Genomic DNA, 144,179 nt, shown 5'->3' on the forward strand with positions numbered 1-144,179 from the left:
ATGGTTGTGAAAAGTTGACAAGTTCAAAATTTGACAGGGAGGAGATGAGAAGAGTTAAAATGCTATTCCAAAGGCAATCTGTTGGAAAATTTCCATTTGCTTGGGAGAGGTCAACATTTTCTTCTGTTTGGACTTTCAATGGATTGAAGAGGCCTACCTAAATTGTGGGGGAAAATTTGCTCAAAATCTATGATGGAAATAAAATTCTCATCCAAAAACATCATCACAGAAACAAAATATTTCCTCAAATATGTGGGCACTATGGCCCAGGCTAGTTGACAAATCATCACAATACCCAATAAGGAAAATATCCACAAAATAAATTTCCACATTTGGTCTACTGTCTATGTGGGGTATTTCCTCAAAGATTCCATGAAAGAACTAAAAACCATCAGTTATGGACTCTTAATCTGGCCTTGGACCTATGTAGAAGTAGCCTTATTACTGACTTCTTAGAAAACATATCTGCTTGATCCCCTTCATCTCTTTCCCATGACTATTTACTTTGTAGGGGGTGAGAAGAGTGCTTCATTATTGTATCTGGGATTTTGTTCCAAACCACTGACCCCCTTTCTAGCCATGCTTACATTTTTTTTCCTTTTCTTTTCTTTTTGGTACAGGGGATTTAACCCAGAGGCACTCTACCACTAGGCTACATCCCAGCCTTTTTTATTTCTTATTTTGAAGCAGGATCTCACTAAGTTGCTTAGGGCCTCTGAGTTGCTGAGTTTGGCCTCTGACTTGAAATCCTCCTGCCTCAGCCTTCAAGTCACTGGGATGACAGGTGTGCACCACTATGCCTAGCCATGCTTATATACTTCTGATATGCATTAAGACACAGGCAATGAGCATTGACAGCTGCTGCCAAGGTTTATTAAAAATAACATTCTATCAATTTTAAGAAACATCCTGATTTCAGAAAAGGCAAAATGTGAAGAGTATATGTATCAGCAATGAAATTTTGTATAACCTCTATCTTTTCATCTGAGACTTCAATTAAACGCATGCTAAACTTCCTATGTACTTAAGTACCTCCATCCTTCCACTTTTTTTCTTTCTTTTTTTCCTTTTTTCCCCTAATGTAAATCCATCATTTGGGTCTTTAATTTTCCTTATTGCGGGCCTGGGCTGTGGCTTAGTGGCAGAGCATTCATCTCCGATGTATGAGGCCCTGGGTTCGATCCTCAGCACACATAAATAAATGAAAGTTATTATGTCCACCTGCAACTAAAAAAATATTTAATTTTTTTCCTTATTGCATTTTTCAGTTCTTGAATTTCCAGTTGTTTCTTTTGAATATTAGCAATATTTTTAATTTTTATGGTTTCCAGTTTCTTGCTGAGATTTTTACGTCTGTCTTTTATCCCCAGAATTATTGTAGGTATTATTCTACAGGTATATTTCTACAGAGGACAAAGGTCTTTTAAAAAATAAATGAATTCGCTCTGTGGAATAAAAGCCACTTTATACAACATGCAACCACAAACAATATACACACAAAATAGTAAAGGACTGATATGATGAATTCTAATATCAGTTTTTAGTTCCTCCCTGCTAAGAAAGTGGTAGAACATAGTGGTTACAAGCAAAGTTAATTAGAGAAACATGTTCTTAAGTTCTGCCCATGTAATCTTGGTCAGTTACTCTATTTCACTGAGTAACAGTAGTGATCCCAAAGAATTGTCTTGGACCAAACTAGAGTAAGTGTGGATAGCATATGTAAAGCATAATGCTCAGCACACAGTCAACACTGAATACATGTAGTATCATCATCAGGGGATTGGTAATAGTCAATCCTCATCTGGGACAGTCACGCATGCAGCACTGGTACTGGGTTATCTCATGTTTCTTTCAGGAACTTTCCACTGAGTCTTAAGCTTAGCTAATGCATTTGCCCCAAAGCTTTTACTTATGGTATATATTTATTTTCCAAGATTTTATGCACAGATGTGAAACCGAGAAAGCCTGGCTTTCTTTTATTCTGTCCAGCAAAATGCTAGCCATGCATCATGCTGCAGTTCTCTCTCTTCTCTCTCTCTCTCTCTCTCTCTCTCTCTCTCTCTCTCTCTGAAGGATGATTGTCTGCAGGAGCCTTGGCAATTGGAAAGTAGAGAAGAGGAAGGGAAAGGTTGTTGGATAAGTTCAAAAAGAACATCTGAAGTCCTCTGGCAATACAAGTCACTTCCTGAACAGGATCCAAATGGGAAACAGATTTTCCAGTGCTGAAAATGGCAGTGCTGAGAGAACTCCTGGACCACTCCACACACCTGCCCCCTTAGATTTGCTCAGGGAAGTTCATGGGTGTTTATGTTATGCTTTTTATTCATACACACTTTTCCAATTTCTAAGAAGGGGAACCTATTCACACCAATGCAGCCTGGGAGAGTTATATGGGAGCATTGTACACACAGAAATGAAAAGTGTTAGTTTGCTGTGTGGAAGATTGAGTTGCATGCAGATTAGCCCCAGGAGATGTTCCACCACTGCAAAAAATATGGACTCCTCAACTTGAATTTATATTCTTCTATTTGCCTTCTTTGTCCTTCAACTCGATTATAGACAAGTTTTAATTAGTTGGATGTGAGGTCATAAAATTTCTATGAGGGTAACACCATGCCTCATTTATCTCTGTGTCCCCAGGGCTAGCCCTGTGCCTGAAATATTATTGCTGCTGCTCTACTCATATACAATGGTATTGTTGAATTTGGTCTAATTCAAATGACTTAATTCATGACTAACCCATGTTCAAAAGGAAGCACAATACATAGTTTGTCCCTAAACTATGAAGAAAAAATATATATATATTTCTACAACTACTCCCAGATAGTTTCAAGTAATTACTACTATTATTATTTTTGTAACTTGGGACCTTAAGCAACTCATTTCTCTTTTTTGTTGAAACTGTTCCATTTTCAGAGTCCCGCATTGCATAGCACAATTAATATTATGGGAAAATATTATAGCTGTCTTTTTTAAAAGCCCTATTCAGTTTAATCTATAACATAAACATAAATACACTGGTCCCAATCCTCTTGGGGGGAAAGAATATATATATATATATATATAATTTTATATATATAATTATATATATAATTATATATATATAATTTTATATATATAATTTTTATATATATATAAAATTATATATATATATATTTTTTTTGGTTACAAAAGTTTTCCCCAGACTCGGCTATAGTTATAATCATTGGGAAATATTTAGTGCCTGTCTGTGTGTATAGCCTAAATGAAACATGATAATGGTCATTTGGGGACAGAAATTGGAACCCACTTATTAATAACCGTTCTCCTATTTGAGGCTAATTCCTCCACCTGTGCTCTGGTTCCCTCCCCTCTTGATCACTCCTGAAACCTAATTCATTAGTTGTATCTTTTCTAACACTTGCCCCTTTATTTCTCTCCTTTTCTCTCCTTTTGGGATGTCAGTTCCAGGAGAGCAGGGACTTTGTTGTGCTCACTGTTGTATCCTTGGCATTGAGAACAGTATCCAGACTACTCAACGTGCACACTAAGTGTTTGTTCAATGAATGAATAAGTGTCAAATACAATAAAAAGGAGTTAATAATAATAATAATAATAGTAATAACTAACCTCTATGAGTGGTTCTATATGCCAGCCTTGTGATAAGTATTGACATACATTATCACCTCAAATTCTACAACAGAGAATTCTCCCCATGCATTGGTACAGGAGGAAACCAGAGTTACTTCCCATCATCCCATTCTCCATGAGGCAGTGTTTGGCTTAGGGGTAGAATTCATAGTATCAAAGAGAAGCTCAGAATCTGATGGTTGGAAGAGAAACTTCTTTCTTCTGGATAAGAAGCAGGAAGTATGTGGTATCCTGAAGCAGGATACCACAGCAATTGTTCCACTACCAGAGACTCAACTTAAGGATGAAACTAATAAGAATACAAAGGAAAGAGAGGGAATAAGTTGGGTTCATGCCCGACATCATACACCTGCTGGATCAAACCTTACCTGAACTTTGTTCTATTTATTTTATTAATATAAACTAATAAATTCCCTTGATTATTTAATCCAGTGTGTGTGTATGTGTGTTACTTGCAATTGCAAATATCTCAACTAACCCAGGTAGGTACTATTTAGTAGTGTGGGCTCTAATACAAATTATTGAGGCTCTCTTTTCTTCTGTTCCTTCATCTGAGTGAGGGTGAGAAGTTAACTCTGGCTTTTTGTGAGGATTAAGAGACACTGTAGATAAAAACACTGCATACAGTGTCTGACATATAGTAAGCAGTTTATGTATAATATTATTTCAAGAAGCATTGAAAGATAAGAAAAATAGAGGACTGTAATTACTTTATGTCTTATGTGAAATATCTAACCATACTTACTCCCATGGCCACCTCTACTTGATGCTTTTATTACCACAGAAATGTATTTCAATACATTGTTAACATGTCAAACTCCTGAGCTATACTGTGAGCTTCTAGAATCTGGCAGGCAACACAATGTCTTAGTATTTTTTGTATCTGTCCAGATGCCCAGAATTGTGCCAGGCTTATGGCAAGAGATTCCATGAAGTTTATTGAGCTATAGATTTATCTTTCAAGGAAGGCACCTAAAAAGGAACAGCTGTATAATGTCAGCATAGGCCCAACTTATTTCCCTCTCTTTCCTTTGCATTCTTATTGGTTTCATCCTTAAGCTGAGTCTGTGGTAGTGGAACAATTGCTGTGGTTTCCTGTATCTCATGCTTCCTGCTTCTTATCCAGAAGAAAGAAGTTTCTCCTCCAACCATCAGTTTCTGTGCTTCTCTTTGATACTATGAATTCTACCCCTAAGCCAAACACTGCCTCATGGGGAATGGGATGATGGGAAGAAACTCTGGTTTCCTCCTGTACCACTGTGTGGGAAGAATTCTCTGTTGAAGTATTTGAGGTGATAATGTATGTCAATACTTAGCACAGGATTGGCATATAGAACCACTCATAAAGGTTTATTATTATTATTATTATTAAGTACTTTTTATTGTATTTGACACTTATTCATTCATTGAACAAACACTTAGTGTGCACGTTGAGTAGTCTGGGTACTGTTCTTGATGCCAAGGTTACAGCAGGGAGCACAACAAAGTCCCTGCTCTCCTGGAACTGACATCCCATATCAATGAATGAATAAGCATATAGTAAAGAATATAAATGGAATATGTACAATGAAGAATAAGGAAAGGAGACCTGAGAGAAGTACGCTCTTATCCAGTTGTTAGAAAGTGACATTCGGGCAGAAGATTGAATGAAATGAGCCTGAGAGCCAAGTGGGTATCTGGGCAGCAAACATACCCAGAAGAGTGAGCAACAAATGCTTCTAGCTTTGGAGGATCCAGGATAATGCAAGAATCATAGGGGATTTTCTGACAGTGTGAGCAATTCACAGTAGAATGCCTGCAAGTCACTATAACATTTCATGTGTTTTTAAGTCCACAGCCTCTTTCTCTGCTACTGCTTGAGAAACAAGGAGGCTTCTACTTTTCTTCTTCCAACTTCACACACCAACATTTTTTATTAAATCTGTGTTAGTGCTCAGCTAGCAGTGTTTCTGAACAACATACTGCCCCCCCATATTTGCAATCCCTTCACTATATGAGAGAGCTTAGGAGGGGAAAGTGGTGCTGAATTGTCAAAAAGACAAAGGCATTGATGGGCACAATAATTATTTATATATATATGTATTTATATAATATATATTACATACATGCACACATTAGAGGATTAGAAGGATAATATGCTGCTTTATACTTCTTTCATGAATACCATTTTACTCAACTCAGGTTTGGGTAGGAAACTAGGTTGCTGTCAATTTAAAAGTTAATTTCTGGCATGTGCCCAGGACTTGAATTTTGAATGATAGAAACTTCATTAATTTTCAGTCCTATCCGTGAGCATGATAAAAACAAGAAACTATTAAAAACTCAAAATGCATGCTCAGTTATTTTAGGTGTTGGGCGACTCCACTGACATACTATTGGTGTGCCCCAGGACTGAAGTAACACCCATTTCTTGTAAATACTGGCAAAATATCAGGAGTTGGTCTTTCTGGGTTTTGCCTGCAAACAGGCAATACATTCTTCAGGTGTGGGAAAGCAGTAAAAAACTTGAGGATAAGACTATGCCTGATAACAGACAGATCAGAGTCTATGTGTACACTTGACTCAGGGTGAGTACAGCTTAAAAAAAATAAAAGGAGCTACATCCCAATAAATCCATCAGAAGTGGAAAATGCATTTAATACACTTAACTTAGCAAACATCACAGCTTAACCTAACCTTCCTTAAATGTATTCAGAAGACTTCATTAGCCCAGAGTTAGGGCAAAATCATCTAACGCAGAGCTTATTTTAAATAAAATATTGAATGTATCATGTAATTAGTTGAATACTGTGCTAGCAGTATGAAAAAAAATGGGCATGCTTTGGTATCATGGTAATGTCAAAAAAAATTATAAGCCAAACCATTTTAAATTGAACATTATCTGCATTGAGATTATGTCCTGTGTCATCATGATTATATGATGCCCATAGAAGTTCATTTTGCTTATTTTCACTGATTAGAGCTTCTTATCGTTTCCTGACTTAAAAAAAATCTAATCCTTCATTTAACACCAGTTTAATATGATTGATTGTTCTTCAAGAGGATTTATTGTTCTGTGCTAGATATTGACTTGACTTTATCCCAATGAAATGAAGGTTAAAATATGCATAGTGCTTTTCTTTTCATTGTACAAATATTGCAATTATAAGAGGAAATTTTATTAGTTGTTTTAATAATTACTGCCATATTTCACAACATTTGTTTGCAAAATTGGGCAGCCAAACCTTAATAAACCATGTAAACAAATACTCTGGGGAAAGCAATGCTAGTCACCAACTTTATATCTGCCACCAAAGAGGGCAAGTTGTACAGTATGGCATCTACCACCTGACAACTGAAGGCCTGTTGAAATATACCTTCTTATTGAAAGGTATTCTTGCATCTGTTCAGACCCCACTAACTCCCTATTTATAAAAAAAAAATCACAAAAAAATGGTGGAAATGGTTGACATAACTTCAAATGTAGACCTGGGATGCAGATGTTCAACCTTCATCACTGCACAACTCTGTGAAGACTGGGTTAATGCCCTCTTTATTGTGAAGTATTACAAAACTACTGTACCCTCTAAGATCTTACCTTTTCTCTTTCAATTAGAAGACAATAAAAATATACCCAGAGTTAGGATTTTGTCCTTTTTAACATTTCTAAATATCACCAATCAAAACTTTATTTAATAACACTTAGAAACTATAACTAAATTCTTCATGCCTCATTATCCTAATAGGTCTGTGGACTTACAAATCTGGGAAAATAGTGAAAATTTTAAAAATACATCTCTTCAGTCACAGGAAGTTTTTATGAATAAACTTCAATTCAGTACTCTAAGTTCAAATAAAACATTCTTAGCTTATAAACAGAAATAAGAGTATTTGAAATTTGGTTTTCACAGAAAATTTTAGGAGTCTGTGCTTATAAAATACAATCAATCAAACAAAATAATAAATCACTATATAATGTATAAAAAGTGAAGCAATACTTCTATAATATACCACATTCCACACTTAAGTCAACTGTCAAAGGGCAGATCATTGGAAAACTCATTTAATATAAACTCAATTATGCTTTATGAAAATCTCATGGGGCAAATGTCCCACATGATGAACTTAAAAAGCAGGTGAGCCAAAAAGAGATATAGCTCAGTGGTAGAGCAGTTTGCTTAGCACACACAAGACCATGGAGTCAATCCCAAGCACTGAAGGGGTAAAAAGGAAGCAAATGAAATTAACTGATTTAGTTGATCCAAAGTGTGAGAAAAAACCAAAAACAAAAATGATAGAGCACAAATTATTTTCTACCAGTTTAAAACATACACTAATGTATTAATGTTAAGGAACAAGAATAAATTGAATTTTATGAAATATCTAATTTTCCTCACACAAAAATGATGCACATTTTAATAAGGAAAAAAGTGACATTGAAGAGATGCCACCCATGAATATAATTGTGATATAATTACACAGAACCACTTAAATCAGCTATGTGATCATTAAGTGTTCCATTTCAAGACCATGTCTATTGCTATGACCTTTACTGGGCAAAAAAAGAGTTTTTTTACAACTCATTAAGATGACCCCAAATTGGGAGCCCCTGGGATGCATACTCAGTAAAGAGAGAGGGCAGCTTGTCCGTCCTTCCCATTTGGACTCCAGTGAACTGGCCATTTACTGCATAGCTCTCTATTTCCTCAATTCTACAACACTACAGCTCAATACTACAGCGCCCAGAGGAACACAGAGCAATAAATAGTATTGTAACACTCAATTATGCTCCCAGAGGGCAGACGACTTCTAGAGAATTCTAAAACAGAACCCCTCTCTTTTGCATGAAAAAATTAGATAGCTCTCTAAGTAAACACACGAGTCCTTGAAACATGCTAGCTTGTTTTCTAACATAAAGCCTCTGTTGTTAAATTTAACAGTTTTCCAGAGATCCCATTGAGACCCTCAAAGAATAGACATGTAGGGTCTGGTTACACAGTATCTAATATTTGAAGACCTATAAATGTATTTTGGACCTACATCTTATTTTCATGACATTGAGTAAAATAGAGTGCTCGGAGCTATCCTATTATTAAATGAAGAGACTCAGGCAGAGAGCTCAGACCGAGGCTGCAGATCACTGACTCAAACAGGGCCAAGGCCAGCACCTGCCTTGGACTGCTCAAGGCTGTGCATTGACCAGAGGGATCTCGATGCACTTCCCAGCGATCAGGTCTCTGCTTTGTGTCTAGCTTTGAGACTGCTGCTCAACAGAGAGAGCAGACGGGAAGGGACCTCAAAAGCAATGGATTCTGTCTGAATTTAAAAAACTAGAACCTAAGAGTAAAACAAGAGAAGTGAGGAAGACCAGGCAGAACACAATTGCTCAGACAACATTAGACTTTTTAAAATCTACCTAGAATGATGTCCACTCATCCATCTGATATAGACTAGCATTAAAGCACAGTGAACATTTCCATTTGCAGAGCTGCATGGAGCCCTCTGGAGGTGTGGCAGGGATCCTGGAGAAGATCCATAGAAAGAAGTAGCTTGGGAATGTCTAATGGGTCTGCAGGGCCGTCCCCTTTCAATCTCTGGCTCCTCTCCCCGGGGACCCTTCTGCCCACCATGCCTTTCCCTGTGTGAATCCTGGGCAGGGAAGACAGCCCTATGCTTATGTTTTGCTCTGAGTTACCACAAAAAGAACACAGGACTTCAAGTCAGGAGCCGGTCCCTTGCTGGTCTGCCTTCACCAGCTCTGTGACCCATGGCCAGGTGGCTACAGCCCCTGGGCACCTGATTCTCACTTGGGAAAGAAAAGGACTGAACTGGCTGATTCTAAGGTTATGTTTTGCCTTGAACAGTAAACCAGGCCAGACTAGAGACATGGCTAAAGCCCTGGCATTTCTCCAAGATGCCAGGATCTCCAGCTTTGCCTTTCCCACCTTTTTTTCCAGAAGCATCTTTAGTGTTTTCATGTTAAAACAGGGTGAGATATAATGCCATTATCTGTGCTTTGGCAGAAAGCCTTTATGCTGCCCTGTTGTCTCTATTATAGTTACATGGAAGGCTCTGAGTCTATGTTCATCTGGTTGAATGAGCAGAGTTTGAGCCAAAGGTAAGAGTATGAACTTGATGTGTGGCAAGGAGGCAGAAGAACCATCTTTCAGCTCCTGCCAAGCCTTGTGCTGTGGGTGATCTGGCTGGGATCATCTCAGAAGATCTGGGGGGCCTGAGGAATCATGGAGAAGTAATGCCTTTTCTCCCCTTCCCCACTCTGTCCTTCTTTGAACCACCTTTTCTTCCAAAGAGAGAGGTGGGATGTGGCAGTCCAGGCCATATCCCAGTAATCCCCTGGAACATGCTCAGTGGAGATTCAGGAGAAAGAAGCTCCTATGGCACAGAGTTAAAGCCCGTGAGCATGTTTAGGGGAGCAGAAGTGTGTGTGAGCAAGACATGGAAATTAAGTATCTCAAGGATCATGGAAAATGGTCCACTGGAGACACAGAGCACCAGTGAAATCAAGTCAATAGCGAACACAAGGGAACTGACAGCATACTTTGTTTATTCTTAGTTATGGTGAAGCCCAAAGAACTCTTAGGTACTGTTCATCAGAACTACCTGTAAAATGTTCTCTTTGCCTACAGAAGTGCATATTAGCCTAGCTGCTGCACTGCAGACAGGCCAGTGGGCTTCCAGACACCTGAACACCACACCAGGGGTGATGGACTCTGTAGGCTCAGGCTCTGGCAGCAAGAAGACTCTTCCTGTTGAGGTTCTGTAAAAAAAAAAAAAAAGGAGCTGAGAAATAAACGTCAGCATGCAGTTGCATTTGCTGCCTTTGCTCTGCATCCCCTGTGTCCTGGTTTTTTGTGACCCTTACCCAGGGACCCGAACGCACTAGACGTTCACATCTTCCCACATCCTGATTTCCAGAACTCTGCCCACATCCTCCTCCCCTTCCCGTTGGTCCTCACACCTGAAGACTCTCTGATACCACCCAGGTTGAGGGCTCCATCCTCAGCTCAGTGACTGGATGAATGCAGAAGAATCATGGTGCTCAAAGGAGGAGAAAAAGGGAGACCCCAAACCTCGTGGGGTGCAGAGTGTTCATTTTCTCTGATTCTTCCAAGGACACTTCACTTACCTTTATTTGACTTATGTCTTTCATGTTTCTTCACAATGGCAGAAAGATAGCTGAAGAGATTCGTAAATCAGAAACACAAGAGTACGTACCAAGAGCATGAAATGAGATCCCAGCTCTAGAATCTGATGCATCCTGTAGACTGTTCCCTTCAGATCCAGTGGCTCAACACCTCTGAATGCACATGAAGGGCTCATCTACAGGAGGGGGAAGGGCTTCCATGCAGAAGAGGGCCCAAATTCACAGCCCCAGTCAAGGTGCAGTGATTTGCAGGAAAAGTAGAATATCAGAAAACAGAGAATGAGACTGAACTCCAAGAAGTGGCCCTCTTCACTGGGAAGGCGAGCCTTTGAGTCTGGAAGTCCCTTGTTCAGTATCATTTTGAGACCTGCAAAAATGAGAATTCCAAAGATGCTGCAGGTTGTGACTAACAAAAATAGATAAATAGCAAAAAAAATGACTTGCTCTAAATATGACTTTCTTCCCTTTGCTAGAAATCAAATTTTAGCATAACTACTCTTGTATCAGGAAGAAAGGGAAAAAAGGCAGAAAATGTGAAAAGCCAAGAAAAACAGCCCCACACTGTAATGCTTTAAAATAAAGCAAAAATATTGACTCCAACTGGAGGGGTAGCCACATGCAATTTCCCAAATAAGAAGTATTTATGGTTACTGCACTTTGGAAAGCAGGTGTGGAGGGGAAGCCTCACTTTGGACAACTGCAATTTAAGTAAAACAACACCTTAATAAAGTGTCAGCAGCTCCCTTGCTGTTTAAAAATAGATGGGCCTAGCTACCCAGGAAGAAGGGGAATTTTTAGATGTTCTGCAATTTAGAGAGTCTACCTCCACCCTTTACTGAATTGTTAAAATTCTGAAAAGCATAAATGATGATAATATCTCCAATTCACTTCAGACACTCCTGTGCTATGTGTCGGATTTGGTCAACAGCAACACCATCATCAGTTTCAAATTACAATGCAGAGAATAGGCATTTATACACATGAGAATTTTGAAGAGACTGTTAGCCAAAGTATTTTTTCAATTCTTTTCTCTTTTTACAATGGAATAATCCTCAGGCTAAAACTAACAAGACAACAAACATTTCACAGTCAGCCGTATGAAGCATATCTGTCTGTCTGTATACATATGCATAGGTACACATATGTCTAAACATACACACATATACATATACATATACTGATAAATAGGAAAGTAGGTAGGTAGATGGATGACAGCTATGCAAAGTATAGATGTCCTTCTGATGAGCTTAGAAGCTCCTTCCAGTATATCCAGAACATCTCCATTTGGGGTCTTAAGCAGCATTTTGGGTGGTTGTTCACCCTCAGCCTCAATGTTCCTATGAGCTGCCAAAATCAGCAGTGCCTTTCTCATAAGGGGCGGTCCTGCCTGTTGACATAAGGAAGATGGGTACCCATTTGTCCCTGACCTGACATGTGAAGCTGTCTCCTGCCTTCCTGTCTTGTGGAACTGGAGGCCACTCCATTGGAGATGGAACACACAGTTCATGAAACCTATTCCACAGGCAGTCTTAGGAGTTACCAAACTCTCAGTTGTTCTGTTGTCAGAGGCCCTACAGGATGCTGAAAATGAGGAACGGTCCCTTTTCCTCACAAAGGCCCTGACCTGTGCTGTAGACTTCACTCTGGTTGACCAGTCAACTGGAAGGCCAGGCTCAGGGCTGTTATCCCAGGAGTCTGACTCTGGGTGTTCCCTGCTTGCTGCATGTTTGAATCTGCTCAAAGAATATTTAAATGTGATTAGGATTACCTTATTACCTTTGTCCTTTACGATTAACTAGAAGAGTCCTGCAGGCTGATAAGTATTCTTTGCTTAAATGAAAACTAAATTAACATCAAGGCCAGGGCAACAACTGAATCCAGATAATTTAAAATGATAGATTACAGTATTACTAGTAAAATAGATGCTTCATTATACTAAGTATCTGATCATTGATTGTATCTATCTCTCTGTATTATCCGTCTGGTCCCCTGGTGATCAGCATTAACATCTTGCAAAAAAAAAAAAAAAGAACACTTCTAGAACCAATTATAATTTCTACCACATGAAAACAAGTTTCTAAATGACACTACACCTTATGTTTACTAATGAAAAGATGACAATATGGTGCCATCTGATCAAACTACTAGATACGGTGGCTTTTCAAGATAGAAGAAATGGTGCTAGACCATTAGCCTGTCTCCTTTAAGTAGAGACATCACACAAAGTTTTATCTTAATGTTGTGTACTTTTCTCATTAAAACTTGATTCTCTTTGCTTTAGTCTTTAATCCCATCTTGGCATTTTATCAAAAACATAAGTTCTTATCATGCCAAAGTAGAAATAATGATATAATGAGATAACATTGTACCATTGTACCATTGTGGCATTACCAAGTTGCAGATCTTAATACACCAAAGCTCTATCCCAAATTGAAAGAGAATGAATCCATCTCCCTCTTTACTTTTTGCCTTTAGTAGGAAGGTCTGCAAGACCAATTCTTTATCTATTCACACTTTTTGTGTTGAAGGAGGAGTAGGTCAGTACAAAATTAATTAAAGGAGTTAGTTAAGCAGAAAAGAGAATTTACCAAGCAATTTCCCACTTTTTGGTAAAAACTGTATCCCGGGCCACAGAGTCTCCTGAACAAGTGGCTTTATTCTGTGATTTAACAGTAGGATATTTCTTAGCTCATCCCATCTGCATCCATTTTCACCTTGTCTGAACAAATGCAATTAGCTTGCAATGAGCCAAGTAATGGTTTTCTTAAAGGATTGGGAACTTTCTTAGACTCTAATGTGTACAGACGTCGACTGCAGCTCTTCCAGCCAGGCTCCTGATAGGAACAACCACATGTCTTTTTCCAGTGCATCACAACAAAAGTTTTGCAGCAAGAAAACAACATCAAGGGACAGAAGAGCTGGCTGAGGAGTAAATGTGTAGATGCTGGGTCTCCCTGTCATTTCAAGGTTGTGATCTTGACCAGGAAAGAAAGGAAATGAACATCTTGGCACTCATACTGAAGGTTGATGCTGCATCAAGGAGTGGACACCCATGCCAGCATTCTAGAACCTCAGTGCACCAGAACAGAGATTTTCTCCTGCCTTGCTTACCACAGTATCCTTAGTGCACATGGTAGGCACTCAAAAGACAACCCTGAGGAGTCATTCTCCATCCTTGGATTTAGTGGAATCTAAGGTATTTCCTCACTGTTGGGTAGTCCTAGAAATCAGTTGGCCTCGTGGGAGTCATCACACTTAGGAATGCTCTGAGAGCCCAAATATAGTTTCTCCAAGACCTTTAGATTTAAAAGCACTGGAAAACATTTTATCAGATAAATTCAGTTCACTAAGACAGAGGACATAAGTACATACTACATGCATGACTATATATGGATAGAAGACTCCTGCAATGCAGACCACTAACCATATTTTATCAAATTCAGAACATACCCTGTCACCTCTAAGATGCCTGCTGATTTCCAAGATGGTAGGAGGTGAAGCTCTCTACATTAGTTCTGCTCTGTGTGATCTCACACATGTGTGCGTGTGTGCATACACACACACACACACACACACACACATGATATAAGAAATCTGAAATATAATGATCATGGATAGAAGTGGGTCTGTTCTCATGGGAATAAATGCTACAGTGTAGACTCCCTGTTAAGACCTTCATTCCAAATCTTGCTAACCTTCTACTCCCATGATCCACCCCATCACCTTCATTTGGTATTTACTTTGCTCACACGAAAAAATATTTAATTACATTTGAATTGACAGAAATACATTTGAATAACAAATAAAATAAATTGATATTGAAAATTAAAAATAACTAGATTCTTATACTTGTGTACTATTTGGTAGTCCATATATAAATTCAATTCAATATTTAAAAAATGAATTGTAAGTTTTTCAAAATCAATACAAAACTATTCACAGGATAACTTTTGCAAATTTAAAGTGTATTTTGTTTTCAGTAGAAACTTTTGCCTAGTTAATACAGCAGTTATATCTAAAGTTTTTTTTTCAGAAACTGATACCAGTATTGCTTCTGTTTTTGTAGCCCAGAGGAACTTGTTCAAACAACTTAATCAAAAAGTAAAAAGAAGAAGGAAAGAGGAAGAGGAGGAAGAAAGAAATTAAAAGTAGTCTCATTTCTATCATTTTTGGTACCTGGGAGAGGGGATTTCACCATTACTAAGTAGATTTTTACAGATAAATAAGTCAGGACTTCCTAGTTATAATGATTTCTAATACTGAATCTTGGAGACTTTTACGATACAGAAAATTGATCAGTAAAGAGCCCATTGTACCATGAAAGGTTTACTCTTTTGTAAAATTACTACAACAAAGATATTCAAATAGGAAAGCAACAGGCATAAAGACAAACTGCCCTGAGCATCAGCCTCCCAAGGGGCAGGATGGGTTCTAGGTGTCACAACACCGGGCAGCAATCAGTTCTTGACACTTATGTATTAACTGGAGGACTGAGTGAACGAATGGCTTGCATACATAGCCAGGTGAGAAGCAGTTGTGGTGAGCAAAGGGTGGCAGCTCCAGAACTGCATAATGTGAAGAACAGCTGGCAGAAATCTGCACAGAGTTCCACTGGCTGGAGGGGAAGAACTTGGAGAACAAACTGGCTAAGTGAAGGTCATCATATACTTCTGGAAGGACCATGGGTGGGTGCTATGGTTTGGAAATGAGGTATCTCCCAAAGAGCTCAGGTGTTAGACAGAGAAGCAATGTTCAGAATGAAGCAATTAGGTTGTGAGAGCTGAAACCCAATCAGTGGATTCATGCATTTGATGGATTAATAATCTGAATGGATTCTGGGTGGAAACTGTTGGCACGTGGGCATGCTAGTAGGTCACTGGGGGCATAACTGTGGATTATGCTCTGCTCCTGGCTCCACCTGCACACTCTGCTTCCTGGCTGCCATAGGTGACTGAGTTCCAGTAGAGTGTCCTCCTGCCTTGATGATCTGCTCATCTCAGACCTACAGCAATAGAGTTGACTAACCATGGATTGAACCTCTGAAATTGTGGGCCCAAATAAACCTTTCCTCCTTGAAATTGTTCTTGTCAGGGCTTTTGGTCACAGCAACAAAAAGCTGACTAATACAGAGGGTTTATTCTGATCTATAGAGCCAGAGGGACTGCACATGACCACAGAGGCAAACTCAGGTGAACACAGATGGGCTTTCAAACAGGAATTTTAGGAGTTGCAAAGGCCACATATGATCCTGTTGGCTTCCCCTGTGGACTCTGCAAAACCCAAATGTGTGGGGTACACAAAATGGGAGGACTCCATGAATAGTTTCTTGGAGGGCACACATCCCACAGACAGATGGTGACCAGGGTAGACCTCAAACCTGTGATCCTCATCTGGAGCTGGTTTCCCTAAAATGTGATACTTTCCTGGCCTCCTGCAGGGGCTCCAAGGGCACAGCTCTTGGGTTCAAGTCCTTAGAATAACTGAAAGAGCATTGGAAGGGAGACAACAGTGTCTTCTGACCCAGAACCCCCCATTCAGCTGTCACATATCATCATCAAGGAGAGAGGAGCAGGTTCTGGTACTGAACACTTACTTGCTGCCCAGAAGCTGCAGTTCAGCTTCACCAGAACTGCTGAGCTGGTTTCTGCTGTGCCTCAGGTGTCACTGGCAATACTGTCAATTAAGCAGGGATTGCCGAATCTTTATTCCTGGCAATGAGGTGAGAAATAGAATGTGCACAGCTGGATTTCCTGAACACAGGTTGGGCTTACAAGGCTTAGGGGTGGGGAGCCTGGGAGTCATCTTTTACTGTGCTAACAGAACAGTCAAGCTGGAAGTCAAAATGTATAAAATCAAAGAGGGAATCCCATATTTTATCTGCTTCTGGTTCTTGGATAGAGCTGTTCTTGAAAAAGAAGTAGCGATTTTCTTTCAAATAATTAAATGAAACAAGCAAAATGCCCTGCCCCCCACCAAAAGTGGAAATCATTGGATTTAAACAATTTAAAGACAAATCCTGTCTTCTCTTCATAGCTAGCCCATCAATATCTTGAGAGAAAATCCCTCGCTGTCCACCTCTTTTATCATTCGTGGTGCATTTTATGGTGTCATGCACATGGCAGAAATGAATACGTATTTGGGCATAAGAAAAAAAATACAGACTGAGCACAGCTTCATTCTCCGCCAACCAGAAGTGCACAGACCTGAAAAGGAGGTGTAAAAGAAACACAAAGAATAAAAAAATGCAACTAGTAGATTAGGCAGGAAATGCTCCTCATAGGTACAGCAGGGACCTCAGCCTCATACCGGGGTTCACGTCCTAGCTCCACTACCTTCTCTGTGTGACTACCAGGAAGTTTTTCATGTCCTAAAGGATGAATCACTGCCTGTGCAGGGCTTTTGTGTCCTGTGAAAACACAGGTCAGATGGGTCAGTGCTCTGCTCCAGGTCCTCCCCCAGTGATTCCTCATCACCTACCAAGTCAAAGCCAGTGTCTTTCTGGGAACTTAGAAGCCCTCCACCACACCCCTTTACCTCTCTGAGTTCATGTAACGAGATTCACCCTCTTACAAACTGTCCTCCCCATTGGTCACCACTGCCTCCTTTTTTCCCCTTGTTCAAAGCATCAGCCCTGCCCCATCACCTTCTTAACAAAATGGTCTGGCTTTCTGATAAGCCAGCGGAAAGCATGATCTGGGAGTGTGAGGAAGTTAACTTCTGTGGGGAGAAGTTTCCCAGTAGACAGAGAAGATGGTTTCGGGCCAGGCTGAGGAACTTCTCTTGTGAATATTCCCAGACACTCGTCCTTGGGAGCCCCTTCCCCAGGACTCCAGTGCATGAGAACCTGCCACTTGCCACACCCCTATCCAGCTCACCTTCAACCTCTGTATCCTTGTTCTACGTTCTCCCAGCCCCAGGTCTCACACCTCCCAAACTTTCTAGAAAAGGCAGAGCTGCAGAAGATTCTCTTCAGTCTGTGGATTCATTTCATAATTTTCTATCCTCCTCCTGGAAGGTAAGTTCAGTGAGGGCTGAGGTTTCCTTGTATGCACAGCAGAGTGAGCAGTACCTGGAGTGGATGAGTTTCTAGCCTGGTGTCTGGCAGTGTACCTGGCCCTGAGGAGCTGCCCATGGGATGGAGATCTTCACAATTATACTTATTACCTATGATGTTCAGGAAGAGCTGTGCTATGTGCTAGGTCCTTTGCACCAAAACAAAACACTCCCTCCCCCCAGAAATAAAATAAAAAGACATGTCTGGAAATATTTGCACATATTTTTAATACCTGTCCTGCAGTGGATGTTTTTTGTTTAGTCCTGATTGTACTCCAATGTTCTTTCCAATGGAAACATAACCAAAAAATATGGCAAAAATAAAAGAAGCAGAAACAGGAGACATAAGCAGAAGAGTAAAGAGGAGCTAAAATGAGCCCTAAACAGCGGAAAGGTAGAGAATTCATGAGGAAAGCAGACCCTGCATGCTGCAGTGACTCTCCTAAGAAAACACAGTAAAGGAGACAGGAAGAAAGGGCTGTCAGAGAGACCAAGAAAACAGTGACATGGTTTGGTAATGCTTTTCTAGCCTTATGAGTTGCAAGACGAACACTTAAAAAAGCTGTCATCATCTGTTATACCACAACAAATCCCACTCTTGTAAATATTATAATGCACTAATTAAAATAATGATGACAATAATAGAAGGGAGATCCATAGAGTAGAGCAGGAACATTGGCAGGTGGGAGGAAAGAGGCTGAGGGAAGGTGACTAATGGAATCATGTCAGGTGCATGTACAAATATGGCCATGAATGCTGCTATTATGTGACAGTAATAAACCAATAAAACAACAAATCTTAAAAAGCTCTATTTGCTTTCCATGCCAATATTTTTCCTTATATACTTCCCACAAGTTTTGGCAATTGCATTGACTGCATTCACAGGGTTCCTAAGAGGCACTTCTTTCTTTCTTTTTTTTAATATTTATTGTTTAGGTGTAGATGGATACAGCACAATGCTTTTATTTTTATGTGGTGCTGAGGATCGAATATGGGTCCTGCCCATGCTAGGTGAGCGCTCTACCACTGAGCCACAATCCCAGCCCCAAGAAGCACACTGTCTCAGAGATTCAGATTTCAAACATTTCTTCGAGTTGGTAATATAAAACACTTTTTTTTCACTTTTTGATTACATATGTGGAAAATTCAAAAGAATCAAAGGGAAAGATACTATGGCACTAAGAGAATTTAGTGACGAAGCAAGTTTAAAATTATCAGAGAAAAATAAGTGCACATCATAAAAACCTGGCTGGCATTCTCCCTTGAACATGCATTCCTTGCTTTACCCTACAGTGTCTCTCTTGTGAGCCCCCTATGACCCTTGGAATATGTACCTACTTTCATAAACAAACCCCTGTATATGCCTTTAGGGGGAAAGGAAAGGAAGAAAAACTTAGGTGTGGATCTTACAAAAAAGCGTCCAAACCTTATGTGGAAAAAACCATAAAACACTTCATTTATTAATTATTAATCCTCCATAAAACCACAAAACACTCATGGAAAGTACAAAAGCAGACTAGAACACGGGTGCCAAGCCAACCTGTGTTCTTTGAAGGGACTCTGCGTTAAAAAAAGTTATTGGAAACACAAGTTATTGGATTTGTCAAGTTAATAAATAAATTTAATGCAGTCTAATTTTTTTAAATTCCCAGGTTTTTGTTTGGGGGCAGATAGACTGATGAAAGAGTTCATTTGTAATAACAAACAAGCAAGTATAACTAACACCCTAAGAAAGAAGTGCTGTGGGGGAGAGGGAGGCGTCAGACCTCTGGGATGTCAGAACACACTGTGATGTGTCTATCCTTTAAGAAGCTTCAGATAGACAGGATGCATAAGAGAAAATCCAGAGACAGACTCAATTGACTATGAAAATTTAGTATACAAGAAAGAACACATCTTAAGTCAGTAGAGCAAAGCTGTACAACTTTGCATAGCTGTACAATCCTGTGGGAAACAAAGTGGAATCTACTAATGCTATATGCTAGGATAAGTTTCTATTGTTGAATATTTAAATGGAAAAGAAAATAATTAGGTCCTAAAAAAAAAACTGGACAAACTCATCGTTAACCTGAGAATGAAGAAAACCTTAGTAAATATGGTTTAGTGTCTAGAAGCAATAAGATTGATTACTTTTATTAATTAATTTATTAATTAAAAAATTATGGAAAAAAGCATAAGTAAAAAGACATATGATATACTAAGGGAAAAGTACAAGTATCCATCAATAGACTTAACTCATAAAAATGTTTTTATAGAAGACAAAATAAAAACCACCTTGACTGAAAAAAAAATCTAGAAATATGAACACTTACTTTGTGGAAAAAACAAATAATCAGTGCAACTGACTCTTTGACACATGGGAAGATATTCTAGCTTGGATCTGGCCATCCACACAGCCTCCAAGCACAAGGACTCCATATAACAGGGACTTGTTTTCAAGTCCCATGTGCTTTGGCCTTGTGCCCTGCCATCCTCCACGTGTGGTTTTCAAGTCTTTGGCTGCCTCAAGGTGATAATTCATTTGTTATGTTATCAAAATACCTGATGCGAAAGATTTATTTTGGTTCATGGCTTCAGAGCTCTCAGTCAGTGGTCAGTGGCCCAAAGTCTCCATGGCCTTGGGCAGGAAGTGAGGCAGAACACTATGGCAGAAGGGTGTGGGGGAGGAAAACTGCTCAGCTCATGGTCACAGTGAAGAGAGGGGATGGGTCAGGATGGAAGAAAGATCACTCCAGGAAAGGCCCCAGTGACCTTCTTCCTCCAGCAAGGTCCCACCTCCCTATGGTCCACTTGGCTTCAATGGCTTTGATGAGGTCACTTCTCAAAAGCCTCATCTCTTAAATCCTGGGAGGCATTCCAGATTCAAACCAGGACACTGTCCTCTGCTTTCCCTCCACAGAGTCCAAGTACATTTCAGTGGTCAGAAAAGCGACACCTCACCACCCCCTGCAAGGGAGGTTGAAAATCTGTGTTTTTAAACCTAAGTTCAATTCCTCCTTAAATGACAGTGTCTTATTCAGCAGGAATGCTGCCCAGTTGGCACACTGCTGGAGTAGCTTAGCCCCTGCTCCAGAGAGGAAGCTATTGGTGGGTAAGTAGGTGACCAGGAACTCTGCTCTGAACATGTGGCACTGTACATGCTGTTACACTAGAGGGCCACATCAGTCTAGTCCTCTTAGACCTCAGGCCATCCCATTGGTGTCTGTGGTCTCCAGACCCTTGGGTCACTCTGCTCTTTCCTCAGAAATCTCCTCCTTTTACCCCAGCATTCCCTAACAATCCTGTTTGTTATTGAGTCTGAGATGCCACAGCTTATGCCTGCTACTTTATGTGCCAAAAAGAGGAAAACATTGCCAATTAATCTTTAATATAATGTTTTCTTTCAAACTAAAGTTTTATTTTGTATTTCTGAGATATAATTATTTTTACAATTGTTAAGCCTTGAATTTTTAGTCATATACAGAAAAAGGAAAATATTCATAAAATTAATTGGTTAGGTATTCTTAAAGCTTCTCAGTTCAAAATCCAAAGCACTGTCTTCAGATTCTCTCTGTTCCTTCAAAGGTGTTAGTGAAAAGAGCACTTTGGGGCTGGGTTGGTAGAATGCCTGTCTAGTATGTGCGAGGCCTTGGACTTGATCCCCAGTACTACAGAGAGAAAAGTGCTTCACTGTTATTCCAGGATTTCCTTCTAAGCTGTTCTTACTGGTTTGCAACTTCTGGTGTGAATGCAAGACAATGACAATGTATCACAACCATAAGGTGGCCCACAGCCATTAGTGATAATGAACCATGGAGGGTGAGTGCAAGATCAGCATATGGCCAGCATCAGTGTGTGTAGCCTGACACAAAGAACTGGGAAGCCCTGAAGGAGGCATCTTCTTTGATGGAGTTTTAGAGCCAATGGAATGCATCAGTCAAGACTTCAAGGACACAGAAATAGGTTTGCAGGGCTGGGATCTGTAAGCATGTGGATAAAAGTCATACTTGTGGGCTTGCCTGTGATAGAAGGCATCCAAGATGTTCTATGGTTTGACACATTTCTCCAAGGTTCAAGTGTTGAACTTAATCCTGAATGCAACAATTCAGGAGATGGGGGCTTAATAGGAAGTGATTAAGTCATGAGAGTTATGCCCCCATGAATCAAGTTTGCTTTTACGGGGTCACCCTTACAGTGAATTCATTAGGAGAGTTCAGCCCTCTTCCTCACCCTTTTACTTTTCACTCTGAGGTGTTGCTGCACCAAGGCTTCACCAATATGCCATCATTGTGCCTTTGAACTTCTCAGCCTCCAGAACCAGTAGCCAAAGAAATCTCTGCTTTTTAACCCCTTCTCAGATATTGTTGTAGCAGCAGAACCCAGGCAAAGACACCATCTAAGCCTAGGGAAAGGGGCGCGGGGGGGGGGGGGCAGGAAGCAATGTTGAGGCTTGGGACACTCAAATATTTAGAAATCTAGACTGTACATCCAGGGTGGCCCCAAAACTGCAAGACGAGGCACTAACATGGCATCCCTGAAGCTGAACAGGAGGATTGATGGCTTCTTCAAAGTACTACTAAGAGGTCATGTAGAATCAATGGAAGAGTGACCACTGGATTTGGCAGCATGGAGGTCATGTGTGACCTTGTCTAAGGGATTTTCTCGCAATTGGGGGAAGCCACAGGGGAGCTGACTGAAAACCAGGTTGACTGCTGGTAAGAAGGTGCCAGGTGCCTGACCACTTTGAACACTTCTGTCATCACAGACAAACATACAGCCAAGAGAGGTGATGGTGTTTCCTTCCAACGTCTTGGGCATGTCTGATTGCTAATCCAGCCACGGACATGGCGGGCCTGGAGTCCCTGGAGCTGCAGGGCGCTGGGGAGACCCGCGAGGCTGCGCAGCAGGGAGACCAAGGCTCCAAGGCCGCACCCACCCAGCCGCTTGGGAACTAGCCTTTTCAGGCGCTGCCTTTCTCTCCTGGGGAGCAGGCTCATCCTTTGCGTCGTCTCTTAACAAAATCCGACCCCCGGTCCCATGAGGGGTCTAGCTGAGGACTTCAGGACGAGAGAGATCTCAGCTCCCCACTGCGTGGCGGTCCACATGGGGACACTGGCGGCCGGAGCGGTTTCGTGGAGGAGGGAGTGTTCTCAAGCTGGGCCCTTTTTAGTCACCAGCTACTCTCCAGGTCCTCAGCCAGCCAAGACCCCTATTTCCCCTAAAACCTAACGCCACGCCCTCCTTCCCGTTCGCTTCTCCCCACTATCCCCAACGTGGCATGGGCATGGCCCGCTGCGCATGCTCTGTAAGCCCGCGCAAGAGGCCGGCGGGGCAGGGCGTCCGCAGTGACGTCGGCGCGCCCGGTGCAGGAGGGCGGAGCGTGCCACATTGACGCTCATCGGCCACGCCCCCGCCGTGTGGGAGGGAGGCGTGCCCTGTGGGCTGGCTCGCCCTCTGGGCTGGCTCGCCCCCTGCGCATACTCTCGCTCTCACACACGCGCTCCCTTCAGTTCCTCCAGCCGCGCCTCCGCGGCCGACCAGCCCCAGGGAACTCTGGTGGCACCATGTCTTCTCCTCCCGAAGGGAAACTACAGACTAAAGCTGGACACACGCCTGCAGGTACTGACTGGTTTCCGCTTACTCTCGGGGCGCCCGGCGCAGGAGGCCCCGGAGGAACTGCGAGCCCTGATGCCCAAACGCGGAGCGCAGGGGAGTGCGGGCGCCCGGGCACGGTCCGCAGGCCTGTGCGGGATTCCACCGCTGCACCACCCGCTGTGGTTGGCGCCCGCCAAGACCCGCTGTCGTGACGAGTGCGACACGTAGTCTACCTGTGACCGTTGCTTGCTAATGACAACGGCCTAAGCCTAGTTGCACAACTTTACAAAAGACAAAGTTTGAGCTGTTATGGTTTACTAAGAATGTACAGGGTTTCTTTCTTTCTTTTTTCTTTTTTCTTTTTTAAAGAGTAACAGGAGTCTGTGTTTTTAATATCGGGATGATTAATTGTAGCCCGACAGCATTGGGTACTGATAAAAGAACCAAAGGGGTGGAAATCATTTTCATTCTTATTCACTCAGTATGACTTCTCTTACCCTACTTTCTTTCAAGTTCAGCTTTTTTTTTTCAAATGTGCTTTTAAAAAAAGAAAGAAAACGCTAATCTTCTGAGCCAAACAAGCTAAACCCAGGAAAGAGCCATCTTTCTTAGAATATAGGAATTTAAGCAGCCTTTGGGTTCACTGGGGCCTTCTCTCTCTCTGCTCACAGTTCTGTTTGCTGTGATGTTTTCCAGACTGGTCGATTTCCATTTCTGCTGCCCTTTCAAGGGACAGTGGATCCATATGGAAAGACACCTGGTGAGCAGATCAAAGTATTTAGGTGACAGAAGACAGGTCACATTGAGGTTTGGGGTTCTTTTAGGGTCTTAATTGCAAATGTCAGTACTAGAACTCAATCTTATGCTGACAAATCCTCAGAGGACTGAAGCTTTTTTTTGTGACACATCTATGCCATCTATAGTGAAGAATTCGTAATCTGTCTCCCACTGTAGGACACAAATTCTCTGCCTCATTACAGGGAATAGGGACAATTCTTTAAATATGTTACACTGCAGAGGAGGAATATACTTCACTAGTGACAGCCTCTCAACAGCAACAACTTGCGCTAGAGTGAAAAAAAATGGCTGACTGTTCCAAGAGGACTTATCAGGACCTGTTAGAAAAGTGTCCCACTGTAATGGAAATGGCTTTGGGAGCTTTTGCTCATAACAACGAAAACAAAGAGCTAAGGTGTTGCTAAGAGACAGAGTACCTGGTGCCCTGAGTGCTAGCAGTAGCACAGAGAAACAAAATACAAAACACAAGCAAAACCACCTTCGAAGGGATTTCCTTTAAGGATAGCTCTGATCTTTAATTCCTACAGCAAGGTGTCCCTGCCCAGCTGCCTGTAGCTCTGTGCTTTTGTGTTGGGAGGAACACCTTTATTTACCCTCATGGTAGGGTTGACACCCCAGAACCTTGCAGCAGCAGTCTTCCTGAGACTGCCCACTCTCCCAGGGTAGTGAATTCATTCAAATATATTTGCTGGAATGATACCAAATCAAAGTATCAGTAATTAAATTGCATATATAGACATATCCATATGGAGATTTTTAAGATCATAATTATCAAGTGTACATGTTAAATCTGGGAGAAATTTTCATGCAGAATTCTAATTTTGCTTGAATTGTAAACTACAAGGCTTTTGAATTAAAAAATTAATGATTTATTTATGCCTAACAAGAGAAGAGGCAATTTATTTGCACCTGTATATCAGTGAACTTGGGTTCCAAATTTGGAGACAGGCCACTCCATTTCTCTGGGACTCAGATTTCCTCATCTGTGAAATCCCAGGATGGCATGAAGATCTTTCTCTGGATAAGTCCCAGCACATAGCCTTTGCTGCTGTGACTCTTCCAAGCTCTCAGCTGCCCTCCTCAGGATCAAAGCCCCCAGGTCAGTTAACCACAGTAAACTCCAGGGATTTCAGGGCACACCTCTGAACTGTGGCACCCAAGTCTAGCAGGAGTGCTTTGGGTAGCTGTCACTGTCACACAAATTTTCAAGGCCAATAAGACTTGGCCAGAGTTGAAGGAAAGGCCCTGGGCTCTGAGCCCAGAGGCCTAGGTAGACTTGGAATGTACAGTAGTTGGAAATTGCAATATTGGCTCTGCAGTGCTCTTGGGAGGCATGCTTTCCCCAATTTACAGAGGACCTGTGTGCAAGCCTCTTTTCCCAGGAAGCTCTCAATGTTCTTCAGTCTGGTGTTGCCAAAGAGTAAGCTATTCTGCCAGCCACTATAATAATCATCAAAGATAGCCAAGAGCATAATTCATAATTAAAATAATTGCCTTGAAAACTTTGGGAACACTTTTATTAAGTGCTTAAATTGGATAACAAACTTGTGCTTAAATCCTTAATCAGAAATAATAAAATTTTCTTACAGTGACTGTCTTGCTGTTCTTTTTGTGTTTTCTCTTTATTGCTCTCTGGATCAGGTCCCCTCTTCCCTCTCCCCACAGTAGTCCTATTTTCTTTATTGCACTTACCTCCCCCTGTCTGCCTCTCTTCTCCTGGCTTCCAGGGCTGGGTCTTATTGATATCTTTAAATCCCAGGGATCTCAATGTGCCTGGCATGAGATACTCCACAAACAGCTTTTTCCTGGGAGTTACTTTAGGCCCTTTTTCACCTTCTATTCCCCAAAGCATGGTAAGCCTCCAACTTCCCTGTGTGAGACCTCTCCATTGTGTGCTAATGGTGCATGTGGTCCCCTTCCCTCATTTAGGTTGCGGAATGCAGGAAATGGTGACTGTAATTTCCTGGGTGTAATACTGTGCCAGCATAGTTCTAAGCACTTGGCACTGTCATTAAATTAGTAGTCACCTTATCATTGGGACTCTGAGGACAGTGCCATTTAAAAAACTGTCTAAACTGTTTGGAGTATGTGACTAGGGGACCAGGCTGAAGGGCCTTTGCTGCTTACGGCCAGACAGGGGACCCTGTCACTTGCCAGTTGCTGCCTCTGAAGGTGTGATCTTATTGGGGCAGTTTGTAAAGGCTTCTGGTTAGTGTGAAAGGAAGGTTCTGTTCAGATACAAAGTATCGTCACTTGAGAGTGATGGATGACCTACACTACATTCTGCCAACTCTTTGCAGAAGAAATCCATTTAGTGACTGGAGACCCCACCACTGTTCTCCACTACAAAATATTTGCAGAGAAATGGGGTGAAGAATGCTTATTTTATGAGAAGTTTTGCAAAACTGGATTAGCAAAGTTAAAAGTTGTGAGATTCCTTGCTATTTCTCCCAACAGCAGCAATAGCCTTCCACAGCAATAGCTTCCATGATTACAAGCCATACTGTTACTCATCTCTGCCAGTCTCTGTGGGTTTTGGCAGTGATGTGAATACATACATATTGCTGGCCAAATTCTCCTGCCCCAATTTTTCAGAGGAGCCAAAACCATGTGTCAGTGAGGTCTCATAAGTCTGATATGATAGCATTGAATGTTACTAATGTTATATAGTTTTCTTCAAAAAGTAGGAGGCACCCCCCGCTGCATAGAACTAAGTCAAGTGAATATATGAATATGAACCAGTTGGTAAGTCATGAGTTAAGGGAGAATTTATAATGTTGTAGGTAACATTTCTCCCTGAATTATCTTCCTGTAGGAGGGTTTTCAAGTTATCCAGGCCATTCTACTGAGACAAATGTGAAGCTACATTGTTTTTTATTGTATTAAGCATATAGTCACAGACTGCCCAACAGCATCCTCATGTTCTCAGCTAGATGCAGGTCAGAGGTGTGCTTTTGGTTCCAGCATGCCAAGGGGAAAATATCCTTCAGTTAAGCTTCTGGTCAGGCTGGACCATAGCCTTTCTAGATTTTGCTGTTGTTCCCTAGCCACCTTTGGTTATTTTCCCCTTCTAACATCTTCTATGTGTGTGCTTTTCATTTCAGCCAGTGCTCTGTGTGTTCTGACTTGGTTTTATGTATAGTTTCCCCTTCTTAACCTCAGAAGTCTTTGTATTTATATAAAGGATATTCACTTTTGTAAAAAGTACAGTAAGTGAGCTGAACAAATTAAGGTTTATTTGTTTCCTGGGCGACCCTCTACAAGAAACAGTACAGAGGCCCAGACCACTCCTGCTGCAGGACACTGCTGTTTCAAGGCAAAGCCACTACAGAGGGGGATAAGTGTGGGTCAGCATGCTTGGGGCCCACAAGCAGCATGCTTCACTGGGTTAGTTTTTATGACTACTATAGCAAAACACAATAACCTTGTTATTGTTTAAAACCACTGTAAACTTAAAATCATTACACATGAGTGTATTTATTTAAAGTCAAGTGGGAAACAGGCCACTGTGTTTGTTTTAGTAACTGCAAAATAATTCACTTCTTTATTAACTTATGATTCTGGAGGTGAGAAGTCCAATACGAGTCAAGGTGTCAGCTGGGCTGGTCCTTCTGGAGGCTTCGGGGGAGAACGGTTCTCCTGCCATTCGCAGAGTCCAGAGGCAGCCACTCACCTTGTGGCCTCTTCTCCATCTGCAGAGGCCACATTGGCTGCTTACATCCTTCTTCCTTCACATCCAACAACCCTGACTCTTTCTCTACCTCTTACATGTTTGAATACCCTTGTGATCACATGGGCCATGTGGATAATGCAGGCAATCTTCTCATGATCAGATCAGCTAATCAGCCTCTTACTCCCAGCCTTGATCCCTCTTTGCCACATAGCACATCTAAGGTCCTGAGATGAACAGCACTATGCTGCCCACCAGTCACTTTTCCCATTCCTTTGTCTAGGACCCAGTTAAATGGCCCCAAACCAATTGCAAGGGACACTGGGAGTTGGATAGGAAAACATCTGACAGTCCCTGCCTCAGCCAACAATCCTCATTGCTGGGCTTCTCCAGTACCTCCAGGCAATGGATCCTACATTCCCCTGGCAGTTTTAGAACTAATTTCTTTTCCTAAATTCTAGATTCCCTACACTGCTGACCCTCACACTTCTCAGCTTGAAGGGGACATGGTTATCTGCCCACCAGCGACCCCTTCTAGTTCCCCACCCAGTTCGTCATTGAGGTCAAAGCTGTGTCCTGAATGGAGTATAAAGCTATGGAAGATACACCCAGCCCTTCTAGCTGAGACAAAGCCCTCAGGGCCTGTGGGCCACAACAGTCTCTGGAAAGTGAAAGGAGTGGCCCTCTGTGGCCTGAATGCCTTAGCACCTTCACAGTGGATTCTCCTTGCTCAGAAGCACTTTCCCTTTCTTCCATCTGGGGTGCAAGTTCAGCAGCATATTGGGGGCTCAAGTTTTAACACTTACACCTGTGTGTATGTACGTACTAGAAAGCCCCTGTCCATTTCTACAGTCTGGGGTACCCCACAGCTGGTGTGCTCTCAGTCCAGATGTCAGAACCCAGTGCCCCACAGCTTCTTTCTGCCTCTGGCCTCTTATCCTTTCCACTTTGTCTTTATAGGGTTCCCGCCCTGGGGGTGATGAGCTTCCATTAAAGGGGGTTCTTTTTCTTGCCAAGTGGTTCTCTCCTAGTAGAGCCATTTCTCTTGACTAAAATAGATGGCATCCCTTGCCCCGTGCCTCTCAGGAGGCTCACCCTCCAATCTCACATACCAGAGGAGAGGTCCGATTCCATGTACTTATCTGCCACCACAATGCCCTAGCCATCAAGTTTAATCCTAACCTACACACTCTGCTTGTTTCTATTTTGTTTTCTTTTGTTCTTCCTACCAGAATGATCCTCAGAATCTTCATTTCTTGTAGTGGATTAGCGTCCCTTTGAATAATGTTTCAATAGCCCTTCTCAGGCAAGAACAAAGGCAGCAACACTTCTAAGTCATGCTCCAGTCTCTACAGTCAGTGCTTTGGAGACATTTGTGTGCATCCACAGCCCTTCCTCTTCCATGCTGGGCACCACACTGGGGCTCACAGGTCTCCTCAGGTACTGAGTGACCCTGGAAACACCCTTCTCTTTCCCTGTTCCATTTTCCTGCTATAGATTTTTCTAGCTAGCTATTGAGCATTGCCAATAGCTAACTGCCAGTGACTTCCTCACACAGTTTCCTCCTGGAGGGGATAGAGTACTCTGGACCTACCTGTAGGCCCCAGCCTACATCACTGAAGAGCCTCCATGCTCTGCATCTTGGAAGGATCCCCAGCATTGGAAGATCTGATTGGGGAGCAGATCCTGGGTCTCATCCTTCTTTGCTGCTGGCTGCCTATGCATGGTGGCTGCTGCTTCAGGCCCTGCCCCATGGGGAACTGATGAAGTGGGACCATGCACATGAGGGCCCAGGGCAGTGCCCGAACATTGACAGCAAAGAAAGCAGAAAGTGGGAGGATTGTCCAGGATTGTCTGGAAGCTTCACTGCTTAGGTGGTGAGGTAGTGGTAACTACCTGGTGATGGTCAGCTGACTACATGATCAGCAGCAGCACAGTGACCAAGCATTTTGCAGGCCTCTCCTTCATTCCTCAATGACCCGGAGGTCATAGGTTGATGCTGTCACCACAGGGAGGAGACATTCAAGCACCAAGGATTTGAGTACTGTAGAGGTCTCTAAGCATGCAATTCTAATTTTTAAAACCTGCCTGTCATGGTTTAGTTGGGAGTTTTCCCACAAAAGCTCTTGTGAGGTAATGCAAGAAAGTTTAGAGGTGAAATGACAAGGGATCAACCTCCTAATAGAGATTAACTAGGTGTTGACTGCAGGCAGGTAGGGTATGGCTGGAGGAGGTGAGTGGCTGGAGGTTGTGCCTTTGGGGGCTATATTTTGTCCATGAGGAGTGAGTGCACGTGTTCATTCTCTCTCTCTCTCCACCCCACGGCCCCCGTCCTCTCCTTGCTGGTCATGTCCTGACCTGCTCTCTTCCATAACACCCATAGTGTGCTGCCTTACCCTGGGCCCTGACGGCACTGAGGAATGGAATTAGCCATCTAGGGACTGAGATCTCTAAAACTGTGAGCCTCAAATAAACTTTTCCTCCTCTAAACTTGTTCTTGTCAGGTGCTTTGGTCACAGGAGTGAAAAGCTGACTGAGACCCCGCGTGGTGAGACTAGCTAACAGCTACACACCTCTGTGTTCCAGGCCTACTGGAGGTATTTCTAGGGTGCCAGTTCACATAGTCCTCAGCTGTCTGTGGGAGGAGGAATACTGACACTCTCTTCAGAGGGGGATCTTGAGGCAAAGAGAGCTTTGACAGCTTGCTAGGCAAATTCACACACATGCAGATGCCTGTGCACACATGTGCACATACATGCACACAAACACGCAGGCAGGGGTGGAAGTGAGCCCGAGGGTCTGGCCCCAGGATCACGCGCTTCTCCTCTGCATAGCACTTATGCTGAGAGGTATGTAGTTCTTCCTTAAATTAGAAGCTCTTGTTTAAATAAAAACCACCACTACAAAAATTCAAGTTTTTTTCCTAATGTCTCACAAAAATATCTAGATTGACAAATAATTCTACAAAGATTTCTGAGAAAATAATTCTGCCATTATAGTTTTACCAATGGAAAGTTCTTGAGACATGGATACAACAATCACAATAAATCTGTGTTGTCATATCTTGGGGCAGTATTGCACCGTAAAATTAGTCTGTCTCAGTTTTGGATTATTATTATTGTCACTTCTTATTGCTGCATTAATCACCAAACATACTGAGAGAGATTAATGAAGTTAATTGGTTTTAGAAACAGAATTAAATTCAAGTGCTAATGCTGGGTGACTGGCCCTGACACTGTGCCCTTATTTCAATGGAAGAATGGACAGGCCTTTCCACAGTGCTTCCAGAGACTTGATTGTTTCAAATGTCACCTTGGTGCTCAGTATCAATTTTCTTTGTAGTTGGTTTCACAGCCTTTTTTACTTTTAGTTTGTTTATGGAATACATCTTTGAGTTACAGTTCAAAGGTTTTATGTCTGCCAAGTAGAAATGATTCAGAGATTATTTTTAAATGGGCACCTGAATGAGTTTGCTAGGGATGCCATAACAGAATACCAAGACCTTTTTTCTCACAGTTCTAGAGGTTGCAAGTCTAGGATCAAGGTGTGGGTAGGTGTTTTTTCTCCTGAGGCCTCTCTTTGGCTGGCAGTTGGCTCTTCTCTCTGCCTTTTTTTCTGTGCAGATGCATTCCCTGCATCTCTTCCTTTTTGGGAGAGGGGTATTGGGGATTAGGAGTGCTTAATCACTGAGCCACATCCCCAGCCCTTTTTATGTTTTTATTTAGAGACAAAGTCTTGCTGAGTTGCTTACGGCCTCATTAAGTTGTTGAGGCTGGCTCTGAACTCAAAATCCTCCTGCCTCAGCCTCCTAAGTCACTGGGATTATAGGCTTGCACCATTGTACCCGCTTCTTATAAGGACATCAGTGTTATTGGTTCAGGAACTGACCTAGTTTTAACTTAATTATCTCTTTAAAGACACTCTATTTAAGGTGTTAAGACTTCAACATATTCATTTTGGTGGAATAAAAAAAAATCTCTAATCAATTTCTGAAGGGCATGGGATCAAGGGGTGAGAAAAGAAAAATGTATTGTGAAAAACATTTCATGGGGGCTGGGGCTATAGCTCAGTGGAAAAGCACTTGCCTAGCTTGTGTGAGGCACTGAGTTTAATCCTCAGCACCACATAAAAATAAGTAAATAAAATAAAAGGCTTGCTGTCTGTGTACAACTATGAAAACAATTTTAAAAAGAAAGAAAATTCATGGGATGGTTCTAGGCTCTTCTTTTGGTCAAAAACATAATTCTCAAATTCCACATTTCAAGAGAGTGGAAAGACATTTACTGTACTGCAGAATTTTATTTTCAAACTCCATTTCTAATAGAGTACTATACAGGCTGGGAAATCTTAAATTTAAAAGCTGTCCACTAATAGTAGATTTCTCTCTCTCTCTCTCTCTCTCTCTCTCTCTCTCTCTCTCTCTCTCTCTCAGATATTGAACTCAGGGGAACTTAACCCCTGAGCCACATTCCCATCCCTTTTATTGTATTTTATTTTGAGATAGGGTCTCACTGAGTTGCTTAGCATCTCACTAAGTTGCTGAGGCTGGCTTTGAACTTGTGATCCTCTTTCCTCAGCTTCCTGTACTCAACTATATTTTTTTTAAATATGAATTTAAAGTGAGGAAAATCCTTAGAAACCAAAAACAAGGAACTGAAATTCAGACGCCAGGATAGTTGGCTCACAGACCCCAGACTCCAGCATAATGCTTCATGCTCAGAAGCCAATCCCTGGGGGAGACATGGCAGAGGGGACCCTCCCCAGCAACACAGTGGAATGGCAAGGAAGGGTCCTTGTAGCCTTGGATGTCAGCATGGGCTCTGAATGGAGGCACAAATCTCCTTGAGAATTGGTAAATGAGGCCGGCTTCTATGAGTGGGGTTCAGATTACACTGTCTGGTCTGGCTGTTCCAGTCTAAGAAATCCTTGGTAATGACTTTCAGGCACCTTCCTCTTGATCTAGTAGAAACAAAGCAGCATTTCTTGAAAGAATTGCTGTCTACACCACGGGCCCCATAAGATCTTCCTGACAGATCTTCACTTCCTGGTGAAGTCAAGTATGTGATCCATAGTCGCCTGCACGAGAGAAAGAAGGAGCAGACAAAAAACCAACAGGAGGACTAACTCCTAGGGCCCCAGGCTGCATATACAACTCTAAGTGCACACACAAGTGTGCCCAAATGGTTAAGTTTATTATAATGGGAAACATGAGAAAAGAAGCAGAGCCTATCAAGTAAAGACTTGATGAGTTGGAGACCACAAGGCATAAGCTCTCACAGTCAGATACAAAATGATTAGAAATGAATTCCTAGAATAAAAAGCGGATCACTAAACAGGATCCTATTTCTTTCTTTCCAAAGTAGAATGCCCCCACTCCATGAAAGAAGTGGTGGGGCACAGGGAGATTGTGGTTCCAATCCCAGACCAGCATGGGCACTGTTTAAACTGTTTAAACACAACCCTTTATTTTACTTGATGCCTGTTTTGCCTTCATCTGAGGGACAGCAGCTAGGGTGCCATTGTCCCTGAGAAGCAAGCGTCATCGTCTTCCTGAAGTCTGAGAAATTTAAGACTAATCAACTTGGAGCATGTGAGCCTGAGGTGACTTCAAAGTCTCTTCCTGTTCATCAGCATCATCAACTTGCCCTGGACTTTTGTGAACCAGCAAGGTCCACCCAGATTTGGGACTCCGGAGGAGCTGGAGTGACAAATGGATGGTACTGTGGGATGTGGCTGCTTCGTGGCCGAAGACCCAGTAGCTGCCCTGAGTAGGGCAAGGGTGGGACTCCCTAAGGCCTGCATCAAGAACCTGGGGTAAATGCAAAAAACAACCACAACAACAACAAAAAAACAGCCCTTCTTTCCATCAAGCACTCCCCTCCTTGAGAGTTGGTAAATGAGGCCCGTGGTGTAAACTGCTGTTCCCTCCTTTGAATGTCTTCATCTTAGAGTTTTCTCCCCTTTATGCAGATGAAGCAACTACTGTCCATGTAAAATAACAACTGTGCTTCAAAGGAAACAAGAAAATAGTTTATTCTAAGCCAAAGAGGAGTGACTGTGGTCTGGGAAGTGGCATTGCATGACATACTCCACCATGCAACTTTCTACAGCCACAAAACAAAGGAAGTCCTAATCAATACATTTAGCAAACATTTGGTAGATCATCAGGTAGGCTGGCTATAAGCAGAGGGAGAAAATCTTTCCTGTAGTTTTAGCCATTACCTTAAACATGCTTAGCTTGGTGGATTCTTATAGGTCTGCAAAGCATAGTGGTTTATTCTGAGAGTTTTATCTGAAGTTATAATGGCAGATACAGGAGTTGAAATTAAGTGGCTACTAAAGAGCCTAAGAAATACCAAGATGCTTGGGATCCCGATCTGAAATCTTCCATCTCTCCTCAATCACAGTCCTCTTGCTCAGCCAGTCATCAGTCTGCAAGATCTTCTATATGGATGCAGCTTCTTCAGAGACCCTCAGCTCCATATAACCCTGTGAGGTCAGTTTTTTGGATATATGGATAGTATTTCCAAATTCTATTCCATGGGACACTATGGTGCTAAAAGATGATAACAGCATTACTGCAAAACCAAAAATAGATCAAAACAAAAACTGAGTCAAATGCATCTGGGGCCAGGCATACCAGTAATCCTAGCAACCTGGTAGGCTGAAGCAGAGGGATCACAAGTTTGAGGCCAGCCTGGACAATTTAGTGAGATCCTGTCTCAAAATTTGAAAAAGGGATGGGGATGTTGCTTAATGGTAAAGCTCCCCTGGGTTCAATCCCCAGTGTGTCTATACGCACACACACACACACACACACACACACACACACACACACACACACAAGAAAAACATCTGGGGGAGACTGCATGCTCTATGCCCCTCATAAAGCTTCATGTTGCACATTAGTATGCTAAAGGGCCCCAAAATCTCTCTAAAAGAAGCCCATTTGCTTTTGTTCAGCCTAGTATTTCCTATACCCATTAGATCCTAGGTCCCATGTCCCACTCTCTTCTCCTTGTAATATAGTATTAACATGTTAGTGTTTGGCAAATGTGAATCAAATTACTATGAAATAGCACATCACACCCACTAGGATAGCTATAATTAAATAGACAATAACAAGTGTGGACATATGTGCAGAAATCCTCACACCGGTGAGAATGGAAAATGGCGCACAATTGAAAAGCAATCCTGGTTTCTCACAAGTGTAATGCAGAGTCAATATGTGACCCAGCCATTTATTCCTAGATGCAAACCTAAGAAAATGAAAATATGTACACAGAAAAAGTCACAAAATGTGTTCAAAGCTTATTATCCATAACAGCTGAAAAGTGGAAACAACCCATATATCCACCATGTGATGAATAGAGGAATGGAAAGAGGTGAGTCTGTGCCATGAAGTGTTTTGTCCTAGAGAAGGATGGAGCCCTCACACTGCAGCACAGGAAAACCTGAACACGTGCTCTCTGAAAGGAGCCAGCCACCCAAGCCCATGTGTTTTATGATTCCATTTCTATTCCAGGTGTCTAGAAGAGACCAGCCCAAGTAACTGTTGTAACTGGTTGCTGGGAGCTAGGGGACAAGTGAAAAGGGAACAACTGTTCATGGGTGTGGGATTTTCTGCTTGAGTGACAGAAACTTATTGTAGTGATGATTGCATAACTTTCAATTCACTCAAACCACTGTATTATATAATTTACATGAATGAATTGTACATAAATTAGATCTCGATGAAGCTTTTGGTGGGGGAGATTGAACCCAATGTGAAGAATGTGAACCCAAGGGCACTTAAACCACAGAGCCACATCTCCATCCATTTTTTATGTTTTATTTAGAGACAGGGTCTCACTAAGTTGCTTAGGGCCTTTCCAAGTTCCTGAGGCTAGCTTGAACTCACAATCCTCCTGCCTCAGCTTCCTGAGCCGCTGGATTACATGTGTGTGCCACCATACCCAACTGCAATGAGGCTGTTTTCCTAAAAACAGAATGATCATCTACCAATAGGAGGGTTTCACAGCACAGCCTGGGAAGGGCTGCTCTGGAAATCTTTGCCACTCCTGACTAGGCTCTGTGACTAACATAGTAGCTGTTCTGTGTCACCTGTAGCTATGTCACCTATAAAAAGCATCACTGGTATTTGAGAAAATAATGCTTACAGGGAAGGGCAGGGTTTAGGGAGTCCCTGTATCAATAAGATGTGCAGAACTAAGCAGCCACTGCTCCGCATGCTTCACACTTTGGTTATGTGACTCTTCTTACAAAATATGTGAGAGGTGACCAAAAATGGACCCCAGAGTCTTGGAAAGTTTCTAACATCTGGAGTAAGAGATAGCATTGCACAGGTAACACATTGAATCTCCTCCAAACCACACTGCTCCCTACCCCCAGTTAATGATTATCACTGCCAGGGTCTCCAAACTGACTTGTGGCCACTGGGCAAACCTCCAAGCCAGTTCCCCATCTGGACTAATCATACTTGCCTTTTGTTTTCATTTCAGTGAAAGCTGGTGGAATGCTGATGGTGCAGAAACACCCACATGCTGGAGACACCAAGGAAGAAAGAGACAAGGATGACCAGGAATGGGAAAGCCCCAGGTGGGAGACGTCTGATGACTTTTAACAAACTTTGCAAATAATGATTGTTCTGTTAAACATTAATGTTTGTCCCTCCTCTGTTCTGATAAGTCCTGGACATCTGGACCTGTGCTGTGTATTCTTGCCTTTCCTGTCAATGAGGTAGAATTCTGTGCCACTTGGGCAGGAGACAGGGCATGTAAAGTGCACCATTTTCTCTGTCGGCAACTCATGAGCCCAGGCAGGTGCAGGGATTGCACTGATGTTGGCAGGCACAGGCAGCCTCTCTGTGCCCTGGGTAAGTCAGACCCCCTCCCTTCCTGCAAGCCTAGGGGCTGTGCCAGCAGGAGCAGGAGACCCTGGAGAAGCTTACTGTGGCTTCTGGGTCTCCAGTGGGGCACAAAGCCATCATCATTTCCCTCCTGGCCCAAGTGGAGGAAATAGGTTAATTCTTGGGACTGCGGGTCCTTTACACTCTAGCTTTCTATTTACTATTCCATAGAAGTGTGCACTAACAATCTGTGGACTGCGGTTCTCCACTGGAACTACAGTTCTGAAACCCCTGGGAACCCTGAGATACTACATTAGTTGAATCTTGGCCATCTGTGCAGCTGGGATGGAGAATTTCTGGTTATAGAAATGTTTATGGGAAAACCTTATGTGACATCTCTGCTCCCTTTGGGTCTTGGAACCTCTCTGCATACCTTTCTGTTGGGCACCTCTTTTCCTTGGAGGTTCTGAATTCAAGCTTGGCTCAAGGGCCTTGTCCTTTGCTGTGCTTGACCTTGCTGTGTACAAGCAGGCACCACAGACATATGCACCTCTCTAAGTGTCCATGAGGAAGAATGTGAACATTCAGTTTTCTGCTTATAACTTGTCTCCAGACAGCAGAGGAGGAAACAAAGGGTGGGGGGGAAGGAGGGCGTGGACAGCAGTGAGCTCTTGCTCCTGTGGTCGGGCACACGATCTGACTTCATTTCACTCCTGTAGTGCTGAGAGGCAGGAAGTATTCTCCCCGATTTACACACAAGGAAATGGGATCCACATCACGCTCCTTCCCAGTTAATAGAGCAGTCATTTAAATGCAGTCTAGTGGGGTTCAGAGAAGGCCAGGTTTCCAAAAGGGGACTCCTGGGAGTATACACCAACAGGAAGGCAGGTATACTTGGTACTATGTGTCTGGTGGCAGGTATCCCCCGCTGGGCATTTTCCATAAGCCTTGTATGGGTGCTTCAGATTCTAGCCTCTCGTTCACACAAAAGATTGCTCTCTCTCTGTGTAGACCTAAGGTTTTGAAACAAGCTGACCACAGAGTACAGACCCAGTCAAGTGCTACTTGAGGGGAAGACATCTGCATGAAGTTTCTGTGTAATCATTTCCCATTTTGAATTGAGTGAGCAACGTCAAAGAAAGTTCAGCCTAAGTCCTTGTTTTATTTTTTTAACTCGTTTTGTCCATTTGTTTGATGCTGGGGTTGAACTCTGAGCCCTGCACATGCTAAGCATATACCCGAATTCTGGTTTTAAAAGAAGAAAGTAGTTTAAAGAAAATTCCACAATTATTTTTCACTGACTGTTTTCCAGAGCTGCATATGGGTTGCAACAACAGCAGTAACTCCTCCAGGTCCACACTCTGGGGCCCAGGATGTCTCAGGCTCCATAAAGGTTAGGGTTTTAGAGAGTGATGCAGTATTGCACACACCATCAAGCTACCAGGGCACAGGCACCTGTCACAAGCTGCTCACTGCCCTCCAGCCAGGTGGGCTGAATGCTCACCTGTAGGGACCTGTAAATAGTGCAGGTGAAGTTTTGCCTCCATAGGGGACATAGGGAAACTCACAATTTCAGAACTTTCCAGAATAGAGGGCAAGAGGATCTGGCCTGCAGTGGTGTCCTCCTCCGGGACACCTGCTGCTGCCGTCCTTCCTCAAGATGCAGGAAGAGGTTAAGAGAGAGAAGGTGCCATTGGAGTGAGGTCCTGCATGAGTAGGGAAGGTGCCTTTCTTAGTGTCCCTGGGGCAAGGACACATGGCTCGTGCCCTGCCCAGTCAAGTGCCAAGAAGCCAGAGATGCATGCTTAGAAAAAAGGGCAGAATGGTTTGTCAGTTTTCTTTCTACTGATATTTCCCTGAAATCAAATACAGCATACATGGAAGATAAGCAGTTCAAATAACCATACCAGAGGATGAACAGTGGAAACGGAAAAGGTGGCTCTTCCCAGCACTTCAGATCTATCTTCTTCACCAGAAAGATCACTCCCTCTCTCTCTCTGTGTAGACCTGAGGTTTTAAAGCAAGCTGACTACAGAGTACAGGCCACAGCTGACTGCTGGTTATCCAACCCAGTGACAGGTGGCCCATCAGTGTCCTGGCCAGGACCGCCTCCTGGGTCTGTCTTGACTTAGCTGCTGTGTGGTGTCTGCAGACACAGTCGGGGGCTTTGCTTGTCAGTCTCTGCAGCTGAGCTGCAGTGTGTCACTCTTGTCCTCTTCACCCTGGCTGACTCCTGTCCAGCATGGGTTAAACCACGTGACACAGAACACAGGGAGTGCAGGGAGCTGTGCTCTTCAGCTTCTGACCTGTGTAGTCAACATAGCTCCTAAAACCCTGCATCAGGCTGTGGACCCTGCATAACTATTTACTTCTACCACCAGGCCCACCCCATTTTCCAGTTGGTAGTTGAATAATTGGTAATCATTGCTAGCTCTTATGGAGAGGAGGGAATCTGCCAGTTCTAAGGGCTCTGTCTCCCTTACTTCATTGAATTCTCATAACTGCTCTGTTATTTTCACTATTTCAAAGATGATTTGTGATTATTATCTTTATTTCAGATTCTAATCTCTTTTTGGTGGCTCAGAGAGTTAAATGAGTTTTCTAAGGTCACACAGCAAGTAAGTGGCAGAGTGCTGGCAGCTGGGTCCAGATTCTTCACTCTTAGCCATGAAGCTGTGCCTGCTGATTCCCATTTCACATCAGCTTTAATTCCACTTTCACCTCGGTGTTAATATGTCCCTCACAGAGATGAAGTAGGAAGGATTAGGGTAGTTATCCAACCCCATGATAGGTAGCCAGTCAGTGGCCTGGCCAGGATTGATCCCTGAGTCAGTCTTGACTTAGAAGCTTTGTTAGTCAACTTTCCACTGTGAAAAAATACCTGAGAGAAACAACTCAAAAGAGGAAAGACTTATTTGGCTCATAGTTTCTGAGTTTTCAATACATGGGCAGCTGGTTCTGTTGCTCTGGGCCTAAGGTGAGGCAGAACACCATGGCAAAAGAGCACTGCAGAAGGATGATGCTCATCTCATGACAGCCAGGAAGCAGGTGGGGGTGGTGGGCATTGTGAGGAAGGGGCCAGGACGAGAGGGCCCCATCCCATCAACCACCCCCCCCCAAAATGCCATTAAATTACGAACACATAGGTGATTATTCACTTCCCAAAGGCCCTGCTCTGAACACTGCTGCACTGGGGACCCAACTTTCAACACATGAGCCTTTGGGCTCCAGAACTAAACTATAACAGAAGCCCAAATCTCAAGTTGTTACAGAAGCCCCTGATCAACATAGCCTGCAGTCTGGATCCTTTCTCAACGTCATCATTCTGAGGTTGCCTATGATATTGTCTGTGCTTCTCAAACCCATAATCCTACCCATCTTTAGCCTCCCATTCCAGAGATGGCCTAATTGTCAGTTTACAACAAGGTTTCAGGGGGTTGGTTTTATTTTACATATGGGAAGATCTTTTTATTTGCAGAATTTGTAAAACATGAAATGATCCTTTTGGAAATGTCATATGGCCTATGACTCAGTCATATCCCAATTCTAAAGTTTTGTGTTTTGATGCAAAGTTCTTCAGATATGATGATAAGTGCATTGTGTTGGGTGCCAATTTCCTCTTTCAACATAGATCTACATTCAGCTGCCAGCACTCTGCCACTTACTTGCTGTGTGACCTTAGAAAACTCTTTGTTTTCTTTCCCAAATATTTACAACTGTTCTTAATTTACCAACTGATTTCTGGTGGTTTTCTTCCCCACTCATTGAGAAATCATACAATGATTATAGAGAAAATGAAAACTTGGAGCATTAAAAAGGTTATTTTGTGACAAATAGAAATCCCAAGACCTTTACTAGTAATTACTTTTGTTTTGCAAATATTTGTACAATTCTTGCTCCCTTTAATCTTGTAATTTTCCAGAAATTTAAAAATAATTTCATGTGGCTAAGTTGTTTTGAGATAGTATTTAAAAAAAAAAAGAAAAGAAAATGGCTGGAATGTGAAAATGTTGCCTAAGAATTCCCATCAGGCTGTGTTCTAGCCATCTATGAATCTTCACATCCAAGGAGAGTACAAGGTTATTTGTGCTCTCCTGAGTGGCTCCTAGTTTCCATCTAATAAGTGACCCAATTGAGAAAAGCAGAGGTTGTCCTCAGATCCATTTTTGGGGAATAATAAAATGATGCGCCCAGCTTCACTGTGAACAGGAGCCCATCTTGGGATGGGCTCCAAGAGTCAGGATTCATTGAAGGAAATGATTAATGTTGAGTATCATGAAGGACCTACCATGAACCAGGCTTAATACAAGACATTAAGAAGCAATGATTGTCAGAAAGAGTGAACCAAAAATGAATGCGCTGTTTACTTTGTTGTTGTTTTGGGTTTGGGGTCAGAGACTGAATCCAGGGCCACTTTACCACTGAGCCACATCCCCAGCCCTTTTTTATTTTTTTCTCACTAAGTTGCTTAGGGCCTCTCTAAGTTGCTTGGGTTGTCTTTAAACTTGTGATCCTCCTGCTTTAGCCTCCCCAGTCGCTGGGATTACAGGTGTGGGCCACCATGTGCAGCAAATGAATGCATTTTTTTGCCACCAGGATTGGGAGGATAAAGAGTAATAAGAATGATTGGATGGAATGAGCAGTCAGGATCGGGAGGGAGCAAGCGGCTCCTCACTGATCTTGGATTTTTGTGTTCCTCTGAGCTAGAACCATGGTATTGTTCCACACATCCAAGAAATAAGCAAACCATTGACATCAACCAAATGCAGGAGTCGGGGATCCAACCTGCATACAAACAGTAACATATGAGACTGACTGTACTACAATATTAATATGACAATATGGAAGGGAGTAGGAGGTAACCTAAGTAACTTTGTAAAACAACAGTTTGGTTGGATACTGTAAGGCTGAAGATAAAAAGCATCACACCCCAATGTTGTACTACAGTTAGTAAACAGTTTTCCCACAGGGGGTTGGAGTAGCTCTAAGTATATATTAGAATTGAACAAGTTGGTAAAAATGTTGTAGATAAAGTTTCTCACTTCCAGAACAAGGGATCACAAATAGAGGGAGGACTGAAATGGACTTTGTGCTGATTGATGGAGGGTGGAGGTAACTGTCAGAACTGATGGTTTTAGATGGTGGGTGGATGGAAGATGCATTTATATACATACATAGGCACCAAAATAAATGAAGATGAGGGGTTAGTATACATATGATTATTTCCTGCTTCTATGCCCTGCCTCTATTCACTGAGGGGACATAAAAACCAACACCCATGCAGCCATAAACACCTAGGGCTGACATCTTGGTTTCTACACAGTATTCCCAGTCATGGGAACAGGTCCCTTAGAGAAGTTGTGGATTCCAGGACCACAGAAAGGAAAGGACTAGATTAGCCCAGAGCATTTGTAATGCCAGAACATAAGGAAGTGCTTCAGAAAGGCCTAGGCATGGCAGAACACACAGAGGCCCATTCACAGGGTCTCTTAATGCCAAAGTTGAAACAGTCTGCCACAAAATATACAGGCACCACAGCAAAATTAATATCCACAAGTCCATGCTGACATGAACAAAAAAGGAAGGGATAATACATCTCTTCTTTACTGAATAATTCCAATTAATAAAAAAGGAGGGAAGTAGAATATCACTAGTAGGCAAATATTACAGTAATTTTTAAAAATATTTTTGTAGTTGTTGATGGACACAGTATTTTTATTTATTTATTTATTTATTTTTATATGGTGCCAAGGATCGAACCCAGTGCCTCACACATGCTAAGCAAGTGCTCTACCACTGACCCACAACTCCAGCCCAGTATAGTTATTTTATAAGCAAAATTCACCAGTGGAAATTAGGATTTGTGGGTGTAAATTTGGGAATGACAAGAATATTTGCATAGTCTCAAAGTATTTTCCTCAATATATTTATTAGTTACAAGACAACACAGAGAGAGTGACTTTATAGTAGAAACCATGAAGAGGACATGTGTTTACAGGATGAAGAAGGCAAGGGTTACCTGCACGACCCCAGCTGGGGAATGCATATTGAGACTGAGTTCTGCTGCTTGTGTGAACATCTGTGAGTGACCCTGTCAGCACTTCCAGGGTTTGCAAGTAGGCAAGTGCATAGCAACAGGGATCTGTGAGCAGAGAAGATGGACCACTCACTTACTATGTGGCCCTTTTAGAAAAGTTTGCCAGCCCCTATTTTAATTTATTTTATCTCCAAAAAATATTGTACTTCATAAACAATTAAGAACCTTACAACAGTATACTTTTAATTTCCTCTTCCCCACTTTGTGCTGTTGTCAGATTCTTTACTTCTACCTATACTCCAAGGAATAATGTGCAGATAACTACTTCACTACTCACTCTACAGCAGCACAAAATCCCTGATCTGTGGCAGTTACTATCTTTATGGTGTAAAACCTCCCACCATGGCCAGTTCTAAGTGAGCAACATGACGTTACTAAACATGAACTTCTGAAGAGATGCTTCCAGTCAGCTCTGTCACACTAGTGGCTACAACCAGTTATTATTTTTTTTGTTTTAAAGATCAATTGTCTTTTAAAGAGATTTAAAGAAAGTTGTGAAGTATTTGTAAAGGTCCGCTATATATTTCCACAAAAACATCTCATAGTGTAGGCACTCTGATTTTGCTGTGACTGGAGTGTGTCTCCCAAGGGTTCACATGTTGAGATATAATTTCCAGTTTGAGGTCTTAGGAGGGTGAAAAGTTCATATGACTATGGTGTTTAGAGGTGAGGCTTCTAGGAGGCAATTAGGGGTAGATAAGATCATGAGGGTGGATCCTCCATGATTGATTCTAGTGGGTTTTTAAGAAGGGGGAGGGAAACCAGAAGACACCCCCATACATCTACATTCTGTTCTTGCCATTTGATGCCCTGCACCACCTTGGAACTCTACCAGCAGGAACGTCTTTATTGGATGCAGACGCAGGACCTTGGATAGAACAATGAGCCAAAATGAAACCTCTTTCCGTTAAAGTTATTCTGCCTTAGATTGCATTATAGTAACAGAAAATGTACCAATACAGTGTAAGAAGGTACTTATCTACTAGGGATGAATTCTTTCTGCTTGTCTCTCTCTGAAAATAAATTTATTTTGCTTTAACTTTGAAAAGATAGTTTCACTGTTGAATTCCTAATTATGTTTTTTCTTCTAATACTTTAAATGTGACTTTCCATTGTCTTCTGGCCCCCATTGTATACAAGGAGAAATCAGTGATTTTTCTTATCATTGTTCCTATGTGTAATAATTCTGTTTACCTTTGGTACCTTTCAATATTTTCTCTTTGTTTTTGTTTTTCAATAGTTTGTGATACAAGAATCATGATTTTCTTTGTATTTGTCTTATTTAAAGTTCTTTGAGCTTCTTGGGTTTATGATTTAATATTATCCATTTAGAAAAATTGTTAGCCATTAACTTTTTAAAAATTGCTTCTGCTTACTTCTCCTTTTCTAAGACTCCAGTTGCTTCATTAAACCAATGGTGTGCTCTCAGGTCTCAGATGCTGTGTCCTTTTCCTGTGCCCCAACTCTATTTCATCTTTGTATTTCTGATTAATTTCCATTAGCCTGTATTCATGACTACCAATTCCCTCCGCTGTTGTACCCAGTCTCATTCTAAGTCCCTCAAGAAGATTCTTCATTTCTCATATCCTGTTTTTCATTTCTAACATTTAAATTTTTAAAAAAATTCTTTAAAAAAATTCAGAGTTAAAAATTCAGAGTTAACTTATTTTTTTCTTTTCCATTATTCTTTTTTTATTTATACATGACATCAGAATGCATTACAATTCTTATTACACATATAGAACACAATTTTTCATATCTCTGGTTGTATACTAAATTTTTAAAAAATTCTTAAAATTAAAATTTAAAAATTTAATTTTAAAAATTATATCATTTCCATTTCTCTGCTGAAATTTTCTACCTTTTCAAACTTATCATAGTTATTTTTAGATTTATACCTGATAAATCCAACATCTGGGTCATGTTTTCTGGATCTGTTTTCAGGTCTGTTTTCTACAGAAATAATCTTACTGTTTATTTATTTACAGTGGATCACATCATCTTTTCATGTGTCCAATAACTTTTAGTTGAAGTAATAACTCGTATGTGAAAGAATGGCAGTGGCAGAAGTAAGAACACTGGAGACTGATATAAATGATTTTTTACTCTAGTCCAGAAAATAGTATGCCTTTTGGATTAAGCTCATTCATGTGTCTGTGTGTGTGTGTGTGTGTGTGTGTGTGTGTGTGTGTGTGCACGCGCTCGCGCCAGGGCTGTGTCATTTCTGTGTCATTCCTCTAGTTGGATTCAAGTCGCCACAAATTTCAAGTTAAGATTTGAAGGTGGGATCATAAACTTCTCACTACTTATGGTCTAGATTTTCAGTGCTGAGATTTGTCTCTATTTTCCTGTCCTGGTCTCAGACATCAGCAGGCCCCTTGTGTGATGCTGACATGCAGTGGAAGGTTCTCTGCTCCCCTGCCTCTCCTACCTTGCCAGGCCTCTCCATGGTACTCTGGGTGAGGTTTGGAGTGCTGGCAGGAATTATATTTGAAATATATATTAATGCTTCAAACCATTTCAGGTATTCAACAAAGAATAATAATTATTATGATTATGATGATGATGATGATGATGATGATGATGATTATTTTAGAGAGAGGGGGAATTTTAAAATATTTATTTATTTATTTTTTATTCTCGGCAGACACAACATCTTTGTTTGTATGTGGTGCTGAGGATCAAACCTGGACCGCATGCATGCCAGGCGAGCGTGCTGCCACTTGAGCCACATCCCCAGCCCAGATAATCATTATTTTTTTAAACTGTATTTTGAAATAATTTTAGACCTACAGAAAAGTTGCAAAAAAAAGTACCAAAAAAACCCTCATATACTCCTCACCACACTTTCTGCATGATAAGATTTTTACCTTGTTTGCTTCTGTTTCTTACTATTGTATACATCCAAATCTTTATCTGTCTACATGAACTCTCTCCTGAATCATTTCAAAGTGAATTCCAGATATAAAGTCTTTTACTTTTGAATGCTTCAACTGCCTTACTTAAAACTTAAGTATCCCATGAGCATTAAAATCAGGAAATTAGCATGAAAACATAATTATCTAATCTGCAGACTTTTTAAGATTTGATTAATATCTCCAGGTCAGATTTCTATCCAGGATAAAAACTTCATGTAGTTATATCTTTTAAGTCTTTTCCAATCTAGAGTGGTCCTCCAGCCTTTTTTTAACCTTCCATTACCTCAGTGTGTTTGAAGAGTGTAAGTCATTTATTTTGTAGAATGTCCCTCAACTTAACTTCTCTGATGTTTCTCCATGATGGCGTCCAGGTCGTGATGGGCAGGGATACCACACCTATAGGATGAATCAAATCAGAAGGCACATGATATCTTCATGTCCCTCTCCTGGCAGTGTCCACTTCATCATCCTGAGTAAGGTGGTCTCTGCCAAAATTCTCCTCTGTACACTTTCTGTTTTTCCCTTGGTTATCAGTAACTGTCTTGTGGGGAAATAACTCTGAGGCTATCTAAATATTCTAATTCTCATCAAACTTTGACCTGCTACATTAGCATTTACTGATGATTTTGCCTGAAACAATTATTACCGTCAGGGTATGCTTTTTAGATTTCTGGGGCTGCCTTAACAAAGTACCTTAAACTGGATAGTATTTCAATATTCTTGGGTCTGGAAGTCTGAAATGGAGGTATCAACAGGGTGAGTTCATCTGAAGGCTTGGGGGGACCCATTCCCGGCCTCTCCCTGGTGCTGTAGTCGGGCTAGGCTGCCCAAGTACAGCTAGGCAAAATAACCAAGAGGTGACAAGCAACTTGAATGTTGAAGCAGGAACTACTTTATTGCCAGTGAACTCAGCAGGAACTGAGAACTCAAAGTAACGCGCACCCAGGGTAGGAAGAGCCGCCTCTCTGCCAGACTGCAGAGGTACATATACCTAACTAATTACACACAGCTTAACTTAATTGACATCATCTTGACACAGCAGTCAGTCATTAAGGAATCCTAATCATCTTAATGGCTTGCTGGCATTACTTCACAAACCACTCCTTTTGGCATACTGCCAGGCGCCATCTTAACTTGGTTGTGGCCCTCATCACCCTGTTTCTGGGGACTTACTGGCTGTCCAGCATTGCTTGGCCTGCAGATGCATCCCTAGGATCCTCTGCCTGTACCCGGTGCTCTTCCTCTGTCTTTCTCAACATTTTCCCTCTGTGTGTCTGTCTCTGTGTCCAAATTTCCCCTTCTTATTGGATCAGGGCCCACTCTGATGACTTCACTTTAACTGATTATATCTGAGAAGTCCCTATTTCCAAGTAAGGTCATATTTTGATGGCCTGGAGGTTTAGGACTTCAACACATTTTTTTTTGAAAGATACAAGTGAACCCAAAACCTATGCCATGTTGTGATCCATGGCAGTTTTTAAAGGTTCTCTCGAGAAAAATTAATAGTTAAGAAATAAAATATTAAGATCTCTGAAGCTTAAAAGTGGCACAGCTATAAGCCAGCTGGGATCTCATGGCCTACCTGCCTGGGAATGCTGTGGTCTACAGGTGTAACTTTAATGGCTCCTTGTGGAGAACCAATGTCCATAACCCCCACAAGTCCCAATGTCATATTTTGTATACAGGCTGGTTGTCGGCTGCCTGTTTAAAGAGTACATCCTTCTCCTGTGGTATCTGCAGATATGCCAGTTGAGCAAGGATACTGAGAGCCAGCCAGCACCAAGTCCAGGGTTGCTTTGGATCCCCTACAACAAGACAGCAACAGCCAGCCCAGGTGTGGTATATAGGTGCCACAGAGCCCTATTCTGCCAAAGGCAGCCTTTCCATGTATTCAGTGTTTTGTGTGACATACCATGTCCTTATGAGGTAGCTAATTGGCTGTCCCCTGCTTGTGGACTTACATGCCTCAGTAATGAAGGTCTCAGAAGGCACAGTGAGATGCTCAGATCCAAAGCACTTGAAAAGTAAATTTTATGGCAGCACAAAATGGTAATAAATATCCGGTCTGCCCTGTTAAAAAAAAAATGGGAAGAGTAGTGGCTATTTGGTGGCTCTTCCATTGGGACTGTCCACATGAGCCTCAGAATTAATGCTCTAACTCTGTAGGCAAAGGGGGCATTGCTGAAGTGAGCAGTTTTCATACCAGCCAGGGAGAAGTGCAGGTCATCTTTGCCTATGGTAACCTGGGCAGTGAAAGGTGGGCAGAGCCAGCTCAGGCCCTGCATCCCTCACCAGAGCCCAGGTCTGCTTGGAGCATCAACTGCACACTACGTACCTCTGAGGTGGCATCACCAGCGGCCATGGAGGGAGGTTTGGTGACGTCTGCCTTATCCCCACAGTCTGCCCTAGGAGCCACATCTCTCCATTGCCCTGCAGAGGCTCAGGCTGACTCCCTCTCATTGCCAGCAGGCTGCAGTGGGCTTCCTGGGGCTACCCTAGTAACATGCCACAAACTGGGTGGTTTAACTGAAATTTGTTGATTCACAGTTCTGGAGGCCTGATGTTTAAAGGTAGCAGCAGGATTGCGCTCCTCCTGGAGGTGCTGGGGAGGGTCTGCTCCAGGGCCCTCTCTTAGCCACCTGAGTTCCTTGAATGTGGCCACAGAACTCTAATCTTCCATTTCTCTCTGTGTACATGTCTGTTTCAAATGCCCCTTTTCAGAAGGAGAGCTGGCCTATTGCATATACCCTACTTCAGAATCCTCTCCTCTTAATTACATCTGCAACAACCTTATTTCCATATACGGTCACATTTTGAGGTTCTAGGGCTTAGGACTTCTGACATACTTTTTTTTTCCTTTAGGGCACAATCCTGCTGTAGGCATTGGTTGGCAGTGCCCCACTACCCCAGTCCTTTGACATCCCAAGGGTAATTAATGGCTGCACAATAATTTATTAACTGAGGTATACTTGACTTTTTCCTCCTGGGCCAGCACTTCCCGTTGAGCAATGTGGCAGCCTGCCTTCCATATCAGGTGGGCACTCTACCGATCCATTAGCCTGCCTGTCAAGTTAAAAGGAATGTGCTCCGCGTTCATCTCCAACATACATGCATATGTAAATTAAACATTTGTAGGTTGTAATATGTATACAAAAATGGATGGTGACATGTTACAGGAGAAATAAGCAGTATTTTAAATGTGTTGCTAAGCACTGTGACTTTATACTCTCATTAGCTAAGATCACAAAGTCCAAATACCCTTGAGGTGAAGTTTCTCATTAATGATTCAGGATGTGAATCTGAATTTCTAAAGACCTTCTGGTAATTCCAGGTTTTGTGGGGAAGAGTGCTTCTTGTCAGGTCTGATTAGATCCCTGGTATCTGTGCTGCTGTTGATGAGAGGAGGTGTGAGCTCATTCCTCTCGTACTGTTCGCTATGCTGTATACAGATCAACTTCAGCATCCAGCATCCAGCATCCAGAGTGTCTTTTTGTAAGAATTTTCCTTTCTTTTTTTTCCTTTTCTTTCTTTCTTTTTTTTTTTTTTTTTTTTGGTACCACGGAATGAACCCAATGGTGTTTAACCACTGAGCAACATCCCCAGTTCTTTTGTATATTTTATTTAGAGACAGGGTTCACTAAGTGGCTTAGGTCCTCACTAAGTTGCTGAGGCTGGCGTGGAACTTGCAATCCTCCTGCCTCAGCCTCTGAAGCTGCTGGGATCACCAGCCTGTGCTACCACACCTGGCTTTCAGGAATTTTCTTAATCTACTTGTCCATTTTGTAAAAGTTAGTTTAAATTTATTCATAATGTAACATTTGGGCATAATTCTCGTACTTGGGATACATTGAAGATAGAATCAGAGAATTCAGTCACTCTATCCCTCAGACATGGTCCTGTGTGAGTTTCAAAACACTGAGAGTAAGTGTTTGGACACAGAGCCTGAGGGTGGCGACCCCAGATCTTCCTCAGGAGCCCTTAGGACCATGGGGCCAGCTGAGGGACAGTTTTTCTGTGGACAATTTTTACAGTGCATGTAGTAAACAGTGACAAAGCACAATTTGTTTTGTTTCTTTGGATTAAAAAAATGTGAAAAGAACAGATTTTCATGTTAATCTCAATTTCCCATCTAAATCATAGCCTTCTTAAGCAGAAGGAATTGCGTTAGCCATTGCTTGTCTCCTGGTGATCCCAATACAGTTTCATTGTTGTATATGGTAGAAATTAAACATTTCATTCCAAAACCTGCAGGCACATGTGTTTTAACACAGTCAACAGGAGTGCGATATGTGTGTTTTAAGAAGCTTCGCCCAGCATCACCTGTGAATGCAGATCAGGATGTGTGGGATGCAGACACTTATTTCTCCTCTAACATGTCACCATGTGCTAGAAGTCATGGCTTCTGTGCTGTCAGGATCTCCGTCTCTGATTCCTCCTCTTGATGGATGGGCAACAGAGGAAGGCCCAGGTCTGGCAGGTTCCAGTGCTCTGCAGCCATGGAGCATATGGGTACCCATATGTCCCAGGATCTGGGCTGGACTCCTCGTGTATGGAGGAAGGAAAGCCCACCAGGCTGGCTTCTTTCCCACCTTGGTGCTGGTGAGAGGCTTTGTGGCAGTGTTTGTACAACATCTGGTTGCGTGAGAGGGGTGGAAACCAGGTGTGATTTACTAGCTTCTGAACCTCCTCACACCAGGAGAGCCCTTCTTGTCAGATGGGAAGAGACAGATAGGAGTTGCAGCCCGGGGCCTTCCCTCCCAGACCCTGCTCTGCACATCTATGCTGGAGTCGGCCTCGCCCAACAAATGATGTTCCGTGCTTCTGTTGTATGGTGGCTATCAGGAATGTTCTATATAAATGTGTGAGCCAGATTCAAATAAGCGGTCTAGTAACTGGATTTTATGAGATTAAATACATAATAACTACATAGAAAAAAGAGCCCTCTAATGAGCTTATTACATCAAAATTACTTTGCTTGAAACTTAAGCATCTAAGCAAACCCCATTGACTTCAACTGTGTAGGAACACACAGCACTCTGAAAATGCTTGGCACGTCAGTGACAATTAGCTTAGACTTTGATTCTTTGACAGTTATGTAACTTAATAGCATAATTACTTCTTACTTCCCAGCTGGTGAAAGTGGGTGACTGGGGCAGTGTCAGTGTTGGAGAAGAAAATTCTTAGTCTTTGTAGCCACGTTTTGCAGGCTCTCTGCTCTCTCTAGGCAGTGTGTTTACTTGATTTTTGGTTGTGTACATCAGACTGGGCTGCAGTCATGAATATAGAAATGATGTGGACTGAAGGAGGTAATAGGGCTGTAGGTGGAGCTATACCCAGAGACTGCTCGTAGACTCGTCACATTCAAAGCTGGACCCACCTGAGGGATCCTCAGACCTAGCGCTCTCAAATGGGACCCCCAAGGGGCAAAATCCAAGACTTTGCTGAAGATCCAGAAGGATTCAGACACCAAAAGCAAAACATGTGCCAGGTAAGTGTCTTATCAGCTTTTTTCATGGCTGCAGCTAAAAGACCCAACCAGCACAATTTTGGAAGAGGAAAAGTTTCTTTGGGGGTTCACAGTTTCAGAGGTCTCAGTCCATAGACGGCAGATTCCATTCCTCGGGGCTCAAGATGAGGCAGGACATCATGGCAGTAGAATGGGGCAGAGTAAAGCAGCTCAGATAATGATCAGTAAGCAGAGACACTCCATTCAACAGATAAAAAGTAAACCATACCTCTAGGGACCTGCCTCCTCCAGCCACACCTGCCTTTAGCTACCACTCAGACAGTCCCTATCAGGAGATTAATCCACTGATTGGATTAAGGTTCTTATAATCCAATCGTTTCTCCTCTAAACCTTGCATTGTCTCACACATATGCTTTTGGGGGACACCACATCTAAACCATAACAGTAAGGACCCACAGAGTTCTTTCATGCTAAAAGCAAATCCCCACCCACTTCTGAGTAGGTATCCTAATGCAATGTCTCCTACATCCACAGATGCATTGTGTGCATAGCCAAGAGAGGGAGCAGTCAGATGTCCATTGACAGATGGGGATAAACAAAGGAAATCCTGCCACAGGCTGCGGGATGGATGAGGCACTAGGATGTGGAGCTGATTGAGAGAAGCCAGTCACCAAGGGGCAAATACTGTATAATTCCCCCTATGAAACATATAAAGTGGCCACATCATAGATTGGGAAATAGGGCAGTAGCTACCGAGGGCTGGGCAAGGGGTGGGGAGTTAGCATTTCATATATCCAGAGTTCCAGATACACAAGACAGAGAAGTTTTGGTGCTCAGTTTTATAACCATGTCAATAGACCTGGCACTATGGAAGTGTACACTTTAAAAGTGTTTAAGATGATAAGTTTTATTATATATTTTTATCACTTTAAAAATAATTTTAAATTATTTAAAAAATAATTTTAGAAGATAACAAAGAAGCACTGGCTGCTGTTGTAAATGGCTCCTAAAAGAGCTAAAGAGCATTCACATATGACCAACAATTCTACCTCTAGGTTTTACCCAAGAGAATTGAAAATAAGTGTTCAAAACAAATGTGTTCTTGAATGTTTATCATCTTACTATTGATAATAGCCAGAAAATGGAAACAAGCCACACATCCATCAACTGATGAATGGGTAAACAAACAGTCTATCCATGCAGTGGAATATTATTCAGCCATAAAAAGGAATGAAGTGCTGACTGCTGTCACAGCCTCAGATGGACCTTGAAAAACAGGTAAAAGAAGGTAGTCCCAACTGCTCACAGGTTAATTGATTCCACTTATGTTAAATGTCTAGAAGAAGCATATCTATAAAAACAGAAAGCAGATCAGTAGTTGCCAGTGGCTGGGTAGTGCCTGTGTATGGCTCCTTCTGAGAGCAGAGAATGTGCCCAGGATCAGATAGTGATGAGCAGTCACTATCTAATAGTAAATGCAAAATTTAAGATGGTTAAAATGGTTAATTCCATGTCCTATGAATATTTCTTCCAAACACAAAAGGCTTTATATATAAAGAGTCTTTGGTCTAGCCCAAGTTTTTTAGCTGGGAAAGTGGAAGCTCACTTCTGGGGGACATGGCTTTCTGGAGGCCATAGCCACAGTCCTCAAGACACCAGGGCGCTCCTGGGGGAGGTGGGAAGCAAGGCATCCTCGTGCAGCAAGGCCGGATGCTCAGGTAGTGCAGGCATGCCGGGTTCTGTGAAGAAGGGCCAGCATGGCATTGGCTGCAGCAGAGGTGGAGTCACTGGGGCTCCTCCTAGAGTTACTTCCCAGCTACAGGGGCTTGCCACAGCCAGTCCAGGCTCACACCCAGACAAGTGTGATCCAAAAGACAAAACAGGCATCTCTTACATCTCTGTTTAGGAGCAAGACAAGATTTGCTGGAAACTCCCTGGCAAAGCCATCGGCCACGATTGGGTCAGGTGACTCCCTAAGTCCAACGAGGCTGACAGGCTTAGGCCCATGGTGTGCAATGGAGAGCATAGGGGGAAGTTAGACCCAAAGACCAGTCCCATAGGCCAGGCATCAGACAGAGGCCAGGAACCTCACGTGCACCTGTGGGACGAGCAGGTGCTCAAGATAAGCAGACAAGGAGTGATGTCCATGGAGAGCAGCTGAGTCGTGCATCAGAGCCTAGAAAAAGAACGTGGGAACAGGGTTCCAGACCAAGGCTCAGGATCCTACCCTGTGTGGCTGGCAGCAGGAGGTCAGCATCCCAGTCCAGGCTCTGAGAACAACTGGCTTCCAGCAAAAACTGCAGAAAGATTCCCTTCCCAGTATCCCCAGTAGAGCCCCCAAGAAAGCAGACCTGTCCCCAGAATGTACACACTTGAACCCAGAGGCCGACACAGCAGTGCCCAGGCACAGAGTGGAAAACCGGGGCTTCTGAGGAAAGCCAAATCATTTTAAAGTTCAGTCCCTGCATGTACCATCAGCACAGAATAGAGATGCCTGGGTGTGTTCCTAGAATCCTCTGTCCCCCACTGTACAGTTGACAGACATGGGAGAGAGAGGTCAAGTCACTAACTTCTCAGCAGCAGTCGTTACCTATTTCGAAGGGTGCACACATCCACGTGGCCCACTCTGCAGTCCTTGACCATTCGCTTGTCCCCTGGCACCTATACACACCTGCTATCCACTAGGCACTCTTCTACACAATGGGGACATGTTTGTGGACAAAACAAAACCCATCCCTCTTTTCCCAGACCTTAAAGTCCAGTGGGGGTGATATGCATACAGATGATCAAATTTGTGGCATGGCAAATAAAGTTATCAGTGCTGCAAAGAAACCAGAGCAGGCAGAGGGCACTGGGTGCTTCAACTTCTAAGAAAACTTCATGGGAAAACAGCCTGATGAGTGCTCTTAACCACCATGATAGCCAAGGCCTGTGCAGAACGCATGTGGGAAGAGAGAAATGAAGACAGATGCTGAGCAGATGTCCCAGACATGGCCAGGCAGGTAGTGTCTGTGGACCCAGGAGCTGGCGGGAGCTCTCTGAGCCATCCTCCTGAGGCATGCCAGGATGACAGCGCGCTTCCACTCCACTGTTGACTTGGACACCACAAAGATGAGTTTTCTGCTAACAGAAAGCCAGAATGCAATCTTATGGGTGTGGCTTCAAGATCAATGGCAGGTTGGCCGGAGGCTAAGGATTTTGCCAATAACACACAGTCACATCAGAGTTGTTTGGTGCTCTGATCTGAGTTTGGTTGGCTGCTCCCTCCCTGGTATTCTATAAAATAGATCCCCAAGTGGAAAACCACAGAGCACCAGAGAAAGAGCACCATCTTCAGTGTGCCAAGAATTTGTCAAAAAACCTGGACTCCCACCACTAACTAGATAACTTGGAATTTATTCACACTGAGAATAAGAAGATTGTGAGTGACATCTGCTAGGTGTTCCTTTGTAGCAGTTCCTCCCAGAGCGATGATGAAGGCATTCAGGCAACTTCAGGCAGCCTGACTAACTGAGAAAAGTAATGGCTGCTCACTCATTGAGGGTCAGGACAGCAAGAAAGGAAAGGAAGGGGAGAGAAGGGAGAGGAAGAAATGCCAAGACGATGCAGCAGAAATCACACATTCTGAGGCAGGGGCCTATTTTGAAAGATGATGGTCCAGGATAAAGTTTATTTCACTTACAAGCACTAACTCATAGCATTCCCACCTATGGATTAGCAACAGCATGACCTCTGTAGGGAAGATTAACTTGCAGCTACACAGGGATTCAGCAGAAAGCAGACATGAGGGAATTGTTTTGACAGTTTTGAAATCTATATTCTTTGTGGGAAAAACATTGTTGAAATCCTGCTCAATTAAGCCGTTTTGCATTACTTTCACTAATTACCAGGGGTTGGATAAATTTATCAAGAAAAAATGTTTTATTTTGTCTCGTGGTTCCAAAGATCCAAGGCCAAGGGAGCATATCTAGTGATATCCTTCCAGCGAGCAGAATTCCAAGGCTGTGCATGGTATCACATGGCAAGAACAAGGAGTGTACACGTCTGTGTGCCTCTTCTGGTCTCTGCCCCTCTCTTTATAAAGCCACCAGGATTTAGTCATGGGGCCCCCACCCCACTGACCTTATCTATCCCTAATCGCCCAGAGGCAGCACCATGGTGTGATGAAGTCTCGACCCTCTAAAACCTCAAGGTGGCAACTAGAGTTCAACACGTGACCCCATGGAGACACACGCCAACCATATCCAACCATAACACCTGGGATATTAAGTAAGTTTTGTGTGTTGAGAGAAAAACTCAGACAGTTAACATTAATCACTAACTAATAAGCGATTTAACTTATATGGGAAAAGTGATTCTCTCTGAACCTAGATGCACATGTAGAATTTTGGTAGGTTGCTACACAGGCAGTCTGTGCTAGTCAGGAGACAGCACATCCATGGACTTTTTGAAAAAGGCAGAATCTTTTGTGCTGATGCTGGAGAGAGTACGGGGCTGCCTCCTTCCCTTCCCCTCTCATCTCTCTCTCATCTCTTTTTCTCTCTCTCCCCCTCCCTCCCTTTTTCTCTCTCCCCCTCCCTCTCTCTCCCTCCCTCCCTCCTCTCTTTCTCCTTCTCTCTCTCCCTTTCTCCCTGTCTTTCTCCTCCCTCCCTTTCTCTCTCCTTCCCTCTCATTCTCTATTTTTCTTCTTCCCCCTCCCTTCCTCTTTCCCTCCCTCCCTCCTTTTCTCCCTCCCCCTCCCTCCCTCCCTTTCTCCCTCTCTCCCTCCTTCCCTCCTCTCTGTCTCCCCCTCTCTCTCCCTTCCTCCCTCTCCCTCTCTCTCCCTCCCCCTCCCCCTCTCTCATAAGTGTATTATGGGGACATATTTCTCCCTAAGGCTTCAGTGTCTGATAGGGGCCCCTGGCCCAAGTGCTGTGTGGGCCACAGTCAAACAGTTGCATTTTGGGACAAGATAGGTGTTCCTGGTTTGCCATGAATTAGAACGTAGGAGTTTGATGACTCTCCACACCTAGATTTACTGGCAGGCCAAGTTTCTAAAGAACACTCAGAATTGGTAAGATCATAAATCTGTATCACTGCTTTACCTCCTTAACCCCAGGATCTGCGGCTCTGTACATCTATCTGTATCTCCTTTCCCTGAAGCTCTGAAGAGTAGGGCAGAAGACCGTGGTTGTGGGCCACCAGGGCCCCTACTGTATCTTTCTTGCCTGTACCTGGGTAAGTCTAATTCTTCCCCCAGGGTTTTAAGTAGCTCCATACTTATCTTCTTAAAAGTAAGCATGATAATTAAAACCCAATACAGACTGTCCAAATGAATGGGAAGTTTATACAAATGAATAATAAATAAATCAAACTCCCAACAGATTAAAAAGAACACAGACAATTCACAAGAGTAAATATTTGTAAATAAATACTATTAGTGAATAAACAAAAAATAAATAAAACTTCACTCTCCCTGGCATCTAGAAAAAGAGATTACCTCCTTGATGTTGTATCTTGTTCTTACTAATCATAGTCAGATCTGCTCTCAGTCTATAAGCCCTGCCATTTCTCCCTCTCCCTTCTCTCTTCTCATGGCTTCTCAGACCCTTGTTGGGTTCTCATTTCTGAGTTAACCACACAAGGATCAGGTAATTGGTGTTTATTTCTCCTTCTCCCCAGTCCCCCAAGACCAGAACCTCAGAATAAACCAGGTCCTTGGGCATCAAGAACGAGGTTGCAGCCCCCTCCCATGTACCTCTCACACACACACGTCTGTCCTGCCATTCTGAACACTGAGCTCAGCTGGGAGTCAGCAGCTCTGGGGACCCTTCCCAAACAGCATCTCCCCCACCTCCCTGGGCTGAGGGTGGGAAAGGCAGGCTTTGGTGGCCAGGTGTTCCCAAGGACACCTGGGACTTCCCCTCTCCCAGCAGGGCCACTAGATTGTGGCACCCTCTGCTACTAGCTTCTGGGGCAGAGCAGTGTTGTCCCCTGCTGTGTTCCAGGCACCTGTCATCTGGACACAGACACACCAGGCATCAGTTCTCCACAGACATCTCTTGTTCCTGCACTCTGGATTCTCTGAGCAAAGAGAGATGCAGCCGGGTTAATAGTGTTCATGTAAGGGAAATTTCAGACCAGGGAAGCTCAGAGAGCCTTCCCTCCCCAGAGGTGACCCAGAGCAGTAACCCTCCCACCGCCACCTCCCAGGACAACTGCATACTTTCAGCCCCATCTAGTCCCTGTCTCTCCAGACAAGATGGAGGGAGGTCAGCAGATCCCTAGGTAAGATGAGGATTCCCTAATTTCAGATCCCTCTCCTGTGGGGGTGCCCTGCATGCACAGGTGACCCCGTGTCACTGTCACTGTGGGAACCAGTTCTCCAGGAACAAATTCCAGTCCACCACTCGTATCCGGGGGTTTGGTTTGTTTTTGCTGTGAGTTATAAATGTTCTTTTTCTCTGACTTCCCACACCCCATGTCTGTCTGTCTGTCTGTCTGTCTCTCTCTCTCTCTCTCACACACACACACACACACACACACACACACACACTGTGGCAAGTTCAGAGGCTGAACAATCAGAATCCTGGTCTCCTGAGTTCCTGGCCAGCACCTTGACCTCTGCATGACCTGTGTGACTGAGGAGTGAGCAGAGCTTTTCATTGCAAATCACTTGGGAGCCAGGTCAAAACTCAGGCTCTGCACTAGTAGGTCTGGGCAGGGCTTGGGGCTACTTCTCTCCAGCCTGGCCAAGGTGGTGCTGTCTGGCCTCCCCCACCCACACTAGCAGCAAAGCTTTAAGGCCTGTGCCACAGTCTATGTAATGCACACTCTGTAAAAGGAAAAAACGTTTTGTGAATAAGTTACCTGTTAGTTGTGGCTGAGAAATTACTCTTCTGATCGACCCCCATGTTTATAGGTGCTCTGGAGGGGAACTGGGAGACAGTGTGAGAGCTGCTCATAGAGCAGAACTGGATTTTTTTCCCCCATGGGACTTTTTGTATTTTGGAAATGTGTGACATTCAGCCTGTTGAATTTATGTTTAGGTCTCATCTTTGTGTCACCTTGGGGAATTAGAAGGTTAGAATATTGTCCTGAGTGTTAAACAAGCAATTCAGCATCATTATGAAAGTCTAGAAGTCAAATAATGGCAAATGCTTTCATCCTTAGCCTTCCTTTGTCTTCACATCCTACAGGGGTGTGGACACAACTTCACTAGATGGTCAAGGAGATCTGATGTGGAAAGCTGAGGATATGTCCATTGTCATCCAGTGAACTGTCAGAAATAATATTTAAGTCTGAATGTGTAGATTGCAGAGGCTCTGGCTACTCCCCTGCCCACCATTTCTTTTCTAGCAGCTGGTGGTCCTTTTCTAAAGCAATAGGGGGTGTGGTTGTTAAGAACACCTGCAATTCTACCTGCTATTTTGAATTCAGAGGTCTTTTGGCTAGCAGAGTACACTACTAGGCACCGGCTTCCACCCAAGCTCAGTTAAGATGCAGGAGTTTCTGTTATTTTCCATCTCTGATCATCAACTTGGGCTTGTGGTTTTACAAGGTACCAGGACAGTGTAGGATGCTGTGCAGGGGCATCGCTTCTGTGGAACTGCCACCTCCCCAGCGCCTGCCACACCAGGAGTCCCAGAGCCAGCAAAAGACCATCCTAGGGGAATGCCTGGTGCTGCCTGTGGGCACAGCGACACCCCCACCTCGATTTCAAGGCCAGAAAGTGGGGTTCCCCAAGGAGGCTTGCAAGAAAGGAAATCCGGAGGGAAAAGTACAAAAAGGAAGTTGGAGTCAATACAACCTGATGAGTCCCTGCAATTGAATTCATGATGGCTATTAGTGGGGGGCGGGACCCTACCCTTAAATGAAATGGGTGGCATCTCTGGGCCCCAACAAGAGCTGCTAAGGAATTGGAAGATTGTGTTTCCTTTTGCAGGGGTCCAAATGTGGGGGTGGATAGAAAGGAACCAGACCAGCTTTGGCAAGGCAGAGCCAGGTGCTGGGTGGAGGGAACCCCCTTGGGACAGGAGAAAGACAGGTCCTACAAGCTCTGTGAGACCCTTCTTCTCCTGGAAGAGGGAGGAAACCAGCCCTACAGAGCTGGGCTGTGCCCACTTCCTGGGTGAAAGGCACTGAAAACCCAGGTCCCAGGGAGCAGAAGGGCCTTGCCTCCTTGGAGTCCCTGAGCTTGCCCACATCCCTGAGGGAATGGAACCAGAAAAGGAAAGTGTTTGCCAGGAGCATGACCTTGAAGCAACCCAGACAGCCCTGCCCTTTCCTCTGTTGGTCTTTATAACTTCTTTTTTTTTAATTAGAGACTTTGGTTATGACCCTGAATTAAGCAAATTAGGTGCATCCATTCCCTAAAAGCCTGCTCTTGTCCTCCTGAAATGAGCATTTCACACTTTTTGTCTGGGAGCATCCTGAGCTTAGGGGAGGATCCCTGGGCTCCCCAGGGTCCTGGGACAAGCCTGGAGGCAGTTGGGGATGGGGTGCTCAAGTAAATCACTGGGCTGTGGCTCCTGTTTTCATGGCTGTAGCCAATTTATACATGTGTCTGCTCCTCTTTTAGGGCTTTTATGATAAAAATGAGAATCTGAAAGTTATGAAAAGAATTAAAAGCACAGCATGAATCAGTAACAGCCTCATTCTTGTGTGTTTTCTGTTAATGTGGGTGAACCTCACCTGACATTAAAGGAGATAAGAAAAGAGAAATTAGCCTGCAAGAAACCCCCAGAGCCTGGCTAATCCTCACTGAGATTGGCTGGTCCTGTGCGGCTTTGGTGGAAGGGTAGGTCCTGGGTAGGTGTTCAAAAATTATTTCAGTCATGCAGGATTAGAGGTGCTGTGCTTTAAATGTTTTTAATTTAAGGTTTTTACCAGAGATGTTTGAGAAACAATTGTAGGGCAGCACAGGAAGCACTGAACCAGCCTCACAGTTCATTTTTGTGCTGTATGTTTTCTTTCTCTTCCGCAGCCAAACAACGTGTCATTTGTGTTTTGACCTTTGCTTCCATAACCATTCAAATAGACACCTAGCAAATGTAGGGAATGACAAACAGCCCCGTGATGCACAGTGAGATGGACCGACCTGTTCTCAGAAGCCTGGGGAGCTCTGCCAACTCGGGGCTGTTTGTGGGATCTGCTGAGGGCGGAGATAAGGGCCATAATGAAATGTATAGCCAAGGCAGACAGAAGGTGTTTAATGAGAGAGGTCTGGATTTCACATTTTTATTCTCTTGCTTTCTGGCCTGCAGCCTGGGCTAGAGCCTCTCCTTGGAGAGTGCTATGTGTTAATTAGTGACTAGAGCCTGCTGTCTTTTTTTTTTACTAAAACTGCTCAGGACTTCTTTTGTTTGATCTTTTGCCTGGTCCTCTTACTGCTTGTTTCTCCACCTCTCTGCCATGCCTTCCCCAGATGCTCACTCACAGTAAACACAATCCTGGTCTCTACTTACTGACCAGAGAGCCGGCATTATTTGCAAAGTTCCATAGGCTGCATTTTTCTTATGAGGCATGGGGAGAATGAAGTGCAAGACCCCCATAAAACTCCTGATAAAAGACCTGAGGTGGGCAGTCCCACCACCGGCCAGGACCTTGCATGAATCAAACTATATTTATAGGATAGAAAAAGAAATATGTAGAGAGAGAGAGAGAGTTGAATTAGTTTCTCTGATTATTATCATTCTCCTATTTTTTTAATGTGGTGGACTATTAATACCATATCTGTCTCCCTCTGTCAGCATAAGTCTGTCACAAATTCTGTTTTAGAGTAACTAAATATTTGGCTTTTTATCTTTAATAACTTACTCTCTTGGAGGAGAACATGATGGCAAGAGGGAAGAGAGAGAGAGCAAATAAGCAAGGTGTGTCTGTCTGAATGTCCTTGGTTTTGACATTTCATTTCACCAGGGAACATGGCTCTGAAAGATGGCTGTCCCTTCTAATGGCTGGGAATTTGCAGCCGCAATGGCCAGAAGCATAAAGACAAGTAAAGAGGATTTCTTGGTACATGGAGCACTAAGTGCCTGGTTCAGTGAGTTCTGTGATTGATACCCATTTCTGTGTGCTCCTTCCTAACTGCACTCCCTAAAGCATGCTGGGGAGTAGTAATTTCAGGAAAAAAATTGGCATGTGCCATCAGTCACTGGGTGGCGGGTTTAGGGAGGGCATTGCTGATGGTGGCTGCTGTGTCATCCTCCCCAGGATGGTCTTAAAGGATTCGTGGGGAAGAAGCCGAGGACCAACCCCAGTGGTTTTCATTAGGGTGACATTCCTATGGCATCTGGGTCCAGGTGAGGTATGGCAGACAATGGCCAGTCACCATGCAGCTGTCAACAATCTAGAGTTAGTTTGGGGAGAAGGGCTGGATAATATTATTTTTTTCTTGCTGCCTATGGGTATCTAGATCTCAGAGAAGGTTTGTTTGCTCCTTGCAAACCACAATTTGAGGCTGTTTCCCTCTGATTCTCCATTGACAGCACTCAATTTCTGTTTGTTCCCCTCATGTCCTTTTTGCCTCTAAACTGTTAAGTGGTCAGTAGACGCCCATGACAGCCCGTGTGTCCTGACACTGGCCATGTGATTAGGAACAGGGAGCAGGTCTATAGGAGTCGGTCCCCAGGTGAGAGGACTAGCGATGAGGGAAAGCTGTCCTGGGTTGATGCCAACATTTTCTGCGGGAGAAATCAGCAAAGGTGTGTTTCTCTGATAAATCTAGGCCTGGGGAACCATCAAGGTGTCCTGTCAGGCCCAGTTTGGAATCATCAAATTAATTGTTACATGTTACAAGCTGACATATGCAGAAGGTGATAAATAGCTGATGCTGAAACTCCACCATGCATTCCCGCCATGAGGCGGAGGGTGAAGGAGGCTGCCGGCTTCCACCCACTGAGAGCAACCTGCCCGAACTTACTGTTTTTCCTGAGGCCTTCCTTAACCCACTGTCTCTCACCATTGCGTTTACTCGTCGCATCCTTCTGCTGCTTTGGAGGGGTGCTATTTACCTAGAAGTCACGCAACAGCTATTTTAGAAGGCCATTTGCTAGGTCCTCAGGAGCTGCCTGTTGAAGCCAGCATGTGGGGGTCTCTCCAGGCCAACATGCACTGAGTTGGGAACCAGGACTGATCCAGCCTCCGCTCTATGTCCCTGTGGGTGGATTGGAGCAGGTGTGGCCAGGCATTCGAGTGGCCCTGGACATGGGTGAGTGTCAGTAGTGGACAGGCCGGAGAGTTACTCCCACTGCCATCCTGAGCCTTGGACTTCATCCAGCATTTCTGTTACCACAAGAGGTTGCCACAGGGTGGGGTACAGCAGCACACTTCCTTTGGACATCTGATGACAGTTCTTCAGCTTCTGCAGTGTCTTAGGTGTGGTCCTCCTTTCCCTCTCTTCTAAAGTAGGAACTGGGCTACTATCTCTTAGTGAGAGGGAATGCCAAGTACCAATGAGATGTTGGGGGAAGCAGAGATGTAGGGATGGTCGACTGGTCATTAGTTGGTTCCCCTGCCTGGTTCCTGGGTTCCCTGGGTTCTACTTTTGGATGTGTTGGAGTTGATCTGTCCTCATGTCTTGGGTACATTTTATAATAAAGCATGCATGTCTAAACTCCTATCAGGTCTCCTCTTATTTTCTGTGACTTCAGACAATTTTCCTAAGGTCTGGATTTCCGTGGAGCTCTGATGGTTCTGAGCCCCATGTGTACCTCCTCTGAGGAAAGAACCTGCGTCTTCATTTAATAGGCTCTTGGCAAATCTGCTCTCTGCCAGTCTAAATTAATGTTTTCCATTGCAAATAGGAAGGGAAAACACACATGCAGACTGGTGGGATTTTCCCCAGATGATGAGGGGTCCCTGATACCCTTCCTTAGGCTTCTGTGGATGACGAAGTTAAAGGCTCCATACCAACCCCTATGGGAAACTGTCCACCTCCCAGAGCAGCTGTAGGTATGATGGCCAAGCTGATTCCTGGTTCTGCCCAGACCTCACTGCGCCTTCCAACGTGCAGAGGAGTGTAACCCTGTCCTCTGCCCTGTCCTCAAGCCTGGAAGCATGTACCCATGGTAGTATTTCTTTCATGTTTAAAGATTTTGAATATTCAAGGGGTTGAGTCCCACATTCACTCATGTTTAACCAACACCCTCTGTTGCCATATGACATTTCTTCTCTGTCCCCTGTCCTTTCACACATGCTCAGAGGGATCTCCTTTCAACTTCAGCTTTCCAGGCAGTGCATCTGTAGAGAGGCCCTGTGCATCTCACACCTATTACTGCCCTGTGGCAGCACATTGCTGGATATACCCCAACATGCATGCCCAAGACATCTTGCTTGGATCATCCCAAACCAAATTCCATTTGCCTCTCCTCCATACCCACTTCTCATTTGCCCCACTGTCCCCTCAACATGAACCCACACGTTCATGCGCATGCACAAACACACACACACACACACACACACACACACACACACACACACACACACACACCACTGTGTGTGAGTGCCTGCAGCCCCGTGTGTAGGAGATTCTTGTGCCTGTGATAAAAAGTCTAGATGTTTGTAGCCAAAGTAACAGTCTGGTGACTCAAGTAAGCCTCACAGCAGGTGCTCTGCAGTTCCTTTAGTGGGAATCCCCATTCCTGAGCTGGTTGCTCATCTCAGTTCCTCTTCGGCCTGTGTGCACTCTGGTGCCCCTGTGGGGTGGGAGCCACTGGAGCCTCAGTGGGCCTCAGCCATCATGTGTCTCCAGCCCTGGCACAGGGCCATTTCACAACAGGTAAAATGTGCAAGCCTTCCCCTTCCCACCTCCTGACCCCAACTCCTCCTGACCACAGCTCCTCATCACACAGCACTGGGCCTGAGCGCCCACCAGGGTGACACCCCCTTCCTGGCTTCCCTGAAGCGCTGAGTAGCCTTTAAGCCTGGGTGTGCTGACAGGTGTGTTTTAACCTACCTCCCTGCCACAGAGTTCCCACCACAGAGTCCTCGCCAGCTTTGGCATAGGTCAGGGGAAGCCCTGAGATGGGTGTACAAGGGCTGTGCTCTGCAGCAGGGCACCTGTCCTCAGGGGTCGTGTGTGTCACCCTGGGAGGGGCTGGAGCTGGGACACTGGCCATTCAACCTGGGCATTTTCCCCAGGGCAGGACCTAGGCTCCTGTGGAAGCCATCAGCTGCCTATATCCAGCCATGCCAGGCTCAGGCTGCAGAGTAAGTCCACCCACTGCCACCATCGTTCTCAGAAGGCTGCGTGCATTTGTCCTCCCTGGAGATGCCTCTCTGGCCTCACTCTCTATTTGCTGCCTGGCCACTGGACCATCCTCTAGGTTGGTCCCTCTCTCCCTTCCCCTCTGAGCTTTCCTGTGCTCCCTACTATCCAACTAGGTGTCCAGACCCAGTGACAAAGGCAGCCTGACTGCACACAGAGCCATCGGCCACCCTGATCCCCCTAAGTATCTCCCACAGTCCCTTCAGTGTTGTCTGGTGCTGTGACTGTGGACCCGATTCCCAGGAGGACCATGGTGCAGTGGGCTAAGTGTAGGGCGAGATCAGGGACCTGCTTATGTCTCCCATGGCTGCTGGGTGGCGTTTGCCAAATAAACTCTACGCGGAGAGTCTGCAATGCTCTGAGCCTTGTCACGTCCTCCCATAGGATTTTCCATGATCGAGGCCGGCCAAGGCCTCTCTGTAAATGGCACCTGGCCAGCAGCAGGCTCTGAAACACATTTGCTCAGCTCCACCCAGGGCCTTAGGACTGGATTTCTCTAGAAATGGCTGGGAGGGAGGGCATCTGAAAAGCACTTCCTTGTTTTTCTCACTGCCCGGCCCTGGGTACTGGCTTTTTTCTTATTTGTTTCTAAAGGTGGAAGTGGTAGAGGCTGCCCAGGACTGCCCCTTCCTGTGGGCACTGGACCCTCTAAGGAGAGACAGATTCTCGACCTTGGGCCACACCAGCATCACCAGGGGCTGGCTCAAAGCAGGTCATTGGCCCCCAAGATTCCAAAGGAGGTGTCTGCGTGTGGCTTCAGAATATGCATTTCTGTTTCCTGGGTGAATTAGTGCTGACACCTAAGTCCTGGGGTTCTGCTTTGACCTACTGCCCTAATGAATAAGAGAGAAACGCTGATGAATTTGGGGCAGCAGACCTTAATGTTCTCTTTGGGGCATCGCCTGGGACATGGTATACACAGGTGACTCTCAGCTTCTTTAACAGCCCTGTCACCGCTTTGTGGAGTATGGGCATGTTCTTTGTTGTGTGACATCTTTCTTAGACATTTATGTCAAGCACTCTGATGAAGAGTTCTGGCCAGGGGTCACAGACACAGATTCTCCAAGGGCCGCCTCTGGGGAATTCACAGCCAATCCTAGCTTAGAACCCAGCCAAGGGGTGTGCCTGCTTGAGAGAAGGCCGCACACCCTGTTTAACCCACACCTGCCAAACCTGCCTGACCATGAAGCAGCCCAGAGGAATGTTTATGAGCCCACCTTGGCAAAAGGACCCTCATCAAACCTCTCCAGTGGGGCTTATTTACCTCTTTCCTGCTTCCCTCGTGTGCTGGGTTGGGGTCTTGTGCACCTTGCCCACTGGGTGCTGGGATTGGGGCTCCTGTTTGTCTTCCATGGCAGTCAATTTCTAGGGCTATTTATAGGATGCTTGTGCGTATTCTGAATAGCAAACATAGAAACGTTTATGAAGTATTCCCTTATGCTGTAGAAACTTGCCATCTTGTATTAATTATAGTGAATGGTAGTTTGATCTGCTTTCTAAAAATCCAAATTATAAAATATTTATAAGGAAATGTGGTGTTACTTTCAAATCACACCATGGCTCAGACTTGTCTAGCAGAGGGGCCCAGTAAATTTCTCTTACAGGATGCATGATTCAATGTACAAATAGAATTATTTGTAATAAGCACATCAATTATTTGTGTGTAAGCTTTCACTACAAAATATTGTTGGGTTTTCCCAACCTTGTTTTCTTGGGGGATTTTAATATCCTTCCATCTTGTTTGTGTTTTCTATGGCCCTTAACCAATGAGCACAAATTTCACATTGGTGAAATTCAGCTAAATAAGGCTTGAGTCTGTTGGAGAAATGATTCCCCTATGAGAAGCACATGTGATCCCCTGTACTCCCAATGTGTCTGGTCACAGGTTCTAAGTACCTGTGATGGTGGTCACTGTTGACTGTTGTCCCAAACCCCATTTCTGTGACAGACCTGCAGCATAGGAACTGACCTGCAGAGCCACAGTGTCATCACTCACTGCTTGTGGTTACATAGGAAATGGAAGCTCCTTTAACCTGTTCCTTCAAACTAGGTTGCCACCCACTGGCAGTCCATGAAGTGAGTAGAGATCATCACTTTCAAAACAGAAAACAGGATCAAGCAGAAGCTCGTAGAGTGCATGCTACACTACAGGAAACATCACACAGCAAGGTCTTACTCTGCCCCCCGCCACAGGCTCCCTGGCATCCCTGCACCAGGGCTGCTGAGTAGAGAAGCTATTGGCCCATGCCCCAGGAAGCTGGCTACACCAAAGCAGCGATGTTTTATGAAACCTAACAATCTCGTTGTACTAGTCCATTATGAATTATTGAATCACCATTGCATATTTATAGCAACGTCTTAATATTTTAATAATTTATTTATCCCTTGTGGGTCCTTTTGTCTATTTCTTTTAATTGATAAAGGAAAGAGTCTTTTTGGAGCTAAGTTCACTGGGCTACTCCCTTGAAATGATGCTTCCAGAATTCAAAATAGATTCCTGCACATTTGTCCCTGAGTTGAAGTCACCCAGTGTACAGTAAATAGACCTACTCGCAGGAATCAGAGGGGCCCCTGCCCTCCCCTGGGCTGCCACAGCTCTGTGGAAGACAGCCAGTCTCAGGTCTCAGACTGAGAATTAATAGCCACCTGTATTCCGTGAATTACAGCAGCTTAGAGACCTGGGAAAACCCTACTGTGTCCACCAAGGGCGCCCTCTACTTGGGGAGCATCCTTCATAAGTGGCCTTCAGTTCCAGAGTCATTCCCACAGGCTCTGAGTGCCTCGCTCCTGTTAGCTGTGCTCATGGAGAAAAGGAAGTCAAGGGAAATAGCCTGTTTCCTAGTAGTTACACGTGATGAACTGGCTGGCCCTGATAAGGAGAACTTTTAAAACTAAGGTGTGCATCCTTCAGGCTGAAGAAGCCGAGGTGGCCCTGGCTAGGGGTGAGAATTGTGGCAGGAGGTCTTAGTCTTTTGAGAATGCCCGGGGGGGCTGTGGTCCCTTTTGCATTGACTTAGGTTGTTTGTCATGAGTGACGTCACACACTGAGAACACATTGAGCTCTTTACAAGACGAGCTGCCTTTAAGTCTGCCCCTGTATCTTCTAGACCATTCCAGATGTTTGGGAAATATGGCGAGAGTCCTGCCGAGGAATGTTGTGCTGTTACCACTGCCTGGAGTTGCCACATGGAAAGCGGTTGGAGTTTTTCCCCCATTAAATGTACTCATTCAGTCTCTTGGAAAGGGTCTTGATAAGGTGGACACCCTCTTTCCCTACCTGCCCCCAGCTAAGCGACCTCATTGGTTAAGTTTGAACTTGGTTCCATCATAATTCTAAATGTAACTTGAGACGGTGTGAAGAAGTACATCTTAGCCTGGGCTCCTTCTTAAGAGGGAGAAAAACTGTTAGAAATCTTTAAGGTGCAGCAAAAGCTGCAGGAAGAGCCCTTTTGCTTGGGAAATCCAAGGCAGTGCCCCATCACCAGTGGATCCAGCTCTACCAGATTGTTAGTCATCAGAAATAAACCCACATACATCTGATGACTCTCTTGCAGCACTTTCAGGCTCACTGTGCACAAGGAGTTTCATTTCTAAGAAGGGAGCTACAAATGGCTCAGGTTAGCCAACCTGATAAATTCACCCGCTGGCCGCTGTTGCAAATTTATACCAAGCTAAGGCTCACTGTCCAGCCATGCTCATGGTGCTAACAGTATTTGTTGGGCATCTGTCAGGTAGGATGCTAGGCATACAGCAAACTCCACCCTGTCCTTGACCTTGAAGCGGAGACAGGCAAGCAGGAGTAGGAAGTTCCTGCAGCCACACAGCTGGGAAAGGTCTGCCCTAGGAGGGTCAGGGGAGACTGTGGAAAGTTAAGAAGTGAGCCAGCCTTTGGAGCTGGTGCCCCAGCTGCCTCAAACATTAAGATTGTGCCAGACAGAGGGAATGCCAACATTTCTCCCACCAGAAGTGAAACTCTTGAGAGCCCTGGTAAAGTTGAGGATCATTGTGGAATTGTCTGAACCTGAAGTGACTGCAACAGCATATGTAGTCTGGAATACCTTTGAGAGAGAAAGAAGGCACTATCAGTAATTATACCAGGACAGAGGACAGATACCTGAACCCAGCTACTCTGGGAATTGGGATCCTATCACCAACCTGCAGAACACTTGAGGCCTATATCTGTCTCCTTTTTTTTTTTTTTAAAGAGAGAGTGAGAGAGAGGGACAGAGAGAGAGAGAGAGAATTTTAACGTTTTTATTTACTTTTTTCTTAGTTTTCGGCGGACACAACATCTTTGTTGGTATGTGGTGCTGAGGATTGAACCCGGGCCGCACGCATGCTAGGCGAGCACGCTACCGCTTGAGCCATATCCCCAGCCCCCTATATCTGTCTCCTTGAGTGAAGTGTCTTCCTCTAATGGTCAGAGAAGAAACAGCAGGTCATTTGTTCCTGTTTTGTTTTTTTTGTTGTTGGTGGTGGTTTTTTTTTTTTTAAGAAAAGGGTGGAAGACAAATACAAATGCCATCTGCCATTGCAATGGCAGAAAATGTTTGTACTTGTGTCCCTGATAACCATTTTAGGACTGTCGTTAAGCCCTGTTATTGAACCATAAAGATGCTGGTGTTTACTTTATATTCAAATTGGTACCTTTTGAAGCTGATGCTCAGGAAAAGCAACAAATTGAATCTTGAACTTGAAAAGAACTTCTGGTTTGACTTGTGCTCTTCATGCATGACAAAAATTACTGCCTTTACACAGTATTCAAGCTAGCCTTGTTTTCCATCCTCACCTTCCCTGAAGAACAAGCAGCAGAGATATAAACAGCTTCTCTGGGGGCTTTGCCCAGATAGCTCAATTAAGACACAATGCGCTTTATTTTCTTGGAAAAAGAAGTCTTCATCAAAAACAGATGCTTCAGGTGTTGGCCGTGCACCCAGGTGCCCCAGCCAGACTCCCTGATTTTCTTCCTGGGGTTGCCTCTCCCTGGATCCTTCCCTGGATGCTCAGAACAGGGCAGCACAGGCACAGCCTACTACTCCAGAGTTCGGGCCACACAGCAGGTTTTCTGGGACAGTGCTAGTCTCTGCGTTTTCTCCTGTTGTCTACACAAGGACTGGTAGATGGCAGGCAGTGTGTTCTGGTCCTGGATGGCAGAATGCAAGACAGTGACCCCCCCCCCCCCCGGTTATTTTGCTACGGCAAGTGACATTACCTGAAAAGTAGCATATGATCCAGAGACACGGGGGCCTCGGGTGAGTAGGCAGAGCAGGTCAGGGCTGCCCTGAATCCACACCACTGTGGATCCCAACACCCTGCTCTAGTTAGGCTCCAGGGGGGCAGGCCCATCTATGTTGGCAGCTACTGAGCCTGCAGCACTTAGCTCTGTGGCAGGCCCGGGGGCTGCTTGGTGGCGGTATCTGATGGGCAGGCACAGCATAGGTGATGACGGGCACAGGTTTTTCTCATGCTGATTGTTGTGTCCTGGGCTCCACAGCGCCAGGCAGGGCATGCCACTGAAAATGACCTTCCCCAACATAACCCCTGCCTCCTTCCAGCTCCTCTGTTGGCCCCAAACTTAGTTTACATTCTAGGTCAGTCATCTTTGTGGCCTTGGCTGGTGATGGCCAGTGGTTGTTCACAAACGTCTCTGAAAAGCAGCCGTACTATTCTTACACTCCCCCCCCCCCTCACAATAGCCAGGCTGGGTGTGGGACAGTGGGTCTTCTGGCCCATGCTGATGACCAGGAGAGTTTCCAGTTTTGGGGTCTCAACATGCACACGATCTCAAAGTGAGATCTATAAGTTCTCCTCCAACTTCTTAACTGTGAGTGTATACTTAGCCTTGTTGTTCCCTGGAAGCAAGTCATATCCAACCTCCAGGTCCCCTCTCTGTGCTGTGTCAGGGTGCATCTCAGATCCTTGAGTGTCCTGCAGGGCACTGTTCATCCCATCTTGCCTGCAGAGAGATGGGAAGTTTCACTCTGTGGTCCCAGAACCTGAGTGCAAACTGAGAGTATCCTCAACACCTAAGGACAGTGCCTATCTCCTCTGATGTTTGTAGCCTTCATCCTGTCCTGCTGTCCCCACACTCTCAGAATTCCACCTCTACAACTGCTTCCACTGACATGTCACTTACTAACAGGTCTCTTCCTGAGTCACACTGCATGTGCTACAAACATAATGTTTGGGAACTCATTTGACCTTCCCCAAACTCCTTCCTACAAGCTCCAGAGATGATGCTTGGCTCTTTGTTTCAGGAAGGAAACTAAAGTTCCAGGAGTTCCAGTCTGGCTCTGGGTTAGAACATTCATCTTTTGTCTCCTAGCCTTGGTCTCATGTCCCCCTGTGGGACTGCCTCCTCACTTTGTAGATAACAATGCAGGTTGACTGTCCCATGGGTAAGATGGGATCCGGCTGTCCTCTGGGAAGCATGGAGAGGCCCCAGGGCAGCCCCTCAGGGAGCGTGGGGAAGCAGGAAGGTTGAGGCCCTGGGCCACAGCCTGCAAGTCGTGCATAGCTTGACGCCTGCTCTGCCCATGACCTGCTCCTTCACTCCTCCCCCGAAACCCTTATTTGAGAAGTTTAAAGAGATGCTGTGGTTCCCTGGATGTCCCAGGGAACTGGAGGGAATTAAGTCTCAACAGAGGCTCGGACATGTGGAAGTCCTTCCCACCCATAAGGACAGTTTCCTCTTGGTTGTGACAGATGCTGTCCACACTGACACAGGGACAACCCTGTTCCCAGAAAATCCTGATGACCTGTTTCTCATGCCAGCTTCTGGCAAACCTCACAGTTGTCCCACTGGCCTCTCAAAGGGCCTTTTGGGACCAATCCATGTCCTCACCCCAGCCCTGAGCCCAGAACCCTGTATGGTGTGTGATCACCAAATGTTTGTTAGTGCAGAGGACGGAGGTACTAACTGACCCGTGCTGACTCAGCATCAGAGCATCAGTGGGTAAAGACTTAATTCAGTGCTCCAAGTGCTCTCAGACCCCACAGCTGAAGTGGCCTGGTGCTAGCCTGCCTGCAGTCCATGCTGCTGTGCTCCATGCTCCACCATCACTGCATGCTCTGAACATCCAGGGCAAGTGGGTTCCTGGATGAAACAGAAGTCCTCCCCACCAGCTGCTGTTGAAAGGAAGCAGAATTGGTGGGGTTTTATTTCCTTCATATTTGACTCTGCTCCCCTTCTGCTAATTCCAGAAAAGGCTTGAGCACTGAGTGTGGTCTGAGGTGGTCCCCAGAACTGGTCTTTCCAATTAGACAGCTGTTGGATTTGCACATCCTGAGACCACTGCTGTCAGCAGCTCATCTGCCATATGGGCAGAGCTGCTCTCCCAGGTCACAAAGCCCCTACCACAGGCACATGGAAGGGGGGTTACAGGTACAGTTCCCATGGATCCAGCAACAGGAAAGCCAGAAAGTTCTCTCCATTTCTCAGTGTTTTGGGCTTTGGCCCAGTTGAGCTTCACCCTCCCTGGCTGAGCTTCACCCTTGCTAGATGCACACTCCTGCCACCAGGAGAGCAGCTGAAGATACACGAGAGCAGGGAAATCACTTTTCTCTTCTTTTATTTCTGAGTTCTGTGCAAAAACCTAGTGACAGCAGTCGCATTTAAAGCCAGCCACCTGTTTCTGGGGATGGGATGAGATGCAGAGAATAAGATTCTCAGTGTCTATATTTGATTATCATGTCCTTTCTAATAGGAATTTTATTAGCAGTTTTCTTGTGAAATTTTACTACTTACCTAATCCTTCTCCTTTTTAAGCCATAATAGCTGTCTTGTACCAACCACACACTTTGCATTCTGAACCAGGGATACCCTCCTCCCCAAAACCATTGTAAAACATGACCCTTGAACCTGAAGCTCCAATTTCAAATGGAATGATTAATGCTCTGATTTTCACCAGCTGTCTAATAAGCAGGACTTATTCACCAGCACCTCCTCATAATTGAAATTCAAAGGAAGGAGCCTAAAACATCAATGTGTTCAGAATAAAAGATGCAATCACTTTAAGTGTGATACTTACTGAAATCTAGTAACTTGTAAAGTTTTAATACATGTAACATGGTCATACAGACTGTCCAACAACCACACAACTTGTTCCTCGCTGTGTGATGAGCAAGCACTTTCCAGCCAGGCCTGGGAGCCTTCCCCAGCATCCCAGATACCTGCAGGCTGGGGACTGGCGGCCACTGGCAGGGGTCTTCCAGCAGCTTAGCAGTGGAGCAGAGTAGCAGGGGGTTCCCCACCCCACCCCTAGCATCTACCATCTTCCTTCTGTGCTGCCACTTTGTAAAACACATGCACAAAATGGCTTCATTTTTAAACAGGTGACTTGCCTTTGATCTTAGCCTCCCTAACAGCTCCCTAAAAATGATCCTCTCTGGCACATTTACTGAGGCTGTTGCAATGTGCTAGTGGGGATATATTGTTAGGGATACACAGGATGGGGGTGGAGACAGAGGAATCCACATTCTGTGGCACTGGAGGATCTTTTCTGACTGTAACACCTCCAGTCCCACCCTGTGGTACCCATGGTGCTTAGAACAAAAGAGAGAAAACTCAATGTGAGGAACCTAGCATTCCTCAGAGATGCTCTAAGAAACCCCAAAATTCTTTAGCCACCCCAGGAAGACAGGGAGGGAGAAAAGGAAGTACAAAGGAAGAAAATAAAAGAAAGGAGAAAAAAATCATTCTCAAATTATAATTTAGAAGAAAAATTAGCAACTTCAAGACTTTTTTGTCCAATATTAGACATTGAACTAAGAGACTCTAAACCACTGAATTCCCTCACCAGCCCTTTTGATTTATTTTATTTATTTATTTATTTTTTTTGAGAGAGAGGATCTTGATAAACTTTCAGGGCTGGCCTTAGAAAACTTGGAATCCCTCTGCCTCAGCCCCTGAGTAGCTAGGATTACAGGCATGTACCATCATGCCCAGCTTTAGACTGACTTTATACAGTCAGTTAATTCAGTTATTGCCACTAAATATGAGATTGTCAATAGAGGTGCATTCTAAGCAAAGTAAAAATATTATTTCATTAAAACTCCCAAATATTCTATGAAATGGGTGTTGTTTCCATTTTACAGATGGACACTGAGCACAGACGAGCTTCTTGTGTGGACCCAGGGCTCTCTGTCTCCAAAGTCCAGGCTCTCAAACACACCACTGCATGGGGCTTTCCTCTGTGCTTCAGATGCTCTGCGCTCTGCAGGGGCAGCAGCAGAACTGCTGGGCACAAGCCCTTACACCCTCACCTGTCACGATGTCCTCTTCTCAAACACGCCACTGCATGGGGCTTTCCTCTGTGCTTCAGATGCTCTGCGCTCTGCAGGGGCAGCAGCAGAACTGCTGGGCACAAGCCCTTACACCCTCACCTGTCACGATGTCCTCTTCTCCGTGTAGGGATGGAGGTAGAGGCCCACAGTGGCCCTGGACCATCACTGTGTATTAAATCTGTGAGATGCAAGATAAGTAACCAGAACACATACTGTGATCATTTGTCTTCTTTGCATCCAGGGAAGGAGGGACTAGGTGACAGCAGAGGCAAGAAGGAGTGGGAAAAGCCCAAGTCAAATTCTCTGGTTATCAAAAGAGAAAGCAGCTCTGGAACTATATCCATGGGTACAGTGAAGATCCCAGCACCTGTTAAAACAGCTAGCAACCTCCTCCTCACCCTGGGGAGGAAATTGAACCAAGAGGCTCTATACCACTTAATTGCCTCACCAGCCCTTTTTATTTATTTTATTTTATTTTATTGCATGTCGGTACATGCAAGCTGTGAACACTCCATACTCAGGAGGTGGGGGGTTCAAGCCTTCTCTAGCTGCAGAAGTGGGCTGGTGTGGTTTCGAGGTATCCATCAACAGCTAGCAAAGCACTTGGTAGGAGTGTTTTAGAACCCAGGCAAGAACTGTTCTCCCAGTGGAAACTGGCCCTGCTCATCTGGAGACACTCAGGGAACCAGCAGGGTTAGACTTTGTGTATTTGCAGCCCTGATGAGGGAGGCAGCCTCTACCCCCTCTGCAGGAGGGAGTGGATCACTAAGAAAGCAGAGCTGGTTTGCTGAGTCATGGGCCCTTCACTGGAGGATTTGAAGACTGGGATTTTGGTGTCATGAAGCACCATCTTCTCATTGGAAATCCGATGTCATTGAACCAGACTGAACAGGAGCTCACAAGTTCCACCCCAGTCAAGATCTTCTGCTAGGGCTCTTTTGAACAAAACTATAAATTCCACATACCAAATCTGGAAGGAATTGGGTTCCAGAGTCTTTTCTCCTGGGCTTAGAATTGTACTTAAAGCATTTATGCTGAGGTTTTGTTTTTGCTTTTTACCTTCAGTCAGACTCACTTGACAATTAAGGGACTCCTTAGAGAGAAAGGACATGCTTGCCAGCAGGGGACACCAGGTTTCTGTCATCTTGGGGGTAACATCTAGCCTGAGGTCCCTGAGAGGACCAACGGTGACATCTTGTGGGGGTGATGATCTCAGCACCTAAAGTCAGGCCACAGGAATGAAGCCCTTGACTGTCAGGCTGTGAAGAATGACAGGGCAGAGGACGTAAGTGGAGCTAAGCTTTCCCTCTGCTCACCAGCCACACTCATTGTTATTTTGGTGTCCAGAAAATTAAAAAGCCCAGTAAGGTAAGACCAGGTCAGGACGATATTTTAAGAACTAAAAATAGCAGGAAAGCATTTGTTTTCTGGCTGTTTACTAGAAAGTCTTTGTGAAAGCCCCTCAGATGGGAATAGACTTTTCCATAAATTTCATGAAAACACAAAGCCACATGTTCAGAGCAAAGTCAAAGAAGAGTTTCAGAATTTGTTTCTGGGTTGCCTTAATAGCCCACACTTCCATTAGGAGGATGAGTAGAAGGAAGGCTTTCCAGAAAATGGCCACAAGAGCAGGCTCTACCACACCCACTCACCCAACTGGGTGCCACAGGAGCCCCCCTACCCCCCCCCCCATCTCATTCACTTAGCACTGGTGAATACTAATTAAAACATGTCCTTCTTCCTGAAAATAAGCTCTCTGTTCTTACACAGATATGCACACTCACGTGCACTCATGCAGAGCTCAGTGGCCATGTCTGGGTCTGCATGGACTCTCACAGCAGGTGCCTGCCCCTTGCCCTAGGCGCTCAGCACCTGTACTGTGGAGAGGCACTTGGAGTCCTTGGTGGACTTTAATTGTCTCCATCTGTTCTGCCTGGTGCAGAGGAGGACACAGTGCTGTCAATTGCAGCATGGGAGTGATTTTGAAGACCCCACAGAGATGATCACATTCTTTCTAGCAGGTGCTCACCCGCCTGACCCACCAGCAGGTGGGAACACACTGGGAGTGTCCATTAGTAGGACTGGATCTGGTATGACAGCAGCCTCTCCCCCCTCTGTTGACATAGCACAGATACCCTCATGGGATTCTCCATCTTGGAGCAGCCTGACGCTCCTACCAAGCATGCTGCTGGTTAACTAGGGCTTTGCTGTGGGTTTGGCCTCATATAAGCACCTTTCCATGAAACTGAGTGGCTTTGCTTTAGAAAGTGAAATCAAAATTCTGCACATAGCTTCATACCCTGCCCCTGGCTCACTGGGCAACTTGGACTTGCAGGGAGATTTTAGGGGAATATCCTTTCTGCATACTGACTACTTTTGTACCAGGAAGAGAGGGAATTGGCACATGATGGGCCCCTTCCCACTCCCGATGGCACTATGCACCACTGACCACTGTCAACAATGGTGGTGTTCCTTCTGTCCCTGTTTCATGGGCTGCATCAGAAGTGGGAGTGGAGGAGGAGCTGGTGGCCCATTCCTGATGGCCTCTCACCCTCTCCTCCAGCCCTCTTCCCCAGGGCCCCCCATCAGCTCTCAGGGTGCTCGGCCACCGTGCCACTTGCATTTGTTTCTTCTTGTCTTCAGTGGGCTAGGAAGCTAAATTGCTGCCTAAACCATGTCGAAAGCTCCAGCCAAAAAGAAGAAGGGCCTGGAGATATTTTCCTCAAGTCCAGTCCAGCGATTGTGAGGCCCTTTTTTTGCTTACTTTGAAAACCCTTCTGTTCCAGAGAAGCAGTAACCACACCTGGCCGTAGAATCCACAGTGAAGCAAAGCTGGACCTGTCATGAATGAGTGGAAGTGCACGGCAGTTTGCATGGGACAGGTGGGGATGTGTTGTCATTGACATTGTCATTGTCACTATCCACGGCTAACATTGATGGAGTGCTTTCTGTATACTAAGCAGTGTGTGTGTGTGTGTGTGTATGTGTGTGTGTGTGTGTATGTGTGTGTGTGTGTGTGTGTACTAATAAGCATACAGTCACCTGGTGTGGTACGTTCTGCTGCTAGCCCATTCCACAGAGGAGGAAACCTGGCCTCAGTAAAGCCAAGCACCCGCCCACAGCTGGTCCCTGGCAGACTCAGATTTGAACATAGATGTCTGACAGCAGAGCCCATCTGAAAGGTGTGGGTTTGCCACCTTTCCTCCTGTCCTTCCCTGTGAACCTGACCACTGCATTTTGACTGGTCAGTTAGAAATGCACTGTATTCCTGAAGCCTGGGAACGGAGACCTATGAGGTAGGTAGAGTGTGGCCTGAGGTCCTCCAATCTCTGCCCCTGGGACCTTGAACACATTTACAATGCCCTCTGACCCTCTGTTTCCTCCTTCAAATAGAAATCACACCTTCTGAGGAGACTCAGGTGAGCAGAAGTATTCTGCATTCCAATTAAATGCTACAGACATAAATGATAGTTTTTATGAAAAAACTTCATTTCACATTAGAAAATGAAAGTTTAGATAGACTTAATGTACTAGCTGGTTGAACAAGAGATTCTTATATTGCATTTAGATGAATATCTGAACTCTAATTCATAGATAGAAGACAGACCTATAATTTGAGGTCCCTTAAAATGAGGGGGTGGGGCTCCTGGCCACACTCATGTACCCTGGATGGCCTTTGTCCCAAGTCTGCTCCCAGCACTTAGCTATTGTATAGCTTTCAGGAAAATTATTGACCATCTCTGATTTATCATCCTTATCTGGAAAATGAAGAGGTGAACACTCCCTGCTATGCAAAATCCTGTTTGAGGTGGTGGAGGGCTTTGCATTTTTCCAAGGGTGGAGCAACACACCCCAGAGTGAAAGAGGACCTCACACCACTCGATTGAAAAGCTTAGATGCAATAATTCTAAATAATGCACTTCACTCTAAGCCTGGCCCATATTAAATGATCAATAAGTAGTAGCTAATATCACCTAAGACCTCCCTATCCTTGAGAAAAGACTATAGAACTAAGCATTAATGCTCCGTGTTGGACTGGGGATGTAGCTCAGTGGTAAAGGGCATGCCTTGCATGCTCTAGGCTCCCGCCACACACACACAAAAAAAAAAAAAAATGAAAGAAAAGGGTGTAACAATGTCTGTTGTATCTTCTATAGAAACACCTCCACTGGCTCTTTTAGAAGGTGTCCATGTGAATAGGAAAAAGCATTTGCAGAAAATAAACCCATGTCAAAACTACTAACCTGAAAATGGTTCTGCCCATGCCGCCATCTCGGCCTTCCCTAGGACCTGCACTGCACCTGGGTTTCCAGGCTTACTAATGTGCATGCATGCATGGTATGTGTCTCCCCCTCCCCAAATCCTCTCACACGGTAGCACCCTGACCCCAGTCCTTATCAGCAAGCTTGGGAAGGACAAGCTGACCAATTGGAAGGGCAGTGAACCCTCCTTGCTATGCAGAATCCTGTTTGGGGTGGTGAGGGCTTTGCATTTTTCCAAGGGCAGTGCAGCACACCCAAGGGTGAAGGAGGACCTCACACCACTGACTTAGGGGAAGAGGGAACTGGGTAGGTTGCCCCAGCACAGCTGCCTAGCAGTAGCCATGCTGTGTGACAATTATCAGCCGTGGGTCCTTTCATAATCATTTGCCCAGGGAGAGCAGTGTCAATAGTCGGTGCCCTGTGGGGCAATGAGGAGGTTCTGGGCAAAGCCGGAAACCATACTGAAATGCGTTAGGGAGGGGCCCGTAGGAGTGAAGGGATTTGAAGTCACCCCTGAGCCTGGGAGGGGATGTCCCAGAGGCCATGGTAGACTTCCTCAAATTTGGCAGGGCTGTCCCACTGAAGAAGGTAGACCTGGGAAGGGCCTCTGGGCAGAGTACAGGAAGCCTAATTCATGTCACCAGAGACCCTTGGCCTGCAGAAACACAAGAGCACCCCTGTCAGCCTTAAATTCCCACCTGGCCCTTAAGGCCAGAGGTGTGGCTTGAACCTCTCAGAGGTGGGGCAGAAATGCCATGTTGCTGGGGAAGGAAGTCCCAAAGTCCTAGAACACTCAAAAAGGGCCCTGTCTTCCTGGTAATTTATCTATTAATCACATGTTGAGAGGGTAGTAAGTGGGGCATGAATACAGTGTGTTGGAATTGACTTCAGTCATTGCTGCTTTGGAGTCCAGCGGAGCTTAAGGATGTGAATTCAGGTTCTTGGCCTTCAGGGCTCTAGGGGAACTGAGTCACTGGAAAACAGCCAGGCCCCCTCTCCTGTGCCTTTCCTTCCCCCACCAGCACCCAGGCCAGGCCCACAGTCATGATGGCAAATCTGAGGCTCAGGTTTTGTTCCTTTCACCCCTAAAGTGGATATGATCACAAAGATCTAGCAGGGGAAGCTGCCAGCACCCAGCTCAGGGCAGAGCAAGTCCTGCTGTGCATCTGTCTTGTGGCATGGGGCAGAGCCAGTAAACACAGTCCCTGTGGAGCCCTCCCCCCACCCTCCCCTGGTTCTGAGGCCCCCTGAGAGCCTCAACCCCCAGCCACAGGAGAGGGGCTCCTAGCTGCTGAGATGTCACTGCCCCATTGCCTCTCAGTCCCTGCTTTCCCTACAGAAAACCAGTGGACACTGGGTGTGGGCCCTGGCACATAGCCCACTCTTTCGCAGTGGCTCATTTGTGTCTCCTGACAGAGTAACAAGGACTTCCCCCCAGTGGCTGCACAGGTGGCTCACCAGAAGCCTCACGCCTCCATAGACAAGCACCCTTCCCCCAGGACCCAGCACATCCAGCAGCCTCACAAGTGAAGGAGCACCCGCACCCCAACACCCCGGTAGACCTGGCTTCACTTCCGTGTGATGTCCCCTATGGAGACCCAGCACCTTCTCCAAGAGCTGCTCAATCTGGGAAATCTAAGACAAAGCCAAGCATCCCTTCCTTTGTCTTAAATTTCCATATTTACAATTAGAAACATTCAAACCCCAAATGTGCCCTAGGAGTCTTGGCGGGATGTCATTGAAAGATCCTTGCACCCTCCCCCAGAAGTGCCATTAGCAGAATATGCTGAGATCCAAGTAAAATGAAGTCCTTCACCCTTTAGCCTAATTCTGTCTCCACAATGTTCTGAAGTCCTGCCTGTGGTCCTGAGAACAAGAGGGCACAGTGTGGCAAGATTCAATAAAGTTAAGGAAAAGCACAACCATTTCATGCTTTTTAGTAAAAGCATAACAGTCTGTGTGGCCATGGGAGGGTATGACATAGGGCTGGGCTGGCAGGTCTCAGGGAGGGTCTTTGAGCAGTCACTTTACACTGAATCCATACCCTGGGCAACAGGGGGTCTCAGTACCAGGTACCCAAGCATCACAGGATGCAAAGGACAGAGGTCAGCTATGAAAAGGCTCTTTCTTTCCAGAGGCCATTGTGCTGAGGACGTGGGCAGGGGGATCCCAGGAGCACTTGCTGAGTGAGATCAGCATCGTCTCAGTCCAGGCTCTGGGAAGAAGGAGACAGACCTCAAGGTTCAGCAGTCACCTCTAGGTCTGCTCTGGCCTTCTGGAGGTGACCACTGCCCAGGGTGGAGGAAGACACAGCTAGCTCTGGGGTGCTTCACACAAGAGTTAAAAGCATGAGAGATGGGGTCTAGGCCTGTCCTTTGCCTCCCCATGGATCACCACGTCCCCCCAAGCGTGGTCTGTCTCCCTGTGACCAGAATCTCTCCTACCCAGACACACATCTGCCCGCACCCACCCTCACTTGGGCACATCAGATTGTGCAGTTTCTTACATGTGTCTCCTGCCCCGAGATGCCCTAGATTAGTCCTTGGCTTGAGGCTATGGTGTGCTCTGCTTTTCCAAAAAAGCAGACATTAGAAGTTTCTGGAGTGCTGCTCAGGAGAGGATGTGCCTGACCGTCCCACCCACTAGCAGTGGAGTCTGCTGGAGGTCCAGGTGGCACTGTGGGCATCGTTCATATGACCAGCCTTTCTGGTACCTTCTCCAGGCTTGTGTTCCAGGTGGCAAAAAACCAAGGCAAGCTGGTCAGGATCAGCTTGTCCTCTTCCCTGATGGAGAAGCCCAGCACCAAATTGTTGGGCAGCATTTGTTTCCTGGGATGCCAGGGCATAACCCTCAAGGCTCACGTTTCATATTTCTTAATAGCTGAAACGTAGGTATGAACAGAGGGTGTATCTGGAGACCCAGACTAGGCTGGCAGTACTGCCATGGAACACGCCACAGGAGCAGCCTGCCCCTGTCTTGTTGAAAGGACCTCCTGCTCCCAGAGGCATGCCAGTTTTCCTAGAGGCACATTCCATAAACTTCAAGCTAGATTGCACGTGCGACTGTGGACTCTAGATCCCTGAAAGCAATTGCTTTTCTGAATGAGTTTATCAATCGCCGACTGCAAGAATAATAGAGATTCTAATAAAGCTCCCACTTGTTTCTCTCACATCTTAGAGATTCCCTTTTACATTTTCCTGGGGTTGCCAGGTGGTTTCAGTAGAAATACAAATGTACATACATGATGAATATTTTCAAAAAATCATTTCCCAGTCACAGATCTGAACTGTTGAACACCTGGCAACTGGAGCATAATCATCTACTGAGATTGGCAAAAAATGGAAAAGCTTAATATAGTTGGTTGAAATGTATTACTTGGGCCCAGCAGCTAGGCTGGCCCTGTGCTGACCAGGCCCATTGGGAACAGATTTTAAAGAGAATTACCACCTAGGGGTGGTAGTCGGTAGTTGGTTCTTTGTTATATGCCAAACATCTGCCTGCATGAGAAGGTGTCCCAGAGGAGACCAGGAGGCAGACAACCCAGAGGTGTAGGACCAAATCCAAGTTTGATCTGGGAGGGACCCCTGGAATTTTCTCCCTGGAAGCTGCAAGGTCAGGATGGACCAAGGTTGAGTGTGGCCGTTATGCACACAATGCAACTCCCTACATTCCTCTCCATCACATTCTGCTGCCTCTGGAAGCTGCTGTTTGTATGTGTGTGTGTTCTGTCTCCTGGGGACAGGGCTGAGGGTCTTACTCATTTTGTGTCATGGGACAGTCGATATTCTCCATCAATCCTCAGTGGTTGATGGAAGCACCACATACACATCAGACATGGACGGGACTGACCCCAGGGGTTTCCCTGTCACTAAGAAATACGATTGTCCCCTGCATTGGTTCCCTGCTGCTGCTATAATAGAGTCACAAACTGAGTGGCTCCAAACAACAGAATCGCATCCTCTGCCCATTCTGGAGTCTGGATGTTGAAAGTCAAGGTGCTGGCAGGACATCTGTCCTCCCTCTGAAGGCACAAGAGGGGCTCCTTCCCAACCCCAACTTCAGGCAGCCGCGAAGAAATGAGCTGTCATCTCAGGAGTGCCCAAAGCAGAGGGGGTGATGGCCTTGCAATTCTGAGGTATCTAGCTGCTGGGAATCTGCTAGGGTAGCCAGAGAGGCTGCACCATGATGTCCGTGATTCCCAGGATGTCCATGATGTGACGTGGGCAGTTCTCTACAGCAAGCAGAGAGGAGCATCCCCGACTCTCCTTGCTCCTTCTTGGTAGGCTGGTGCCAGGCCACATGTGGGATGCTTAAGCACACAGCAAATGGGAAAAACCGCATCAGCATCACTCTGTACCTGCAGCATCAGACTTGGCGTAGCCAGCTCTAGAGGTAGAAGCCATGAAGAGCCCATCTGTGTTGTCAAGTAGCCACCTCTTCTCACACAGAAGCGACTTCACAGCCACCCCACAGCCAATTCCTCTGCCAGGGTCCCCCAATCTCCAGTAACCAAGGAAATCTCTGCCGAAGGGTAAGTTTCAGAAACCTCACTTAAAATCAGCAGAATTAACAAAGTTTTCTAAATATTTTTTCTGTCCAGTTTAATCACAATTTACTCAAGCTCTAAAATGTATTAAAATATACTTCAATGTTCTCCTAACTATATTTATATATAAATCCCTGAGAAGATACCTGTCAACTTGAAAATCACTATTTACAGTTAATAAACATCCAGGGTGCAAGCAGAGGCCCCAAGCCTGCACCCTCTGTGCTGTCCCATGTCAGGAGAACAGATCAGGCCACCCTTCCTAAAAGTGGGAGGGGTTGGATGCTGAGGTGGGACCCCAGCACAGGAGCGGCAGGGCCTGCTGCTCACTCATCCTTGGGGACTCAGAGGTCCTGACCTGACAATGCAGCAGGGCCACCATAATGCTTCTCAGGGACCCCTGTTCTGATTTTTTTTAGACCTCAGGACAGCTGGTGCCAAAGATGAGCAAGGAGTTTAACCAAACTGCGAGAAGAAAACAGGCCCAGAAAGAAAAAGAAGGGGGAACTAAAGAGAAGGTAAAGAGGATTTCAGAGAAGGAATGTAGAAGCTAGAGGGGACACTGTGGTTGGGTCCTTGCCCATCCACAGGATAAATGGAGGGCAGAGGCTCAGTGACGGAGGTGTCACTGTTCAAAGCAGTAAAAACACACAAAAATGACACCAGCTGGACTTTCAGGGAGACCAGGGGTAGTTTCTCTCTGCCTCAGGGGCCAGATGATCATATCTTCTCTGCGAATCCCATACCCAGAAAAGGCCACCCTAACAATGTTGCCTAAGAAGGGACTGGCTCACTGAGCCCCACAAGCCTCCTCAAGGTGACCCAGCTTACTCACTCTCTCGGTGGAGCTAATCACAAGCCCAGCTGCTGCCCCCACATGCCTCCCCCACCCTTCTCGCAGTGACACTATCAAGCCTGGGCAGGAGGGTCCCACTTGAGGATATCTGTCCTTCTGCTCACACAGATCCCCAAATTGAGAGACTCTAAAGGCCACCTGCTGAGAAGCATCCAGACTTCTCTTCCTGACCTCCTGCACTGCCTGCCCAAGACTTGGCACAGTGTCCACTGGTTGTGGTGTAGCCCACTCCAAAGAGGCCAACAAAACAAGAGCAAAAGCCTCCTCCTTAGAGAGAGAAAAGAGGGGAGAGACATTGTCCTTGAAGGAAAACACTGCTGACAAACATGCTTCCACACAGCCACAATGACAAGTGCTCGGCACCTGGTCCAGAAGCCACCTGGATCCCACCTGAGGACATCCCAGAGAAGGGCCTCCCCAAGCAGGACAGTGATTTGATTCTGGAGAGAGGGACTGGTGAGAGTTTGCACCAGGCTCTGCACGGACACTTCCTGCACTTGAGTCCTTTGGGCTTCACAGAAAAATTTTTCTGTCTGGGGGTACAACTCAGCTCCCCTCCTGCCAGTCAGCTCTCCCACACATCTGTCTTTCTTACTTCATGAAGCCCACCAGGTCATGGCCACTCCCATGGAACAGGGAATGTGGCGGGTTCACTTTCAAGTCTGCCAAAGAAACTGCTGGGCTGACCCGAGTTTGCTGGCCTAGTAGACTTTCTAAATGCATGTATCTCTAGAGCTGTCTTGTGGACACCAGCAGTATTGCTGGCCAAGCCCCATGCTGGTCAGGTACATCCTGTGCAGCTGGTCAAGGCTGGAACAAACAGGAGAGGGGGCCCCAGAACAGAAACTGAAGAAATAACCTGTCATGCTGTTGACAGTCCACCCATCACTGGACACTGACAATGGATTATGTGAGGTAGGGGGCCGGGTGAGACCAGGAATCTGCACTTCTGATCAGGTAGCAGCAGAGACATGGCTTGATAGGGTACGGGGCTCTATACCATTCCCAGTGCATAGGTCCCACGGTGGTTAGCAAGCAGGATTACTTGGCAATGCAGTGGCAGGCAGATGCCAAATCAGCCAGAACAGACACTGCCTAACACTGGCTGTTCCAATGACAATTTGACATTCTTACAAAGTTAGAGCCTTTTGTGGGAGCTCAGGATGGCTGTTCAGGAAGAGCAACCCCCAAGTGAGAGGAGAAGCTGCAGTTCTCAACACAAGCTGCAGTTTACTCTCCGGGGAACTCAAACACTGGGGTTCTTCTCCCCAGAACAACACAGTGCCAGCCTCTACAGTAGGGGTAAAGGCAGGAAATGTTGACAAACTGCCTGGTGGTCCTCAGGGCACCCAGTATTGAAAGCTACATATTAGAGGCCATTTGGCACTTCCTGGCTGGGCACTCAGCTGATGAGGGAGGAGCTTGTGACAAGCTAGGTGAAGCTGTGGATTCCATAGACATGGCATGGAGATGCCACAATGCCAGGGACTCAGAAAAGACAACCTGCAAAGATAACTGAGGTCAAGAAGATGTGGTCAAACCCAACTTCTAAGCCACAGGGGTGATCCACAACCAACTAATATGCATAGTTCTAAAGGTGGGTTCAGGATTCTGTGGCATTCATCTTGATGTCTTTCTGGGATTAAGAAGAAACATGCTAAAATCTGATTCTGAAATACAGTATTTTTATCTCACCAGCCTCTCCAACAGCCTGGGCACAGCCTTATGATCTGATAAGTGGGGAAGGGCTAGTGTGAGATCCCTGATTGCTCAACAAGTTGCTGATGGGAAGCCGCAAAGCAACCCAGAGCTACCCACTGCCTGCATCATGAGACAGATAAGTGCATGTCAGCACGTATCCAGGGTTATAGTAAAGAGCTTCCAAACAGTCTATGATAGTATTTGAACCCATGGTTCCCAGTATTTCAAATAAATATTTAAATAAAGTGCATGTGTAACAGATACTCTAAGATCCAGTAAGAATTTCTCAGTCTTTGGAGATAAGAGCATAAACAGAAAACTCCCCTGAGAGCTCAGGGCCCAGGCAAATCACATCTGCATCCTGCCAAAGTCCCCACATCCTGGACATCTTATACAGTTGGCATAAGGATGAAGTAAAGTTCAGGGACAATCATCAAAGGAGAAATAAAAGTAAACTCCACTGGAGCCTGGATGAGGGGGCTGCCCTGAAAATGTCAAATACTCCTAGAAATTTGCCCAAAACAAGCTTGTTAAAACTCAGTTCTAACCTCCTGCTCCTAAAAATCACCTTCCTGCCCCCTTCAGCAGTTCCATCCCTCTGGAATCCTATCTTTCATGCATTTTTACATTTTAAGGATATACAGATTTGACTTATCTAAGAGCACGTAAGACTTAATTTTGTATTTCCAGTAATCATTTGTTGAGGTCACCCCACTTATTAAAAGACAATTTTTCTCTTATATCCAATAAAGGATTTCCTATGCAGTTTATCCAAAGCCCCTGTTTAAAATGAGTCTAGCAAGAAATGCAGTTAATGCATTGTTTCCTAATAATTTGACAATGATTTTCATTATTATTACTGTATGAACAAGAGAGTTTTAAAATAATACACTGAAATGTGAACTATTTCATTTGATAATTTTGCTGTAAAAGTCAATGCCTCCATCAAATAAAAACAAATATTCAGCATCAATTAATCAAATAGGAAAATCTACACCTAGCGTACCCACAATGAGATGGAAAGGCAAAAGTCAAAACCAATGGCAAAAAGGAGAATCCCATGTATTGTGTGAATTCATACAGCTCTCAGAAATATTTATTTCTAGATACAGTATTTTAAACCAGGAGTCTTCAGACTCATATATTAAAACTGCCTTAAATACAAAGAGCCCCATCACCTGTAAAATGCTGCAGATTGGTAAATAATGATTAAAAGTACAAAATTATGCAAAAACCCCACCCTTTGATAAATTGGTTTTTAAAAATTCTTAATTGAGGTTCTCTAAAGTGAGACATTAAGTGTATTGCCCACTAGGTGTATTGGTTGCTAGGGGAAGGAGGGTTAGGCAAATCAATACTTGCTGTTCCCAGCTCCCTCTTGGGAACACTGGACCACATCCTGGGATCCCAGAAGGCGGCTTTCAGAAGAGGCAGCCAAGTGCGGTATGACCACACTGCAGGAGCCTGGTGCGCACCTCTGAGCGCCCAGCTGTGGTGGGGGGGGCAGCCTCCCCTGCGCCTCTCCACCTTCTCCTGGGTCACGCCCCCGCCCCCGCCCTGCCCTCCTCCCCGCTGGGGCTCTTCGACCCCCGCAGCCCTAGCCCTAGCCCAACACAGGCCCTCTGCCCATCGACCTCTTCATGTCCTTTTCCTCCAGTGTAGCTCCCGCTTTTCCTTCTGCGCTTCCTCCTGGCGCGTCCTCTCGACCTCTTCTGCCTTCTTCTTTTCTTCCTTGGCCTCCTTGTACTGCCACTTGGGGCTCTGCAGGTGGGTGCTGTCCTTGGTGCTGCCCTTTCGGCCTATGCTCTCTGGCTGGAAGGTGGGCGCAGGCGCCTTGCTGATGCCGACCCTGGAGACCACCACACCCGGCCACACACTGCTCCAGCGCAGGAGCTGCAGGGGCAGGAGGCTGGCCTTCCACCGGCCAGAGGCTGACCCCTGGGCTCCTGGCAGGTAAGGAGACGGGGGATTGAGCCTCCTCTCCGGAGCCCCCCACCACCTCAGAAGTCTGAAATTGCTGTTCAGCACCTTCTGCCTCATCCCTCTCTTGGGCAAGGGTGTCCTGGTCCGCCTTAGTTGCCAGGATTTCCTGCACTGCCAGCCGCCGTTTTCCAACATAGGAAGGGTCACACAGTTTGGCAGACGATGGCCCCAGCAGGACTATAAAGGCTTGTGATCATCCTGACGGTATGGTCAAGGACGCCCCCATCCCCCAGGCCCCCGCGTGAGCGCGAGGTCAGTAGAGACCGCACGAATTCAGCGAGCCTCTGCAAGCAGTGTTTGGAGGCTGCAGGCTTCAGAACCGCCTCCGGGGTCAGCGGCAGCTCTGGCTTGTACTTCTCGCCAAGCTGTTCAGGGCAGGGTCGCTCCAGCAGCCTCTGCATGAGTTGGATGGCCTCCACCCTGCCTGTGTAAGCAACCCACTCCTGGAGTGACATCCTGCGGTGGCTGTTCTGGGAGTGTATATCTGCCCCTGAAAAACAAGAAGCACAAATTGATGGCTTCAGCAGCAACTCAAAGAATGGAAGAAAGGTTAATTTTCCAAAACCTAATAACAAGCTCTATCCTGGACCACTGCCACCTGCATGTAACAGTCACCTACTGCATTTACCACTGCAACAAGAAAAGGTTTCTCATGCAACATTTGATGTTTTTGTCTTTTCTAAATAAAAAATTTGTCTGAATCTAAATCATAATTTTTTTTTATTTAAGAAATAAGATTCCACTGGAGCACAGTGCCTCACTCCTGTAATCTCAGCAGCTCAGGATGTTGAGGCAGGAGGATTGATTGAAAGTTCAAAGCCAGCCCCATCAATAGCAAGGCACTAAGCAAGTCAGTGAGCCCTGTCTCTAAATAAAATACACAATAGGGCTGGGGATATGGCTCAGTGGTTGAGTGCCTCTGAGATCAATCCTTGGTACCCAAAAGAAAGAAAGAAGATTGCATAGCTCTCTGCCAATGGAGACATGACTAGACAACAAAAATGTCTTGAGATCACTTCATGATACAGCTGGAGTGCTCTAAATGCTAATGGTAACAGTCACTTGCAAGGCACTCGGTACCATATCTTCTGTCCTGTCACTTGGAAGGCTGCTGTGGATCCTCTTTTGTGGAAAATGGTGGTCCTTCACCTCTTCCACTGGGTAGTTAACTGGCTGGGGGACTGCAGCCCATATTTCTACAGACCAGACAGTGGGCTATTCCAAAACAGAGTCCATATCTTATGCATTTTTCTTCTGCAACACATCTAATCCTGGCAGGTGGGAGGCATGCCTATAACAAAGGTTCATTACAGAATGAATGATGGTCACAGTGGCTGGGGGCCTTCCTGGGCTGCAAAGCTGGCAAGCTCCATGGAGTAGAGAGCTCCAGGGAGCACCTTGGGTCCCCTGCACTCAGCTCTGTGTGCTAACAACCACCCAGCCGGGCAGATGTGATGGTCAGTATTCTGTGTCAGCTTGGCTACACTAGAACATCCAGTGCTTTAATCAAACACTAATCTAGGTGTGGCCTGAAGGGATCTTGTAGCTTTGGCTAACACCTTCTAATCAGTTAACTTTAAGTCAAGGAGATCAACCCCAAAGAAGTGGCTAGGCCTCATCCAATCATTGACTACCTTAAGACCAAAGACTCAAATTTCCTAGAGAAGAAAAAGTTCTTGTTGCATTTATATATGAATATGCAACAGCAAATCCCACTGTTTTATATATAATTATAATATACCATACTACAGTGATGCAGCCACATCAATGTTTATAGCAGCTCAATTCACAATAGCTTATCTGTGGAACCCACCTAGATGCCCATCAGTAGATGGGTGGATAAAGAGACTGGTATGTATGCACAATGGACTATTTATCAGCATTAAAAAGAATAAAATTATGGCATTTGCATGTAAATAGATAGAGCTGGAGAATATCATGCTACATAAAGTAAACCAGTCCCATAAAACCAAAGGCAGAATTTTTTCTCAGATTAGTGGGGGTGGGGTCATGGGAAGAATGGAGAAACTTTTGATTGGGCAAATAGGAGGGTGGGGCAAGGAAGGGGACGTGGGGCAGGAAAGATGGTGGAATGAGACAGACATCATTACCCTAGATACATGTATAATGACACGAATGGTATAACTATACATCATGTACAACCAGAGAATTGAAAAGTTATGCTCCATTGTGTACAGTGAATTGAAATATATTCTGCTGTCATATATAACTATGTAGAATCAATAAAACAAAAAATTATAATGCACCAACAAAAAAACATGGAATAAAAGGAAAAGTTCTGCCTCTAGACTTCAGTATTAACTCCTACCAGTGGGCCTAGCCTACAAATTTTAGACTTACCAACCCCCACAACTGCATAAGCCAATTCCTTAAAATAAATCTCTTAATCTATGCACCCTATCAGTTCTGATTGTCTAGAGAATCTTTAATGATGTATCCCCAACGTCTTTCTGAATGTCTCTCCATTCTACCCACTACCCCCCCACAGTCAAACATTCCAACATTAAACTCCAAATCATCCTGGTGAAATATGCATAAATTTAAACTTGGCAATGTAGAAATTATTACTAAGTTGCTGTTAATCTTGGTCCAAACTCAGCCCCACATACAGTTAGAAATCATTCAGGATTTCAAGTCCCATTAGTCATATCTCTACTGGAAAGCAATGTGAAAAACTAGGGCAATTATCTAGTCTGTGAGCTCCCTGGAGACAAGCCTGGCAGAGGCAGCTTCATTTATATTCCCGACAGACCCAGGTGTTGACATGCAGTAGCTGATCAATACGTGCTGAGCTGAGAGGGGCGGCGGCGGGCTGCCACTTCCCTGCCCTGCCAGCCCATAGTGGCCTCATAGCCAGGCACACCTGGCTCACCTGAGCTCACCTGCTAATGGTCTTAATTCTGGGACACATTAAAGAATAGCCATCTTACAAGAGTGGTAATTATTTGGAACCAGAAATCAGGAAGTACAATTTATAAACTGACTAAAATGAAAAGGGGGCAGTAAAAATGTCATTGCAGAAAATAGATGACACATTAAACCTTAATTAATTGCTTGTCACTTTAAAAAGGAACAAATTGCAAAATTAAAATCTTAATGAACACTGTGGGAAAGAGACATTTTTCAAATGCTAATGGAAAATGAAAGGAACAGCTGTCCACAACGCAGCATTCTTCTTCCTGTTGTCCCCACCTTTTCAAAGTGCTCAGAAAATACAAACACCCCAAAGAACAAGAGTCATTGTGACTGCCATGCAGTTCTAGGATCTGAGGGGTGCTCAATTAGGGATTCAATTCCTAAGAAACCACTTCTAAGGGTGACATTGATGGCCAGGACATAGCAAGTAAATTATAAACGACAAGCAAAGTTACCCTTCAGTGTCCACAGGGGATTGCTTCCAAGACCCCCATGGACACCAAATTCCAAGGATGCTCAAGTCCCTTGTAGAAAATGGCATGATCTTTGCATATAACCTATGCACTTCCATAGACACCAAACCATTTCTAGATTACTTATAAAACCTAAGGCAAGGTAAATGCTGTGTAAACAGTTGCTAGGCTGTATTGTCTAGTGACCAGTGACAAGGTAACAGGTCTGTACCGGTTCCATACAAATGCATTTTTTAGAGATATTTTATATCTGTAGTTGCCTGAATTCATGAAACAGAACCCAGGACATGGGAGGATCAAATGTACTGATGATTAACATTTTACTTGAATACCTTTAAAAGAATATAGAGAACTTCCAAAATGCCACTGTGTTCATCTTCTCCCAGGACACCACCAGCATCCTTGCCTCCTACCCAACAGTGCTTAAACCTGTGGACCAAGGGTGTGCTCTTGCCAATGGGTCCACTTTCCACCTTGCTGACAGCTAAGAGTTGTCTGCACAAAATCATCCTCTATTGTATTGAAAGCAACATACTCAGTTCTAGGCAATGGATCATAATGATCTAGCCTAAGACTGCCCAACCTCAGCGTTATTGGCATTTTTGGCCATGCTTGTGGTGAGGGCTATCCTGTGCACTGAAGGACTTTTAACAGCACCTCTGGTGACTACTCGAGATATTAGTAGCACCCCACCAGCTGTCACAACCAGAAATGTACCCAGCTGTTGCCAAATGTCACCTGGGAAACAATATAATCCCTGACTCTGAACCATTGGTTTAACTTAATGACTGAAGTCTGTTTCCCCTTTGTCCAGCTGCCTGTGTCCAAGCAACCTTGTGCTGGCCTGAGCCCTATGGGGTATTCACCTCCTGAGAACAGGGACAAGTGTATATGCTGCTGTTGCCATTGCCTCCTAACAGAGGTCTGGTGACTGTCTTGGAATCAAGAGGTGACAAAGCAGGAAGCCAAGGGAATTGATGAATAGGAGAAGAAACTCAGGTCCATGTTGTCTTCTCTAAATCAAGGCCAGCTTTGGACATTGACCACCAACCTTAAGACTCCTAGTGAGATACAAGGAAAAGACACTTGTCTAATCCACTCTCAAGCCTGGACTTCTGCTACTGCAGTGGAAAACATCCCAAACTAGTGCCAAAGGGGAAAAATGATGTTCCAGCCCTCTCAGTTCACTTTCCCTGGGAGTCAGGCCAGGCCCCCGAGGACAGTAGGAGGCAGGCACAGTAGTCACTTTCTTTTTTCTTCTCCACCAACCCCCATCCTGATGGCATCCTTCCTAGGCAACCCAGCCCAGGCTGCCCTCCTGCAACAGGAGGTGACACACCACAAGGGTGGGCCAGCCCTTGCCAGCTTCCTGCTGGGCCACCTGTAGCCTGCTTCTGGGGCACTGGTTGTGTAATCAGCTCAGCAAGTCAGGATTGCAAGGTCATGGGGGAGAGCCTGCTGTCCAGCCCAGTGGGACTGAGGAGCTACCTCCGTGGCACAGCAAGTGGGAAAAGTGTACCCTGCCCCCATGAGGGGCCAGAATTGGAAGATAAATCCCCCAGTGTCTTTGTCCCTTGGGGTATCTCCCAGATGGATTCTGCTCATCTCTCAGAGGGCCCAGCAGGGCTGAGTCCCAGTAACCCACCAGCAACTGCTCAGGAGCCCGAGGTCACTGAATTAGCATTGTCTCTTCCCAACTCACTCCCCCCACCTGCACCCTGCCAGGCTGCTTCCCAAAAGCAACCTTTGAAAAAATCTATTTGTCCTCAAGTCCTTGTCTCAGGGTTTGTTTTGGGGATGAAGGGGTGTGGTATGAATTTCCTGAGTTAATTTTTCTCTAATAACGTGAAACAACTCCAGTGTGACAAATTCTCAGTTCACAAAAATTTCCCGTTTTCCTCATAAACAGAAAGCAATGTCTTAATATAAGTCCCTGGTTTACCAGAAGTCTAGTCAGGGCTTGCCAGAGATGAGCAGGACCATGGAGCAAGAGCACAGTGTCTTTTCTGGCTCTCTGGAATTATGCAAGATGCGGGCCTTTGCATGTTTCTCCTCCCAAGGCAGCAGCCTTATTTTATACCGCACTTCAGTATAAACAGGGGCTCTCAAAAGCAACCTGGAACCGGCAATCTCCATAAAAAAATCTTGTCCTCCATGTGGCTTCTCAGAGCCAAACAATTTAATTAGACTTGTCACTCTGGGATATTAATATTCCACTGAACCAACAAGGTCCTGCTGCCTCCCTTGGGATTGTCATCAGCACAGACAACTGTATTGAGAAGCCAAACCCAAAGACCCACTGAATCAGGTTTCCAGAATCTGGTTATATTTTTTTATTAAAATTAAAATTTCTGACACTTCTAACAATCTTTTGTTCTACTGAACAATGCAGACCCAAGCTGATCTGTACCTGTACATTAAAGATGGTGAGAAAATCTAAACAGTTGAGGGTTTCATCCAATTTGATCATTCATCATGTATAAGCTGAAATGTTTGCTATTGAAAATAAACTGCAACTCAGAAACTAAGGAGCAGAAAAACATTCAGGAAACAAAGATCACCTTATCTGAAGAACTTAGAAAGGCATGTTTTTTTATGTAGTAATGGTTGCACACTTTACTTTTCAAATTATCACAGGATGACAGTTTTGCAGTTAACTCCTGGGTAACCTTCCTAAGCTATACATAGACTTACTCCATGTTGAAGGGTCTGTCAATCTAAAAGAAATGCTCAGGCTGTTGGGAACTTTCAATGTGTTAAGTTCTCCTGATATGGATATGTTTAAATGGAAATAAGAGACATAAAAATAGTTGATAATTGTAATCTAACTTAGTAGTGACAATAGCAAATGACCACTCCAAACTAAAGCCTAAGGGGGCAGCTTGAATGCTCCATGGAAAAGGTCTCATCTTTATTTTAGACAACATAGAACCAGCTGGGAGGGAGAAACATATCTAAGAACAAAAAGATCTTCTCTTTTTTCATCCTTTCTCACTTATTAGCTGTATCAGTAGTCCCTGTCCTCACCCCCTCACCCCACAGAGGATGTTTGGCAGTGCCTGGGACATTTATGGCTGTCAAGACTGGGGATACTTCAGCCATATAGAGGGTAGAGACGAGGGACATCACTGAACAACCTACAGTTGTCAGAACCTCCCCCCACCTCCACAACATGAACTTATCTGGCCCCAAATCTCAAATCAAGCCAAGGTTAAGAAACCCCTGAGTTACATGCTTACTACCCTAGTAAATTAAAGATCTCATCACAGGATATTTTTCAAAGAGAAAAATATGCCTTGTTCTTTTATTCACTTAATGAATAACTACAGAATACATAAACTCCCTAATAATGGTAACAATACAATCCTAAGCAACATGCCCTGATGGCAGGCATCTAGGGTGGCCCTGGCAGGAGAGAGCTACCTCCCTCAGCGCCATCATGGCTTCCATCCCAGAGAAGAGGAAACCATGGTCCAGAAAGGCAAGAGACTGCTGCAGGTATGGAGCTGGGTTGAAGCCTGGGCCTGGCTTTCTGGGTCACTTACCCTCAGCACAGTGCACAGGGAAGCCCGAGGCATGGACAGGTGAGGGCCTGTGCCCACAAGGGCTTCAAATTTCACTGGGGGAGAACTCCCAAAGGTGACAGGGAAGAGCATCTACAGACCCGATGTCTAATCTGTAACCACAACTGGGGGGTAGAGGTGACCTTAACACCCAGCCCATCGAGCCCAGCACCATCTCCCCAAGAGATGTGGAGGGCATTTCTGTAATCCTATAACTACTGCAGCAAATGCTGGAAACTTCTAAGAGACCCAAAGAAGACAAAATGACAATGATAGTGAGACTGAGCCCCTCATATTTTCCAGGGCAATTAGAAGGCAATTGACCCCCCACCAAAAGGGAAAAAAAGTTGGTAATTCAAATTAACTTGTTGGGAAAAATGTATTTGATGTGATTGACACCCATACACTGTCAGTTGAAAAAGTAAATTACTAAAAATCTGCACTCAATTAAAACTCAACCCAAAAGTAATGAAAGCAGATGAAACTTCTGCCACTCACAAGAACATCCTACAATCACAATTTAATTAGGAGGGACCACTTCTCACTGATACAGGACAGCCAGGGCCTGAACTCTGCTGAAACTGAGCTATTGCTTTTCAAAACTAAAGCTGCCACTGAATCAAAAGCACAACCAATGGGATTAATTTTAGTTATGATCTTTTTATATTTCTAAGTAGATTTGCAATCTTCAAAACCTCCATCCTTGTTCTTTGAGTTCATTTGTCCTATAGCATCCTGTAAGACATGGAGTTTAAAGCAGGAAGAAAAAAATTAAGTTGTAAATACCCAAATCCCAGATGGATGAAAGAAAAACAGGCTCATGCAATGCTCATACAATACAGGCTCATAAACAATATGTGAAGACAAACTGTCACAAGCCAGAGGCAACTGGGAACCCATGACAACTAAACGGGGAGCCAGCTGGGGGTCCTGTGACAGAGAAGGAGCATTAATGGAGGAGACAGGATCTGGAAGAGCTCTGATGGCATTCCCAGGAGAACCACCATCTGAATGTTGCCCCCCCCAGACTTCATATGTGTGGCACGCCATACCCAAGGGGATGGTATAAAGAGGTGGGGGCTTTAGGAGGTGCTTGGTCACAGCATGGGCCTCAGGAATGGGATTGGTGCCCTCATGTAAGAGGCCAGAGGGTGCCCCCAGCCCTTCCAACAGGGAGGACATGACAAGACGGAACAGGCCCCCACTGGACATCAGTCTGCTGTTGCCTTGATCTTGGCTTCCCTGCCTCTGAACTGTGAGCAATAAACATATTGTTTATAAATCATCCCATCTGGTATTTTGCTATAGCAGCAAAAATGGACTAAGAGAGAAAAAATGTCAGCTCTTCAGGAACTCGTAGCACTAAGCAGAATTGGCTGACCCCAGTGCCACAGCCAAAAATAAAGATAAATTAAGGCAGCAAATGAATATGAGCAACAGCTATTGGATATTGAGTGCATTACATGTACTTAGACCCATCTTCTCCCTTAATTCTCAAAATAACCTGGTGAGGTGGCACTAAAGACTATCCCTGACCCCAGTTTCAAGTCAAGAAAAGAATTAGAGGTTCATCAAAAGGAATTTGGTTTAGTAACTCATTAAAACTGCATAGCTCTTGAGAGTTTATAAACTATTTCATCCTCAGGCAGAAGGGACAGAAAGAGGTCATTACCCCCATTTTGCAGATGGGGACTGGTGAGTGTCTTATCCAGGCTTATAAGGACCTAAGGGACAAAGTGGGCTGCCCTGTTGATCCCAAGCTGAAGCCTGGAACTTTCCACTGACTCTGGAAACTGCCACACAACACATCATCCTGCAGCTCTAACTGCCAGCAAGCAGGAGGCAGCCTGGCTCAGACCACCCCTTCCTGTGCCCACTTCAACAGACATCGGCCCAGGGACAAGACCATAATGCACATTTCTGAAGAGCAGATGTGCAGAGGGTTGGGAGCAGATGTGGGTGTGTGGAGGAAGCCAAGGGCAAGGGAAGGTGTCACTTCTCAGAGTTCAGCATTGACCTGCAAGTGGCTGGCTGTGACCCCCTCTGCAACCCTAAAAACTGTCATCACCTCAACAAAGACCCCTTTCTTCGAGGCATCTGCCAGGCTGTTTTCATGGGGATGATTCATCTCTTTGAGGGACGTTCTTTAAAGGAGTCAGTTATTTCCATGTTCCACAGGTGTGAGGGACAAGAGGCACGTACCTTCAAGCATCAGTGCTCTGATGCACTGTCTGGCCTTGCATAGCTGCTTTCATCAGGGCGGTGAAGCCAAACACATTCCTCCTTTCAAGGTCAAGACCAGGGAAATAGTTCCACAGGTAGTTGGTGATGGTGGCGTGCTCTGAAAGGGAACGGTACTCTTGTGGGTCTCACTCTCAAGAGGCCTCCAGAGGGACCAGGGTGTGTCGGGAGGTGGCACAGGAGGAAGCCAGGCCCTGGGAAGCTTCCTGCTCTGCAGGTCTTCCTCTTTGATCCCCAGACCTTCTGGAGGAAGGAGGAGAAGGCAGAGGCCACTGTCCTGGCCACATGAATGTCTCAGGTTCACCCAGGGCCTTTCAGCCACTCACCTGAGTGGTGCAGGGTCCCACTGTGCTGCAGAGGAGGCTGGGCAGGGACAGTAGTGTCATCACAGGTGAGACACCCAAGGGGGGCACAAACAAAACAAGGCAGACCCGGAGCCAGAGATGGGGACAGGGGAGTTTCCTAAAGGAAAAATACTGAGTTTAACTCAAACTAACACAAAAAGGACTGAGGCGCACACAGTGGGGGTTTTGGATTCCTCTCCCAGTGTCAAGGGAGGGGTGGGAGCTCCTCCAAGTAGGGCACTGTTTTAGCTTTTTCACTGCTGGGACTGAAAGATCTGACCAGAACAATTTAGAGAAGGAAAGTTTAGTTGAAGGCTCACAGTTTCAGAGGTATTAGTCCATAGAAGGCCAGCTCCATTACTCAGGGCTCAGTGCTCAGCAGGGTATCATGGTGGGAGAGGATGGCAGAGGGAAGCAGCTCACATGGTGATCAGAAGGCAGAGAGACCACTGGCCAGATACCGCCCCAAGCCATGCCTTTAGGCCCACCCCTCCACCCACTCCCACCTTCTCTGGCTACACCCACCACTGCAGCTGCCACTTGGTTAATTCCTTCAGGGGATTAATCACTGACTGGTTAAGTTTCTCACAACCCCGTCATTTCTCCTCTGAACCTTCTTGCACTGTTCCACATGTGAGCTTTGGGGGGACCCCACCCACCCAAACCATAACAGAGGTGCAGAGAGCAGGCTGGGCTCCACCTCTTTCTCTGTGAGACTAAAGGAAATGAAGGAAATGAGGAAGAAAGGAAGGGAGGGAGGGGTGTGCTATTTTTCCAGATAAATTTTACTTATATGTGAATACAAAATAAAAACAGTTTTAAACAGTCCCAGTGAACACTCCCACAAATTATTCAGAAAAGGAGCATTGTTCCCTCACATTCTTACACTGCTCAGGATCCTACCCCATCCTTAGCCCTCAAGGTCCCCCATCCCAGTAAACCCAGCTGTTGCCAGAAGGGACAGCAAGGGCACTGCTGTCCTCTCCACTGCCAGCCAGGTCTGCTCACTTCATGTCTCACAGCATTTCAAAGGCCCCATGGCCAGAACAAAGCCTGTGTGTCTCCCACTCCCTGTTCTCTTTCCCCTCTGCAGCCAGCACTGACCCTGGGCAGATGCCTGACCACAATGCCCCCCCACTCACCCTTATCCACTGCCCACCTCACATCCTCTGACAACAGTGCTCCAGCCACACACTCTGGAACCTCTGGGGCTCCATCAGCATACACTAGGCCCCATGCCACTGGAATGCATCCCCTTGCATCAGACCCTTAGTGATCAGGTACCTGCATTCTTCAGGGGCCTCTCATCTCTCCCAGGTAACTTCATCCTACCACCACACCACCTGCTCTGTCCCTCAGGCCATCTATTTTTGAGATTCTCTCAGCTCCAGCTCAGCCCCAGGGCTTTGCAAACCATTGTATCAAAGGATCTGCCTCTGACTTCTAGAACACTGGACTCAAACCACCTCTTCAGCAATCCCTGCCCTGAACATCCAGGTGAGATGGAGTGATCTTATTCCATGAAACCCAGGGCACCCCTTCATCAGAACTCCAACAGACAGTGCTGGGTTCCACGTCTATTTCTGTCCTGTTAGCTAGAAAATGACTTAAGGACAAAGCCTCCCCTTGCTGTGAGTCCTGGTCCCTGGCACGGTGCCTGGCCCACCAGAGGTTCTGATCACCAAGCACCTCACCATGGCCTCTGACATGCTTGCTGTTCTCAAAGTTGTGACCTCGGCTTGCAGTACCTGGAGTCCTCAATGGAGACCACACTTAGGGAAACAGGTGTTAGCACAAACCCCGGTCCTTTCTGAGTTTCGGGAGCCCTCTCTCCTGTGTCCTGAAGGACAATAAGGGTGCACAGACCACCGCCCACTCTGCCAAATAGAACAATTGTATAATGTTTCCAGTTTTCCTAGGGCCCCCAATCAGATCCACCCAGGCAAGCACTGACACAGAAGCCAAGGTAACAAGAAGGGACAGGAGGTCTGTCTTTGGGGACAACAGCAGACACTCCCTTACCAAGGTCAAGGGACAGTGTGGTTTGGAGCATTTCCTCTGGCTTCTTGGCCCTGGGCCCTGTTCGTGAACTACCTTAAGTTTCTTAATAAACAAACCCTTCTCTTTCTGGTTCATTCTGAGGCAGCTGAATTACCTGCATTTGAGGTCTTGACTGATGAGACAGATACACAGTTGTCCCTCCTCAGGGACTTCGAGGCCTACATGCCTTATAGAAAATGGCATAGTATTTGCATATAACTTATACATCTGCCTGCACACTTTAAATCTCTAGATTACTGATAACACCTACTTCAACATAAATACTACATTAAAATCATTTAAATCATTGTTACACTGAATTGTTTAGGGAATAATAACATGAAAAAAATATGAATGTGTTCAGTACAAATTTTGTAAAATATTTTCTACCCATGATTGATGTGGAGCCTGAGGGTACAAAGGTCTGATTATTCATTGGAAGCCAATTTCTTTGAAAAAATTAGTTACAGACTTGGTCAAGACCTCTGTTAAGACTGAAGTGTTACCATGAGAGGGAAAATGCAGGTTTCTCATTGACCTCAAAAAATGTCTAAACACAATCTAAGGAGGAGGCCAGGATGCACATGGCCATGGTAATGTAAATGCTGGCCTCCTGAGATGACAGTAAACAGGCCTGAGGACCTGTACCAACACACACTTCCAGAGCCATCTCAATAATTCAGTTTCACCTTGTGATGCTAATAGTCTAACAGCCCTCAGAAAGCAATTCCTAGTGTTTTCCTTTAAAACTATAGGTAAAGAGCAAGGTCACCTTCCAAGTGTATGTACTATCATGTTTAGCTGTCACCAAAACATGGTCGTGTCTCTTCCAGTCTCTTCCTCTAGTGGGTTCACAGCACCCAGCCATGACTTCTCGGAGAGCTGGCTGGGCTGTGACATTCTGGGTGAGGGGGCGGGGAGATTGCGTTTCTGGTGCAACTGCATATCCAAAGAAGCCAGCTCCATTGGGAACTGGCCTGCCCCACACTGCATTCCTCAGGATGGGTCATCTCCTCATGGTCCCCAACACAGAGAGGAGTTGCCTGCACACCTGTCAGCACCCTCCTTGCACCTGTTAGCACAGATGGATTTCCATCCTTCCGACATGACAGGCCACGCTGCCAGAGCAATGCATCAGGAGGAAGGCAAGGCCAGCTCTTACCTGCCTGTGCAGCTGGGATTAGAGCCGTGTTCCCCTCCTTGTCCTGCCAGTTGACATCAACGTGGAGGCACTCTGCTAAGGCCACCACAGTCTCCACAAAGCTATGGTAGCAGGCGACAATAAGGCTGGTCTAGAAATGAAGAGGGGAAGAGGGTCAGAGGGGCACAGCCTCAGCATCTTCAACCCACCACTGACCTCCAGGGGCTGGATAAGTGCAACAAGGTCCCACAGTCCCCAGCTCTCAGTGACACTGTGAAGCAAATCACCTGCTGGTTCATACTCAAAGGTTTACTGATCAGACGTGAGGGAGGCATGGCGTGTGGAGAGATCAGAGAAGAGTCAGCTCCAGCCTTCGGAGAGTGAACTGCAGGCCTCAGAGATGGGTAAGCACTCAGGTGATTTAGACTGTAATATGGGGCAGGTGGGATGTGAGTACAGGGCAGGATGTGGGGCAGGTTGACTTGGGAGTAGGGGCTGTTGGGACCCAAGACATGTAGGAGCTGAGGGAATGAGCCTGGGGGACATCAAGGGGAAACAGCCCAGCAGAGGAAATATGGAACATCCTCAGGACTTCCTCTTCCCTGGGACAAGCTGGCAGGCAGCATGGATGGAGCAGGGTGAGGCAGGAGGACCCCTCAGAGCTTAGGGGAGTGGGCTGTCCACTGTGCTTCAGATCTGGCTGTGGGGCCAGAAGCAGGCTCCAGGAGACCAGGAAGGTGGCAGGGCCATCACCCAGCAGAGGGGCAGAGGAGAGAGACACACATCTGGATTCCAGACATCTTGTGAAGTTTTTTTTTTTTTTTTTTTTTTTTTGCTATTAGAGTGAACATGGTTTGTGAAAGAAAGAGAAGAGCCCAGCATGACCCCAATAAGCAACTGGGCAGATGCAGCTACCATCAAATGAGATGGAGGAGACACGCAGAGCAGGTGCTGGGAAAGATGGCCTCATTGACAGCCAGGAGGAGACCTGGGGAGAGGTGGACACGTGTGGCCCTGGGGAAGAAGTGCAAATAGGATAGAGAAGCAAGCTGAAAGTTGATTCTGGAGAGCTATTAAGTAAATACTTGCCAAACCATTAGGCATATGCAATATTAATATCTGAGACCCTCAACAGAGAGTCATCGCTGACGTGGACACCATCAGCAACTTTATGTAGAGGTGGCCTGATTTTCCCAGTGTCCTCTATTCCTAAAAGTGCGATAGCACTTGAGCTCCTCTAGGACCTCTGCTGATCAGCTGGACAACAAGGTTCACCCCAACAGCCTGAGACCACTGGCCTCCAGCAAGACAAGGAAACATAACTCTACAGCAGGTTGGTGAGTGAGGAGGAGAGCAGAGGACAGTCTGCCATTGTGCATGGGTGAGGGGACAGCAGACAACAGGCCTGCCATTATGCATGAGTAAGGGGAGAGTGTATGTCAAGTTCGCCATCATACCTGGGTAAGGGGACAGTATATTACAGGCTCACCATTGTGCATGGGGACAGCAGATGACAGGCCCACCTTTGTGCATGGGTGAGGGGTCAGCAGACGATAGGCCTGCCATCATGCACTGGTGAGGGGACAGCATATGACAGGTGCACCATTGTGCACATCTTCAGCAGCAACAGCAATGAGAAGACCCTGGCAACTGCCAGGCACAGCATCCCACCTGCACGTCTGACACAATGACCATGAGAAGAGACCTGTCACCTGGTTCACAGGATGGCCTCTTCTGCCTGCAGCCACTGAACTAGCCTGGGCTCCCTTGGCGAGGGACATAGGAAGCCAGAATGCAAGGCTGAGTCTTGGTCCCCGCATCCTTGCACTCACTGGTTGGTGTCCCCTGGCCATGACGGACAAGAAGCAGCAGGTCATGGAGGTGGAGATAAATCCATCCATGAAGCAGTTCCCTGGCTCACTGTCTCCAGTGCCCACTGGGCCCTAAGCCAAAGCCCTCTCTGTGGGGTGCACAGAACACTTATGAGGTGAGACAAAGCAAATCCACCATAAACAGTCAGGGCCAAGGGCCTGCAGCCAGCCTTGCCCATCAGCCAAAATAAACACCAAGCCACCAAGTCCTCCCTGAGCTCCCCAGAAAGGCTTTTCTATGAAATGAACCGTGACCCTGCAGATTAAGATGGTAAGTCCTGACCCCCATGCCCTTGAGCATGAACTTATCTGGAGACAGGATCACTGTAGATGGGAGCAGTTAAGACAAGATCACACCTCAGTAGAGTAGACCCCAATCCAACGTGACTACAGTCCTATAGGAGAGGGGGGAGACACAGGGAGAAGCCATGTGACCTCATGGCCATGTGACTACATGGCAGAGACTGCAGAGGACACAGAGGGCTGGCAGAGGCAAGACGAACTCTCCTCTGCAGGCCTCGGTGGATATAGCCTCCCATGACCCTTGGGCTTCAGACTTCTGATTGGCAGATGATGGGACAAGAAAGTTCTGCTGTTTGGAGCTAGGTTTCTCGGCCCTACGAACTGGCCTGGGAAAAAAAGCACTCAACCCACTTTTACCAACCTTGATCCTCTGTGCACAGGGACCACCTCTTCTCTAAACTGGCTAGTGTCACTTTTCATTACAGGATAAATCTCAAAAGCACCACAGTTGGGTGTGTGTTTGTGGCCTCCAACATTCATCCTCACCTCGGGTTAACATGGCACAATTGTCTTTGGGAATGAGTCACTCTGAGTCAGCCCCACAGTTTTCATTGGAGTGAGCCTTCCCCCTTCCAGGGATCCCAGCCGTCACCTCTCCATCCCTGAGCACAGAGACTGGGTTAGGAGAGGCATGTCACCTAACAAGGCCAATGACAGATACAGGGGTTGAGCAAGAGCTATGGGGAGGGGAGAGCTTCCATGGCTCCGGCTGAAGGAGGGGGCAAGGGGATACAGGGCTCTGGCAGACACTGTGCTCTGCTGCTGCCCAGGAGAAGGTGGTGAAGCTGGAGGGCAAGGCTCCAGTCAAAGAAGACAGAGTGGAAAGACAGAGAACCCAGCCCTGTAGCCATGGGAGGAGCAGCTGGATCAAGTCTCACCTGATATGGTGGTTCTGGACTTTCAGATTATGTGGGGTGATGAAACTTTGCACCCATCTTTTTGTTGTTCTTTTTTAAGAGAGAGAGAGAGAGAGAGAGAGAGAGAGAGAGAGAGAGAGAGAGAGAGAGAGAGAGATGATAAGTTAATATGAATTGGGTTTTGTATGGTTGCCATGGAAAGATTCCCAATTCATGAATGCACTTGCCTTATCAGCAGCATATCATTAAAACTGCCCATGAATATGAGTCACATTGAAGTCTGTGCTGGCATTAGCAGATTTTTTTCCACCTGTGACTCCCAGGGAAAGGGCTTTGACCCCCTGGAACTCTGTGACATTCCCTGTGGGGTTGGAGGAATTCCAGAAGTAGGTTTTACACTATCAGTTCATTGAGTCAGTGATAGGAGGAAGGGGTGGGGACCCTGTGCTGTCCTTTGAAATTGCAGAGTCTAAATATCCAGGCCTGGCATCCCCAGTATACACACATCCACTCATACATATGCACGTCCCCCCACACACGTGAGGAAAGTGTATTCGGGAATGACCAAAGGACAAGAAACACAAGTCCAAAGGAGGCAGCCATTGGTCTCAGAGGGCACTGCCTGTTGGAATCCCTACCCACAACATGATGATATTTGGAGGTAGAGTCCCCAGGGTTTGAGGTCACGAGGGTGGAGCCTCATGAAAGGCACCTTGAAGATCTCTCTAGCCCCTTCTGCCATCATGTGGGGAAACAGAGAGAAGGTGGCCATCTTCAACAGAAATCAACCCTGCTGTCACCTGACCTGGAACTTCCAGCCTCCAGAACTGTGAGAATGAGGTTCCTGTGATTCACAAGCCTCGCAGTCTACCGTGTTTGTTATAGCAGCCAAAGCTAACTGAGACACCTTATAGCAGGCTAAGACTCAGGTCCACCTCCTCAGACATGCAGATGCAGAGAGACAATAAAATCCAACCCAGAGCTAAAATCCAACCCAGAGCTAATACTCAAGCCACGGCCAGCACTTCCAGTACACCTGCCACTGCTTTAGGACATCAAGGTCAAGTTCAGAGCAACCCCACAGTGGACTAGTGCTACTACCACCAGATTCTTAATAAAAACACCATTTTTCACTGACACCTCCTGCTTGATATCTCAATAAGCTTCCCAGCTTCCCTCCCAAGGACAGAAGATCATGGATGTTGTTTTAAGTTCTAGAGGACACCAAGGATAGGTTTTAACATCGACATCCTCACAACATCATCAACTCAGTGAAAGCCGTTCAATAGAGCATTCTCTAGCTGATGCACTCTTTGGAGTGATCCATTCATAGTGTGAAAAGCTTTTTAATAGTTTGATTTTAAAGAGAAAAGAATATGGAGTGAGCAGCTGATCCACTAACAAGCTCCTGGAACTTGCAGTTTCTCTGCTAACCGGGGCTTGGGGCTGCCAACTCCTCTCTGCAATGGGCCTGTCCTGAGGGCTCCTGTTACACAATGGGAGGGACACTTGGGACTCCAGATGGCACCCAGACCTCATTCTGAGCTTCTCTGCATGGTAGGACTTCTCCACTATGCCACAATTTCCTGACATAAATAAGACAGACACCTGTCCTCATGCCCCCACATGCACATGGACACAGGACCCTCTGTAGCATATTTCAGGCAGGGATTTCTCAGCAGTCATCTTCTCACATCAACAAGAGCACCAGTGTCAAATTATCTAGTAGACACACGGCATTGCACTCCACCAGTGCTGGGATCCCAGTGACAACAGGTCCCCTCTCTGGGCGCCTAGTTGCCAATTTTTCATTTTTCTGTCCTAGGAGTGAGTGAACCCTGCCAGGGATCCCCTAGAGCTAAGGGGTCCTGCACAGCGCTCCCTACCTTCTCGGGAGAGCTCCTCAGGGTAGAGCTCAGGAGTGAAAGGAACAGACCCCCGGCCAGCTGTCAGCACACACCACAGACCCACCCTCAGAAGGCCCAACAGCAGGTGCCCTGCCACCCCACATGACCTATGAAGGACCAGGAGTAAGGACTCAGGGGCAGGGACGCTTCCACTGGTGGGTAGAGGGTACTCTCCAGGCTCCTGCTCAGGGTCACCTGCTCCTCCACACCCCTCCTGCCCCCTCAGGAAAGACTGACCCAAACACACTACAGGTCTCTACTTATGGCAGCCTGGATGCCAGTGACATCCCTGGTCAGAAATGACCATGACCTGAAAAAAGAGGGCCTCAATTTGTGCATGTGTGAGGTCCTGAGTTCAATCCCAGCACCAAAACCAAGGGATGGGCCAAGGCCCATTCCCTGCAGAAATAAGGGAGGACATGACACTAGGGATCTGTTCACGGCATCTACAGCAATAGCAATGAAGGGGGTGACAGCAGGCTCAGAGGGTCAGAACACTCAGAGCCACACACACACACACACACACACACACACACTGCACAGAAAACACCCGAAAGGGCCCCACCAAAACAACACAGGGAGGGAGTGTGGTGTGGTGCCAGCTGGGCCACACGACCCTGGTGTTTGGATTGATATTACTCTAGATGTTTCTGTGAAGGTATGTTTTTAGATAAGACTTAAAACAGTCCAGTCGGCTTTGAGCTGAGTATAGTGGTACATGCCTGTAATGCTGGGGACTTGGGAGGCTAAAGCAGGAGGATGGCAAGTTCCAGGCCAGTTTCTGCATCTTAGCAAGACCCCGTCTCAAAATAAAAAGGTTTGGGGGATGTAGCTCAGTGGTAGAGCACCCCTGAGTTCAATCGTAAGTATGAAAAAAAAAACCACAAAACAGTAGACTTTGAGTAAAACAGACCATCATAATGTGGTAGGCCTCATCTAATAAGTTGAAGGCCTTAAGAGAAAAAATGATGCCCACACACTGGGCAGTAAGAGGGTGACCAGCACTCTGCCTTCAGTTCAGACTGCCACACCTCCCCGCCTAGTCCTATCAGCCGAGAAGTCCTTACAACAATTTTCACCACATATATGTAAACACACACACACACACACACACACAGTACTCTAGAGACCTCCCACTAACGCAGGGCAGGAAGGAACACTCAAGAACTACCTTCACTCCTATCTGCTGTTTCTGCACAGTTTGAATTCTTTAAAATAAAGCAGAACCATGAAGAACTTACATCACTTTAATTAACCACAAAAAGCAGGCAAGACTGTGTCTAGGCCAATGGCGTTCTCATCAGCAAACAAACCTCTGAACAACAGAAAAGGAACCGCCCGTGAAGGGAAGGGGCCGTAAACAAGCAGCACTGGCTACCCCAGAGCCATGTGGGTCATCTGGGATGATGCAGAAAGAGGGCCCTTACCAACTAGGTCCCTGAATCTGGGACTCCCCATATTCAGAACCATCAGCCAAACAAACCTACGTTGTCTATAAACTACCTAGTCTGCAGTATTTTGTTACAGCAGCACAAAACAGACTGAGACAATCAGAAAGCTTCACTTTAAACAATCAGTTATTCTTTCTGCCAGGAGGAAAGAGCAGCCTGTCAAAACACCAGACCATCAAGGCCAGCCTCAGCAACTTAGTGAAGCCCTAAGCAACTATGAGATCCTATCTCAAAATAAAAACTAAAAAGGGCCTGGGGATGTGGCTTAGTGATTAAGTGCCCCTGCCTGGGTTCAATCCCTGGTACCTAAATAAATAGATAAATAAATAAATAAATAAATAAATAAATAAAACCACACCAGAACCCAAAGGGATGCGCTAAGACCAGATGCTTGAGCTGCCAGGAGCAGCCATGGGCTGTAGCCAGTGCCTGGAGAGGGAGAAAGGGCCCTGCTGCTGAAAGTCATCGACTCATTGGTTTAACTATGAATAAGATGAGCTCATTTCTCCATAAATGTTGCCAGCTCATGGCCTTGTGTGTCTCACTGTCCCAACACCCCTTAGTTAACATTCCTTAAAAATGCCCTAACAGCCAGGCACAGAAGCACACCTATAATCCCAGAGACTCAGGAGGCTGAGGCAGGAGAATCACAATTTTGAGGCCAGTCTAGGCAACTTAGCAAGACTGTTTCTCAGAATAAAAAATTAAAAGGGCTGGGAATGTAGCTCAGTGGTGGACCCCCCTGGGCTGGATCCCCCTGTGCCTCCAAATGCCCCCAGCAATGTTCTCTTCCACTTGTCCTACACACTACTACAGAGTGGGGACAAACTTGCCCTGGGTAAGCAATGGCCCACAAAGGAGATGGTAAAAAGAGACAAAAAATTTTTAAAAACAAAAGCCCAAGGACACTTCAGTTGCACTGATCACTGGAGCTGTTCCCACTGTACCTAGGTTTTAGGGCCACATGATAGACCTCCACTTCCCAACCTTTTGTGAGATTCTGACTTGACTCAGACTTGCTTTAGGTAAAGAAATGTCAGCCAAATGGCACATGTTGCTTCCACTGCAGGAGGGCGTATGAACTGCCACATTCCCTGTTTTCTGCCTGAACCATCCAGATGCTGAGAAAGAAGAACTCTCAGCCTGGGCCTCCATACAGGGAGGGAGGACAGGCCCCACTCCCCAGCTCCACAGCTGGCATCCGTGCATGGGTGAGCAGGAAGCAAGCTTTGGTCATGCTAAGCCACTGAAATCTGGAGTTGCTTGTCATCCCAGTGAACACAGTCTGTCCTGAGTGTGTGTGCATGTGTGTGTGTGTGTGACAGTAGTGTGCGCCTACCACTGTGTCGCATCAAAAACTGTCTGCAATGCCACTGCCCCTCCACCCTGGGACTGTGGTTTATTTTCTCATTCTGTATTTGCTACTTGATCAGGAAGAAGATGCACTTACAGTTATGCACTGGTGAGGACGGGAGTTTGGACTTTTTGAGAAACAAAAATTTGACACCCATAGTATACCATGTATTCTAAAGACATTTTACAAGGTGAGTCCATCCACCTGGGGATTTACCATTCCAGGGTATACATTTAGAACCTGAGCTGGCTGAACCCAGTGTGGCCAGATGAGGTGCCATGGTTATGTGTCCCCAGAGACACTTCTGGCTCCTTCCCTTCAAGCCTCTGCCTCGAGAGCCCTTCCTCTGCCCACTGCTTGCAAGGCCTAGTGGATCTACATGCCTGACCCTCCTGCAGACCATCCATGTTCAAGCCCCTGAACATGCCAGTCTGCCAGGGACGCTGGGCTCGAGTGGGTCACAATCCTACCTTTCTATCTTGGTTTCCTGACATATATAAGATGTCCATAAGCATCTGCTGAATGAATGCTCAAGCCGATGAAGTGCTCCAGGACCTCCTACCTCCACGAGGCTCAGCTCACTCTGAACCAAGGGCTAGCACTGGGTGAGGTGAGCTTCAGGTCTTTATCTTCCTTCCACACTCAAGAAAGGAAATGACTTGAGGAAACTGCAGGGCAGACGGTTGCCTCTCAGTGTGGCAAGCACAGCTCTGGGCCCAGAACTGAGGATGAGTAAGAGATCTGAGAGCAACATGCAGACCCAAAGAAACCCAAGGCGCTGAACCCAGGAACTCCACCCTCAGGAATGCACTGTGGGGATATCAGAAATATGTCAAGAGATCTGCAGAAATATCTGTAACTGCCAAAGCCTGAAAACACAGAGATGGCTAGCTAGCTGGGCATGATGGCACATGCCGATAATCACAGCAACTCCAGAGACCGAAGCAGGAGGGTTGCAAGTTCAAAGCCAGCCTCTGCAGGTTAGGGAAGCCCTAAGCGACTCAGTAAGAGCCTGTCCCAAAATAAAATACAAAAAAGTACTAGGATGTGGGTCAGTGGTTAAGTGCCCCTGAGTTCAATCCTGGGTACCAAAATGTAGAGAGAAATGGCCAGCTAATTAGGTACACACATGGCACCCCATGTCACTGAGCTAGGAATGAAACCACAATGCAGCTGCTGATTGGAAAGATGTTCCCAGGACAGTATTAGATGAAAAAATAAAAATAACCACAGTTCAGAACAGGGATATGATATCATTCCTTCTTTCCTTTCCAACATGTGTGCATGGCTCTGGCAAGACTGAAGTTCTTTTATTTTTCTGAAAGGAAAAAAAATGAAACCTAACTGGCCATTCTGTGAGAGACAAGCCTTGTAGGTTTTATAATCTGAATCTGTTTCAATATCCTTTCAAGGTTCATGCTTTTTTAATTATCCAAATAAAGTTACATGACAGGAGTGCTCCCGATGATATTTATATTTTTATTGATGCTTTTCTGCCTCAAGTAAAAAGATGCCAAATAAATTGTTTTGAAGAAATAAATGAGGCAAACACTAATAAAAGGACAAATAAATGTGTAAAATACATCAGGAGAATTCTTTCCGAGTAAAATATATCAAGAGAATTCTTTCCAAGGGAGGGTTCACTCTGTCATCCTAGAAGTAGGATTTGATGAGCTCAAGGTTGTCAGTAATTCAAACCAATTTCCCCTTTAGATTAAATTTTGTATAAAATGAAGATTTTACTATCATTGCAAACATCTTACTTGGGTTTATGATTTCAGATTGTTGGTAATTTCAGCTGAGCTGTGACTCCATGGCAGACACTTGCCTACCACACATCAAGCCCCGAGTTTAATTCCTAGCACTACAAAGATTAAAAACAAACTTTTAAAAAGCTGCCTAAGTTTGTAAGTCACTTTATGAACCTAACTGCCTGCGAGTCCAGCACACACACACACACACACACACACACACACACACACACACACACACAATCTATTCACATCTCAGAGTCTCTTCTAATGTCCCAGATTCCCAGCAGCAGTGGTTTCCACACAGTGCAGCAGGTGGAGATAGGAAACCACACCTTTCACCAATGGGGAACCTGAACGCAGTGACAGTCGAGGGCAATCCATGTTCTTCAGACCACTGACTCACAGAGTGACCTTGAAATCAGGCTTGGGAACTTTCCCTGTGTGGATGCACACAACTCAATGCAGAACTACAAGGAAACAGAACTAGAAGAGCAACATCTAGGAGACTTCTTGGCCCTGCCAGGGAAGGAAACCACATCCATCTGGCATGAGCACACTTTTCTTCCTTATTCCTCCATGAGTCAAGATGACAAGGTATCTGTTTTTCTCTCTGCTCCCCCACAATCAACACGGGAGACCCCTGAACCCAAGCACACTCTGCAGCAGTGGTGAACCTGACTGGGTATCCTCTGAGCCAGTGTAGATGGCATGAGATTCCACAGGCCAGGCCTCAGTCCCCAGGACTGTCCTCCACTTCAAGTGCCAGTCACAAGCCCCAGGTGGTTTATAACATGCACTTTTGACCTGCCAGCTGTCAATCAGGGCTCCCACTACCCTTCTTTGGGTTTAATCTTCTACATCCTGGACACACTAATAGACAAGTTTAGATCTGTATTGGGAATGGATCTCTGCTTGGGGTTGAATATGTTTATGTGGAAATATAATTAAACATAATGTACTAGTATTTTATTAACCATAATCTACTAGATGTATGCTAGGTATAGTAGAATTTTCCACAAAGCAGAATTTGCTTGAGCAGCTCACAGGACTCAGGAAAACACATTTATTGGTGTATCATGAAGGACATTATGAAAGATCCAATTGGAGAGATGCATAGGGCAATGTGTGGGAGAAAGGACAGGGGGCTTCCATGTCCTCTAGGGGTGCATCTGCCTCCAAGAACCTCACGTGTTCAGCTCCCTACAAGAACTCTGTCCCTGTGAGTTTTTATGTAGACTCATGGCACAGGTGCTAGGCTAACAGGCTGGGTGGGGACACTCTTTAGGGCCTGCCTACTCAGATTCTCCATGGCCTCTCTCAGTAGCATTCCTTCCTTCGAGATATTGGGTACGACTTCTCTGGAATAAGGAGAGTCTTAACAGACAAGGTAGGTCAGAGAATTCTTTATGGCCAAGTAAAGGTGAGGGAAGATTAGTTTCTAGGCTCACCTTGGAAAAGGAGTTAAAAGTCAAGAATCATGTTTGAAAACCAATATACATATGTCATTGCAATTCCATGCTAATATAGTAATACTTCTAATATTCATAGTGACAGATGGGGCAGCCAGCTCCAAGAGGGCCCAGTGATCTTTGCCTCCTGGTCTCACACTCTTGGTAGTCACTCCTTGGTAGATTCAGGATGGCCTTGTATAGCCCACAAAATATGATGGAAGTAATGATAGGCACTCCAAAAGCCAGGTCTTCAGCAGTCTGTAGCTTTGACCTTGGCCTCTTGGATTGCAGGCTCTGGTGGAAGCCAGCCATTATGCCCTGTGGATGCTCAAGCAGACCCGTGGAGAGATTCTCCAAGGAGAGGAACTGAGGCCGCCAGCCACCAACTCGTCAGCCATGGAGTGAGTCGCTTTAGAAGGGGACACCACGGCCTTGACCAGGCCTTCAGAAAACCATCTTGTAATTCTCTCCATCGGAACCACCCAGATTGATCCCAAGTTCCTGAGCCACAGACAGTGAGAGAAAATAAACCAAGTGTTCATTTAAGTCATTATGCTTGGGGATAATATAATACAGCAGCAATGTAATAAATATCACAAGTACATAGGACAAACTATTGACAAGATCAATTCCCAAACTTCTACATCCTGGACACACTAACAGACAAGTTTAGGTCTGCATTGGGAATGGATCTCTGCTTGGGGTTGAATATGTTTATGTGGAAATATAATTAAACATAACGTACTAGTATTTTATTAACCATAATCTACTAGATGTATGCTATGTACAGTAGAATTTGCCACAAAGCAGCTAAGAAAATTTACCCTCTGGGCTTCAGCCAGGATTCACTAGATTCTTAGAAGGCATAGGGCAATGTCATTTTTTCAAAAACAATGTCCTTTCCTTTTGAAATGAGTGGAAATTTTCCTATGGTATATAATCTCCCATTATCAAGTATTACTAAAAGTGTGGAGTATTCCAGGTATGGTGGCATGCACCTGTGATCCCAGCAGCTCGGGAGGCTGAGACAGGAGAATCACGAGTTCAAAGCCAGGCTCAGAAAAAGTGAGGCTCTAAGCAACTAAGTGAGACCCTGTCTCTAAAAAAAATATAAAATCAGGCTGAGGATTTGGTCGAGTGCCCCTGAGTTCATTCCCCAGTACCCTGTCACCAAAAATATTAAATAAATTAAAAATGAAAACTATAAAGAAGTTTAATCATGAGGACAGTATGAAATAGTAATATAAAGTGAACACTGTTATAAACAATTCTGTAAAATCATCCATTAACACGCATGAAAATATACCAGGAAATGCACCCAAATTTCAGTACTGACGATTCTGAATGATGAGCTTATTAGTGACTTCTTTTTCTTTATGTTTTTCTCTAGTAAAAAGTCCCATTCTTTCCTACAATGAATAGTTGCTTCTATTTAATAATCAGAAAATGCAGAATTTTTATGAAAGTACAAATTCTGACAAAACTTCCCATCTTCTACTTGTTTAATTACAAAAGAGACTTCATAAGTTGTAAGGAAATAGTGAAGGAAAGAAAGGCTATTCCCATCAAAGAACCCCTGGGGTGGAGCTGGGGAAGGCAGTGGCCATGCCTGTGATCCCAGCTGCATGAGGCTGAGGCAGGAGGGTGGAGAGTTCAAGGCCAGCCTGGGCGACTCAGGGAGATCCTGTCTCAAAGTTAAATAAAAAGGCCTGGGGTTGTAGCTCTGAGGTAGAGCACTTGCCCAGCACATGCAAAGCCCAGGGGCCAACCCCCAAGAGCCCAAAGAAGAAAGAGTTGGGAGCGACTGTATAAGTCTATAACCAGAAATCAATGAACAATGAATGGAACCCTTCTGGACCTAGAGTTTACCATCAGTTTCATGAATTTCCAGTAAAATCACAACATTAAAGTATCCTCCAAAATCTAAATTGGCCACAAATGTTCAATTCATAGAATTAAGCCTTCTCAGATGGTTGGAGCAGGTGCCAAGCAGCTCGCCAACCCACAAATACACTTCAGGCACTCAGGTATCAGTACATTCTCCATAATGATAAAGAAAGCCCAAATCCTTTCTTAAAGGCAATGTTTTCACAAGTATAAATTCCATGATGTACAAATGTTGGTCTGCCTCACATGGAGTGGACGAGAATAAACCACCCAGCCAGTCACCAACAACCAAGTTGCTCTTTTCTGGTAAATTTAGGTTCAGCCCCAGTTCCTCAAAGTGAGGCTCTGGGAAAAGCAGCATCAGGGTCACAAGGGAGCTCAGAGACAGGCAGGATTCCCGCCCCAGCCTAGGCCTCCTGAATCCAGGTCTTTTAACATGGCCTGGGATCTATAGGGCCTGCAGGGCAAGGTCCCAGGCTGGTGCTCTGGGGGTGCTCTCAGGTGTACGGTGACACGCCAACGCTGCACCTGGGCATCAGGCACACACTTCTCGGTCACTCCCTCGGGATGCCAGATACAGCTCAATGCACCTCATTAATTCTTACCCTGACCACTGCTTCTTTGGACAGGGAGAAGCGTCCACTTTCTGTCATGCCTGGGCTCTCTCATACAGGATCCAAACAAATCCTCACCTAGTCCTGGTCTAGGTGCCTCAGGCCACGCCTCAAACACCTCCTAGCTGGTCTTGCCAGCCACCTGGCCACCTCCAACTCTGGGGCTCCCTGTTCCCATGGAGACAAATGGCAGCCCCATGTCACAGGCTGGGGTGCAGTGGCCACAGGGAGGTCAGGATGCAAGGTCCGGGGGCCTGTATTTTGTGTCTTAGATTTAGGAATGCACAGGTGTGGTCACACACACTTGAAAAGGGTGTGACTAAATAAACCATAGAAAGCAGGCTCCAAGAGAGGAAGGCCCAGATCCTTCAGAACCTGTGCCCAACAACCTATGGGCATCTGTCCCCACCCAACAAGCAGCGTTGGGTGCAGCCTGCTGGGGGCTGGCTGGGCTGAGAACATGAAGATGAATGCTGACAGGACAGGCCACCCAGGGATGCTGCCTGGGAGGGAGAGAAGAAAGTAAACAATGACAAGGCAGCTACAAAAACTGCTCCAGGCAGAGGAGGAGTTGGCATGGGTGCAGACTGAGCCTCCTCAGCCAAGCCAAGAGTCTCCCTGTGGGACCAGGGAGGAAGGGCTGTGTTGCAAGTGCATAGATGGCTGTGAATAGCCAGAGCTTAGTGGATGGGCATCCCAGGTCAGTGCGAGGCAGGAGGGCCAAGGGGCTGGAATGTGCTCAGAGCTGGAGGAGGAACATCACGGTGCTATCAGCGTGTGTCAGGACCAGAATCTTCCCTCTAGAAAGCTAGCTCTCAGTGGGGGACAAGATGGGAGGAGAGAGCCTGGCCATTTTCCGCTATTTTCCAAAAATTCTTTAAATACATTCCTCCCCTCGCTTTTTATTTCTTAACCGAGTTGCCAACTCATTTGTGATTGAAGATGTATCTGAAACTGACATCTGTCAATGTGACGCAACTGTCAGAACAGACGTCCTGAGCTCCCAGGGCTGTTCTGCAGGTGTTCATTAGGATCTTCTCGCTTAACTATTTAATGTAAAAAATGTAAATCACAACCTTTTTCAAATGTGAAGGTGCTGATATCATTAGTCATCAGGGAGATGCAAATTAAACCATTAATGAGATACCACCCACACCCACCAGAGTGGCTAAAATTAAAGACTGACAATACTAAATGCTGGCAAGGGTGTGGGATGCGTGTTCCCAGGGGGTGGGCGTGTAAAATGGAACAACCACACTGGAAAACTGCCAAAATGAATCATTGAATACACACAACACTGGAAGAAAATATAGATGACAACTTGTATAAACTTGGCTTAGAAAAAGCAACTGAAGCATGATAACACAGCCAGAGACCACAAAGAATAAGACAGATAAATCTGACTCTACAAAAATTCAAACTTTCTCAGCAAAACACTGGAAAACAGACCAGGGACTTTCTCTTTCAGCCATAAGACACTAGTTTCAATCAGACCCTCTGCCACTGAGATCAAGTAACAGCACTGACTCCATTTGTTGAATATCCATTCAGAGGCATCGAATTTCCAACACAATCAGGCCTCACAGCCCCCTGACAAGGAAGAAGGTCACAGCCTGAAAATGGGCTGCCATTCTGGTCACTATCCCCAGGCGGCAGTTGTGAATTCACAGGGCTGTGAGGCTCAGAAACCACACAGAGAGCAGCAGGGAAGCATCAGAGCTCTGCTGAGCCTCCAGAGAGACAGTCTGAAGATCAGGGAGTTCACGGCTGCATGTGCAATACATGGCATACATTATTTTGTGCTAGGGTTTATCCTATTATTTTAAAACACATTTCAATTTCAAATAATAATTATAGTAACTTTTTAAAAACTGAACAATATGTTATAGAAGAAACGTGTTGATTATAGATGCAATGTTTTTAAATAACTCCATATAAGCATATAAAATATATAAATTAAAAATGAAAATTTATTTTCTCTTGTTCCCTAGTCTCACAGATGTACACATTCTTAAATTTATTTTTTTTGAATACTAAAATTTAAGAGATAATTTCATCTGTTATTTGATTCATTACCATTAGAAATCATTGATGCTCCATTAAAAATGATAATTTACACAGTTCAATTGGGCTCCATTTTTCTTTCTCCTGCTCCTTCAATTTTCCCTAGCTACACAATTTTTAATAATATTGTTTTAAAATATTTTAATAGACACCAATGTTTTAGGTGACTAATTAATATCTGGTTCTTAACATGTCTTATTTAGGTGCTACCTAGTGATCCTTGATCATGAAAGCTTTATACACAAATGCCAATTTTTATTTATGAACATTTACTTTATATGATAGGGCTACATTGCTATACAATTACAATAAGTTTTGTATTTTCTTTCTATAAATTGATTACCTATAAAATTGATAAAATGTGATAATTTTGGTATGTACATATTATTTAAGTAATAAAGCATGTAGCACACTCGCCTGGCATGCGTGCAGCCCGGGTTCGATCCTCAGCACCACATGCAAACAAAGATGTTGTGTCCACCAATAACTAAAAAATAAATATTAAAAAATTCTCTCTCTCTCTCTCTCTCTCTCTCTCTCTCTCTCTCTCTCTCTCTGTCTCTCTCTTAAAAAAAAGCATGTAGTGAAATTGGTCTCAAAAAGAAAATGCAATTCAATTAATAAATAATTTCTGAATAAAAAGAAAATCTTAAGATTCGAGATTTAGTAGACATTCTTTTTAATTTAATTTTCCATTCCCTTGCATGTGAATTTTCAATGCAGTTTTCTGATATAACGTTATTTAAATTTTGAGGATATCAGGCTAACTTTTAAATCATATTGAACATTTTCATACATATCTCCATTTCTTATTTTGAAATCCTCCTTAGGACAAATTGAGGGAGTAGAATGAATCAAATACTATTTGCAAATACCTTTCATACTCAGTCTACCTATTACTGAATCATATTAAAAAACAGTTTAAGCAAAAATGCTTCTAGAAATAAATATATGTATCTGTTTATCACCTTGCTCCCATCATTTGATTTCTTTTGAAAAATATTGGCTATATTAGTGAATATGTTATTTCAAGTTTATATTGTATTTACATACCAAGTATGAGTGACTATTGGAGATGACAAGGGGAGTGACTTTTCGTAAATGTATTTACTGTAACTTTCCCTTTGGTATTTGCCTTCACAATTGTAATATTCATTTTGAGAATATATATAAATCCTAGTGATGTCAGAGGCTTAAAAGCAGAAGCTAATTTCTGTTGAAATTGAAATGATTTAAAAGATAATTTCATTTTTTTTGATTCACTACCTTTAGACGCCATTGATGCCCCATTAAAAACTGTAATTAACATTCTTCATTTGAAGTTCATTTTAACATTCTCCATTGCAATTAACATACTTCATTTGAGCTCCAACTATAATAAAATAGAAAGCTAATACTCACCAAGGAAAAATCATGAGCGATAATATCATGCTGACTCTTTACATTTATTTCATTACTAAAACCTATTTCACTTCTTTTAATAATGTTTATATTATATGTCAAATTGCTGAGCAGCCATGCCTACTTAGATATCCATCATGCATCACAATCTCAGTATTCTAAACAAAACTTGTCATCTTCTAGTAGTTTTTTTCTTATTTTAGATTCTCTGTCCCAATGACATAGTTATCAAAATAATTTTCTATAAAGCCCCTATGTGTCATCCTTGACATTTAACCTCTGACAATCATCTATCTCAAGTTCAAGAAATTCTACTACTAAATAATTTCCAAATCTATCTCTTCTATTTTAGTTGCTAGTGTTTTACTCCAGGACCTAATAAATGGTTTTTTTTTTCAGAATCAGTGCAATAACATTTTAAAAGTAGTCCCTCCTCTTATTTTGTTTCACTTAATAATTGCTCCATATTGCAGCAAAACTAATCTTTCCAAACTAGAATGAGATTGTGCTTTGCTGCTTCTTTACAAATTCAAGGTAATTTAAAATGCATTACCATCATTTATTTAGTTCTTCATGATCTGTAGACTGGCTATGTTTATTGTGTACCAATTTCCAGGACACTATAAACCACCCCATCCCCAAAATATTACTTTCTGCCTAATGAATCTGATAAGTTCTCACAGGTAAGTTTGTGTTTTATTATACTTCAACCAAGTTTAAACAAAAATCTACTCTACAATCTTCTTCATCTTGTTTAGGATCATTATTCTTGTGATTTAAAAGGAAAATGATTTTATACATTTCACTTTTTGCATCTACAAAGTCAAATTTGTTTGATGCCTGCAGTTACAATGTAAATTTTCTTTCCATATTTTCATTCTTTCTAAATGAGCTGAGGAAAGCAAACATGGTAAACTTCTTAGAGAAAAAACACCTAGTTTGCATTTATCTAATGCAACCAATTTATTGTAAAATAATTTCAAGACAGAATTTCTTGATAATGAATTTTACCCTCAAAAGTCAATCACAAAAATACATCAGTGAAGGAAGCACCTGCCTATCAAGAAGCTGTTCTATATTTTCTTTCTATTATAACACATTTCTCTGAAAGAAACTTTTTAGCAACCCTAAATATTATTATTGCATACAATACCATCTCCATTAAGTTTATTATGAAGTACCATATGTTTTAGTTTGGTGTTTTAAAGCAAAGAGAAGAGTACTTTTTTTTAAAAAAAGTAATGTTTTTATAAAGTAAACTTATGGACAATTAAATTTAATTTGTTATTTTATTTTCAAATATTGACAATTCTTGTTTCTCAAGAATTATATTTTTTTCCATTTTTAAATTAACCCAGGGAAAAAGTGTATATAGTGGGGCTATATACTTTACTTGGAGTATATAAATACAACTCTAGAGTTCTTTTAAAGTCTATCTTCTTTAATATAAGTTCATTAGTCTTTTAATTCAATCAAATTTCAAAGATGTCAGAGCATAATTTTAATCAAACTGCATGCAAACTGAACTGAACTTCCCATTGAATCCCAAGAACTACCAACTAAAATTACTCTTCTGGTTAAAAGCTGAGCTCAATTTCCAGCACATAGAAAGTATTTACTGAATGATGAATACAACCATTATTAGTACGTGCAACTTGGCAACCATTACCACTGCTACTTGATGACCAAGGAAAAAGATAAGGAAAAAGGAGAGAAAATATGAAGAAAAGGGAGGAAACAGTGGTGGCAGAAAATAAAAGAAAAAAGTAAGAAGCAGGGTGAGGAACAAGAAGGAAAAGGGAAGCAGGGATAGTAAAAGGGGACAAGAATAGAGGAAACAATAAGTAGTACAGTCAGTGTTTCTTGAGACAAATTGTTTTGGGGATGAGGAGAATTAACAAAATTTAAACTGGAATTTGAGTAAGTATTAATTTTTCTCCAGTATTTGCTTTTTTGGCAGTACCAACACAAGATAATGTGCTCAGGTTAATGCTTTTGTGTATGTACTTCATCAAACATATACTTTTCCATTAATTGCTGTATTTGTTTTAGCCAAATCAATATGGGGTTTTGGGTGACTCAGTGGTAGAGCATGTGCCTAAGCATGCACAGGCTCTGGGTTCAAGCTCAAGCACCATAAAAATAAAAAATGCTTTGGTAAACTAAAATGATGTTTGGAGGTCACTTATGCTATAAACTAAGTAACAATTACCAGTATTCAATTTTGTACATAAAAGAACAAAAATTTTGATGAGACTTCAAAACTCTTTCCAAATGCTGCCTATTGACTGCAGGTTTGAAATTTGTGACTTATTTAAAAATTGCATTTAAAAATTTTTTGTTTGGTATTTTCACACTATATGAAGTGTCCTTTCAAAGGAATTTATAAGGTCATCTTTCAGAACATATATTTTCATTGTACATGGAAACGTTTTTCATTGTAAAATAAGCAGATTTTAAACTGTACAATATTATCTAGCTATAAAAACCATATATACTATCACTGAATACAGAAAATGAAAAAAACCAAATGATTTAAATGAAGAACATGAAGTATAGTAAAGGTATCAACCTTTACAAATATATATATATATATATATATATATATATATATATATATATAGAGAGAGAGAGAGAGAGAGAGAGAGAGAAATCCCTTATATAATTAATATATACTGAATATAGATACAAGTTCAACATGCACACACATCTGTATATATTCCCCCAAGATAGCAGGTGTTCAACAAGATGTCCAACTTGTATAGGTTACTGCCTCAAAAAATGATGCCAAGAATCCACAGGATTAGAAAAATGGACTGCAAGATCTAAAACAACAACAAAAACACTAACAAGTATATTTTAAACTACTCTGTTGAAGGAGTGAGTGGCCAGCTTAGGGCAGAGAAGAGCTAGAGGCAACACAGGAAGATCAGTTCCAATTATTCTTTAGCTCTCCCCAACCCATTTCCCACCTCTTTGCATTTGGACTGTTATTGCCTATCCTTTTGCCCTCACATCATTGCTGTGGGGATATTCTTGGGCAAGAGTTCTTCTGGGTAAAGTTAAAGTAGGTGGAGGCTGACATGCTTTGGGCATTCAGTCCTTTACTTCTCTAATCTAACTCCCAGTGTTTGTAGATTGCAACCTGGCAAAACTGTCTTCTATCTACATTCCAACATAAAAAAGAACTTGGGGTGCCATCTTGACCATAGTTATTTTCTGCTGGGCTATTTCAAAATCAAATGATAGCTGTCTTATGATGCACTGCATGGGACTTTCTGTCAAAAAGTCCATGTCCATGCCCTGTCCCACACACAAGATTCTTCAGCTTTCTTACAGAGATAAACACTATGTTCTGGCCTTTGGTTCTTCTCCAAACCCAAAGAACTAATAAAGGTAGTGGAATAATTTTAAATAAATATAATAAACTATGATTCATGAATATATAAATGTAAGAAAAGAGAAAGATTACTCATGTCACCAGAAGTAAGTAATATTCTGGGCATCATAGAGATGGTAAAGACATGAGGTTTACTAATGCTCTTCTTTTCTAAGAGGGAAGATACAGCCACTGATATATTAGGGAAACAAGTATTGTTTGTGTCTCTAAAGAGAAACAGAAATAAAATTATTGTATAAAACTTTAAACACCAGAAGAAAATATTATAGAAGTTAATTAAAAGAGCACAGGAAGTACAAGAAATAAAAAGAACATTAAATAATATGGCAGAATAAAAACCTAGTTAGAAATTAAAACAAATGAAGATGGATTAAAGTAACCAAATAAAATACAAGGATCCATAAATTTCACAAAGGAAAATAAAATCCAACAATGTGTTTTCTGCAAGAAATAGAAGACTTGGAAATGCTGAAAAGGACTAAAAACATATGCCTTATAGATACAAATCAAATCAAGGGAAAGCTTGAACAAAAGTCTTATGTTCTCACAAGCAAGCAAAAGAATCTTGCTTTGGATGTTTCACAGCTTTATGTGAGTTTACAGGTGATTTTTATAAATGGTCCTGATCCAATCTAAGTGAAAAAGCAATGATCCAAGAAGAGGGTGGCTAGTGGGGGCGAGGAGAGAAAAAAATAAAAGAGGAAAAAAAAACACGTGAAATAAATAATTTATAATCAACATTCTGCCATCAGTACAGATGTAATAGTAGGCCAATCCTGCTTTCTAAGAGTAAGTCTAATTATAAAGAACCATCTGCCTTGTGGATCTCTCATCTTCAGAGTTTATGATGTCAATAATAAAATATGTTTTAAATAATTGTATTTAAATCTATCCAGTGTATTTAAGAGAAAATAGAAAGGGGACTTTTTTCTTTCAGCTTGCTAAGTGATGTTCATTAATAAAACATGTTATATGGAATGTAATGAAGGAGCAGATAGAGAGAGTGCCATTGGGCAAGAAAGAAGTTGATGTGACCTTGTGGACTACTCTCCTTACAAATTCTGTTGATATTACCTTTTCAGGTAGCAATTATACTGTTCAATGATTTATCATAATGATATAAGTTGAAAAGTGAGATTTTAGAACAAAAATCAAAATTGTTGATCAGTAAAAGAAAAATGCCTTGAAAAAGGAGAGTGAACATATGGTTAATCTTTATACTTTTTTTAACTACAGAGAAATGAAATACTTCCTCTTAGCATGGATTCAAAAGAAATCACTGATGAAAATAAATGCCATGTTTAGCCATTGTACTTATTTTTTCTTCTGATTAATCATGCCACTTGAGAGTAAAAAAAGTATTTTGAATATATTAGCATGCATTAAGGAGGTCCTTTCTCTGAGAAATATTTTGGTGTTAGGGAGAATTTACAGCATGCAGCTGATGTGTTTAAATCCATGACCTGTCTTTATCAAAGTGACTTTTTTTTAAGAATGTATTTCTATTCACCAATATTTTAAAATTTTGTAAAAAAACCTTCAAAGAATATATATGTGTATAATACATAACACCAGAATTATATAATGGTAGTATTTTGTTCTGAAAATAAAATTTTAAATAAACAATGAAGCAAGAATCAAAGAGGAAGATAGGCAAGGGTTAGATCAAGAGAATGGTGGGATTGAAATGTTAATGCCTTGAGAGCCTTTCTTTCTCCACCCATATCAAGAATAACCCTGCACCTGTTCCAACCTGTTGCTAAAATAACCTGTCCCAGAGATTATCCCTTCCTATAGAGACTTGTTAATTGCCTTCCGGCCCTGATGGCTCCAACTTGGCCCCTCCATCCCATCTACTGCTCACATTTTGGCCATCACAGTGAGCAGCTCCTGGGCCTAGTCACATAAGCAGGAAAGAGAGAGATAAGGGGAAGAGAGCAGGAGAACAAAGGAAGCCTAAGTCCAATAAAAAAAGGCAGAATGGCCTCACTTCTAGAAATACCATCTATGGCCCCCTTCTCCCTCCTCAGAGAAGCCTATGCTATCCCTTGTTAAATAAAACCTGCTTTATATGCTTGCCTTAGTGTGAATTTTCTAATGTTCTACTTCAGCATGTGAGGGAGCAGAACTTGTCACTGGGAACAGGCAGTATCAACAACATAAAATAGAATTATTTTCTAGAAGACTTGAAACTGTAATTAACTGTTTGATTAATCATTTATAAATATCCTTTATCTAAAAATAAACTTTAATCTCAGTATGTTACATCTATATTTTAAATATATTTATAATTTTTTTCAACTTAGCATATTTCCTCACTTTAGCATATTTACATCCTCCCCCTTTTTTCTTTTTCTGTTTTAATTTCAAAATAGATTATATGATGTGGTAAAATGGTTTGTACATGGTAAGGGTTTCCCGCAGATATCCATCAGGATATTATTATTAATATATTATATAAAGCAATTATGTTAATTTAAGTGCCTTATTTATGATGATGATATGTATACTAAGAAGATATTAATAACCACATTTTTTCAGTGTTTTAACAACTTTCTTATAATCTCTGTCAGCATTTCCCTAGCTAGTACACCTCAACATTGATTTACATTACTTTTCTAAGGTATAGTTTTCCTCATAAAATTGGGTTTGCGGCATATTATTTCCCCAATAAGAAGCTTTCAAGAACATGTAAGGAGAAAAATCTTACTAGATTGTTGTACACAGACTGTCTAAAGAGGCCCTCAGTATTGTCCTGCCCATCTCCAGAGTCTGTCAATATATGAAGATATCATTCTGAAGCTTATCTTATGTTTTATGGTACAGATCACCCTTAAGTAGGAAAGTGATCTAGAAGGCCTAACCAGTCACATAAGCCCTTCAAAGCAGAGTCCCTTCTCTGGCTGGGACATAAATAAGAGATACTTGAAGCATAGGAACTGATCACTGAGGGCACTCTGAGGATTGAAGAAGCCAAGCAAGAAGGAAAGGAGGAGGACTTCAATCCATGAAACAGGTCTCCAGTTGACAGCCAGCAAGAGCATGGGAACCAAAAATATGCAACCCCAAAGAAGTGAATTTTACAGTAGTGAGAAAAGTTCCAAGGGGTTCTTGGGTGTTAACTTCAGACTTGTGAGAATGATTTTTTTAAAAGATTTTTTCTTTATTAAGTCATCAAGTTCATAGTGATTTGGGTCACAGGGATAGAGAACAAATACATACACAAAGGCTGCAGAGTCAGAGAAAGACTTCTTGAGAAAGAAGTAACTAACTATAATCCCAAAGTTCAGAAGAAATGTATACATGGTGAAAGAAAGGGAAGTGATTTCCAGAGAAGGGCAGAATGAAGATTCCCAGAGACATGAGTTTTGGGTTTAAGTAGTATTTTGATACAGGGATGTAGAGATGCGTGCAAAGAGAAAAAAAATAATGGAGTCACAAAAGTCAATTATTCTGTAGTAATAAATTCAGTGTTATTTGGAAAGCTATGGTACATTAATTGTAAACTCTAATCCATTAGAAAGTATGCTGGGATTTAAATACATGCACCTTAGTCCTGATACAGTACTAAGAACAGCCCAATGGAATAGAGAGTAGAGACAGATCAAAGGCTATTTTAACAATCCACATAATAAAGAATTAGAATTTCAACTAATGAATTTGAATTTGAAAGCTACCCAGAAGATAAATAGAGTATGGAGAGGAAAACTAGGGAGGAAAGAATGAAGGATTATTTTATTTCTGGCGGGTTTACTAAGGAACTGGAAGTACTCCTCACTGCTGTTCAGAGTTACAAATTTCAGGTAGAACTTTAGGATGAGAAATCTATGCATTTTATTTTAATGACACTTATGGAATTCAGCCGAGCTATGTATCAGTTAATAATTTTTAAATGAGAAAAAAATCCAGCTGAAGAAATTTAATAGGCATTGACTACATGGGTATAACATTGGAAGAAAGGGAGGTTTGGTCATCAAATGGATATTTGAGAATTACCAGCATGTTGATATAGTAGAAAACCAAAAAAGATTTAAGAACCCTGAGCATATGGGTATAGTAAAAAGTAAAAATGAAGTAACTATGAAGTAAAATAAAATGAACAGATGAAGAATAAGGAAAAGACACTGTCACAATGGCTTAGAGAGGCAGTAACTTAAATAATTTTAGATGTAATAGAAGTAAAATAAAAATAATATTTTTTATTGGATTTACCAAAAAAGTAAGTCTTTGTGGAATATAACAAAACAGTCTCAGATGGTATGTGTGGGTCAAAATCTCAATTAGAAAGCGCTAACAAATTAACTGTAAAGTGAAGTAGTAAGTTCCCAGCTACACAATTATCAGAATGCAAACTTCTTTCAAGAAACTTGTGAGTAGTACAAATGAAGATGAGTAACTGACTTAGTCTATTTTTGTGTTGCTATAACAACATACCCAATAGTAGATACTTCATAGAAAAAGAGGATTATATATCTCAGCTCTGGAGGTAGAGGATCATATTGTCAGCATCTATTCTATTCTGGTAATGGCCCCATTGTGGATGTCATCACAATGGTGTGGAACAGAGAAATCACATGGCAAGATAACCAGTGGAAGGTGGTAGGACCTAGGCTTTCTTTCTATATAACTATCAGCTCTCATGGGAACTAATTCAATTCTATGAGATTTGTCCCACTTCCAGAAATAGCATTAATCCATTCATGAGGATTCATTCCCTATGATTTAGTTACCTTCCATGGTCCCACTTCTTAAAGATTCTTAATATTGCCATACTAGGGGCCAAAATTTCAGCCCATTAATCTTTACAGGAACATAAAATTCATACAAATACAACAGATGATAGAATTGAGATAGTGATAATCATGAAGATGAACATGTGTGTGTAATTTGTTTTATATATATATATATATATATACATATAATTACATGAAAATTATATAATTATATATAAATCACATATATGTATATATATAGAAAATTATATATATATACACACACATATAATTACATGAAAATTATATAATTATATATAAATCACATATATGTATATATATAGAAAATTATATATATATATACACACACACATATAATTACATGAAAATTATATAATTATATATAAATCACATATATGTATATATATAGAAAATTATATATATATATATATATATAGAGAGAGAGAGAGAGAGAGAGAGAGATGTGATTTTTTAAGTAATTGATAAATGGGCTAAGAGAGATAAAGGGTGGGAAGAAGAGAGTAGATAAAATTTGACCATAAGTTTGGAATTTTTAAAGCTCTCCAAAGAATTTATTGTTATATTTTAACATGGGGTGGCACTAGTAATGAAGAGATTTACTAGCAAGTACAATTAAACAGTTTTAAAAGTCTTTTACATTATAAAATACCCCTCTCTACATATTTTGTTGTTACTTGTGACTTGATTCCTGAAAAGCTGCCTACTTAATTCCATATCTGCTATGATATTTTCATCTTCACATCACACATACCTAATCATTCAAATGAACTATAGAAGTTACTGTTTAAACCTTGATTAATGCAGTTATGAGAGCAGCCACCACACAGGAAATATCACTTCATTCAACCATCTTGAATGCTTGTCAAATTTATAGATAAGTCAATCTCATCAATGTCAAGGTCATTTTTTTCTCTAATGAGTACATGATGTAGTTCATGGAGACATGCAATTCTCTAAATTCATTTTCACACATGATTAGCTAGCAGTGATAGAAATATCACCCCCTGACCCTGCTACCCATACTTATTCTCCATTCTATCTTAGCTCTGCAAGTAAAACAACCTTAAAGACTGAAAATTAAGCGACTATATATACACCACAGATGCCCAGCATTTTATTGTCTAAATATTGAAAGCAAGCTTTAAGTATATAATAATTAAATTATTATTGTTTAGTGATAATAAATATATTTAATGAAATACTATGTATTTTTTAAATGAATGTAAAGTTAACATGTAAGTGGAGAATACACACTTTTGTTAATGGAATTTTTTTTAAATGTGCTATTACAAAAAAAATTCTGCAGAATTATAATTTTGTTAGAATTATAGTTTTATATGTGAATTACTTTTCTTTTAAATTTTAAAGTTCACTTACATGCATATAAAATTAAAGGCTCTATGTTCTAGAAAAAAAATATCTATAGGAAATAAAATATTTATCCAAAGACATTTAGTAATCATGTAACAAATGGAATCTATGGTAGGCATGACTGAGTTTCAGAGTAATATCATATTTGAAAGAAAATATTCCAGGTTCCCACCCCCATAATTTCACAACAATCAGAGATTTTCATAATTATATCTTGAACATTATCACTAGAACATATTCAAAAACGTATTTTTTAGTAAAAACTACTCCTTTTTCTTTACAACTTTCCCAGATTCATTTAGAAGTTCTTTCAAGTGCCCTGCAGACTTAAGAACCACTGGTCTTTCTATATGCCCAGCTTGCCTTCTGATTCTGCATCAGATAAGCCCTCATAATATATCTGACAGAGAAGAACCCTCTCATCAAAGAGCATGGATGAAAAGAAAAAAACATTGACCTTTGTTTCTGTTTTTTAAATGAATAGGGAAGAAGTATAGTTAAAAACAATTTCACATAAACATTCCTACCTCCATAAAACTATGACTCTTTATTACATAACAAACATGGATTGAAAGGGCTAAATTGGAAGCACCTGCAGTTGATGCTTTGACATTTGGGGTCTTCCTGAAACCCTGGGGACTTTCTTCCACTTCCAAACTTTGCTAATTCCTAGAGATGGCAATGTGGGCCTGAGTAGGCTTTTGAAACATGAGCCAGCTCGTGCCCCAACAGTCTGCTTTACAGAGATCTCACTCCCTGGGTCATCATCCACCTGTGCTAATGCCCTCAGGAACAGATAGCAGATAATAAGGAACAGCCCTTTGCCTCAAGTCCCACTGAATTAATTAAGCCAGACAATCCTAAACCTCACTACCCCACCCTACTTCTTCCTAATCATAGAAACCACACCAAGAGCTCTTGCCCACATTTCTTCTCTCTTCTGTGTTTTTTTTCTTCTGTGCTTTTGACTGATGCCAGTGCTCCTAGCCCCTGTGTGGCACTCACGTCATGGTGCACCCTTTAACTAGAAACAGAACATAACAAGCTATCTCTTCAGTGGCAGCTTCCTCTAAGCTGTTGGCCCTGACATTCCTAAATAATAATGAAGACTATGTTTTAAAACACACACACATTTTATTTCTTGTAGACTTGAAAATGGACTTTGCAGATGCTCTAGTGTTTGCGATCAGCCGATTGATAGGCTGCCTCTTCCTCTCCCCTTCAAACCGAGTGGTGTGCATATTATCTCATTTCTATAGTAGATTTTTTGGTACCAGAGATCGAAAACATTGGGCCCAGCAGCCCGCCACTGGAGGGCATGCCAAAATAGCATCCAAGGCAGTGTCCTCCAAAGAGGGCATAATGGCGTGGAAGCTGCAGGAACTGGCTCAAAATTGCAGGAAGGCAGCCTGGTGAGTTTGAAAATTGGTCAGCAGAGGGGGCAGTCTGAGTGCAGATTCCCCCTCTCTCAGCCATTTGGCAGTGAGTGGCAAGCTGCAGAGGCCCATGCCTAAGCAGGCGAGTGGTTTGATGCTCATTCTTTTCAACATAGGGTGTGGGTGGCTGTGAGTGGTTAGGGCAGTGGCTGAGCATTTGTCCTTAACAACTTTTCAGCCCCCTTAACTGGCTGTCTGGAGTGGCAGCGGGAAAACTATCCAGACCCCATCTCCATGGTCCCCATGTGGCACCTGAAACCCTGTGGCACCTAAGACATCAGTCAAAAGCACAGCAAGAGGCAGTGGGCTGCAAAGTTTAGTCCCAGTTGCCAGGAATGCTGGGTGCTCCAGCTGCACCTGTTCCCAGCACTAGAGCAAGGTAGGTGGGCCTGGAGAAGCGCACTGCCACAGGCACCTGAGACTTTCCATGAGCCCAGGCCAGGCAGGCTGGGGTAGGCAAAGGCCTGGGGTGCCTCCTTGGTGGGTTTGGGTGGGCACAGGCCTAGAGTGGCTTCTCAGTGGGCTAGGGTGGGGGCAAGCCTGGTGCACCTCCTCGGTGGGCTTGGGCGGGCACAGGCTGGGGTTATCTTTTAGGTAGGCGCAGGTATGGGGCACTTCCTCCGTGGCTTCAGGAGGGCACAGGACTGGGGCGTCTCCTTGGTGGCTTCATGAGGTCACAGGCCTGGGGCGCTGACTCATTGGGCTCAGGCCTGGGGCATCTCCTTGGCAGCTTCAGCAGGACACAGACCTGGGGTACCTCCTCAGTGGCTTTATCAGGGCACAGACCAGGGGCACCTCATCGGTGGCTTCAGGAGGGCACAGGCCTGGGGTACCTCCTTGGCAGCTTCAGCAGGACACAGGCCTGGGGCACCTCCTCGGTGGCTTCAGCAGGACACAGGCCTGGGGCACCTCATCGGTGGCTTCAGGGGGGGGTGCAGGCCTGGGGCAACTCCTTGACGACTTCAGGAGGGTGCAGTCCTGGGGCACATCCTTGGTGCCTTCAGGAGGGCACAGACCTGGAGCACCTCCACAGTGGGCTCAGGTAGAAGCAGGCTTTGGGTGCCTCCTTGGTGGGCTTGGGCAGAGGCAGGACTGGGGAAACTCCTTGGTGGCTTCAGGAGGTCACAGACCTGGGGTGCCTCCTTGGTGGCTTTAGGAGGGTGCAGGCCTGGGGCGCCTCCTTGGTGGGCTTGGTTGGAGGCAGGCCTGGGGAAGCCTCCTCAGTAGGCTTAGCTGGGCACAGGCCTGGGGCGCCTCCTTGGTGGTTTCAGGAGGGTGCAGGGCTGGGGCACATAATCAGATGGAGGCAGGCCTGGGGTGTGTCCGCCATGGGATCTGGTGGGTGTAGGCTGGGGTCTCCTCCTCAGGGGCTCTGGCAAGTACAGTCTGGGTTCACTTCCTCGATGGGCTCTGGAACTGAGATATCTAGAAACTGCACTGTGTTTGCAGCTTCCTGAGAGAAAAACAAACAAAACCAACAACAACAAAAAAAAAAAAACACATGCAATGTTTAAGGAGCAAAATGGAGTGCAATGTGGCCAGAAAGATAAGGGCAAGTTTGAGGAAGAGATTAGTAAGACAAGAATTCCAACAGTCACTAACCAAATCATATATGGCAGTTGCCATGGAAAATATTCTTTTTGAATTTTTTTAAATTGCAATTTTTTGACATTTAAAAAACTTTTATTTTCACTAAATTAAATCCACATTAAAACATTCTGTAAAGGTACATTTTTTTTTCATTTTTAGCAAAGTACTATAAAACATAAAGACCCCAAAGACAGAATACTTGACCTTTATAATTGAAAATCAAATTAGCAGTATATTAAATATTTACAAAACTCTCTTTTAAAAATACTTATACAGTTACATGCAATTTTGTAGAAATGACAAAAGAATGGCTAAAAATGGAATAATATTCCTAAAAAGAAAGCATGTCCAATTGAAGCTGCAAAGGTTTCATTCTCAGCACCAATGCCTTATCTCTGCACATGGGAGAAGTAATACACGTGGCCACCATTCTTTCCTCTATGTGAGAAGGGTTTTGTCCAGGCCCTTTGGCCGCCAACAGCACAGTAAATGGTTTTTTAGAGTACTGCAAGAGTGGACTACATACCTCATATAAATTCAGCCCTGGTACTGTTCAGCAATAGCCTCATTAGACTCCATTGTTTCAGTTTCACCTGAATTGTTACTTGCAAATCATCTGTGCTTTGGAAAGGATGGCCAGCCCTGCTCAGGATCCACAAGACCATCCTTAGAGAGGAGGCTGAACAGGAGATCATTTCCCTCACAACCTTTAGGAAAGGCCAGCAGTTACCAGGATAGGAGACTAGCATCAGACAACACCATGGAGGGTGGCTGCACACACACACACACTACCCTGAATGAAGAAAGGCCACAGTGGTGTGAACAAGCTAACTCCCTTGGAGTTAGCAGATGGTGCTGCCTTTTTAATACCCTGTCATATATGTATGCTCAAGAAAAATGTTTTGTCTTTATTATTATTTTAACTGATAGCTCCCATTTCCTCAGTGCTAGTTAGCAATTAGGAGTTTTAATGTTAAACACTTTCAAATTTTTTTGTATTACCATGGAATAAAAAATTAGAAAATAAGCTGAAAATTGAGAATTTTGCTTAAAAAATCAGAAAGATACACTTATTTAACATAAGTCCATCCCAACACTGTTCTTCTTGGGTTTGTACATTCCTCTATCCCCTTCAACACATGGCAGGCTATGAAGGCAGGCTCTGAAGAACACAGCACCATGCACACCCATCTGGTTCTGGGTAGCAGGACAGGATGGCTCCCGCAGGCCAGGATGCTGTAGTTTCAACTGATTATGAAGTATTCTAGTGAAGTGCAAGGTGCTTTGGGTGCTTACTGACTGGTTACATTTGGAGAAAGACTCATTAGCAGTAACTCTGCTAGTCAAGATCTGCTCATCCAGTCAGAGACTAAACATGGGTATAGGCTTGTGGGTGGGCAAGAGTCCCTTTGCATCTGCTTCTCATGTTGGGTCACTCAGTTCCTGACTGCACAGTCTCACACCACACATTTACATTCAGGGATGACCAGAGATTTTCTGTGGCTGAGACATAGCCATTGCTAGGCCAGAACTGATACACTGCACTCTCAATATCACACTTTAGATGGAAGCTTTTATTTTAATTTACATTACATTAGGGTTAACCTCTAATATTTAGCAAAACAGTATTAAGTGTAACAACACTTTCATTTCACTATAATGACACTAATACTTAATAAGATTTTATTCTTTTGCTATGAGATAATTTGAAATGGGCTTTATTTAAAATATTTATTTGTTTAAAAAAACCAACAAAATTGAAACTCTAGCTTTCAGCACATATTCAGCCATTGTCTACACATGTGACTTAAACTATTTATTTATATTAGTAATTTCATTGTTGGACTTACTGTAAAAAGGAGAAATAATCATGCTTAAACTTATTGAATTACACGTACAAATATGTAACAGAGAATTCTGCTTTCATGTATAATCATAATGCACCAATAAAAATATTACAAAGTACTTACATCACTATTAAGAGTTACTGGTCCTTGACTTAAAAGGCTGGATATAATTCAGTTATGAAGTGAATTAATAAAAATGTTATTCATTTGAAATAAATAACTGTTAATGAATGTTAAGTACTAGGGGGAAGGGCAGCTGGCGACTCCACTCGGGGTGCACCCGCATGTGTGACGGAAAGCTGAGCCAGTAGAGAAGGCTCTTCGAGGACCAGGACAGCAGCAAGCCGAGGGAGGTACAAAAGGCCAGCACCCAGAGCGCCCGCCGCTGGAAAAAGCCCCCTGCAGCTGTGCGCCTGGCGCACATGTGCCGCAGCCCCGTGCAGTTTAGCGCGGCTCAGAGACAGCCGCCCCCTGCGGGCGACCCCTGGCCCCTGCAGCGCCCGCTCGCTGCCCCTACCACCCCTGGGCTGCCCGGCAGCCGCCACCGCCGCGGGCGCCAGCTGCTCGCGGGCCATGCGGAAGCGTCCCGGGCTGGGAGCGCGGCCGTGGGCAGCCCGGCTCCGCCGCTCCGGCTCATTCATTTAGCCCGCGGCTGGCGGCAGCGGCGGCCCGGCAGGGCGGAGCCGCCATGGGAGTCCTCAGCAGCAGTAGAAGCAGGAGCAGCCGCGCGCAGCCCGCGCCAGGGAAGCGTGCGCCCGAAAGGAGCTCCGTTGGCGCGGCATGCCCGTCCCGCGCCGCCGCCGCCGCCGCCGCCTCCGCGGGCGCCCGCCGGGGACTGAGCGCCGCCTCGGCCTGCCGCCCCTGGCACTGGCCTCTCCCGAGCGCCTCCCAGGCTTTCCTGGCCCCTTGTCTTCCTGAAGGATGTCAGACACCGGGCACTACCTCTGGAGGGGCCCCACTGGGAGCCGCCTCTCCTGTCCCTGGGCGCTGCTTCTGCCTCCAATCGTTCTGGACCTCGGGGGACCCTTCGCTGTGTCCCCCCTGCCCCACTTAACCCCAGCTTTTACGCTGGTCCTGGGAGAGGGGCCACTGGGCAACCATGACTGATTTGGACATCCCCAAGGACCCCACTAGCCTGGCCCATAGCCCAGCGGTGCTGGGACTTGCGAGAGAAGGCGCCAAGGAACCAGCGCCCCCAGAGGCGCACCGCAGCTCTCTGGTTGGGCGGGTGGGGTGGGTGTGTACTGGGGTGAGTGGTCGTCCAGCCGCTGTTTCCTCACTCCCTTTTCTCCAGGACCCTTCCTTCTTATTGCTGCCGGGCTGCGTTCGGTCGGAACCCGCGAAGGCTTCCCCAAGTCCTGCGCCCGAGCTCTGCGATGTGCCCGCCCTTGCCTGGGGCTGGGGGCTTCTTCTCAAGGAAGAGGCTTCTGCGGGAAGCTGCTCGCTGCTGAGTCCCTTCAAGGCTGCCGGCCAGGGGAAAGTGTTGCTTCTCCCCTTGGCGCCACTCTCAGAGGTGCCTCGTGTCTCCAGAAAAGCCCAGCGTCGCTGTTCCCTGTCTCTTCTCTTCCCTGCCCCAGCGGCGCCCGCCGGGAGCCAGGAACTGCGGAGCCCCGGCAACACCTCCCTGGAGTGACCCGGACTCCTTGGTCCGTGAGCCCTTCTCCTCCTCTCGAGACTCCAAGCTCGCGGTGGCGGTGGCTGAGCTCCTCTCCCGGTTGCCCGGCCCTGCTTGGGCCCTGGGCGAACTTGAGCAGCGGCCGCTCAAGGAGAGCACCTGCTTCTCCGCTCGTTGGCCACGCGGCTCACGCGGGAGGGGGGCAGCGGTGGCGAGCGCGGTGCACTCCTGGAGACGCAATGCTGACGCGCCCGGCTCCTCCTCACTGCATTTTAATTCCTGGCCACTGTGGCCGCTGCACACTGAGCGGGATGCCTCTTGCAGGAGTTGGCCGCGTGGGGGATGCACTGCACCGATGGGCCCTGAGTGTGAGGGCTTATAGAAGAGATATAGAGTAGCGTCAACGCGTGTTTATGCGCAGCCTTGTGCAAATAAGTGTGAGATGAGCTGGAGAGAGAGTGGCTGTGCAGCTAGGGCTGTGGTATCATGCAGTGTGTGTGCGTAGGATGTGCGTTGTGTATGAGTGAAATGCCTATTTCTGTGAAACCATTGAATGTGAAAATCGTGTTTGCAGGCCATGTAGTGTGGCTGCTAGAGAGTGTGTGTGTGTGTGTGTGTGTGTGTGTAGGATAGTCTACGATGGGATGCATGTACTGTGTGTGTTGTGTATGTGTGCATACACTATGTGGTGGGTGTGAGTGAGTTTCACTTCTGGATGTAATGCCTAGTTGGTGTGTTCTGTGTATGCCCATGTGTTGAGAGACATGTAAAAGAGTATGTATGCTGCGGTGCAGGGAGTAATTAGTTATTGGGCAGGTTGACCTTGCTGGGTTAATCTGCCCCTTTGAGAAGTTCCCAGGAACTCTGCCTGGGCATCCTTGCTCCGCCTCTTGTCCTAACCTAGTCAGTAAGGCACAAATCTCCCAGGAGCAAGGGCAGGGGGAGACTCCATCTCATCCCAGTGGCTGATACCACAGCCCTAGCTGCACAGCCACTCTCTCTCCAGCTCATCTCACACTGATGGTGGGGCTTAGGGGATTCCACTCACCCCTGGACACTTTTTGGATCTTTAATTTGGTCTTTTTAATATTCTACTTTAACTTGTTTGTGACTCTGAATGAGGTGTGTAGTTTAATGCTGGCTTCATTTCACAGGTGAGATCAGGGAGGCCAAGTACCTGCCCACGGTCACTGGATTCAGCACCCAGGTTTCCTGGCACTTTCTAGTGTCCCAAAGAGCCCTATAGCTTTCATTCTCTGGGCCAGGACCTTGAGGGCAGGGCTGGGATCTTACTCCTGTGGCTGGCTGGCTGTGGAGAGTGCCTGGTAGGATCTTACCTACATTTCCTGTTAAGGACTCACTGAGGCTTCTAGAGACAGGTAACTTGTTGAGCCCCACTGCTCCCTGGGAGTTTCCCAGACATTTCCCAGAGATTCAATTTGACAAGTGAGACACCTAGAAGGGATTCTGAGTGGGAGAGCACTCTAGTGGAAGAAGGGCCAAAGTTTTGTCCTTTGGTGCAAGAGACTTGAGGAATGAAATATTTGGACACAGAGAAGATTTTCACTCACTTTATGATGACGAATTAGGAGTAGTTCAGCCAGATCTGTCAAATAGCAGCAGTTTTCCAAGCAGGAGGGCTGAAGTACTAAGGTGGGCTTCAGGGCCTCCCTCCCGGTGGCAACTCTGAATCCTGACTCTGCAGAAGAGGACTTCAAAGCCCCTTATCTCTCACTCACATACATCCACACAGTCATATACATGAACAGACATGTACACACAGTGCATGTATACACAAACCACACTCCACACACATGCATATATGCCTGCTACATATACTACACAAAATGCACACACAATACACAATGCATGACATGCCCACAAACATATGTGCATATTTCACTATCTATGCCACTACATATAAACACATTTACATTTATACAACCATGCATTACATATAACACATGCATACACAAGCCCACATGTACACACAATTCACATACACTCATACAAACACACATGCACTGTACACACACACACACACACACACACACACACACACACACTACATATGATCACACACACCTGGGGGCCTTGCTCATTCTCCTGAGGAAGAAGTTACTAGTGCAGTTTTGAATTTGAATCCTTGAGGACATCTGTGCTGGCTGTGGCAAGAAGGGTCTGAGGCTGCCAACAGTGTGAGGGCTTCTGACGGAAGCTCATACTCCAGGGCCCCTAGCTGGGACTCAGAGTTCCAGCCCAGGTATGCCAGTGACCCATGCTCTGGCCAAGGTGGGGTGACTCTGGAGTGGCATGAAGCTCCATTTTATTAAAAGCATTTAAAACACACCACATTTCTGACTTGTCCATCTGGGGTTCACTTTAACTTTCCTGGCAATGTCCCCCTTGAGGTGTACGCATGCTACTTTGGATTTGAGTGTCTTCTATGCCAGGGGTTTTCCTGTGTATTCTCCACATGAGCAGCTTGTTCAGGGTGGGGAGGATGTACTGTTTAGACCCCAAGGGGTTTGGCACAGAAACCAGAGATGCAGGGTGGCTAGTGATCCCAACAAAGCCTGTGGCTCTCTTCACAGCCCATCCTCTGTGCTGCCTGAAATGTCCCAGCTCCTCTCCCTCCAATACTTGGACCAGCGCAGCATCCTGGTCTTTCTCAAACCTCAGCCCAAGTGCTGCCTCCCAGGCAATGATTTCCTCGAGTCTCCCAGATCAACTTTGTTTGGATCTTTTCCCCTATGATCCTGGAACCCTTTGTATTGGTACTTCCATGAGAGTCCTTGTCACAGCACTTTGTCATCGTGTGCATCCAGGTCTTTCTTAAGGACCAGGAGCCCTTTGAGAATAGGGACTACATCTCATTCTCATGTGGGTCCTTGTCTTCTAGCAGTGTTTGGGCACTGACAAGAAACACTGGCCAGGGGAAGAGGGAAATAGAAAGTTTCTTGAACAGGTACTCTATGCCAGGCATAGAAATGAGTGCATATTTCATTTCTCATTCCAACCCTGCAGAGGAAGGATTCTGACCGTTTTTCTAGCTATTGTTGAACAAAGTACTTAGGGTGCAGGATATGAATCCAGTTGTAAATCATTTCAAAGCCCAAGATTTCCCCTTTCCATCATGCCTCTTCCAACAGTACTTTAAGAAATACTACTACTAATAATAATAATATTATAACAAATGTAGGCCTTCCTAAGTGCTAGGGTTCGTTCTAAGCATTTTATATTAAAAAAAACAAATGTCATAAATGTTCAAACTGCTTATTCCTCAAAAATATCGTAATAGATAAATACTAATGTTTTCTCTAAAGAAGAGAAATTCTTGCCACAGAGAGGTAAAGTAACTCCTGGAAGCCACATAGCTTCTCAGCAGGAGAGCAGGATTTGAATCCAGGCAGCTGGGGGCTCCCTCCCTCTGCACTCAAACAATAGCTCATGTGAATTAGCTTTCACATCCTGGCCCATGTCCCTGGCCAGAAAAAAAATGAATTCACAAGGCAGCACAGAAGCTGACCTATGTAACCTCTCTTCCAAGAAACTGGAATTTAGCATTGTGATTTCTGAACAATGAGCTTTTAAGAAACATTTCCTTTGCTTGTTTATTTCTACAGTATGTGCTGCCCTGCACCTGGCACCAGGTATTCTGTGTGATGTGGGTGTGCAGTGGCAGAAAGATATTCCAGGCAGACAGGGCATATTCTGGGCTGTGACCGCTGCCACAGCTGATTAGCTCTTTTCTCCCATAAAATGGGGGTTTGCAGGGAGGAGAAGATCAGATCAAGTTAATGTGGTTTTCTGTTTTAATAATGCAATTTTAGGAACTGGCACCTTTGTTGGCTTGATGAGGTTTTACTGAAGCCCTCAATGTTCCTATTTATCCCCAGTGAGAACTGGACAGTATTGAGAGGTCACTTAACCCTGCTCTCTGCCTGCTTCAGAAAGCCCTTCAACACCTCCTTGCAGCAACCAGCATCTTGCCTTGTTTAATGCTTCTTCCTTCCACCCAGTTGAAACCTCTCTCCTTATGCATTTCTCCCCTTTCTCCTACTTTATTTCTGGGGAGCCACACAAAATAAGCTTGGTGTCTCTGTTACAGGAACTCTTCAGATACTTTGTAGACTCCAAGTCCTTCTGTGCTGATGGAGCTTCCAAAGTCTGTTTACCCAGCAAGGTCTGCAAGCCAGTCTTTTCTTCTCCAGGTTAAATGTCACCAGTTCCTAACAGTTGTTTCCCCTGTAAGTTCCACTCTTGGGATGGGATCACACATGCCAACATCCTTAGACCGTGGTCCTTCATGCCAGCAGAGTGTGAGTCTATGGACCCAGCATTCTGGTCTGACCCTTCTAGTCTACTGGTCTTTTATTCTACTCCTCATAGGCTCTTAATTCTTGCCTTTGGGATTTTGTGGAGGCTTTGGGTGGCAAGATGGGTCAGTAGGACAGGTTCTAACCTTCCCTGCTTAGAAGGTTGTGTGCACTGTCCTTTGGGATCATGTTGCTAATAGTGATGACACCTACCTTGTGTGTGTGTGTGTGTGTGTGTGTGTGTGTGTGTGTGTGTGTTACTGCTGAGGATTGAACCCTGATCCTCATGCATGCCAGGCAAGCACTAAACCATGGAGCCACATCCCCAGCACTCAGTTAGCACTACTTTCAGTATTAGAGTTTTTTAATAATATGAGGCACTGGGGCTTTTGTGGCTCTACTTGTGAACTTGAATCTCTGTCTTTTTCTTCTCTCGCATTCTTTTTTGTTTCTATATTGTCCATGGCTCTCTGGGACTCTGCCTCCCTTTCTCTTTTCCCTTTCTCTTCTTTCCCTACCCTTTCTCCTCTCCCCACCTGTGCTGGAAGCTTAGGAGCCCTCTTGACACCTTCTTGGCTCATTCTGCAGGTGGCCTCGGTTCCCTAGAGGTGGATTGGGCCTCAGGACCTCCAGTAGTCACGATGGAGGTTCTCATGCTGGTGGAAGGAGAGCAGGGAGGACTCCTCACTCACTACAGTTGCTGCTAAACTTTCCTTTCTTCTCCCCTCCATGGTTTTCTTCACACTTGGCTTCTTCTGGTTCTCTCTTCTTCTGCGCTTTTTTTTCTTCTTCTTCTTCTTCCTTTTGGTACCAGGGAGTGAACCCAGAGGTGTTTAACCACTGAGCCACATCCCCAGCCTTTTTATCATTTATTTTTGAGGCAGGTATCACTAAGTTGCTGAGACTGGCTTTGAACTCGTGATTCTCCTGCCTTAGCCCCTTGAATGGCTGGGATTACAGGTGTGCACCCCTGCATGAGGTTCTTCTGGGCTTTTTCTTACATTCATAGGATATATTCATATATAGTTGCCCTTTCAGTCATCCTTATTTTACTTGATTTCAAGCTTGGAGACACCACCCTTTTCTCACCAGCAAGTTGCAGGCTTCAGAGGTCAAACTATGGCCAGCAGAAGGGGGATTCCAGGGTGAAAGGACCAGGTCTGGAAAAGACCGGTGGGCAGGCTTATGGACATAGGGCTGGAAGTAGCTTGGCTGAAACACCTGGTCTCTGTTGAAGGAGAAGCCTGCAAAGCAGAAGCTGAATATAAAACTTAATTTAATTCCTCCATTTCAGGCTAGGAAGTCCAGGGCCAGAGAGAAAAGAAGTTTGCTATCCATCACACTGATTGATCCTGATCAAGGCAGGACCAGCACTCAGGTCCTACTTCATTCTCTGCGCACCTTATGAAATTATTATTTTTTAAAATTATCTAGAAATTTGTAAAGCATTCACTTGGTTCAAAAACACAAAGTAATTTCCAGTAAAAAGTCCACATACACATCCCCAGCCACCCATTTTTTTTCCTTCCTGAAGGCGAATGAAGTCATCCATTTCCTGTGTGATCTTTTAGAGAACGTTTATGAATATTCATATGTATATATAATCTTCACATGACCCCCATTTTTTTACATACAATGTTGCATTCTGTGACTACCATTGACTAGAATAATTACAGTTTCTGTTCTCCAATCTTTTTTTTTCCCTGTGATTTTATGGTTTCCTTCTTCTGGCACCTCATTCCAACTTCTGTTATCCTCCTCAACTTCTCATTTCACATTATCCTGCTCTCCCATCCAAAAAGGACAGTAGGTTCTTTGACAAGGTGGTACACAGAGCTTGCCATTTTATTATTAGATTTTTTTCTTTAACCCTGTGCTAGATACGCTAATGGATAAAAGCTCTCATGTGGATAATCTCCAACAGCAGGTAATGCAAAGATATATGTTTGCTTCTGAGTTGTACAATATGATGTATTTACATGAACCTAATTTTCTACTCATGTTTTCCTTTGGCTAATCATGACAGACACATGAATGCATTTACACACACACACACATACACACACACACACACACACACACACACACACACACACAACTAAGTGCCCTGAGCACACAGCTCTTATTGGTCAAGGAAGGTGTCCAAACATGGATTGGTGGAGAAAGCTAGCTTGGGATTTAGATGTTTCTGAAATTAATATGCAGAGTGGCTGAAACATACCATGGAGAGAACCAGAAGTCACCAGGGCCCAACATGACCTTCACGATCATGCAGTTGGACTGAGAAGAGGCAACGGAGGCCCAGAGGTTAGTGGGTGTCACCTGGTTTCTGAGAAGTTGATCTAAGAGTAATGATGATGATAAGGATATTAGGTAGCTGACATTGTCAGACCAGGTGTCAGGTACTGTGCTCAATGGATAAGAATTAACTCAGTTAATCCTCACAGAAACCTCTGAGGTATGTATCACCATTATAGTTCTTTTTTTTTCTTTTTTTAAACAGGAGGAAACTGTATAAAAATTATCCAGTCAGTGGCTGGGATAAAAACCCAAGTAGTTTGGCTGTACAGTGCAAGGTCCTAATTAACTTGGTTGTAATTAGCTGAAGGTAATGTCTGTAGTGAACATTTATCGAGCACCCAAAGGATGTGGGCCTTGTCTTTGGCACTGAGAATAAAGCATCTGCTCAGATGTCCCTGCCGTAGGTTTCAGTCTAGTGAGGGAAGAGAACAGTAAATTCTAATATTAAATTCTAATGAAATATTTACAGGTAGTTCTTATAAAAATTAATGAATGCTCTACCAGCCATGAACTTAATGAGAGGGTCCCTATGAAGGGACCTCCCTTGATTGGTTTGAGAAACTTTGCCATATAATTTCTCTGTTTTCAACTGGATTTTTCCATTTGTTCTCATTTTCTTACCCAAACTCTTTGAGCATTGATCTCTGTCCCAGTGGTCTCCCTTTGATTCAGGACAGAGGTGACACACCAGTGCCACCGAACATTCCCCACGTTGAGTATGGCGGATTCTCTTTGTCCACAACATCCACATTTACAAAGTCCTGCTCCTCCTCCTCCTAACATGGGCTTTTGAGTTCCCAGTGACGTCTTTTCAACCTGTGACTTTTAGCTTCTAAGTTCAGGTCACTCTGACAATTACTAGGTCTCCTCCCCCCAGCACCCCATGCCTAGCAGGACTTTATTCTGCATTTGAACTTAAATACCTGAGACTTGATTGTTACCTTGGCCGTGGCCATAAAGTTAGCAGAGAAATGGAGCCTCGCACACTTTTCTACCCAATTTGTTCCTCTATACACATAAGAAAGCTCTCGTTAAAATAGTTAAGCATAATAACCCTCTCCAGCAGTAACCACCCACTCGTATTATGAAAAGGCAGGCAGTGAAAATAGAATTTAATGAAATATAAAACCCCAGGTACAATTAGGCATTTTATTCCCCATGGCTTGACTGTCCCCTCGCTCTTTTCCATCATGACAATCTTGCCCTGGCCCTCACCTCCACCTTGGGGAGCACTAACTCACTGATCCCGAATCTGTCTTGCCGACAGGCCCTCTGCCTTGGCTCGGAGATTTAAGGCCAGTCAATTTGTCAAAAGTTCTACTCAAGCTACCTTTCCTCCTCGCCACAGCTTGCCCCTGTCTCAGGCATCAGAGTGCGTTTCCTCTTCTCGCTCAGAGAAGACCTGGCCAAGCCATTTCCCCAGGGATCTTTGCTCCTAGTTGATCTCCCTGTGCACCCAGGAAGAGCAGAAATGGAGGGATTCAGTTGGTGTGGACCATGCGATTATCCAAACAGAAGAAAAGATGAGACGGGGAGGGCAGGAAAATAACGGAGTATTCACCAGAGCACCCCCTATTCTGTGCATCATGGAAGGATTCTGCACAGCAGCCCCTCAGGTGGTGGACAGCCCCCATCCCCCATTTTATGGATGATGCTGTAGGAAGTTTGTCTTATTTATTTTCTTCTTTGTCACTCGATGCTGAAACCAAGACAGCGTGATCACGTAACTCAACCATTTACTGAGTGCTTAACCAGAGTCAGGCACAGAGTTAAGCCTCCTTTTCCAGGGGAAGGAAAGAAGGCCCAGAGAGGTGAAGTCACTTTGCCAGGGCCACACAGAGTGTTGGAAAAGCACAAACCCAGGACTTAAGAAAAGAGAAAAGATGAAGTGAGTGGCAAGATAATTCTTAGTTTCATAGAAATCCTTAGAGGAGGGGCAGTTGGAGGAACTGGAAGCAGATTTGCTGGGGCCAGATCTTGGGCTCTGGGGTTCTGCGATGGATGAAGAGCTACACTCTTCCCAGTGTTGGTGTGAGGCTGTTGGTGTAGATAAATCCATGTTGGGAGGGGTTCAGGGAGGCCCCCAAGGTTCCAGGCTGATGTCAGTAAGCTAGAAAAGGCCAGATAAGATATTCTGTCTCTTGACATGAAAGTGACATTGCTGACCAAGAGCCACCATGTGGCCCCTGGGTAGGGACTCATCTTTGTAAACCAAGGGGTTCCAAGCCAGCTTCCTTTGTTTCCTGCTCTCCCTCCCTCCTTTCCTCTCTTCCTCCCTCCTCCCCTTCCTCCTCCCCTCTCTCCCTGGCTCAGCCTTGCTCTCCTTTCTAATCAATATTTCCTTAGCCCGACAGTGCTTAAGTTTCCCCACTCAATATTTCTCCGCAGCCTACAGCACTAACACATAACATTAGATTCAAAACAGTTTTCTGAAATTTCTTGGAGTTTTGAAGGCAAGTTCATAAACTTGGTGAGTCACAAGAGCCACGAAGCAGCTCGTGCCCTTCAAACTGGCAATTCTACACACCCTGCAAGATTCCCTGTGGAAATAACCCAAAAGTAAAGAGAAACTGCCCAGGGTGTTCACAGTGGGGCGTTTTGTTGTATTTCACGTGCACAACCACAGGGAGAGAGTCAGACAAATGAGATGGTGGTGCCCTGTCATGAAAACACTGTGCCACTGTTGCAAAACAACACTATGAGGGGGGCTGGGGTTGTGGCTCAGCGGTAGAGTGCTCGCCTAGCACGTGTGAGGCTCTGGGTTCAATCCTCAGCACCACATAAAAATAAATAAATAAAATAAAGGTATTGTGTCCATCTAGATCTTAAAAAGAAATGATGAGGATGCCAGTGTTTTGCTTTGGATAGAAAAGTATTGAGTAAGAAAGATCTGAGTCCAAAAAGTACACAACCCATGACCACTGCTGCTGCAGAGAAACACTGCTTCAAACATGAACAATGGTCAGAAAGACAGTAAAATTATCTGAATTTCATGCAAATAAACAAAACCCAGGCAAGCTTGGGAAGGTGAACTGGAGCCAGAAAGGGGTCCCTGTCTCTGTAAAGGGACACCATGGAACTTTGGGGCATCAGCACCTCTGACCATCTTCCTAGTCCTGTACTGCCCACCAACCAGAGGAAGCAAGCTGGTCAACCTGACCCATGAGTGTTCCAGCATTTCCCTTCTGGCTTCTATCTTCTAGGTGTCCCTTTATTATCAGGCTGCACCAGGACTGCCACCTGCCTCAATCTACTCAAATCCCAGGGAGTCCCTGTAACCACAGAGTGACCCACAACCAAGACCAACTCAGAACTCTTCCCAACAAGGGAGAGGTATTTGGGTGAGAGTGAGTTCTGAGGTCCTGGTTTTCTTGAACTTTCTGCTTACTGTGTCTCTGTCCTCTGTTCCCAGTCTCTAACTGGAGACCTTAGTGACTTGTGAATGAATCTTGGTTGGGTGACCTGATTTTGTGCCCTTGACCGTGGCTGGACCTCAACCAACAGGGAGGGCCTGAGCCTTTTCCCCGAAGACAATTACCCTTCCATCTTGAACTCTGGTTTGAATTTCTCTGTGGCCTTAATTTGCATAATATTCTTCTTTCCTACTTCGAGGCGGTGCAAGGAGATGTCAAAAAGAAGCTCTAGAGCAGTCGAGATGTACATCACAAAATCCATAATAATTAATAATAGCTTTGATTCACAGAGGACAGCGTTGTGGCAGGACTGGTACTAAGAACTTTGCACAAATTATCTCAAGCCCCACAGTAACACTAATGAAGCTGCTGTTATTATTTCTGTTTCCATCCAGGATGAGTCTGAGCTGGAGAGATATAAAGTGATTTATTAAGGTCAAACTCAGGTTTTCCTGATGTCAAATCCTCCCCCCAACCCTTGCATCACATGACACTGAAGCTACCACATTGTTGCAGACCCTTGTCTATTCCTGGAGCCTACTTACTCTTGCTTTATGTACAACCCTGATAACATGCTTGGTTATTTGCTTTTCGGTAACTCAGTAGACTAGGAATAATATGAATTACGAAAAGGAAAAAGTAGGCTTAAGAATCAAGAGGACTGATAGTGTGCAGGGACCGCCAAAGCCTGAGTACAAAGGAGAGGAAAAACCACTACAGAAACAGATAAAAGGACTAAAAAAATGGATGCCATTAAACATTATGGCAAACTCTACACCTTTCAAATAATTCTGAGTCTTTTAGCCCAGAACAATAGCTGGAACTCAGGAGGACGACCTTGAGCCATTAAGATTATACTTCATTCTCTCTAATCCACACATGGAGGTAGAAGAGGATGGGATGTATTTCAGAAGGAGTTTTCACTGGAGGGTTCCAATAAAAAGAAAAAAAAAAGTCGTGCTTAAAGGAAGACATAAATCCTTAACACTTGGAAACCTTGGCTCCCCCGAAAAGTGACATTTTTTCCAAGGGGGAAGGTCTAAATAACAAAGGTTTCTCTGTCTCATTGTTCCATTGTTTCAGCCATCAGGGTGGATTTAAGTTTCCCTATGGTCATATTTTTTAATGTTTTTATTAGTGTAGTCTATTTTCAGATAATTGTGGGGTTCATTTCGACATATTCATGAATGCATATAACATAATTTGCTCCATTCCAGTCCCCAGTACTACCTTCCTCCTCCTCCTCCCTCCCTCAACCCCCTGCCTCGACTCTGTCTTCTTTCTATTAATTTTTAAAAATTGGTGCATTGTAGTTATACTTGTAAGTGGAATTCATTGTGGTACAGTCATACATGCACGTAGCATAATTTGATCACTTTCATTCCACGGTTCCTCTCTT

General features: G+C 44.5%; 1 long non-coding RNA gene and 1 pseudogene across 7 annotated transcripts; one reads left to right on the plus strand and one right to left on the minus strand.

Annotated features, from left to right (window-relative positions):
- Nucleotides 1–23,225: 23,225 nt before the first annotated feature.
- On the plus strand, nucleotides 23,226–87,788 carry LOC144370399 (uncharacterized). 6 transcript variants are annotated; one of them, XR_013430378.1, is made up of 5 exons: nucleotides 23,226–23,425; nucleotides 36,371–36,467; nucleotides 82,359–82,526; nucleotides 82,961–83,059; nucleotides 85,096–87,788. It is a non-coding gene; the product is annotated as an uncharacterized LOC144370399 (long non-coding RNA). The 6 variants fall into 6 exon arrangements; XR_013430379.1 differs by having other exon boundaries at nucleotides 86,470–87,788; XR_013430376.1 differs by lacking the exons at nucleotides 82,359–82,526; nucleotides 82,961–83,059; nucleotides 85,096–87,788 and adding exons at nucleotides 55,345–55,468; nucleotides 56,298–56,416; nucleotides 58,740–59,816 and having other exon boundaries at nucleotides 23,227–23,425.
- On the minus strand, nucleotides 86,737–96,737 carry LOC144370398 (ankyrin repeat domain-containing protein 33B-like; annotated as a pseudogene). The gene is made up of 2 exons (XR_013430373.1): nucleotides 96,257–96,737; nucleotides 86,737–87,571 (listed from the first exon to the last, which is right to left on the minus strand). The product of XR_013430373.1 is annotated as an ankyrin repeat domain-containing protein 33B-like (transcript).
- Between the last annotated feature and the right edge of the window lie 47,442 nt (nucleotides 96,738–144,179).

Source organism: Ictidomys tridecemlineatus, chromosome 14, assembly GCF_052094955.1.
Source record: "Ictidomys tridecemlineatus isolate mIctTri1 chromosome 14, mIctTri1.hap1, whole genome shotgun sequence".
NCBI lineage: Eukaryota > Metazoa > Chordata > Mammalia > Rodentia > Sciuridae > Ictidomys > Ictidomys tridecemlineatus.